The sequence below is a fragment of the Schistocerca americana genome, chromosome 11 (genome assembly GCF_021461395.2).
Source record: "Schistocerca americana isolate TAMUIC-IGC-003095 chromosome 11, iqSchAmer2.1, whole genome shotgun sequence".
Lineage (NCBI taxonomy): Eukaryota > Metazoa > Arthropoda > Insecta > Orthoptera > Acrididae > Schistocerca > Schistocerca americana.
In genome coordinates this window covers 108,815,903-108,960,081 of record NC_060129.1, presented here as the reverse complement: position 1 = coordinate 108,960,081, position 144,179 = coordinate 108,815,903, and the positions used below count along the sequence as shown (strand labels likewise).

At 44.0% G+C, this 144,179-nt stretch overlaps 1 protein-coding gene across 1 annotated transcript; it reads left to right on the top strand.

Moving 5' to 3' along the window:
- Positions 1-37,457: 37,457 nt before the first annotated feature.
- On the top strand, positions 37,458-140,905 carry LOC124553336 (poly [ADP-ribose] polymerase tankyrase-2-like). Its single transcript, XM_047127212.1, has 4 exons — positions 37,458-37,497; positions 116,426-116,999; positions 120,851-120,997; positions 140,496-140,905. The coding sequence occupies exons 2-4, from the start codon at positions 116,437-116,439 to the stop codon at positions 140,881-140,883; spliced, it is 1,098 nt and encodes a 365-aa protein (XP_046983168.1). The 5' UTR covers positions 37,458-37,497; positions 116,426-116,436; the 3' UTR covers positions 140,884-140,905.
- The last annotated feature ends 3,274 nt before the right edge of the window (positions 140,906-144,179 follow it).

Genomic DNA, 144,179 nt, shown 5'->3' with positions numbered 1-144,179 from the left:
TGAGCACTATGCGACTTAACTTCTGATGTCATTAGTCGCCTAGAACTTAGAACTAATTAAACCTAACTAACCTAAGGACATCACACACATCCATGCCCGAGGCAGGATTCGAACCTGCGACCGTAACAGTCCCGCGGTTCCGGACTGAACAAGAAGCACAACTTAAGGAAACATAATGTAATGTGCGTTCCAGCTCACAAGCGCCATTGAAGCAGGTAGTTCCTGTGACTTAGTATGGACAGAGGTTATATTCGACAACCGGAATAAATTAATAACTGGCTCCTTTTACTGACCGCCGGTCTCAGATGAAACAGTTGCTGAAGAGTTCAAAGAAAACTTGAGTCTCACCACAAACAGGTACGCTACTCATACAATTATAGTTGGCAGTGACTTCAATCTATCTTCCGTATGTTGACAAAAATACATTTCCAGACCACATTGCAGATATAAAACAACTTCCGTAACTGTTCTAAATGCTTTTTTAAAATTATTTTGAACAATTAGTTCACGAGGCCATCCAAATTGTAAACGGTTACGAATACACACTCGACCTCTTAGCCACAAATAATCCTGAGCATCACGACGGATACAGGGATTAGTGAACACACAGTCGTAGCGAGGCTCAATTCCGTAACAAAGAAATTCACCAAAAGTAAACGCGAGATATATCTATTTATAAAAGCAACTAAACATTCGGTTGACTTCTTAGAAACAGTCTCCAATCCTTCCAAACTATGTAAGTGAAGACCATATATGGCTTAAGTTGAAAAAGTAGTATCAACAGCACTCGAGAGATTCATACCAAATAATTTAATAAGAGACGGAATTGATCCCACATGGTACACAAAACACGACAGAATGCTGCTCCAGGAGCACCGAAAAAGGCAAGTACAATTTAAACGAACGCAAAATCTCCCAGACTGGCGAAGTTTTACTGAGGCTCGAACTTTGGTGCGGATTTCAATGCGAGATGCATTTAATAGTTTCCACAACGAAACTCTCTCTAGAAATGTGGCGGAATATCCAAAGCGCCGCTACTCACCCTGCAGGCGAAGCGGAGCAGAGCGACGTGAGGCGAGGCAGCGCAGCTGGCGGCAGCCGCTCTTATACACCTGCCGCGTGACGTCACGCCGGCCGGCTTATCTGCCGCGAGAGCACGCTTGCGCAATCCGCCCTTCGGATCCCAGAGGCACGTTCCATTCCCACGGGGTGTGATATGTCGCAATACACCCGATAACTGGATTAAACTCCACACCCTCGAGATTTCGGTTTCAGTTTGAACGACGTCAAACAGAACCTTTCGGCACTCGATGTAGAAAATGTTTCAAATGGCTCTGAGCAGTATGGGACTTAACTTCTGAGGTCATCAGTCCACTAGAACTTAGAACTACTTAAACCTAACGAACCTAAGACATCACACACATCCTTGCCCGAGGCAGGATTCGAACCTGCGACCGGAGGAGTCGCGCAGTTCCTGACTGTAGCGTCTAGAACCGCTCAGCCATTCCGGCCGGAGACTAGATGTAGAATGGCAGCGATTGTATCACAAATGATTGTCAGTCCGTTCTGCCTCATTCCAGTGAGTATCATGCCACGAAACGGACTCCCGAAATCTATTATAGTTTTTTTGACGTAAGATTGAATACTTTGACACTGCCTGCTGATGGAATTTCTAGAGCTGGAAGAACAGCGATTAAGGACAGTTCTTGTGGATCTACTGCGTAATAACGAGATACACGATTAAATTTTGTAGGTGATTTGGGGTGTGCAGGGCGCCACATTCAGTTCACGGAGCTGCCACCTCTGCCGTCAGCAGTCGCTCTGCTGTGGCTGGCCAGCAAGCTGAACCCAGCTCAGGCGGCAGGTGCAACACTTGCCCCCACGGTGCTGCAGCTGTGAGCCAGAGGCCGCCGCAGTGGCTGCCAGGTGGTGGCGTCCCAGCCTCACAGCAGCCTTATGATACCTGCTGGACGATACATTGTCAATCACTGACCATGCCCCTCTTCCTGTTCCACTCGAGAATGCTTCAAAGGAGCAATGGCTGTGAGTAGGCCTCCATGCGTGTTCGACTCTCTCCAATTCTGCCTTCACAGTCTTTTGCGAGATGCCTGTTTGTACATTCTAGGGACTTCGACAGTAAACCACACAGTGCTGTGGAGTGCGTCTCCTGCAGCGTCTGCCAGCACACCTGCCTGAGCGTCTCCGTGATGCTTGCGTAACGGAACGTGCTGCTCTTCTTTGGATCTCCGTTAATTCCTCTATCGAACCTACCTGCTACTCCTCTATCGAACCTACCTGCTACGGATCCCAGACTGACGAGCAATAGTCAAGTATTGGTCGAACGAGTGTTTTGTGAGCTACCTCCTTTGTGGGTGGACTACACTTCCAGACAGTCCTTCCAATTACCTTGTATGACTTTTACCTGCCATTAGTTTCAGATCGCTCTGTACACACACATTTAGATATTTTATGGATGTAATTGCTTCCACTGGTTGTTCTGCAATCCTACAATCATCCAGTAGTCAGTCATTATGCCTATTTATGCGTAATAAATTACATCTGCTTATCTTGAGGGTCAATGGCCGCTCCCCGCAAGCAAGTGTCGATCCTCTGTCTCTTGAACAGAACACAACAGCAATTACAACCCATAGTAGCAGAATATCTAGCAGGATTTAGATCAAACAGATCATGTCTGGAGCAAATTTTCAACCTCAAAACCATACTCAAAAAGCGAGGTCTCAGACAAAAAGTGTAGTAAGCACATTTGTACATTTCAAAAAGCATACAATTCAGGAGACACGCCCTCACTACTCCAGATTTTACAAGAGAGGCGATTAGATCCCAAAACACGAGAAATCATAAAACAAACACTAATTGGCACGAAATCTAAAGTAACGTACATGAGGGAGATCTCAGAACCCTTCGACATTCAAACAGGTGTGAGACAAGGTGAGCGACTCTCTCCTATTCTGTTCAACGTAGTTCCGGACAAAGTTATGGAAGAATGCGAGAAAGAACTCAAGAAATGTGGGGTTTGGAAACCAATATGAGTCGGCATTGCCAAAGAATCTCTACATACCACATCTTGCATTTGCAGATGACCTGGCAATACTAACAGAGGATGAGCAGAGTGCAGTCAAACAGCCGGAAATACCCAAAGAATGTGCAGAAAAAGTAGGTTTACAAATTTCATTTGAGGAAACTGAATTCTTTTATTCAAGAAGAGAAATCGCATGGTTGAAAACAAAATTTGGTAAAATTAACACGGCCCGACAATTTAAATAGCTTAGAGAATTCATCAGGCCAAGAGGTATTGAAAGAATCTCACATCAACATCGAATCTAAAAAATTAAAAAAAGGATTAGGGTTAAGCCAAACCTCTACAACTAAAAGTCAATGTCAAGAGGGGCAAAAATTCGACACTGCAATACTGTCACACAACCAGCAATCGAAAGCATGCGAAACACTAACTCTTAACAGAAAACAACAACTTGAAGACATCAAAAGAGAAAAGAGAAAGATCATCAGGAAAATTCTAGCAGGATGACATAACAAAGACGGTTACATGCTACAACCGATTAATACAACAGAAAAGTTTTCAAACCTCGAAAATGATATCAGCAAAAGGAGAGTGAAAGTTTTTGGTCATCTCAGCCGACTACCAGAAAATCGATTGACGAGGAGAATAATAGATTATGCAGCCACACTAAGGTATCCCACAGCTTGGCTGGACGAAATTTGAAAGGACCTAAATAATGCAAACATAAGACTAGCTGACTTCAAGAAAGAGACACTTTCAGACTCAAAGAAGACAAATAGGAAGTTATATCAGAGAAACCAAAAGAAAAATAGTACAGACCAAAGGGATCGGTTGTGTGTAAACAGGTCTTTTCGGAAAGAATGAATGCGTATTGGAAGAACAAGAAGAACTCAAAGAATAATTAATCGAGTTATTTGCTCAACGTTTTCCATTTCTGTAGAGAATTCTCCAACAATAACAACACTATATATATATATATATATATATATATATATATATATATATACTGTCATAAAAATCGGCGTATAATACCCCATAGTGGCCTGGGTGGCCGAGCGGTCGCAGGTTCGAATCCTGCCTCGGGCACGGATGTGTGTGATGTCCTTAGGTTAGTTACGTTTAAGGAGTTCTAAGTTCTAGGGGACTGTTGACCTCAGATGTTAAGTCCCATAGTGCTCAGAGCCATTTCAACCAATGCACAGTGTTACTCCCAAGCTGTTCTTCCGTCAGCTCCATAGCACTGTAGGCAACGGGGCTCAGGTTGTTGCAGCGTTCCCCGACTTTAGGAAGGCATCTGACACTGTCCCGCACTGCAGCCTAGTGGAAAAAATACCGGATTATCGAGTATCGAGACTACATTTGCGAGTGAATTCAAGAGTTTCTCATAGACAGAGCTCAAGCTGTCACTCTCAATGGAACAGAATCCTGAGATGTATAGGTAATGTAAGCAATACGCTGAGGAAGAGTGTTAGTTTCGTTACTGTTTGTAGTGTATATGAATGATCTAGTAGAAAGCATCGGAAGCTCTTTGACACTGTTCGCAGGTAGTGCAGTTGTTTGTAAGAAAGTAGCAACGCAGTGTCTATTTCCACAACGACCTGCAGAGCACTGATGAATGGTGCAGGTTCTGGCAGTTGACCCTGAACGTAAATAGATGTACGACATCGCGCGTACGTAGGAGAACAAGTGCACTACTGTACAGCTACTGTACAGCAGCATGTAGGCGTAACTATTCAGAACGGCCTTGAGTGGAACGACCTCAGGCCCGGGTTCCCGGGTTCGATTCGAGGCGGGGTCAGGATTTTCTCTGCCTCGTGATGACTGGGTGTTGTGTGATGTCCTTAGGTTAGTTAGGTTTAAGTTGTTTTAAGTTCTAAGGGACTGATGACCATAGATGTTAAGTCCCATAGTGCTCAGAGCCATTTGAACCATTTTTTTTGGAACGACCTCACAAAACAAATAGCAGGAAAAGCAGACGCCAAGCCGCGCGGGATTAGCCGAGCGGTCTAGGGGGTTGCAGTCAAGGACCATGCCGATGGCCCCGGCGGAGGTTCGAGTCCTTCCTCGGGCATGGGTGTGTATGTTTGTCCTTAGGATAATTTAGGTTAAGTAGAGTGTAAGCTTAGGGACTGATGACTTTAGCAGTTAAGTCACATAAGATTTCACAGACATTTGAACATTTTTTGAACAGCAGACGGCAGATTGAGAGGAAGAATCTTAAGGAAGTGTAACTCATACACGAAGAACCAGGCTTATAAGGCGCTTGTTTGGCCCATTGTTGAGTGTTGTTAGTCTGCTGCGCTTACGAGGTAGGTCTGAGAGACGAGAGAGAGAGTATGCAACGAACAGCGGTGTGTTTCGCCACCTGATCGTTTAGTCGGCGCAAGAGAGCTACAGATATCATCAAGAGACTCCAGGGGCAGACGCTACAGGAGAGGTGTTGTCTATCTCGCAGAGGTTTACTACTGACATGTCGAGAGAGTACTTTCTGGGAAGAGTCGGACAACGCCTCACTGCCTGTCACGTACATCTCGCGATATCAGCGCGTCCGAAAATTCTGGAAATCAGAGCCAGTGCGTGTCTTAGCCACGACCGCTCTTCCCATGCGGCATCCGCGACTGGAAGAGGGGAGGGGCGGGTCAGTTCGTGCGTCCAGAAGTACTCTCCAGCGCACGGAGTCACGTGGCTTGCCAACTAGTGATGTACGCGTAGTTTTATAATCTATCCCTACGCATACTATCGCTTCTCATGCAAACGTGAAATCCAGCAACAGGCTAACATGACACTCTTTATCTAATTACTAGATATTATTATTGCATTGATACCTATTTAAAGAGAGGTTTCTGTTTGCAAACGAAGCAAAAAAATACCGTCAGATTTGTTCCAGGTTTCCTTGCAGTCATCGTGAAGTTGCCCTTCCCTGTAGGTCACTTCATCGTCTGAGAATACAGCCGGTGTTCTCCGCTAGAGTGTTTAGTGTGTCGAGGATATCAGCGACCTATTGTGCCTTCTTTGGGAGGACACGTGGACACTGTAGTTTCTATAGAGTTTTCGCCTTCAGCACATCGTGCTGTGTTCAGCAAGTCGAAAATTCTCTGAGCCATGCCCATGCCTGAGAAGATACTCTCTGATAATAAACAACCTACAATGAACTACCCTAGCTAATACATTTCTGTAGTGTAACAAGGTGTACACGTTGACCTGCGTGTGTTATTAGCCAGCCGTCGTGTGTGGTACAAGGGGACGATGTCTCACGTGTTACTCTATTGACGTTTGCCATGTCTCACAGAGGGATTTAGTCCCGTCGGAGGGTCTCCACGTCAGACTGCGGACAAGCAGAGCCTCCCCCCCCACCCCCATTTCCCCTCCCCCCGTATCCCACCCCCTCCCGCCCCCCAAAGTCAGGCTGCTCCACACGCAGCCCTCCTGCACGCACACACACACCTCTCAGCTGCTCCGTCTCCCAAACCGCCCGAAATGGAGCCGTTTCTCTGCAGTTGGTCCCTCACTATTTCCGAACGGCGCAGAATCGCAGATTACCGGCCCCATTCCGCAAGTGTCGACATCCGATAACGGCGACTCGCTTATCAGCTTATCACAGGTCTGGAGTGTTGACTGCCAGGTGCCCACTCACGTTTCCAGATAAGTGCCGGCCGCTCAACTTGAGATCAAGGTCTCTGCGACCTGCAAAGAATGCGTCTCTCTTTACGTATAAACAACATAGAACGTTTTCACACTAAGTTCGAAATCTTAAGTATTTACCAATTTATTGTCGCATGTCATCCCACCCACGTATCGCAGCCCTAGAGCACCTCTCGTTTCTAGGAATGCGAAATGTCGGAAGGCTTTCACTGGCCGTTCCCACGTTGGAGGTGCGAGACTGAACACGTGCCGGCCGTACTGGCCGAACGGTTCTAGGCGCTACAGTCTGGAACCGCGAGACCGCTACGGTCGCACGTTCGAATCCTGCCTCGGGCATGGACGTGTGTGATGCCCTTAGGTTAGTTGGGTTTAAGTAGTTCTAAGTTCTAGGGGACTATTGACCTCGGAAGTTAAGTCCCATGGTGCTCACAGCCATTTGAACCATTTTCTCTAATAACTTTAAATTCGCTCCTCGAAGTGATCGAGAGGCAAAATTCGGAATGAAAAATGCTTGACAGTGCTATGGTTTCCCGTGTCTATCCGCTATGTAGTTCACAGCAGACACCTACATCTACACAGATACTCCGCAAGCCAACGTACGGTGCGTGGCGGAGGGTACTACGTACCACTACTTGTCGTTTCCTTTCCAGTTCCAGTCGCAAAGAGAGCGAGGGAAACACGACTGCCTGTATGCCTCCGTGTGAGCCCTGACTTCTCGTAATTTATCTTTGTTGTCCTTACGTGCAGTGTGTACTGGTGGCTCTAGAATCGATAGGCAGTCAGCTTCAAATACCGGTCCTCCAAATAGTATTTCTCGAAAATAACGTCGCTTTCCCTCCTGGGATTCCCATTTGTGTCCCCGGAGCATCTCCGTAACACGTGTAGTTCGAACCTAGCGGTAACAAACCTAGCAGCCCGCCTCTGAATTGCTTCGATGTCTTCTTTCAGTCCGACCTGGTACGGATCCCAAACCCTCCAGCAGTACTCAAGTGAAGGTCGCACCAGCCTCCTGTTTGCGACATTGACTGTAGGCAGTGAAGTTTACATGTCTCAAAATCCAGTCTCGAAAACCCAGACAGAGGGTTTTTGTCTTCCTTTCTGACGTCTTCACAGTAACTGCACAGGCCGCGAGTCTGGGTTTCGATGCTTTCGACACGGCACGCAGAATGAAACAGCCGTGCGAGGCAGGACACATTTGTATATATCATGCAACAACTGTTAAATACAAACATACCTCAGCAGGCCGTACATTTATTACAAATTACAGTATTTCGGGAAATTTCATAGGACAAATTTATAGTGACTTCTATCAGCACATGAACAGTCAAAAGGGCTTTTCCGTTCCACACTCGAGGTATATATACAGGGTGGTCCATTGATCGTGACAGGGCCAAATATCTCACGAAATAAGCGTGAAATGAAAAAACTGCAAAGAACGAAGCGTGTCTAGCTTGAAGGGGGAAACCAGATGGCGCTATGGTTCGCCCGCTATATGGCGCTGCCATAGGTCAAACGGATATCAACTGCGTTTTTCTAAATAGGAACCCCCATTTTTTATTACATATTCGTGTAGTACGTAAAGAAATACAAATGTTTTAGTTGGAGCACTTTTTTCGCTTTGTGATATATGGTGCTGTAATAGTCACAAACATATGGCTCACAGTTTCGGACGAACAGTTGGTAAGAGGTTGGTTTTTTAAATTAAAATACAGAATCTAGGTACGTTTGAACATTTTATTTCGGTTGTTCCAATGTGATACATGTACCTTTGTGAACTTATGATTTCTGAGAACCCATGCTGTTACAGCGTGATTACCTGTAAATACCACATTAATGCAATAAATGCTGAAAATGATGTCCGTCAACCTCAATGCCTTTGGCAACGGGTGTAACGACATTCCTCTCAACAGCGAGTAGTTCGCCTTCCGTAATGTTCGCACACACATCGACAATGCGCTGACGCCTGTTGTCAGGCGTCGTCGGTGGATCACGAGAGCAAATACCCTTCAACTTTCCCCACCGAAAGAAATCCGGCGACGTCAGATCCGGTGAACGTGCGGGCCGTGGTATGCTGCTTCGACGACCAATCCACCTGTCATGAGATATGCTATTCAATGCCACTTCAACCGCACGCTAGCCATTTGCCGGACATCCATCATGTTGGAAGTACATCGCCATTCTGTCATGTAATGAAACATCTTGTAGTAACATCGGTAGAACATTACGTAGGAAATCAGCATATATTGCACCATTTAGACTGCCATCGTTTAAATGGGGACCACTTATCCTTCCTGCCATAATGCTGCACCCTACATTAACCCGCCAAGGTCGTTGATGTTCCACTTGTCGCAGCCATCGTGGATTTTCCGTTGCCCAGTAGTGCATATTATGCCGGTTTACGTTACCGCTGTTGGTGAATGACGCTTCGTCGCTAAATAGAACGCGTTCAAAAAATCTGTCATCGTCCCATAATTTCTCTTGTGCCCAGTGGCAGAACTGTACACGACGTTCAAAGTCGTCGCCATGCAATTCCTGGTGCATAGAAATATGGTACGGGTGCAATCGATGTTGATGTAGCATTCTCAACACCGACGTTGTTGAGATTCCCGATTCTCGCGCAGTTTGTCTGCTACTGATGTGCGGATTAGCCGCGACAGCAGCTAAAACACCTACTTGGGCATCATCATTTGTTGCAGGTCGTGGTTGGCGTTTCACATGTGACTGAACACTTCCTGCTTCCTTAAATAACGTAACTATCCGGCGAACGGTCCGGACACTTGGATGATGTCGTCCAGGATACCGAGCAGCATACATATCACACGCCCGTTGGGCATTTTGATCATAACAGCCATACATCAACATGATATCGACCTTTTCCGCAATTGGTAAACGGTCCATTTCAGCACGGGTAATGTATCACGAAGCAAATACCGTCCGCACTGGCGGAATGTTACGTGATACCACGTACTTATACGTTTGTGACTATTACAGCGTCATCTATCATAAAGCGAAAAAAGTGGTTCAACTAAAACATTCGTATTTCTTTACGTACTACACGAATATGTAATAAAAATTGGGGTTCCTATTTAAAAAATGCAGTTGATATCCGATTTATCTATGGCAGCGACATCTAGCGGGCCAACGATAGCACCATCTGGTTTCCCCCTTCAAGCTAGACGAGTTTCGTTCTTTGTAGTTTTTTCGTTTGATGCTTATTTCGTGAGATATTTGGCCCGGTCACTATATCAATGGACCACTCTGTATATATACCTGTCCCAGTGTGTGCGTACCGCGTGCAACGGGGAAGAGCGTTCGGCGAGTGGGAAGTGTGAGCGGCCCAGCTGGGAGCTGGCGGGTGGCGGCTGTGGGCCGGGAGAGCAGGGGGCAGCCCCCCCTCCCCCTCCCCCTCCCCATCCCCCGTGTCCCACAGCTGCACCCTGTGTGCCAGGCTGCCTGCGGCTCGGCAGCCGCTGCCCAGGCTGCAAAGTAAGCGCAGCGACCAACTATACGGCGAGTGCCATTTGGATACACTCGAGTGAAGGTCACGGCAATACCGAAAAAGTGTAAAATTCTCCAAAAAAATCTATTCAGCTGCAGGAAGTACAACTACTACTTTGACACGCCACGTAAAATCTGTAGACACTGCTGGATATGAAGAACCAGACAGCTCAAGCATGAAGTCATGCTTCCCCGTCCTCCAGCTCAGCTACGCTACGGGAAACGAAAGAACTGGTAATTTGATTACATTTTTCGGTAAGAAACGAACAGCAGTATACGATGACCGTAAATCAAAAGATATTGACTACCTTATTGCTGAACTGGCTGCCCTTAATTCTGCGAAAAATGATGGCTTGTAACGCTCAATACAATTAACGACGCCTTGCTATCACTTTAGAACAAGCCATTCGTTTCTGTTTTGCGTTATACCTTACAATCCTCAGTTATATAAATAGGTTAGTATAAAACTATTTTTTTATTTAAATAAATAACCAGAGTATTTCATATAGTGGGCTTCGTTAATCATAAGTGATAATGACGTAAACTACTTTCCATCACAATTCTTAAGCAACCTCCGACCCCAACTTTGGTTCCGATAAAACCACCTGCCCCATTTATCGGCCAGCAGTGACCTGCCGGCTGCTGGTCACAGAAGCGGCAAACGGCCAGTGGCTGTGAGGTGCGGTCGCTTCTCAGGGAGCGGTCCCCGGTTTGAATCCCACTGTGGCCACTTGTTACCTCGTTATTCTTTTCCCCGTTTCTTCCAGTTACACGTAGGAGGCATATTAACTTCAAAGAGCTAGCTAGTACTGACACTTCAACGACTTAATTCACGACGTTAAAAATTTTAGTTTTTTGTTTGATTTTGATTTGTTTAAAATCGCGCCTCATACTCATTCAACGTCATTTGCTGCACAAAAAAAATTTACAATCAAACACTCTTACACAGCTAAAGAGTTTACAGAACAGAAGCTTCGGCAATTTTTCCACGTACTGTTCTCCTTGTGGCGCGAGCAAAGGTCCCTTAAGATAAAATTCCACCTTCCCGGTACTCGACATACATGATCGATGGCCCGATAAAGTTAGCGAGCACTTGTTTTGATTGCGACAGAGAGCTGATACAAGTCACGTACAAACACACCAGAGATGTGACGTGTACTAGGTAAATGCGTGGGAAGTCCTGCAAAGAGCGTCGTATTTTTTGTACTTTAAACGAGCCAAGTGCTGAACACAGGCAAAAACGCAACACTTGGTCGAGCTACGGGCCACTCATGACACTGGAATAGAAATATTTCGAGCTTGTATGAGTTACACGATTTTTTCTGTTTATTGTGACCTGCTCCAGAGTTGATGAAAAGGAAACGACAAATGGCAGAAAATGTTTTGGCGAGCTCGTAGCAGTTCGATTTGTTGTCGAGCAATTTGTGAATCTGCAAAGAATCATATCGTCGAAGTGAAGTTCAGAGAAAACTGTGGGTTCATTACCGGCCGAACTGGCCTGCCGAGTGTGCCCTGAAGGTGTTTGCTTTCCGTGACGCAAAATCCTTTTACACAGGTAACGTGGGAAGTTGTTGCGTATACAGTCAGGACAGTACATTAAGCCAGGTACACCGACATAAACTGTACATGCATAGTTGGATAACGTAATACGAAAAAGAGATATTTCGCTTGTGAAAACTTTTACTCTAGTGCTGATTGTTTGCTGAAGAAGGAATTGACATTCAAAGGATCTATGAATAAGAACAAGCAAAGCTGTCCGGTTCTCTGCTTTTGGATTTCGAAATGTTATTGTTGTTGCATCATATTTGCCAAAGAATGGGAAGTGGGTTTTGCTGCTATCAACAATGTAGAGTGATGTATTTTGGATCGAGAAACACGCAGAAGTCGGACTTTATAAACTTTTGTAATACCGCCAAAGGTGCCATGGACACAGTTGTCCAGTAAGCCAGTAATTATTCCATTTCATGAAGAACCAGAAGATGGCTCTCATTTTTTTTCCAGATATTGAACACAGCCAGGAATCAGTGGCCAGATCATATACAGTTTTCCACGTCCAGGTGTCACTAAAAATTCTGAAAACCTCTCAGTTTGCGATTACTGGAGCTCGATCTACCCTCAAGAGCCTAAATCACATGCCTACCTAGGAATGTAACGGAATCCTTAAGGTTTTTCAGATACAAAAGCAATGTTATGTCCGTTGAAGAGACACCACGAAAAGTCAAGGCCCGCTGCTACCTTTGTGGAAGGATGAAGATTAGGGTAACGACCGTTACAGGTATTGAATGCTGGCGCAAATAAGAAGCACATTCGTTTGAAAGATTCACGTGCTGGCGAGAAGCTGGTAGCCAGTTCGTATATGGTTAGAAGTTGTTGAACGTTTTATTCGTACGTGTGCTTATTATGTGAAATTTTACTGAAATTAATCCTATGGATTCTTTCACCGAAGATGGGGGTGGCACTTGATATCATGGTGTGGTGTGGAAATGTGCATTCAATTTAACTGAATCGATGAACGAGTACGAATTGTGGAGTACTTCAAAAGACTACTTCAATCTGAGACGCGAAAGTAGTCTGTTTATTATGTCTTTAATTCGTAAATATGCTGTTCGACGTAGTTTTAAGATATTGCTCTGACATATTTGTGCATTTTTAGTTTAGGATGCCAAATACGGACCGCATATACTGACCCTGCCAACGCACAGAATGTTACACTTTTAATTTTGTTATATTTTGCTGATTACTATGTGGCTGTATTCGTTAAGCTGTTTTAATTCGCGGTGCTGCTTCGATTACCTCGTTATCTTCCTGAAACACAAGGTTCGACACCACAGTGCTGTTGAGACGTGAGACGCGACATTCCTTCGGAGATGCGCGCCACTCCAGACGAACGGCCACAGCGGAGGTGCAATGAGATACACGGAGGGTACTCGCAGCTGCCAATACGGAACACTCGTCAGCTGTGTAGTAGACTGACGACAGTGAAAATATCTGTTGCACCGGGACACGAACCCGGGTCCCCAGCTTTACACCAGCGCCGCCGCTTTGGCCGCACGTGCGCTGCCCACGGCCACACCCGATCTTCCGTATCATACGTCGTCGTTCCTGCGCCACAACCTGTGCTTGTAGACACATTGCGTAAGTTTCCCATACAGCAGGGGAGAGGGACGTTTTAATGCAAAGTCGCTGCCTGGTGTTGGCGTGTGAATGCGATCCTGCAGCGGCTGTGTTTTCGAGAAGAACGGTGCAATGTTCTTGTGGACGTACGTGCATCTCCGAAGGAACATTCGCTCTTCTTAACTGCACAGGCGGTGCAGTATCGTATGTACCTGTAATCGTTGTAATAATTTACGGCACAAAGAGAATGAAAATGATGTAGTCAGAATTGCAGTGTTATTTAAGTATCAAAAGATGTAAATTAGGCTGGCGAGACTGCGAAACTCGTTACGTGATGTACAAGTTGAACATTTCACGGAGGATCGAAGCGGGACTATAAAAGGACGGCAGCCGTCTTGCTGAAGGGCAGTGTTAGACAGTGCAGGGCAGCGCTGGTCAGAAACAGTTTCAGCCTCGAGAAGTAATTATTTTGTAGGATGTAGTTATCGCCGACTTGGCACAGGAATATCTCTGGTCAAAGGACTTACGCTGTTTAAAATAAACTTCGTTGTATTTTTAATACTTTCTTTACACAGCACAAATAAATAAAACGTTAACTGCAGATTCAGTGAAAACGCCAGAAATCAAGTCAGTAACGTAAATTAGCAACAAAAGTAGCAACCAGCAAGCGAGCAACAAAAGAGAGCTAACAATGTCGTGTAGTAGATTGTATAGAAAGAAACAATCTACAGCACAACATTCTTTTATTCCTTTACTTGCCACTCTTAGAGATCACTTTGTATTTAAATAGTAATGAACCCAAATGTTCCTTGTAAGTACTAAAAAAACAAAGTCACCTACAACCGACGAAAATGCGAGAGGGACTACACATTTTGCAGACTCCCGTATGAGTTCGAGACTGAAGAGATCACTGGCCGTTTTCGCCTTAACTGCGAACATGGGATGTCTGTCCTTACGGACGATATGTCCTGACAGGCAGCAGACTTGGGTTCGAATCTCCGTCCGGCACAAATTTCCAACATTCCACATTGATTTAAATCATTCCACACTCGCAGCCAATACCTACGATTCCTTTGTGGGTTTCTAAATTTAGTTGAAGTAAGGTCTACTTCCCAAAAGCCACATGTTCGAGGCAGTTAGCAATGGAATCCCACAGGAACGGGCGATCGGTAGGGTTCCTGTTCGGAAATCTATAGGAGAAGCTTACAGAGCTCTTGTAACTTACGAATTTGCCCAGTGAAGCTTAAATTTTCCAGATCTAATTAGCGTATCTTTCGATGGCGCTGGAGATATGGCAGCAAGTATACTGGTATTCAGCAGCACTGAAGGAAGAAGTACCAGAATTAATTTTCGCGCCTTGTTACGCGCATGTGGTGGGAGGCGTGACTGCATGCTGCGCTGAAGCAAAGAGTGTGTTTGGGTCCTTGGAGTCTACCAGTGTATTTATGCACGAATTACTTGAGCGCACATCTGTATGGGTGGACAAAATTTTGGAATTAGCAACTGGCCAAGACAAACTGAGACGATTACAGAGCATGGGAAAACGGGATTGTGGGCCCAATACAGAGCCTTGACCACTATTGCGGAGAAAACTCGACACGTCGCGCTGATAAAAAAAGTTTTAAGTGTCATACCTTCGAGAATGGAGTTCGAGTTAAACAAGTTCGAGTTAAAGACTTCGTTGCAAGCGTAGGCACTGATGGATTCATTTTTTAAATCGGAAACCATCCTGACAACCTTTACATTCAACAAAATTTTTGGCATACTAACTGCGGTAAGCCAGTATCCCCAAACCGCAACAGTAGACTATCGTAAAGCTTGGGGTCTTATCAAATGTTTGGAGATAAGTTTAAAGAAACCAATTAGATAATTTTGACGACGTTTCCAGAACTGCAACTGTCTTTAGATCCCAAGTTCAAGGATTAATGCAAGCCAAAAATATTGATATCGACAAACGGCGCACGCTACTATTACGAAGAATATCTTAAAAAATCAAAAACCACGGCGAGTTATGCCAGGACGAAGTGGCATTACTGTCTGCGGACCCAAAGAGATTCTATTCCGTTTCCGTCTACAGAGTCATCATTAACGCAGATTTAGTTAAATCAGGTGCAAAGTTCAGTTGCAACTAACATTTAATGAAGACGCTCGCGTTTTCGTACCCGAAAAACTTCGATGAAATTAACAAAAATGGATTTCCTAATGCCGCATTAAAGTCTCTCGCATCTGCTGCAAATGCCGATAGAGAATTTATGTGAAAAGAATTACAATATTTCGCCAAAAGTTTTAATGAACCGTCTGAAACTCTTTGGGATCAACACGTTCCACCTAGGAAACAAGACGTGAATGGTTCATATTCTCAGAGGAACAAGACGCCGATCGAAAACGGCTTGGACCAAACTGCAAAGGACGCCATTTGTTTTTCCCGAAGCGGTTCTGACGCCTGGCGAAGTTGCGTACGACGTGCATGTAAACTTTTGCCACAGTATGACACAGCACAGCGGTACGTTCTCCAACCTGTACGTTGTGTTATTGTGTAATACTGACAATTTCGATGACGCAAGTGACTTCTGAAAGTCGATTTCCAGTGCACTGAAGCGCTTCAAGACGAGATTTAGGTCTTTACTGGGGGGAGAACTGCTGAATTCGTTGATTATTTAAATTAGACCTGATCAAGGATAATGGGAACCGAATCTTTCAGGATCGAGTTGTTGACAGCTTAGCTGAAACTTCTACTCTTTAAAAAATTTTTTTCATTATGTAGCTTTTCAGTTGTTAGAAGTAATTGGAACTATATTTACCTAATAATACATATAAATCACTGAAAGTTAATATTTTGCACATGTTGTTATTATCCCATAGTATCGTACCTACCCTTATCCCAGGCTTGCGGGGAATCGCCCGGGTCCTACCAGCCCAGGATGTGATGACCAACAAGACAAAAAGAAAGATCTAAATCTGGTCCGTAAGTCATTATCCAGCAATACAGAGCTAATATTGTGGTAACTGCAGTGCGCCATGCAGTAAACAAGACTACATTACCGTATAACCGTCTGTGCACCACTAAGTGAGGTTGCATTGCGACGATTGTGTGGCAATAACAGTACGGTATTTCTTGATCTCATGTTAGCGACGTACAAGTTTTACTTTCCGACCCTGAGAAGGTTTTGTAACAGTGGATGCTATGAAATAATACTCATGAACATAACTGAAGCCCTACCGTGGGACGTAATATTTGCTTCACACAGAAAGGAATGAAATTAAAAAAGTAAACCTTCTCGAACTTGTGTGAAACCAACAGATTTGCCGAGGTGCTAGAGGTAGTTATAAATTTTAATGAATTGCTTTTAATAGCTGATTACAAATTTAAATGAGGGGATTGTCCATGTGGTCCAATATATTGAGGGTTATGCAGATCTGAGTTTATGGGATGGAGGAAAGTTATTTGCACTTAGATTCAGCCTAATGAATAAATTGGTTCTGTGGACGAAAATACGTTGTTATTACATGCGGCTGATGACAACATAATGTCGTTAAGTAATGCGGCGCGTCGCACTGGAGAGAGAATTTCCCGTTGAGGATGAGACTAGTGATGTCACTGGGTCTGTTGATCTAAACACTGGAGAGCAAGATAGTGGCCATAGCTTCAGTGTCTGGAGAACAGCGAGAACTGTAGTGAACGTAGTGAAGCCTAAGGAATTCTGCCACAGGGAGACCATTTTTAGTGCGTTTAGTGCTGGGATGACAGTATAGCCGTGAGCGACGGGCACAGCAAGATGGGGGTGAGTGTAACCTGGAGGGCGGCGAGAGGCAGCGGCTGCGGGAGGCACTCCTCACTGCGGGCGGCGTGCAGTGAAGGCAAAGAGGGGAGGGGAGCGTCATTCGTGTCGCGAAGTTAACCTGCTTACGATTCCGGGATTCGGAAAAAACATATCGCAGAACACTGCTGATATTCGTAAGTCATGTATGGTTAAGGTGGCCTTTCGATCGAATATCTTACAGAAGCTACAACTTCAATAAATCACAGGTATACGAGACTATATGTTTAGCTTTCTAAAATGTTGCTTTTTTGAATATTTAGTACACTATGCCCCAATTTTTTAATTAAGGCTAAAATACACTAAGAATTTATTTTTTTCTGTGCAAGTAAATGTGTAAAGTAAAAAAAAGTAACGATTTAATGTAAGGAATGTATTTGTTTGCTGTTCTGGTAGACAAAGTTCCAGAGAAATGTTTATCTATCGAAACTGTAAAACAAGTTGAAGGCAGTCGCCGTAATTGGTTTTTGGATTACATAAAAGCAGGGCCGCGCGGAATTAGCCGAGCGGTCTCAGGCGCTGCAGTCGTGGACTGTGCGGCTGGTCCAGGCGGAGGTTCGACTCCTCCCCCAGGCATGGGTGTGTGTGTTTGTCCTCAGGATAATTTAGGTTAAGTAGCGTGTAAGCTTAGGGACTGATGACCTTAGCAGTTAAGTCCCATAAGATTTCACACACATTTGAACATAAAAGCAGGATCTGTGAGCCCTCTCTCTGTCTTTCTCTCTCTCTCTCGTTTGTTTTGGATGGCTGTTTCGAAAATGTAAGTGTGTCTCTGTAACGTTTGGCAAATAATTACGCTAATTTAATTTCAAAAGGCGTGTTTTAATTAAGGCTGTACTTTCCTTTATCATTAATTCCACATATCAAATTATTATGCCATATTTTAGAAATCTGTGTTCAGTCGGCTACTACTTTAGAAAATTTTTATTTCAGCGTCCCTGAGATCTATTTTACCGGTCTTTCCTATCAGTATCCGAGCAGTGTAATTACGCAGACTGCCTAATTTTTAGATCGATCACTGGCCTCTAAACAATGCCGTCGGCCTACGTTCTCGTCGGTCTGATGCTGGTTGGCGGAATGTATAATTTCGTTATCCACAAGTAAAAATTTTCAATGCATCATTTTATCATTTTAAAAGCTTGCCACCAGTAAAAGCAATAAATTTAATATTAGATTCCTTTTAAATGCCAGTAATATTAAAATTCGATGCTGAGTACGTTCCAGACCCTGGGTGAAGCTTTCAAAACATACACGACAAGTTTCAAGGAGCTCTCTAATTACGAGAAGTTATACGTCGCTAAACACGCGTACACAATAGGTCATCCTCTCCGAGGAATCGAAAAAAAGTTTAACAGATTTAAGGGTGGGACGTAACAGGTGCAAGCAGCAGATGTAGGAGGAATTAAAAGACTGCGAACCAGAGCAGGCGGTTTGACGACGTGCTGAATGGACAAACGGAGGACTGCGGCGACAGACTGCCGCACAGCTGTGCTGCTGTACCACGGGTACTCTGAAGTCTGGTGGCAGGTGGCCGGCGTCTGCTGGGAGGGAGTTGGAGAGTGGACAGTACGGCTGGCCAAACACGACACTCGCGTTCTGTCGATAGTCTGCAGTGGCCACGTGTCTTCTGACCAGTACCGTACGAGTGTAAGCATTAGGAGAGAAACTGCGAACTGTGTGAGCTGTACGGCCACAACGACAAACTGACGCTCCGCTAGAAGATTTGACATTTGCATTCTGACCGAGCGGTTCTAGGCGCTTCAGTCGGGAACCGCGCGACCGCTACGGTCGCAGGTTCGAATCCTGCCTCGGGCACGGATGTGTGTGATGTCCTTAGGTTAGTTAGGTTTAATTAGTTCTAAGTTCTAGGGGACTGATGACCTCAAATGTCAAGTTGGATAGTGCTCAGAGCCATTTGAACCATTTTTGACAATTGCATGAAAGACAGCAGGAAACAGTACCAAATGCTCCCGCCACAGAAACTGCTATTTTGTATGAACAAATCCGCAGTAAAAATCGTCGTAGGATATGTCTGGAAATATAAGCATTTATGTAAACTTGAGACGAAAGCGTCGCCATCTTTATTAATAGAAGATTTCATTAGCCCAAAGAATAAATTGTGTTTTCGACGTTCATTTCTAAGACTGTTTATGTCCATCAAATAATTTTACTTGGCGACAATTGTTGTGACATTTGAATGTGGCTTAACAAATGATAATGCTGTTCGGCATTAAATAAAGTTGTTTCCGGGAGCACGGCCTACACAGCAATGAAGAGTGTCTCCTTACTGGTTTGACGGGAATCATTCTGGTCGACATGCCGCCAGCTTCATGAAGTGACCTAAATCGCTTCCAGAAGTTCGCTGTCCAGAGCGTGACATCTACGAACAAGGTGAAGACTCCTACCCCGTGACGTGAGTGTACTGTCTTCTCTACGACAAGGCCTTCACAGTTAGTGCTGACGCCATCTTCTGAGAGCTGCAGAAACCAAACTACTGTGTCCAGGGGCTTACTGACCTTACCGTGCCACTGGCCTGAGTGTTTTCCATGTTTTCCAGCGTTGACATGATTTTCACTATTTTTTTGTGCTTTAAATGGTATGCCATGACAACACCCACTTCTAAAGTAAGATGACAACAATTAGTCGGTCATGTTTTGGAGTTTATGGAGTGATGCTAGTTGCAGAATTTTAATGATGAACGTTATCGGAGAAAACTGGATGGAACGCCTTTTTGTTGGAGCTGAACACAGTGTACGTGGTTCAGTGCCAGGTGGTTCTTTCTCCCTGTACGCACACTACGTGTCCACCTAGGCTGCGCCCCTCTGCCCTGTGGCTGTGTCCAGACAGGCATCCAGCAGCTCGCGGTGGCGAAGACTCTCTGCCGCTCTGGAGTCGAGGGGATGTTTACACGAAGTGAGAATAAATGAATTGACGCTGCTATTGTAACGTGGCTGCGTCAACAGCACCCTCCCTACTGCACCACCTCGCCATAACTGATAACCCAACTGTGTTTCAGTTTAATCTTGTATCTCGAGTACTAAACGACAACATGTCAGGCCCGCGATCAAAGTGTTAATCGCTATGGATCTTCATACTGATGGATTTTATCTCTTGTTTACTTGTTCACGTGCAGCAGAAATATGGCAGATATCTTAACACAAAACACACTGCAGGACGATGACGTCAACTCAGGGTGTGGCCACTTCCGAAGCGATCTTGCGGAGGAAGTCTTCTGAAACACGAAGATGCTGCGTACGAAACACCACCCAACACCCCTCTTGCGAGAGGCACTAGAACAGTAGAGGTGGTCCAGTGGTGAGCAAGAAAACAGTGCGAGCCTTTAAACTGCAAATGTCGCACCGCTTACCGCTTTTACTGACAGCAGAGATGAGTAAGACACTGAAGCCCTCCGAACAAGGAACGAATAATTGAAAAAGCGTCATGCCGATATCAGTGTCGGCAAATACACTCCTGGAAATTGAAATAAGAACACCGTGAATTCATTGTCCCAGGAAGGGGAAACTTTATTGACACGTTCCTGGGGTCAGATACATCACATGATCACACTGACAGATCCACAGGCACATTGACACAGGCAACAGAGCATGCACAATGTCGGCACTAGTACAGTGTATATCCACCTTTCGCAGAAATGCAGGCTGCTATTCTCCCATGGAGACGATCGTAGAGATGCTGGATGTAGTCCTGTGGAACGGCTTGCCATGCCATTTCCACCTGGCGCCTCAGTTGGACCAGCGTTCGTGCTGGACGTGCAGACCGCGTGAGACGACGCTTCATCCAGTCCCAAACATGCTCAATGGGGGACAGATCCGGAGATCTTGCTGGCCAGGGTAGTAGACTTACACCTTCTAGAGCACGTTGGGTGGCACGGGATACGTGCGGACGTGCATTGTCCTGTTGGAACAGCAAGTTCCCTTGCCGGTCTAGGAATGGTAGAACGATGGGTTCGATGACGGTTTGGATGTACCGTGCACTATTCAGTGTCCCCTCGACGATCACCAGTGGTGTACGGCCAGTGTAGGAGATCGCTCCCCACACCATGATGCCGGGTGTTGGCCCTGTGTGCCTCGGTCGTATGCAGTCCTGATTGTGGCGCTCACCTGCACGGCGCCAAACACGCATACGACCATCATTGGCACCAAGGCAGAAGCGACTCTCATCGCTGAAGACGACACGTCTCCATTCGTCCCTCTATTCACGCCTGTCGCGACACCACTGGAGGCGGGCTGCACGGTGTTGGGGCGTGAGCGGAAGACGGCCTAACGGTGTGCGGGACCGTAGCCCAGCTTCATGGAGACGGTTGCGAATGGTCCTCGCCGATACCCCAGGAGCAACAGTGTCCCTAATTTGCTGGGAAGTGGCGGTGCGGTCCCCTACGGCACTGCGTAGGATCCTACGGTCTTGGCGTGCATCCGTGCGTCGCTGCGGTCCGGTCCCAGGTCGACGGGCACGTGCACCTTCCGCCGACCACTGGCGACAACATCGATGTACTGTGGAGACCTCACGCCCCACGTGTTGAGCAATTCGGCGGTACGTCCACCCGGCCTCCCGCATGCCCACTATACGCCCTCGCTCAAAGTCCGTCAACTGCACATACGGTTCACGTCCACGCTGTCGCGGCATGCTACCAGTGTTAAAGACTGCAATGGAGCTCCGTATGCCACGGCAAACTGGCTGACACTGACGGCGGCGGTGCACAAATGCTGCGCAGCTAGCGCCATTCGACGGCCAACACCGCGGTTCCTGGTGTGTCCGCTGTGCCGTGCGTGTGATCATTGCTTGTACAGCCCTCTCGCAGTGTCCGGAGCAAGTATGGTGGGTCTGACACACCGGTGTCAATGTGTTTTTTTTCCATTTCCAGGAGTGTAGTTCCACATTAGTTCTGCATTTGGATCTCTGAGAAGGGCTGCCAAGGGGGTGCTAACAATGAAAAACAGAGTGACGTGATGTCCTATGTCGGCAGTTTATGCCGCTGAAGTGCTTCTGGGTTTCTGCATCTGTGTGACACCGTAATGAATTAAGGTGCATTGCCGTGCTGGAAGAACAGAAGAAAATGTCCCATTGAACTTCTAAGAAGCGCTGCAGAAACAGCAGGATTAATTTTCCACGGTTCACCGTTGCCTCATCAAACACCAGATGTTTCCACAGCTTACGCTTCGCCGAAACATGCTATCCAACTGGTGATGCTTGTCGCTGCACAAGAGAACTGGGGCGTACGTAAGAGTGTGGCGCTGTATAACCCGGCCAGAGACTAAGTAGGCGTTGTCCACCTGGGAGAACTCGCCAAGTTCATGTAGTGCTGGCGGCCTCAGAAGAACTGGGTGTATTCTACTCACTGTACAGTTCCCCGAGGTCAGTAACGTTTAGGTTAAGACTGTGCGTCGGTGCTGTCACTGTCCTGCAAGCTGAGGAACGTCTGGACACTTGATGATGTTTAACGAGGAAAGTGAATAAAGGAGCAGAGTTCTACTGGAAAACACGTACCCGACTCACACGACTGTAGTTGGTAGTGACATCAATTTATCCTCGATATGTTGACGAAACTACATGTTTAAATCCGGAGGTAAACACAGAGCATCACCCGATATTGTGCTAAACGCGTTCGATTGCCTTTCTAATAAGGCTCCCAGAGGGTTTTCACTCGCAGCGGGTGACCTCGAAGCTCCGAATAGGTACGCTGGCATGCGCGACAGCGGCATCTCCCACCCGTCGTCAAATTGAGATTGTGAAGGCTCCTCACTTGTCCTGTGGTCCGCAGAAGAATCAGGTGAGTGATGTTGAATGCCTTGGGTTTGTTCATGACTATTGGTAACATTTTCATACTCTGCTCTTCGGTATCCCACAGCGGGACGCAAGTTGTAAGCCATCCTGAAATATCCAATACGTAATACAAACGTGCCAACAACTGCCATGTGAAATGTAAACAAAATTCATTATGACATTTACAATGCTAATGCTCCTTCTGCTTAGACAACTTGTGAACAAGCCTATATTTCGTTTGACCCTGCATAGGAGACCTCACTAACCGTCAGGCCATTTTCTAGGATGGCCTTCGGCTGTGTGTCTGAGGTATGACTTCTGAGGTTTTATTAATTGAGGCTCCAATAATTATACCACAGTGGCCTATAACGACCTTGCCTAAAACCGTAGTACCTATGAGCACATCTTATTCCATTAGGCATGAAAACAAATTCCCTGTATGCTTCCCTAAACTGACGTATTAAATCGTCCAAATTTGGCTTATAATACCAAAGTTCCTCTAATACAACAACAGCTGCAGAATAATTTCTTTTGTTTCCATAAAATGTAATAGCAAGCTCATCAATCCTCTCTTGGTTGTCCATTATAATTATCCGGGCTGTTATGCCGTGGTCGGTTGATGAATTCTGTGATGATTCCCAACGTTTCGTCTCCGACTGCGGGAGACATCTTCAAGGGGGTCCGTAGCTTGATGGAAGGTCCAACACACACACTGGCTCGCTACTGACTGCCGCTAAATTCCGTGTCCGCGCGCCCCCGCGCCGCGGCGTGACGTCACGTGTTTTGAAAACGTCAGTGCAATTGGCCGCTGTCCGTCGCCGTCGATCGCCGTTGCCATCACCCAGTAGTGGACGAGTGGTACACATCTTCTTTAACACCGGCATCCATATACCGTTTAATTTGACGCCCTCCTCCTTTCGGTTGAAATTATTTGGGTGTTTAGCGATTTCGATTGCCTCCCTGTAGAGCCTTTCGTAGTATCCGCTCGTGGCCGCTAGTACTTGCGTCTCCTCGAAACGAATATTGTGGTTCCCTGGCTGGAAAGCATGCTCCGCAACAGCTGATCGTTCCGTTTCTCCTCTTCTACAATTTCCCTTGTGCTCTTCCAAACGTGTAGAAACAGTTCTTTTGGTGGTACCGACATAAACATCACCACAGCTGCATGGGATCCTATACACTCCAGATTTTTCCAATGGTTTGCGAGCGTCCTTGGCAGGCCTAAGGTATTCCTGTATCTTCCTGGTGGGCTTGTAAATTACGGTAATATTCCGCTTCGTCAAGATCCTCCCTATTCTTTCCGTTACATTTTTAACGAACGGCAGGAAAACCTTAGATTTTGCAGTAGCCTGTACGTCAGTATGATTTCTGCGTGGCTGCCTCAACGCACGTTTTATTTCGGCGGACGAATATCCGTTCTTCGTTAGTGCATTGTGGAGATGTTCCATCTCAGCGTCGAGCAAGTCAGGTTCACAAATATTTCTAGCTCTGTCCGCTAACGTCTTGATAACACCCCGCTTCTGTTGTGGGTGGTGGTTCGAATCCCGGTGCAAATAACGGTCCGTGTGCGTGGGTTTGCGGTACACTGAGTGGCCCAAACTACCATTTTCGTTTCTAAACACAAGCACATCGAGTAAATGTAGTTTGCCGTCTACCTCCTCCTCCATTGTAAACTGAATTCTTGAGTTTACACTGTTCAGATGTTCGTGGAACCGGCTTAGTTCCTCCCTACCATGTCTCCACAACACAAACGTGTCATCCACGTATCGGAACCATACATTTGGTTTCTTGCTGGCAGTGCCTAAGGCCTGTTCTTCGAATTTCTCCATAAAGAAGTTTGCAATTACGGGACTTAGGGGGCTTCCCATAGCCACGCCATCCGTTTGCTCATAAAACTGTTCATTCCACTTGAAGTATATGGTCGTCAAACAACACTTAAACAGCTCTAAAATATCGGCAGGAAAAATTCGATCCAGCTGTTCCAATACATCATTAAGTGGAACCATGGTAAACAGCGATACCACATCGAAGCTGACCAATATGTCCTCCGGCTGGACCACTATGCCATTCAATCTGCTGATGAAATGTGTCGAATTCTTTATATAAGAGTCCGAACGGCCCACATGTGGTTTTAACAGCGTAGTCAAAAACTTGGCTAACGAGTAGGTGGGCGAACCAATGGCACTCAAGAATTCAGTTTACAATGGAGGAGGAGGTAGACGGCAAACTACATTTCCTCGATGTGCTTGTGTTTAGAAACGAAAATGGTAGTTTGGGCCACTCAGTGTACCGCAAACCCACGCACACGGACCGTTATTTGCACCGGGATTCGAACCACCACCCACAACAGAAGCGGGGTGTTATCAAGACGTTAGCGGACAGAGCTAGAAATATTTGTGAACCTGACTTGCTCGACGCTGAGCTGGAACATCTCCACAATGCACTAACGAAGAACGGATATTCGTCCGCCGAAATAAAACGTGCGTTGAGGCAGCCACGCAGAAATCATACTGACGTACAGGCTACTGCAAAATCTAAGGTTTTCCTGCCGTTCGTTAAAAATGTAACGGAAAGAATAGGGAGGATCTTGACGAAGCGGAATATTACCGTAATTTACAAGCCCACCAGGAAGATACAGGAATACCTTAGGCCTGCCAAGGACGCTCGCAAACCATTGGAAAAATCTGGAGTGTATAGGATCCCATGCAGCTGTGGTGATGTTTATGTCGGTACCACCAAAAGAACTGTTTCTACACGTTTGGAAGAGCACAAGGGAAATTGTAGAAGAGGAGAAACGGAACGATCAGCTGTTGCGGAGCATGCTTTCCAGCCAGGGAACCACAATATTCGTTTCGAGGAGACGCAAGTACTAGCGGCCACGAGCGGATACTACGAAAGGCTCTACAGGGAGGCAATCGAAATCGCTAAACACCCAAATAATTTCAACCGAAAGGAGGAGGGCGTCAAATTAAACGGTATATGGATGCCGGTGTTAAAGAAGATGTGTACCACTCGTCCACTACTGGGTGATGGCAACGGCGATCGACGGCGACGGACAGCGGCCAATTGCACTGACGTTTTCAAAACACGTGACGTCACGCCGCGGCGCGGGGGCGCGCGGACACGGAATTTAGCGGCAGTCAGTAGCGAGCCAGTGTGTGTGTTGGACCTTCCATCAAGCTACGGACCCCCTTGAAGATGTCTCCCGCAGTCGGAGACGAAACGTTGGGAATCATCACAGAATTCATCAACCGACCACGGCATAACAGCCCGGATAATTATAATGGACATGATATTTCCGGCCGTGAAAGTTTACATTTTAGTATCAGACGCCTCTACGGGGAGGAGATGTCAAGAGAAGTGCGACGCCTGGAAGGACTCCAGAAGAAGAGAGTGCAGCTTTTGTGTTCCCTCACATTCCTGTCTCGTTGCAGAGCCGTCGGCGTTATACCGAAGTTTCTGAAGATAAAGCGACTGTTCTATTCGGGAAAGGCACAACGCATTTTCAAACGGACTGAGGAGGCCTTACTACGAGAGCGCATTCAGCAGACCCGACGGGACTTGGCAAGCACAAACTGTAAGTTAATGTCTCTCCATATTACGATCAGTAATAAACTGTGCAGCGGTGACTGGGATAAAATTGATAGACTACTGCATGATACCATGGGGAAGCGTATGTTGACGACGTCTAGTAGACAGAAGAAGAAGTTTGATAATTTGCTACCTAATCAGACTGTTCGGCATTTAGACGTTTCCCGGACCGTTATCAATTTGTCCAAACGTTCGTTATCTGACGATGAGACATCTGTGCTTGCCAAGGGAGGAAATTTTGCTGTTAGTCCGCGTTTTGTGCCCACGGAAGAAATTATAGCCAATGTAGAAGCAGGAATTCGCAGTGTAGATTCTGTAACAGCTGAAGAAATCCGTATAGAAACAGTGAGAATATTAGCCAATGCAAAACCGCCGAAAAGTAATATAACTGTGGGTGAGAGAAGAGCTTTAAAACTCCTGAATGACGACGATAGTATTTTGGTTCTCCCAGCTGACAAAGGAAGCGCAACGGTGGTTATGGATGTGGCCGACTATCAGAGAAAAATTACGGATCTACTGGATCCGCAAGCATATAGGAAGCTGAATAAGGACCCCACTAACAACGTTCTCAGAACTGTGTCGCGGTTAATAAAAAAGTCCTCCATTGAAGAGAGTGTACGGAAAGGTCTCTGCAGTTCGGTTGCGCTACCACCGAGGCTTTATGGATTGCCCAAAATTCATAAAGAAAATGTTCCGTTAAGACCGATACTAAGTGCCATTGGTTCGCCCACCTACTCGTTAGCCAAGTTTTTGACTACGCTGTTAAAACCACATGTGGGCCGTTCGGACTCTTATATAAAGAATTCGACACATTTCATCAGCAGATTGAATGGCATAGTGGTCCAGCCGGAGGACATATTGGTCAGCTTCGATGTGGTATCGCTGTTTACCATGGTTCCACTTAATGATGTATTGGAACAGCTGGATCGAATTTTTCCTGCCGATATTTTAGAGCTGTTTAAGTGTTGTTTGACGACCACATACTTCAAGTGGAATGCACTGTTTTATGAGCAAACGGATGGCGTGGCTATGGGAAGCCCCCTAAGTCCCGTAATTGCAAACTTCTTTATGGAGAAATTCGAAGAACAGGCCTTAGGTACTGCCAGCAAGAAACCAAATGTATGGTTCCGATACGTGGATGACACGTTTGTGTTGTGGAGACATGGTAGGGAGGAACTAAGCCGGTTCCACGAACATCTGAACAGTATAAACTCAAGAATTCAGTTTACAATGGAGGAGGAGGTAGACGGCAAACTACATTTCCTCGATGTGCTTGTGTTTAGAAACGAAAATGGTAGTTTGGGCCACTCAGTGTACCGCAAACCCACGCACACGGACCGTTATTTGCACCGGGATTCGAACCACCACCCACAACAGAAGCGGGGTGTTATCAAGACGTTAGCGGACAGAGCTAGAAATATTTGTGAACCTGACTTGCTCGACGCTGAGATGGAACATCACCACAATGCACTAACGAAGAACGGATATTCGTCCGCCGAAATAAAACGTGCGTTGAGGCAGCCACGCAGAAATCATACTGACGTACAGGCTACTGCAAAATCTAAGGTTTTCCTGCCGTTCGTTAAAAATGTAACGGAAAGAATAGGGAGGATCTTGACGAAGCGGAATATTACCGTAATTTACAAGCCCACCAGGAAGATACAGGAATACCTTAGGCCTGCCAAGGACGCTCGCAAACCATTGGAAAAATCTGGAGTGTATAGGATCCCATGCAGCTGTGGTGATGTTTATGTCGGTACCACCAAAAGAACTGTTTCTACACGTTTGGAAGAGCACAAGGGAAATTGTAGAAGAGGAGAAACGGAACGATCAGCTGTTGCGGAGCATGCTTTCCAGCCAGGGAACCACAATATTCGTTTCGAGGAGACGCAAGTACTAGCGGCCACGAGCGGATACTACGAAAGGCTCTACAGGGAGGCAATCGAAATCGCTAAACACCCAAATAATTTCAACCGAAAGGAGGAGGGCGTCAAATTAAACGGTATATGGATGCCGGTGTTAAAGAAGATGTGTACCACTCGTCCACTACTGGGTGATGGCAACGGCGATCGACGGCGACGGACAGCGGCCAATTGCACTGACGTTTTCAAAACACGTGACGTCACGCCGCGGCGCGGGGGCGCGCGGACACGGAATTTAGCGGCAGTCAGTAGCGAGCCAGTGTGTGTGTTGGACCTTCCATCAAGCTACGGACCCCCTTGAAGATGTCTCCCGCAGTCGGAGACGAAACGTTGGGAATCACCACAGAATTCATCAACCGACCACGGCATAACGGCCCGGATAATTATAATGGACATGATATTTCCGGCCGTGAAAGTTTACATTTTAGTAAAATGTATAACCTCAAAAAATAATTTATTCGAGTCAAAAGCGTGGAGTATCTTATGTACTTACAGCTACTGTACTGGGTCATTTTTGTGGCAGGGTGTCATTAGTTGCGCACAACTTATTATTACTCCTTACTGGCGTTTTATGCCGGTAGGACAGTGATTGTGTTGATGTGAAGTGGTTTGCAAAGGTGGTCCACAGTATGTAGTTACAGTTGTAAGTGCTGTAGGTTATCACAGTATCTTACGCTACACCTTATGTTTGTGTTGTACTCGTGTGGTCAGTGACACTCATTGACAGTTAATTGACGCACGTCTGCACAACTTCAAACAAACACAGCGAACCAGAGTGTTTACAACTCGCTTTTATCTCGAGTATTAACGGAACGTTTCTCCCGTCGTCCCATATATTCGCACAACTTGTCTGGTTATTCCGACAACAGCGTGTATAGTACTGCCGGCCGGCGTGGCCGAGCGGTTCTAGGCGCTTCAGTCTGCAACCGCGCGACCGCTACGGTCGCAGGTTCGAATCCTGCCTCGGGCGTGGATGTGTGTGATGTCGTTAGGTTAGTTAGGTTTAAGTAGTTCTAAGTTCTTGGGGACTGATGACCTTAGCAGTTAAGTCCCATAGTGCTCAGAGCCATTTTTTGTGTAGTACTCGCCACGTACTTTACGAGACAGGAAAGCTCATTCCACGCATTTGGCGTCTATTTAATAGCAGAAGCCACTATGTAGCACTCGTATCCAATGAGAGGGGCGTCTGTAGAACCTAACCTACTTGATTCATAGTATAGTTTCTAACCTAACGTAACCTCCTTTGGCCCAGTCAAAACATGACGGAGGAGATGGGGCCCAGCGTGCGCACGCTGTCGGCTGACTGTGTCGGGCGACGTCTGGCGACGGCGTCTGACGACCGTTGTCGGCGCCACTGCGATGGCAGCCGTACGGCCGGGGACGTCGCTGTCTCAGCAGTTCCGTGCCGGTTCTTACGCCCTGTGTTTGTCCCTCGTTTCTGTCGGCGTTGTTAGTAAAATAACACTGATCACGTTTCCCATTTCGTATAATAAAGCAATATTTCGAACTGATATTACGGTTTTTTACTCTGTATTCAGTAAAAAATTAAAAAAAGCGCCTGTTACAACGGAGACCGAAGAAATACCGGAAAATACCGGTTATTCAGAACTGAAATACCGGTATCGGCTTTAACCGGTCAGTTTTTCCCATTCCTGCCAGGCACTACTGTGCCACCACCTTTCTATTGACAAAGCTTGAGCTGTGCAGGTAAAGTCATCGCTAATCACCCAGGGCTCCGGAATGTCACATTTCGAAACATTTCAGTCCGAGCTTCCTTTATTCTCAGGACAGAGTTAACGATAGTCTGTGCGAACGCGCAGGTGTAGATTACCTATGTTTACTGTAACGGAGATGAGCATTTATGTTTTGGATGTGGACAGAGAGATTTCGCGTAAACGACAACATGACAAACGACGCGAAATCGGCGGTTTTTACGAAAAATGGCGAAATTTGTCATTTTCCTCGTTCGAGCGTAAAATCTTTTAAGTCCGAAGCCAGTAGTTTACAGACTTTGTAAACTGACAGTTACTTAATGTCGACGTTAGACCTGGATTTTTGTTCTGAAGACTGAGATGCTGACGCCGGCCGCACTTTGAGGCGACCCTTTCGCGGAGGAGCCCGCGGTCGGCGGGCAGCGCAGGCGCTGCCAGGGCGGCCACGCCCCACTCCAGGGTGGGCCGCACGTGTGGTTCGTGAACCAGGCTCGGACCGGCTGCACTCCCTCTGTATCCTACCAACAAATCGACGCCCACCACCTGCTTCACTCACCGCAGAGCCTGCGTGCTGATTCCATTCCGTATCCATACAACGTGTGACACGCAGCCACTTGTAAACGATTCCAGCTGTAACTCATCGATAACACAGTCACAGGATACTACGTTTTTTTCGTTTTCTGAAGTGCACAATACTACATTTCCGAACATTTAAAACAAGTTACCGATCTTTGTACACCTTGAAATCTTTTAAAAACCTGACTGAGTGTTTTATGCATCTTTGGTCAAATTGCATCATCTGCAAAATGTTTGAGGTTACTATTAATACTGTCTGCATGGTCATTCATGGGACATCACGAACACGAACAGCTAAGATCTCAACACAGTTCCCTAAGGCAAGAAGTTACTTCTACAACCGCCGATGGATCTCCAATGCGTAACAACTTTCTTCGTCTTCCCTACCAAAAAATGCTAGATCTAGTCACAAATTTCGCTCGATACACCGCACAATTATATTTTTGATAATAAGAGTAGACGTGGTACTGATTCAAATGACTTTCGGAAATCGAGAAGTACTGGGACTACCTGACTGCCTCCACTCGTGACTTTTAGTATGCCGTGAGAGAAACAAGTGAGTTGGGTTTGACGAGACTGATATTTCCGAAATCCGTGCTACTTGACATAGAGGACCTCATTCTGTTCGAGGCACCTCACTATGTTTTAACTCAGATTATCTGCTAAAATTCCACAACAAATCGATGTGGAGGATAGTTGGCGGCAGTTTTATGAATCGCTTCTGCTGCCCACCTTACCTGCGCTCTCTTCCGACAACTGCGGACGGTTTTCTGTTTGAGACATTATAATTAACAGATTACACCTTATAAAAGAAAAGATTACGAAATGCGTCAATGCATAGCAGACGTGACAGAAAAGTTGATAGCGACCCGCTAAAACGTCCAGGTGCGGACTTTTCGCACATTTTTCTCGACAATAATAGTAAGCAGTGCACACAACACCGCACGTTAATCAACAATGTCTACTTTATTGCTACAAGACCGTTGCATATTTAAAATTGAGAGCGAGTCTAAACGTTCCGTAGTGGTCCCACGTCATTCGCATTTGATGGATCATAAGACAAACACTTTAAATTTTGCGATTAAAGTGATTTTCATTTTCTGTTTAAAAAAGTGATGTGGCGACAACTGCTGAACAAACTTTTCTAACCCTACTGTACGACAAATCGCAGAAAAAACGTCGCGTTCTGGACAGGCCTCTAGTCCGGTACATTAATTAAACTGCATATTTTCATAATATGCAAGTATATGTCCACCAAATAAGGTACTTCAGCTTTGCAAACACTTAAACAAACGTCGCGGCGCGTCGCTTTGCTTCTTTCAGCCACCCGCGGTTTGCCACACATCAGGCCGTCACCAGAAACTTCTTTTGACAGGACAGTGAAAATAATATCGCATGAATACCACAATGTGGGAACATGAAGCTTACATCGTCCTCGGAAGAGCTTCGACTTTTTATTTTACTGCGTATTGTGCGCACAATGCTGATTTTCTTCTTAACCTTGTCCTGCGTAAACTATGGCTGGGAATGATGCAACACGTCTACTATTTTGGTAACTGCCAGTGCTATTTTATTTTCTTGCTTGATCGTAGCTTGCACTGGTTGTGGTGACTCACGATACGCTCATATAGAAATTCTAACAAAAGTATTTCACTAAGCATGTGCGACAAAACACCAGCACACAAGTCAGCCACGTTTTCAAATTTTCCTTCAATCAAAATTTCGCTCAAACACGTCAAACACGCCCCGTGTCAAGCAAAACCCTACACGTTCAAATATTTGGCACACAGAGTAAAATTGGGTGCCACTATTTGATTGTGTAGCGGGCCTTTAGTTGTTTTTAAGGATGAATTGCGTATTTGATAGTCTCAGCAGTTATACGTACGCCATAGGAAAATCTGCAGCGGAACTCACGGGCAGAATTAGAGATCTCACCAAAGTGTATAGATTTGGCCACAATTTGCTGTGTAAAAGTTTCGGGAAATATAACTTCAGTAGATTACCCGTGTTGCAAGTAAAACGCTTTTAATATGGGTTCATTATTACGGCGAAAGCAATTTTTAATTATGAAACTAGCAAACTTTCAAAAGTATGGAGAGAAGCACTACCGCTGAAGAGGTGAAGGGAAGGCCAGAAGAGATAGAAGGGGGGGGGGGGGTGACAGGGGGGGGGGGCAAAATCCCCGGGCATCAGGCGTCATGGGGGGGCCCGCGTCTCTCAAGGCTTCGGCAGCCCTAGAATACAAAGGTGGCAAATATGAGGCTGCTTTTGTAAAATAATTTCTTCATCCTGCACCTGCATAGCCAATCCAGCTCTTTCTTGTCACTTTTACCATTCTTACAGTTGAATTGCACGCAATTCTATTTCTTGCTTGATCTTGAAAGCACGACTTTTCCTTTAAACACTGTACATTGAAACCGCATTACTTGTGATGGAATCTGAAGTGTGCTTCCTTTAAATGCTGTCGGAAAAACTGCCAAAGCATGTGCATAGCAAATGTACACAGCAACAGCTGTATAATGTCGCTATGATCTGTTACGATTGCCAGCAACATTAAAATCTAAGGTAATCTGATTGCATCACAAGGTGATTTTACGCGAAATATGCAGAAAATATTTTCGTTCGAGAGTGGAGACAAAATAAAGTACAGTAAAATTTGATCAATGCAGAACGTGTATAAGTCGGAAATCTGCCCAAACCGTAGAAGTATTTCAGTTCCGACACATTCAATACACTTTAACAAGCTAAGTTTTTTTTTTAATATATACAGCGGAACGTGTCTAAAACGGATCGCAAATTCTACGACTTTATTAAGAATTTACTGTGTAATGCCGAAAGTTAATTTTGACACAAAGACAATAATGCCTGACTATCTGCTGAGCGGCGCAAAACGAGAAAAGAGCATATGTGCTGCGGGTGTGGGCATCAGACTGCTCCGCCCTGTGCAACGACGAACAGGTTAGCGAGTAGTGTCGGTGCATCAAAGGAAATGGTTCGCTCGTGAGCGCTCGGTTTGGCGGGGTCTCTGGTTTTCCATTATTATTGATGGATAGGGGAGAGGAGGGGGGGGGGGGGCGCACGCTGGAACACTGTAGCGCAACTGTGGACGGCTGGTTCAAATGGTTCCAATGGCTCTGAGCACTATGGGACTTAGAACTAAGGTCGTCCCCGAGAACTTAGAACTACTTAAACCTAACTAACCTAAGGACATCACACACCCATGCCCGAGGCAGGATTCGAACCTGCGACCGTAGCGGCCGCGCGGTTCCAGACTGTAGCGCCTTTAACCGCTTGGCCACCAAGGCCGGCAACTGTAGACGCTGCTGCAGTCGATGCAGTGAAGGAGACGAGTGTTGTTCTGATGACGCACTAACAGCATTATTTTCTGTCCGTTTCATTTGACTAGTAGCGCCTTAAGTGATAAAATGATTCGAAGGAAAAGTACAAGTCGCAAACACTTTCACTTAATGAAAACATTAAGATCATCGAGGCGAGTGAGATAGACCAACTCTCTGTACACGAAATAATGCTGCGTTTCAAATGCGGTAAAAAAGAAATTTACGGTGCTTTAAGAAACAAGAAGAAGATACTGGACGAATGGATGATTGGGATGGGGCAAATGAAAAGAAACGCGAAGAAGACGGGAGATGAAGAAACTAACGGAATAATGTGGGAATGGTTCGTAAGTGCGTGGGAAAATAACCTACCTTTTTCTGGACCCACGTTGCACAGTGGGCCAAAGAGCTTGGAAACACCGGGTTTATGCATACACGGGAAGGCTGTACAGTTTCAGAGCTAGGCACAAGATCGTGTGGAATGAAGTGTGTGGGGAAGCTAAGGATGTGCAGCAGACTGTAGCAACAGAACGGAAGACAGTATTGTGCGACCTAAGTGCGGATTATGATCCGAAAGACGTTTTCGGAGCCGATAAAACGGGTCTGTTTCGTCGCGCACTGTCTTCAGAATCTCTAGCAATTCGAGGTGAAAATACTCTTTCCACAACAGCAGTTGTGACTGGTGCAGCAAGAGCAAAACTCACAAGCGTCTCTCTATTTTTACATGAAGTACCTGTACTTTTAAGGGGATTGAATACATCACACTATCTCTTAGCTGTTTCCAAATTAGCTGCTTCCCATTCCTCAAGTTTCTGCGACACAATGTTGTTCACACATCCTATCTGAAATGTTGCACATCAGTCTACTGTCTTCAGAATTATCAGAAAATTTAAAAATTCAGCCCAAGAAACAGAATTTTTTAGCGTTGTACAATGAAATGATTTCAGAGGTTGAAGTGGAGAACTCCATTTTTCCAAATAAGTCAGTTGAGTGTCTTAAAATAAATTGATAACAGGCTCGTATTTTAACTGAGTAAAAATACTTCCTTTCCCAAGTTAAATAAAAATGAAAAAAATATTGAAGTTTAAAATTTAGCAAACTTCCTGTTAATGTTTTTTTTCTTTAAGCACGCTGAAATCGTGGTTATTTGCAACTTTTGGATTGAATTTAAAAACATTTTCAACTGAGATTGTGTGAAATGAAGCCAAATAAGTGACTGTGGGTTTTCGAAAAATTGTTTCAGCAACGTAGGACACCTACCCTGAGATAGAAAATAAGATTTCCAAGGTTCATACATATCAACTCCTCTTAAAAACTCCTCTGAACAATGTCAACAATCTAGTTTCAATACTACCTATAACTTTTTTGTATTCAGTATCAACGAAATCACAGAATGATTTCAGTTCACCCATGTCACAATACTGAAGAAATTAATTCACTGTTGTTTCTGTGTCAGTGGGAAGAACTTATTTCTGCACTTGATCTCCAGTGTGTACCACATGGACTGCACAACGGGTGGCTTCCATGCTCACCTCGAGAACACTGTTCAGTTAGGAACAGACAATGTTTGTTCCACCCATCTTGTGGCCACCAAAGGTGGTATTACAATTACCTGCACAAAACGTGACAATCGTGTCAACTATATTTTTAATTTTTAAAATATGAACGCTGTATCCTAGCTAATAATCCTGCCGTTTCTCCGCCGGTGTTCGGAAGACAGATTACTTTGCACTGAATACCTTTCGCAGGAACGAAATATGTAGCTAGAATCAGTAATAACTTTAAGATTTCGTGATTTCGTGCATCAACCATGACAGACACACACGTAGCATTTTTAAAACGTTCACTAAAATCGACTCCCACTTTCTCTCAGAACATTCAAATTTCTTCTCAAACAGCCCTCTGACGAGAACAGCGGTGCTGTCCATTGAACGGAAAGAACAATAGTGTTTTGTGGTATGGAAGCCAAACAGGACTTCTTCCGCAGCGATACGTTTCTGTTCCTCTATTTGTAGTATGTGACATAAATTTCAGTTTGATACGCCAAACTGTCCCACAGAAAAAGACTCTACAAAGAACGAAATGAAAAACGACTAACGGATAAAAGAAAAACCAAAGTACTTTTTCGGGCTATGTAATTACAGATTAAAAACTCTCCGTTACTTTCCTTTAATGGCACCGTGAAGCATTGTTTCTTTCCAAGTCTCATGTCTTCATTGTTATAGGTCAACACAAAGAACGCTACTTCTCTTGGCTGTGCGTCATTTCGACTGTCAAAACGTGTCACATAAGTTGCCGTAAGTTTTCCTTGGCTTCACCTACAAGCACACAACTTTTCCACCGCTAACATTTTCAACTTGATACGCCAAAGTCTTCCTCTGTTTGAAGTTTATCCGTACTTAAAAAGAAAGTTATGCTGCCAGAAATTCTCGCAGAAACGGCGATCAGTCGCTTCTTTTTATTTATGTGTTGCGGTTTGTCGACACGTCCCCCATGTTCAATGAAAAATACTGAACGACAAAGCGTACATTGCACCTTCGTATAGTCGTGGTTTACTTCGACAGGAAACTCTCCTTTCATGGTTTTAGAGGAAGAACACTTTCTTCTACTCGTATTAACGGGCACGAGTTTCCCTCACATGCAGCAAACAATAGACAATGGCGGGCACTAAAGCGAGCCTGCCGAACCCTGTGTTGCAACTGACGGCTACTTCTAACTGTTGTCCCTAACAGTCTGAGGACATAGTGTCGGTTGCGTCTGCGCGCCTCCCCCCGTCGGAGGTTCGAGTCCTGCCACGGGCATGGGTGTGTGTGTCGTCCTTGGCGTAACTTAGTGTAAGTTGGATTAAGTAGTGTGTAAGCTTAGGGACCGATGAGCTCAGCAGTTTGGCCCGATAGGAACTTAACGCCACCACCTCGGATGCATCTACTACAAATTTGTCATACAACGGTGAATAGCTAATCCGTAACTATGAATACAATTGAACATTGATAGCACTTTAACGTTCTTTAACGACAACTTGTTACATCCGTCCTTCACTTCCGGGGTAGCAAATGATCGAGACGAATCGCGACGGAAAATCATCTGTTCACACCCGTCCTCATTCCGTGACCAAAATACAGCGTCTTCTTTCATCTTTGCGTTCACCGGAAGCGGTATTTGGTAATCGGTTTACAAAATCTGGTTTTGGGAGCCTCATGTAGGAGGGGGTGTTTGTTACCAGCTGTATAGCGCGGGACGAGATGAACGGCCTGTGGCGTGGATGGGACGCAGGCTGCCCGGCCGTGCCGACACCGACGTCGACGCCTCGCCCGCCCTGCCGCAGCCGTTCCCTCGCCTGCCTGGCAACGCCGCCCCGTGACGTCAGAGCTGGGTGGGGGCAGCCGCGCGCCCCGGCTGTCTGTGCGGCCCAGTTCACAGTTGACTGTTGAGGGAGCGGCCGAGAGGACAGGAGCGTGCGACCTGACAAAGGTAAGGCGGCCAGCAGGCTACTGGAATTTCTGGACGCTGCCGATGTTCTGCACGCTTTTGTGTGGTTTGTCGCGTAACTTACGAAGGCAACGTCAAGGAACTGCTCTTGTCTTACTTTTAAAAATCACGATGTCTACGAACAAAGGGGTCGCGAACAGGGTGTGAAATTACTGCTTTGAGTGTTCAGTAATTTATTGCTCGTTATTTATCGCCTTGCTCGAGCCTTTTAACCGGTGAAAACTTGAGCAAGAATAAGGTAGAACGGATGGAAAATACCGCCACATTCAGTGGCTAGTATTTCGATGGCAGTGTAGATTTCTCCAGAATTCTCGTACCAAAGGTATTTAATATGAAAACCTCGCGTTCTTGATTATGTTCGTAGGACGCAAGTTTGCGAAAACCATCAAACTCGGCACTTGTGACTGGGTGAGTTCTATGGCGACACGGCGTCTCCTGCCACTGGTTCCAGCAGCCGTGGTTGTCTGTAACACTGGACCGCTAGCCTGGAACTGGACGTCGGCTACAGGTTGCCTATTTAGCGGTTTGCAGGGATGACAAAAATTTATTTTTCAATATTTCGCTTACTTTTGCCGACATTAAACATCTACAATGTTGTCCTACCGTACTCATTCAGAGGTATAATCTGACATTACGGGGTCCACACAGAAACATAACTATCACAGTTGGTAACTTGGCGTATCTCGAGGTGACGTATTTCATGGCGCTGAAATACGCGGACGTCATTCAGCCAGTCTTGCAGAATGACGGCAGTTAGCGATTTGCAATAAACTCCGGACGACATTTAAAACACTTAAGATATTTCTCGGTAACCCCCCCCCCACACACACACACACATATACGTGAAGTAACACATATTCGCTGCTCATGCGGTCATCTTCCGCATCAGACTTAACGTTTTAGATTATTACTTCATTGCAACTGACTCTATATTGCCGACAGTTTGCAGACAGTGTCCACACACACCATACGAAGTGTCGGCAAAATTAACATCGTCGTACAGTTATGACGTCACACGTTTAGGCGTACGAAAAACTGGCTTTTGTTTTGGCGACTTCGAAAACACGATAAGATTAATTTCAAACCGTCCCTAAACTGTTTCTCGCCTACAGGCTTAACAACAAGTATTAGACACGTTAAATCGTCTGGAAAGTAATCAGACGTCGGAAGTTGTTTTGTGCATGGGCATTCCGAATACTGTGTAGTCCACTTGCGGATCACAACACGTGGCGCCATGCCGACGTGCTCCTGGCCATGAAACGCAGCACTCGCGTTCATTTCACTACTTTCACGATTCTCTGGAGTTGAGGTTGCGATGCGCGAGCGATCTGTTGCTTTGCTTAATATCCTGGTTAGACTGAGGCGAAGATTTGATTAGTAGTTGGCGAATTCTTGAGAATTTATCGTAATGTTTGTGCCTCATGAAGTAAACCTTTCGTATTGTTGTTTATCGTTCTGTGACGTCACGTCTCCTAGTTTGACATTACTAATGAAAGGGAAGCGATAACACACCACAATTTTTCTGCACTACACGACGCTGCAGCGCTTTGTCTGTCCGTTCTCGTGTTAATATTTGTCTGGTAAGGCAGCCTGGTGTGTCGACAAAGCAACGCATCGGCGATCTCTCTGAGACGCGTCGTGTTCTGCGTGGCTTGTCGTGCTTGCGCATCAGTCGCATCGTAAGTGACGAAAGAATGAATATTACCGATTGTGAAACTGTCACCAACTTCTGTACTTGAGGTTCAAATGACACGATTAAAGTGCAGTGTAAATTTTTGTGTGCAGGCTATTGACGACGGTAGAGTACAGATTTAATTTCTCATTTTCAGTGCAATAGTATCGGACGTGGAGGTAGATTTCTGTTGCCACTTTCCGTCAGAGGAGTGAATCACGTCAGAATGGTAACATTTGTAGGGAGATTTGCTAATTATATTTGACTGAAATCTATAGTAAATACTTCGTTTAGCCACTTACTGTTAATGAAGCCTTACCCATTATCGATGTTAAGTGTCTGTTTCGGAATTATGGGCTGGCACTAACGTCTTACTGACGCAGTGCGGAAAATGTGTATCAATTAGAGTGCACATCGCCATAAAACGCAAATTTGAGTACCACAACTAAATAATTTTCAATTTCGACAATCGGTGTGTTGATGTACCGGTTTTCGAAGTTAAGTTTTCTTCCCTGTCGCACGTACAGTATGATTTGATAAAAGTCGCACGAATTCTGTGAATAATAACTACCCCGATATCGGTGCTCCAAATTGCTTTCTTTTGACGTTGAAGTTTGTGTGGTGGCTTTCGTATTTATACTGGTCTATCAGAAAATAAGCAACGCAATTGATGCACACCGTATTAAAGACCTCTCCAAAACGTCTCGTGTGTAGCGAGATTAGTTGTGTCGCAGTGTGGGGAAATGTGACGTTGACGGATGAACAGTAGCCGCAGCAGAAAAACAGTTTCATAAAAAGGCCGCCAGTTACTGGCGAATGTGTGGAATCCACGCTTTGAGTCACACATCGATTGTCCACAATAGGGGACTAAGATCACTTACGTCTTACGAGTGTGTACAGTGTTTCTTGGTGCTTTTAATTCTTTAGGTGTTTTGTCCACGGGCAAAGTGTGTGACAGTTGCGTAACTTTCCTCAGTGCGGTGCTTGACACGGTACTTGGGCCGGCAGTGGAGACGGTGGCGAGGCAGCGCCCTGACGCGAGGCTGAGGCAGTGGCGGGGCTCCCCCACAGGGAGTGGCGGGGCTCCCCCACTGGGTGGCCCCACACACACACACACACACACACGTTCAGACACTCGGCGGAGGTCCGGCGTGGGCCGTCAGCTGTCGTATGGCCGCGAAGCTCGGTAGCTATACTGATGCGTCAATGGGGAACGGATTTACACTGGAGAGAAAGTATTTCCAATTTTGGAAATGTTTCTATAAGTAATGGATTGGGAACGGAACGTGGGCAGCAAGGGCGAAACAAGTTGAGGAACGCTTGATTTTATTACTAACCGCCATTTGCACAATTCGTTCAGTGTGAGCACCGGAGACTTCGGCGAGATGTTGTACAGCGAGAGATTCGCACCTGGTAACCAAAATTGGAACTAATTTTTTCCAGTGCACACTGGTATCGCATTAACGCGTTAGCGTATCTACCAAGTTGCGTTGCCACACGATAATTACAGACCACAGTGGACATCGGCGAGTAGGTGCACTTTACTTCCGACCAGCCGCCTCTGTGGAAGAAAAAAGGGATTGGCGAAAATTTCGCTGTCGCCTGTGTGGCACGTTTGGTCATAAACGATTCAGTAGTCAGTCAGTTAAAAGGAATCTACAGTTGCCTGACTTCCGTCGTGTTTCATTTCTGTTAGAGCACCAACTCTCGGTACGTTCTGTAAATACCCGTGTCTTCAGTACAGGCGGCTGTCTGAACTGGAGTAGGTCGCAGCCTCCGATACCGGACTTCGACATTGACTCGTGGCGTAATGATGTGCTGTGTGACGTCACACACACTTACGGACACAACAGAACGCAGTGATGTTCTCATGGCTCCCATATTATTTTTTGTAACGTATGCTGTGGTGGAAAAGTCATCTGTTGCATAGCCCGAGGTCTAGGCTAGCCCGACGGGTTACAGTATCGTTGTAAGTTACTGGAGCCAAAGAAATGCAACGTTATAGTAACAAGAAATTTTACTGTGGCACGTATTTTACGCATGTTAGATTTCGAAGAGTGTTCTATGTCCATTTTGATGTCATGGAGCGAAATACGTTGGAATCGGCACTATTTTTCACTACTGGGCACCGTTCGTCCCTAGTGTAAAGGCACGCCGGCAGGTGTGGCCGTACGGTTCTGGGCGCTTCACTCTGCAACCGCGTGACCGCTACGGTCGCAGGTTCGAATCCTGCCTCGGGCACGGACGTGTGTCATGTCCTTAGGTTAGTTAGGTTTAAGTAGGTCTAAGTTCTAGGGGACTTAATAAGCTGTTAAGTCCTACAGTGCTCAGAGCCATTTAATTTTGAACAAGACGCGCAGCCTCTGCACGAAGAGGCGTCGGTGCAGCCAGCCACCCCCGCACGCGTCTGACACGTGAGCACGGCACCCCGGGGGAGCCCCCACGTCCCAGGCGAGTACAGCAGGGGTGGGCGAACTGAAACACGTACCTGTTTCCAAACAAATTAAACAATACAATGTAATGTTTCGATACGCAGTTTCGAAACAGTTTGTGTTTTGTAGTCGTGAAGACTTGACATTATGTCATCTTGAATGTCTACTGTATAAATATTTCCGTATAAACACAAATGAGATGTGAGAGTGCTAATTAAATCGCAGAAAGTATGAAACTTTCACTTAGGTGTCTTGACAGTTTTATATTTCCTGCAGCAAATGCGCTGCTTTCGTGTCGTGTGACTTTTATACGTTCCAACTGGCTGAGGACAGAGTCGGTATGTTTGACATAGCAGATTTTCCCAAACTCGTTTCCCTGTATTGTAGCTCCTAATTTTGATAGTTTTATGAGTGAAAATCCGTATGGGCTCTTGAAAAGGCATATCATGAGATGTAATTTATTGAGATAGCGTTCTGGGAAGCGAGGCACTGAAACAACATGTATGAGTGTGCCACTCACTCTTTTCTTACAGTTAAATTTACCATTGTTTGTCTCACAGAGCAGGCCTTCAAAGTAACTGATTCACACAGATCAAAAAATTGCCATAACAGACTGGAGCATATAACGCAGTGGTCAAATATGGCAGTTTTTCATCAAACATTAGTCAGCTGGGTACAGCTCATAATATGTAACCTGATAGAACTGGAAAGCATGTTAAAACATTTCAAGGTAACTGAAATGCAGAGATCGGTATGTTTCCTTGAAGTATAAAATCCAGACTTAGATTTAAATAATTTCTACAGGCAGGTACAGATTCCATCCTCAAGTTTAGCAGTTCCTGTATTAATGGCCTCATTGCTCTAATCTGAGTTTTTAAGGCTGACAGTGACTTTGTAAACCTTTGCTTAATAAGACAACTTTTGGCAAGGTTACATTTCTTTCGCTGCTAATTTCTGTTGGGACTTGCACAAAAGGACATAGTATTTCACAAGATTTTTCAATACCTGACCGTTGGACAGTTTTGTTTGTAAATCCGCACTGAAGATGGCGAGGGTGTAAAGGCTATTTGATTTTCAAAAGCCTGTCAAACATTTCATACAAGGAATTCCATCTCGAGGGGCAATCTTGTTTCGGCGTTAAAATAGGGACGTCCATTTGCTTCCGAATATTGTGTAATTTCTCAAGTGCTTGAGGACTTATTTTGAAAAATTCCGTTACTGACTTTACTTTTGCTCTTGTCTCAGTAATTGGTTCAAGGCTTACTTCCACAGTTAAATTCAGTGTATGTGCAAAACAAGGTACATGCCACCATTTGCACATCACTGCCTCTCTTGTCTCAGTAATTGGTTCAAGGCTTACTTCCACAGTTAAATTCAGTGTATGTGCAAAACAAGGTACATGCCACCATTTGCACATCACTGCCTCCATCAAATTAGATGAACTATCTGTAGTGCAAGCTATAATTTTATTGGTGATACCCAAAGCTGATATCACATTTTGTAATTCACTGGAAATGTTTTTAGCTGTATGTTTGTTATGGAATTTAAAACTAGATATCAAATATGACTTTAAGATTGCAGTTTTCATTAATGAAGTGAGCAGTCACTGCAGTATAATTCTCATTGCTCACAGACGTCCATCTATCAGTCGTAATGCAGATGTAGGATGTGGCTTGCACTGCAGCTCGTACTCCCGTGTTAGGGTGTTGTCGAACACTTGAGAGGGTAAACTGTTGGAGACGGTTTTTCTACTGGGGGGTAAATAGTTTTCATTTATAAAAAAATCACTTTTCTAAACTCTTCACTCTCAACTATTCTTTAACAACACGTCTCAACATCTATTCGTCTATTTTGCCTCGTTTGGATGAAGCTACTGCTCTTATTGCAAATCCAGCTATCTCTGTGTACCACACCTACCCAGAACTGAATCGACAGATTCCTGAACAATTGCTGTGGAAGTTTAACTGGCTTCGTCACTTTCATTAAAACTGGTTTCGACCGAGTTTCACTTAAAATGACTGTTGGATGCTAATGTCCCGAAAGTCTGTTTAAGCAAGAGGTTGAACTATTCAAAAAGACAACACTGCCGAACGTTTCCTCAGGATTCATCCTCTTAAAATAATCCCCCACAGTGCTTCATAACGCCATAGCTGAAGACAGTAGAACCACCACGAACGGAACTGGAGGCGGGAGCAAACTGCAGAAAAAACGGATATGCTACTGGGATTCCCACATTCCGTTAGTACGGGTAATATACCCGTCCAGCTAGTTTCCATGCACACAAAGGAAATCATTGTGGAGAATAGGCACATTAACTATACTCACAAATAACGCCACGTAATTCGAATATATAACGGGATAATTTTTTGTCCCTCAAGGTGTTTTGAACCATTACTATATAAATTCACCCCGCTTCCCAGCCCTTCCCGTTCACCAGTACACCACCAGTGATACATCAAGCAGCTTGCTTGCAATTATACCTACATCTAATTTACATATACGTCTTAAAACTGCCACTCCGCGCCTTTTTTATTCAAGATATTGTAGGCTTACTTGCGTTTTTCGATATCATTACTGTACATGAAAAGAGAAGCGTATGTTATTAAAGATGTGTAATTTAAGTGAATGATTTTTACACATTTATTATTTTGAATGTGAATAGTGTGCGTTATTTTATTGTTTGGTTAGTGTTTATAAAGTAGATATTCCGCCATTTCGGAATCGGGCAGTCAGCTAGAAACGAAGTTTTATTTTCGGAAGTCTTAAACTTCATGCTGTTGTTCGTGAAAAAGATTTCGACACTCTTGAAAGTGTTTCATGAAGTGATATGCAATATGTGTCTTAGTATCTGTGCCCGAATCTCATCCGACACAGAGCGGAATGAAACATCACTGTTTCTATACAATTAGTCCGTTCCACGCTTAAGTGGAGGGAAACAGCGTTATTCTGAAACAACGATACAGTTTTTGTCTGGCTCGAGATCGAATCTGGTTCCGTTGTTCGAGACAGGGCAGAATGAAACATCACTGTTTCGAAACACTGAAACAGTTCCACGTATCGATACACTGTATCGAAACATAGAATCAGCGGCCAAGTCTAGAGTACAGATGGGCCTGTTCCGTCCACGGTTTTGTTTCGTTTGCTCTGTTTTATTGCGTCTCACTATTAAGTTACCCTTTTTCGTGTGCTTTCAAATTTTCGTTAGCTCATTGGCCGAGTGGTCTAAAAAGAAACAAAATGGATCTGAAGAATATTCCCGCGCATACTTACGACGCGAGTTATCGGTAACGATCAGTATGGCTTCTGAATAATACAATAAATAATAGAGTTAAACTTTTTACTGCTGATGTTACAACGAAACGTGCTTTCCAATATGCAGTGGCAACACACATTGATTACTAATGGCCTTCAGTATAATAGTCATGTTGATTCTAGGAACAATATAGTGGAAATAATAGTGCACTGACGCCCTCTTTCTGTCGCTACATTGCCGACAGTAAACATTGTTAGAAACTGTAGTTCAATTCTTTTATCTTGGCGGCTCGCGCATGCCCGCCCAGACGTGGGAGATTGCTGCGTTGCCAGTTGCAAACGACGCACGCGCCAAGAGAAGCAGCGCCATAGTATAGTTTAGTTCGCAAACTTACGTTTAAGGGGGAGCGCGCAGTTTATGAAGTAAAGCCACCACGGCCGCATTAACCCTTTCGCTACTGCAGACACGTGCTCTCCGCATCCCGCGCTGTGCGCGATTTTGTCATCAAAAATGGTTCAAATGGCTCTGAGCACTATGGGACTTGACATCTGAGGTCATCAGTGCCCTAGAACTTAGAACTACTTAAACCTAAGTAACCTAAGGACATCACACACATCCATGCCCGAGGCAGTATTCGAACCTGCGACCGTAGCTTTTGTCATCACTGCGCTGGTCGCCTGTGCAGACACGTGGTGTTCCCACTGCTTTGACACACTTATCATTCGATTTCACAAAAACTGTTGGACCCAAAAATTTGATTTTTACACATTTTCTTGACTGATACCTTCCCCCCATAAATGACTTAATTTTGTTTCCATGTTCAACACAGTTACTGTGCAGCATTGAATTTAGTAAACCATTGCACAAAATTTTGAACAGTTTGCAGAGGTAAAAGTCCATAGCGTATACTTTCCGTATGGTCGATTTTAGTTGCCACAATGTTGGGAATGAAATCTGGACAAGATACCTAAATTTCGTATAAAATTTATTGTATAACAATATCTCATTTAAGTACCACATAGGTGTCGTATGTAATATTGAGAAATATTCCGTCTTCCGCGACTGTAATAAAAGTTTTGTTTACACCGGGCGTTTGGCTTTATTTTAAATCACTTCAATCAATCCAATGGAAGTAGGCAAAATACATTTAACAGAACTTTGGTCTTACAAAACCATTAGGACTTATCAGTGAAGTGCTCTGAGCTATGTCGAATATAAATTTTGTGTGTGTCACACACAAACAGCATTTATATGCTAAAACACTGATCAGCCGACACAAACGTTGAATATTGTGTAACCGCAGCGCAAAACTACGAAAGGTGACTTAGCAATGGAGGAGACAACATACTGTCCACTGAAGATGCTTCAAAAGAGAAAAATGCGTCTGGTCTAAATAAGACGCTTATTACAGTTGCAGAAAAGGAATATGTTTCAATACCATTGTAAAACAGCGACTGTGTAACAAAAACAAGAAAGAACGTGAGTATTATTGTGTATGTGCCTTACCTTTCATTGTTGTCAATCGCTGCGATTGTCATCTGCATCGCTGTAGTCAGTGTCGCGTTCCGAATCATCAGGTCTTAGAGTGATGGCGATGCGTTCAAGCAGCTTGTCAATTACAATTTCCTTTTTCATGTCCTCCTCCTGTAGCCTTTGTGCATGCCGAACACATTCAGCCCACGCTGAAGGAGTAATTGTCATGTGCTTCGTGCAAAAGCCTTTCTGTATCGGCAATCTTAAATGTCACTATTCGTTCTGTGGCATACCCTTTCACGTGTGCCCAAATTAACACTATCAGATTGTAGTGACAATGACACGGTGGCAAACGCAAAACTATATGTCCATCTTCCTGAACAATACAATCGATTTCATAAGCTTTTTTGCGAGGCTTATGGAGCGCTAAAAGTTCCAACATTTCGGCGCGAGTTTGGTTTGCTGTATGTGGTATATTTTTACTTGCAAGCCACAACATATCGGCTTTTTCGTACTTGTTGCGGGTGTCTTGTCAATAGCGGAGTGATAACTCGCATGTCCATTACAATCACCGAGTTTGCAGGCAAGTAACGGAAAAACTGATTCCTAAACCACAATTTAAATGTCTCTGAGTTCATTTCGGACTGATAATCCACTGAATTGCTCTTTTTGCCCGGAACACTAATTTGCTTTCTGGAATGAATCCGGAAGCAGAACCAGCGTGAAGCACAATTATTCGTCCACCTTTACCAACTGGTACTTTAAACCCACCCGAACCATCACTCATTTTCCAACACGCTTTTCTTGTGTGATTTTGGTTTACCAATGTTTCGTCCAAGAAAAAAATGTTCTTATTCCCTGATTTTCTTACTTCAATAATACGTGTTAAAAACTGTGCCCTTGAACCAGCGATATCACTACGTTCCATTAAAAACTTTCTTTCGTCATTTGTATGTACATCTTTGAATCCAATATTTTTAAGTATCTATTCATCGAAGTCATCCAATGATACAAAATCCGACGAATTTGTGATCAAATTTGTTAGAATTGGATGCCCCCTTTCGAGAGGAACTAATTTTCATTAGGATTTCTTTTGGCTCTGTGTGTCGTTTTCAAGAGATTTCAATGTCCCCAGTTAAAATGAACACCCTTTATAACATTAACAGTGTTTATAAATTGAGAAATATTCTATCTTTAGCGACTGTAATAAAACTTTTATTTATACCAGTCATTTCGCTTTTTTCTAAAACGTTCTGATTAAAACAAAGTTGGCGAAGTTTACAAAACTGAATTGTGAACGTAATAAAACATAGAAACTAAAATATATGATCAGTGAGGTGCAGTGCCCAACAATTTGTGTTTGTCACAACGGAGTGCAAATACTTGCAAAAACATCGATTAGTCGACGAAACCATTGAATATGATGTTTCAAAGCAGCGAAGCAAAGAATTGCGTCAGTCAAGTAGCTCGGCAACGTACGAGCCGAAATTCTGCTCTAAATAATACTTTTAATACTGTCGCAAAAGAATATATCTCGGTATGAATAGTAGAACAGCGGGTGCGGAAGAGAAGATATACAATCAAAACAGATAACTTGAATACTGTATGTGTGCCTTTTCATTGTTTTTGATTGCTGTGGAAAGAAATATTGGAGGACAAAATTAGAAAAACCGAAAACTTATTATGATTATAAAGAAGAGAAGCAAGCACCAGAAATTTCAAAAAATTACATGCAGACGAATAAAATTCATGAAGTAAGACATTTCGATATTGTTTTTAAATAAAGAAAATATCAAGCAACCAACAAGGTTTAAACTCAGAACTTATCGATTAACAGTCGGACACCTTAACCATTACGCTAACAATTTTTTTTTCTTTTTTTTCTCATTTTGTTGTATATTGTTCGTTGAATTTGTTCGGGGCGGTCGTCCGATGACACTCGTTCAGGTTCTCTCAGTTTTTCACTACAGAGGGCAGCCGACCCTCTGATCGAGCACGCTGGGCTACCGTGTCGGCAGCTCGTCGTTCAACACAACTCCTGGAGGACTCTGAAATATCACGCAAAATACTGACAAACACTGTTGGTATTCCGTCCAAGTTCAATAGCAAATAAACCAATACCGCTGTTCTTTATTGCGAAAAAGCGGTTCGAGGGAAGATACAAACACCTTTCCTTGTTATCGCCTGATTGAGGAGGCTTATTGCTTGTTTGGTTTAATTAGTTAATTGAATATGAAGCAATTCGTGTAAAGAATGCTTTTTCCAAACTTTCTATAAAAGAAAGTCTGCTATCAACACATTGCTTTTGTTCAATTGCTTTATTTATGACTGAACGTTTCTAAAACTGAAGACACCCAGTTCTTGTGTTAACCGCCATTTAAAAGAAAATTCGTTTGTGTGCAAAATCTCTAATCCTCACAATCGAAAGTTACTGGCAGATTAAAACTGTGTGCCGGACCGAGACTCGAACTCGCGATCTTCTGTTGGAGCACATGCCCGCGAAAGGCAAAGGTCCCGAGTTCGAGTCTCGGTCCGGCACACAGTTTTATCTGCCAGGAAGTTTCATATCAGCGCACACTCCGCTGCAGAGTGAAAATCGCATTCTGGAAAAGTCCCTTCACAATCGGTTTTTCCCTGGAGATGTGAAATTATCGAGAAAAATTTTCCATGCAAACTGGTACTTCGGAGCTTCGTGTTCGGACACCACACTTCTAGATGGAAGCCAACAGTGAACTAAACTACAGATTCAGTATGTTTTCAGTGAAGAATAAATAAACGAGAGGCAGAATCATTCGTGAGTGGTAACGAAAATTATGTGTATGTGTAAAAGTCTGCGCTATTGTAGAGGTCCATCTGCTCTTAAAAGAACTTCGGATCAGTTACTGTGGCACTTCGTATGTTGTAATCTAAATTTCAGCTAAGGAAAGGATCCATCCGTCACTGATACTATAAGGAAACCATAGTGTCAGTAGGACGTGAACAACAATGAATAGCGACAATGATAGGTCACCATACGTTCTAGAAAACACTATGATATATAAACTACTGAGCTTTATTTTGCAGGAAGAGTAAAGCCATTGGTGTATTTATTTTTCGTACTTTGCACTGAATGAAGTTCTAGACAGTAATTTTAGAATTCAAACACATGCTACCTATTAATGATACCTGCGTCTTTGTCTAAGAGTACGTCAGTCAGGAGCGAAATTGCGTTGAGTTGGATGTACGTACTTAATAAATAGTGTTCTGGAAAGTAGTAATATAGTTCCGATACATTCACGTACGTAATCGTTGATTGCTTACGGCAAGATGGCAGATGGTAATGTACGCAGTATAGGTACTAGCATTGAAGTCAGTACGTAGTTTTGGCGCTGTGTGGTCAGTTAGTACAGAAGTGCTAGTACATTCTGTCAGTGGCAATATTAGGCGCTGCAGTGATTAATTGGACACGCACAGAAGTACTTTGGTAACATTGTCACGTGCATCCTTGGAGGCAGGTTATGTGTGCAAATATTATCTATATTAGTCTAAGGACTTGTACATACAGTATTGTCAACCTGTCTAATAGTTAAGAGAACTTTTGGCCGTACATAAAATTAGCAAGTGGATCGAAATCATGAGTTGAGTCGCTTAGTGACCACACCGGCACGGAAACGGAAGACGACAAACAGAAGACGAAATACAGGACTACCATAAATGATTCACTCGTTTCCAGAATTCTAAATTTCCAAAGTATGACAACTTCAGGTGCGACTGATGGGTGGATGTAAACTCAGACTCAGCGAGTTTAAACTGTACCGACCACCCCACAGTACGAATGCACTGCCTTTACTAAATGTCGACAAGGCGACGGAAGAGTTTTCCTTTGCTGGAATACGCGAGATATTTGAACAAATGTGGCAGCTACAACCGTGGACGGGAGTGAACGAGAGTTTTGTACGCAGTCCAAATAAGTCAACAGCAGGCACAAGCCGCGAACTCGAAATACAGCAGCAAAGTGTTGGGAAGATCATGCGTCGGCGGTAACACTTCGCACGACAATTAAAAGCGGAAGCTTGCGGCCGGAGCCTTCAGATTCGCGCCACAATGGAGGCAGCACTGGAGGATGAACATGTCGCCCCCGTGCTGAACTTCAGTGACGAAGCAACCTTGCATTTATATGGAAAAGGTTGCTTTCTCCTTAGGGGGTCCATCAGGGGACCGCGTTTTCCCACCCCCACTGCCAGAGCTCAGAGAAGGCGTCAGTGTTTCTGTGCTGGCCACTGACAGCGTGTTGCTACGCGAGGTGCGGAACGAACTTCACTACCGCTTTTGTGTTTCGTGTCAGAAGTCCCTCACAGAAGATTTGTAGTGTGCAAAATGTAAACTTGGTGGGTTTATGCTTCTATTCAAGCACGGATCCTATGTGTACACGCGGTACTTCGTAAAATATGGATCTCTGATAACGAATTAATCGTTTATACTGTTTTCCGAAGTTACTTCACGGTCGAAGATAATCTGCCGCCGTGGTGGCCGAGCGGTTCTAGGCGCTACAGTCTGGAACCGCGCGACCGCTGCGGTCGCAGGTTCGAGTCCTGCGTCGGGCATGGCTCTGTCCGATGTCCTTAGGTTAGTTACGTTTAAGTAGTTCTAAGTTCTAGGGGACTGATGACCTCAGAAGTTGAGTCCCATAGTGCTCAGTGCCATGTGAACCATTTCAACTCATCTGTTTTCGCACTAACGCCGAAATAATGAGATGTGAAGTGGTTGCGGAACATAAAACCACCTAAAAACACTAAACAGTGGAAAGGCATCTGCACTGGGTGAGGTACCTTCAAGATTCTGCACAAATTTTGAGGAAGAACTTGCTGCCGTCACAGAAGCTGTTATCGCAGACCGCTGGAACGATGAGTGGTACCAAGCGATTGAAAAAATTGCAGTTTTCAAGAATGGTCAACGGACAAATTAAAACAAGTCTAAGAGAGAACGCTGCCAACACGTGTGTGATGTGACACGGCCCTTAACTGCTGAAGTCCAGAAGAAATTCAACGTGGACAGGTGTCTATCGGAAGTCTGTTTATTGCGTATATCTGCCGTCCACGTCGACGTTCTGAGCGCTCGATGTGACGGCCGCAACAGCAAACACACACTGGCAGCACCCGAGTCCCTTTACAGTGGTACAGGAAAGTTACGAAGTTCCAGTGAAAAACTAGTCTGTGTCATAATACCACAACTGTGGGCATTTATTATGCAATCAGAACATTCGCCACATCTTCCACCGTACGTTAACGAAACCCGCTGCTCGATTATTTTTAGTCGTTGTAGACGTCTTTGTGGTGACGTCTGTCAATATCGGCATGGAGGCGGAATGTCCATCTTGGACTGCTCCCTGCCTGCCTTGTGGCGCAAATCAGAAGGCGCCTCCGGCCCGTGTGTCTGCTGTTGCGGCTTTCAATTGTTGCACGCGATGCAGACGGTGTGGTTGGAACCGTAACCACCGACGCATTACCTTCCACACACTTTCCTTCGGTATTTGGAGTCCGTGGCTTGCGGCTGCTGTTGACTTTTTAGGACGGGTTAAGAAAATTTCACTCACCCCCACACAGCGGTTGCAGCTGCCACATTTGATCAAATATTTCGCAAATTCCAACACACGAAAACTCTGCTCTCGCTTTGTCGGCATTTTGGCAAGGCGCTGCATTCGTAATGTCAGGTGGTAGGCACAGTTTAAACTCACTGTGTTTGCCGCCGTTATATTCTTGCTCCAACCATATTTGTACATGTAATGTTTCGGAAAATTTAGAATTCTGGAAACAAATGATTTGTGGTAGCTCTGTATTTCGCCTTCTGTCCGTCGTCTTCCCTTTCTGTGGCAGTAATGTCACTGAGCGACTCAACTTACGGCTTAGATCCGCTTCCTGGTTTTATATAATGCCAAAAATGTTTTTTAAATTTTTATCCAGATCGGTTCAGCAAATTATATTTACGAATTCTTTGAATGACGTAGAAAATATTTGTACACATAATCTGCCTCCAAGAACACCACCGACAATGTTTACAATCCATGTACTTCGGTGCCCTTACTATTAGTCACTGCTGCGCGTGATATTTCTTTCGCAGTACGTACTAACACTTGGGTAGCTCCTGACCACTCAGTGCCGACAGTCAATGTACTGACTTTAATGTCAGCCATGCATGTGCACTTTATTATCCGGAATCTTTCCGTAAGCAATCTACGATTACGTTCATAAATGAATATATGCCTCCTTGTATCACAGCCATATTACTCATTTGTGGTACACAATTTAATTATGTACTTACGTGGAACCAACGCAGTTTCGTGTCTGACTGACGTTGTTGTTGTTGTTGTTGTTGTTGTTGTTGTCTTCAGTCCAGAGACTGGTTTGATGCAGCTCTCCATGCTACTCTATCCTGTGCAAGCTTCTTCATTTCCCAGTACCTACTGCAACCTACATCCTTCTGAATCTGCTTAGTGTATCCATCTCTAGGTCTCCCTCTACGATTTTTACCCTCCACGCTGCTCTCCAATACTAAATTGGTGATCCCTTGATGCCTCAGAACATGTCCTACCAACCGATCCCTTCTTCTGGTCAAGTTGTGTCACAAACTTCTCACCAGTCCTATTCAATACTTCCTCATTAGTTATGTGATCTACCCATCTAATCTTCAGCATTCTTCTGTAGCACCACATTTCGAAAGCTTCTATTCTCTTCTTGCCCAAACTATTTATCGTCGATGTTTCACTTCCATACATGGCTACACTCCATACAAATACTTTCAGAAACGACTTCCTGACACTTAAATCTATACTCGATGTTAACAAATTTCTGTTTTTCAGAAACGCTTTCCTTGCCATTGCCAATCTACATTTTATATCCTGTGGACTTCGACCATCATCAGTTATTTTGCTCCCCAAATACCAAAACTCCTTTACTTCTTTAAATGTCTCATTTCCTAATCTAATTCCCTCAGCATCACCCAATTTAATTCGACTACATTCCATTATCCTCGTTTTGCTCTTGTTGATGTTCATCTTATACCCTTCTTTCAAGACACTGTCCATTCCATATGACTGACGTATACGTGGACAAAGACCCAGGTATCGTTAACAGGTTGCGTGCAAGTGTTTGAATTCTGACATTAGATCTAGAAGTTTATTATGTGCAAAGTCACGTACGTGAAACCACTGCACCTATGGCTTCATTCTTCTTGCAAAATAATGCCGAGAAATTTATATATCATATTGTTTTGTAACATGTAGAGTGAGCTATCAGTGTTGCTGTTCGTTAACCTGTAATTCACGTCTTTCTGACAGTTTACTTACATTATCATTAAATCGTGCCTCCTTCCCTTGTGCTAATTCCGAATACAACATACGAAACGTCACAGTAAGTGATGCAACGTTGTGTAAAGCACAGTTTGACCTCTATTACACTCCTGGAAATGGAAAAAAGAACACATTGACACCGGTGTGTCAGACCCACCATACTTGCTCCGGACACTGCGAGAGGGCTGTACAAGCAATGATCACACGCACGGCACAGCGGACACACCAGGAACCGCGGTGATGGCCGTCGAATGGCGCTAGCTGCGCAGCATTTGTGCACCGCCGCCGTCAGTGTCAGCCAGTTTGCCGTGGCATACGGAGCTCCATCGCAGTCTTTAACACTGGTAGCATGCCGCGACAGCGTGGACGTGAACCGTATGTGCAGTTGACGGACTTTGAGCGAGGGCGTATAGTGGGCATGCGGGAGGCCGGGTGGACGTACCGCCGAATTGCTCAACACGTGGGGCGTGAGGTCTCCACAGTACATCGATGTTGTCGCCAGTGGTCGGCGGAAGGTGCACGTGCCCGTCGACCTGGGACCGGACCGCAGCGACGCACGGATGCACGCCAAGACCGTAGGATCCTACGCAGTGCCGTAGGGGACCGCACCGCCACTTCCCAGCAAATTAGGGACACTGTTGCTCCTGGGGTATCGGCGAGGACCATTCGCAACCGTCTCCATGAAGCTGGGCTACGGTCCCGCACACCGTTAGGCTTTCTTCCTCTCACGCCCCAACATCGTGCAGCCCGCCTCCATTGGTGTCGCGACAGGCGTGAATGGAGGGACGAATGGAGACGTGTCGTCTTCAGCGATGAGAGTCGCTTCTGCCTTGGTGCCAATGATTGGTCGTATGCGTGTTTGGCGCCGTGCAGGTGAGCGCCACAATCAGGACTGCATACGACCGAGGCACACAGGGCCAACACCCGGCATCATGGTGTGGGGAGCGATCTCCTACACTGGCCGTACACCACTGGTGATCGTCGAGGGGACACTGAATAGTGCACGGTACATCCAAACCGTCATCGAACCCATCGTTCTACCATTCCTAGACCGGCAAGGGAACTTGCTGTTCCAACAGGACAATGCACGTCCGCATGTATCCCGTGCCACCCAACGTGCTCTAGAAGGTGTAAGTCAACTACCCTGGCCAGCAACATCTCCGGATCTGTCCCCCATTGAGCATGTTTGGGACTGGATCAAGCGTCGTCTCACGCGGTCTGCACGTCCAGCACGAACGCTGGTCCAACTGAGGCGCCAGGTGGAAAAGGCATGGCAAGCCGTTCCACAGGACTACATCCAGCATCTCTACGATCGTCTCCAGGGGAGAATAGGAGCCTGCATTGCTGCGAAAGGTGGATATACACTGTACTAGTGCCGACATTGTGCATGCTCTGTTGCCTGTGTCTATGTGCCTGTGGTTCTGTCAGTGTGATCATGTGATGTATCTGACCCCAGGAATGTGTCAATAAAGTTTCCCCTTCCTGGGACAATGAATTCACGGTGTTCTTATTTCAATTTCCTGGAGTGTATAAGTTCATGTAAAGCTTTATTAAGGAAATTTTCTCGAACGAAACTTTCCAGATAGGACTAAACACAACTACTATGACGTCAACAGTTGTGTGTGGTGACCCACAGTGTTGACCTTACTGTAGTTAATTTGAAGCGGCAGAAATCAAACTTGGTATTTGATCCTGAAGTTACCGCAGCTTGCAGGCGTGTGTATACCGATATGTCGCCTTGTTACATTGTGAGAAACTGCACAGGTAACGGAGTGTTCGGTGGATTTTTTCTTTGCACGTAAGTTCCGATACAAAACCACTAAATGTGGCACCAGTGCTCCGGTAGTAAAAAAACCTAATATGGCGACTGCTCAGTCTGTTCGGCATCAGCCAATCACAGCCCAGATAACGCCCGCGCATTACGAACTGTTAAAAATAACTACAGATTGCTACAAAAGCCCACATCTCGTGGTCGTGCGGTAGCGTTCTCGCTTCCCACGCCCGGGTTCCCGGGTTCGATTCCCGGCGGGGTCAGGGATTTTCTCTGCCTCGTGATGGCTGGGTGTTGTGTGCTGTCCTTAGGTTAGTTAGGTTTAAGTAGTTCTAAGTTCTAGGGGACTTATGACCACAGCAGTTGAGTCCCATAGTGCTCAGAGCCATTTGCTACAAAAACTGCTGCCGCAGAACAGCTGTTCAAGCCATCGTACTTGGCGCAGCCCTAGTGAGCAGACAGAAAAATTCGAGCACTCGGATAAATACCAGGGCAGCCAACAGTCAACGGAATCGATAAAATGTTCTGAATGGGGAGCTCATACGAATTAATTACGTTTAAAACTTGTACATATAAGCTTCTCTGTAAGACTGAAATCAAAATAACTTTGAAAAATAAAAGCGGAGACGATTTAGAGTTAAAAGCGCTTGTAATGCTGGAAATGACAGTTAAGTGTTTGTAAGGATACATTCTGAACCTATAATTTGCTTGAGTCTTGACGATCGTATCCCGTCTGCACGTATGGCGTGGTGCAGGTAATTTCGGTACTGTCCAGAAATAAGGTGGACTGCGCGAAGTATTGTTCGCGTTAAACTGCAATGTAGGGCCTCAGGTATTGAGACAGCCGTGTCGTTACTCAACAATGCTGAGCGGACGTAGAGGCAAGTGGACGACGGAGTTGTTTACTCGGAATGCAGCGTTCTGTAGCAGGAAGCGTTGACCGTGTTCGCTTCTTGGAAAAAATAAAATACGAAACTTACACGAAGCACTACACAAAGGCCACGGCTTGCAGCGTTCGTTGCGGGCGTTACGAAAGGGGGAGGGGGGGTGTCACGTGACGTCAGAGCCGCTGCCCCGCCACTTCTGGGACATTTGCTTTCCTACAGCAGGTGTGTGTGTGTGTGTGTGTGTGTGTGTGTGTGTGTGATGGCACTGATAATGTCGTACGTGATTCTCAGTAATGTATTGTCAAGTAAGTAACTTCGTATGTCGCAATCTCACTTTCAACTTGTCCGCGGCTCGTGGTCTTGCGGTAGCGTTCTCGCTTCCTGCGCGCGGGGTCCCGGGTTCGATTACCGGCGGTATCAGGGATTTTCTCTGCCTCGAGATGACTGGGTGTTGTGTGTCATTCATCGTCATTCCGTCCTCATTCACTCGCAAGTCGCCGTAGTGGCGTTACAGAGCTTGCGGAGCGGCGGCCGAACCGCCCCAGCCACCAGTGCCATACGCTCATTATTTATTGCTTTCATGTTTCACAATGACAGTTATCTTTCAGTTACTTTTCTTTGATTTTACGTTGGGAATTGTCTTAATGCATGCAATCTATATGTGCCGCTGCTGCCCTATAGAAATGATTTTTAAAGCTGAGTACAGTCGTGTTGCCTTCCCAGTCTCGCCCACACACAGAGTATCGCGTATCCAGCGACGTACTTACCTGTACGACACGTATCACGTTCTACTGTCTGAAGTGTGGAAGCTTTGTTCACAAAAAAAAAGTTAAAACTGTTGCCGGTAGTAATGTCAGATTCGACATAAAGAGCGGCAAAGTACAGACTAGTATTCTAATTATCGGTATGTTCTCAGTTTTAGCCTCAGAGCAAAACAGTTTTCTCATTGTTCTAGTCATGTCAGAAGGCAGCAACATGCAGCTCACAACTTTTACCTAGCTCATTATCTGGAATTTATTCAGCTTGGTACTAAGTGGCAGAACAGAAATGAAAGAAAATTACTGATTCCCTTAGAATTGATCCTTTCCAAAACAGACCGAGCGAGGTGGCGCAGTGGTTAGACACTGGACTCGCATTCGGGAGGACGACGGTTCAATCCCGCGTCCGGCCATCCTGATTTAGGTTTTCCGTGATTTCCCTAAATCGCTCCAAGCAAATGCCGCGATGGTTCCTTTCAAAGGGCACTGCCGACTTCCTTCCCCGTCCTTCGCTAATCCGATGAGACCGATGACCTCGCTGTCTGGTCTCCTTCCCTGAAACTACCAACCAACCAACCTTTCCAAAACAGACGTTATTTTATGTTTAGAAGAGAAGTTCTGACACAGTACTCCCGATGAAGTAGGTAGGATACTTCGGAGTACGTCTCGACTGAATAAAAATTCCCTCGTATTTAATGCATGGGTGTCTGCTGCATCCGATCCCCGAAAAGCAACCAGTGTAATTCTTCCGTAATTACCGGCGGTATAGGGGTCCTGTTTGTTTCGGTTATCATCACAGAGGGCATTAGTACCAACTAAAACACTGTTCTCAATAAGATTTCTGTTCAAAATATAATCTGTTTACACCTGTTCCGCTCGCGAATGCCGCGTGGGTGGCGCAATCGTCGGTAAGGTCTCTTTGACAGCTATTTCTCGATTTTTCTCGTCGGCGTCATTCAACTGCAAGCCTAAAACCTTCGAAGATACGCTTTGGCACGCCACTTTTTCAATTACAGGCCACACGTCCTGTGGATAAATTCAGTCGAGACCGTTTGTAGCACATAACTTTTAACGACTTGTCTCCTATAACAGCAAAATCTAATGGTTCCATCTAAACCTTACGTGAACGCTATATTTCGGCTACAGCACCGAAATCTAACACTCCCATGTAATCCCTATCTGAACGCTACATTTAAAAACTCCCTTAGTACGTCTTTTTCCGACTTCTCGAATAAAACTAAGTATTTTTATTCCATTTTCGGAGAAATGCATCGGCTGTAAGGTCCAATATTCGTTTTTTTTCTGCATTTTTTGTTGTTATTTTATGGACGTAACGCGTATTTTCAAACTTCTTGTGCAGGTTGTTGGTTTCAAATCAAGCATCACAACGAAGACATCGTCAAATGCAAAATGAGTACGCACATCTTAGTTGTGAAAAGCAAACAAATGTAACAGATAACGTCAAGTAGGACAGTATATTGTAGTAAGCGTTACTGTACAGCATATAGTCGAGAGTCTGTAACAAGAGATTCATTTTTTTGCATTCAGATGATACAATTGTATGGTCACTAATTTTTACAACTTTTTCAAGAGCGAAAAATTTTTTGAATGATTCTAAAATATTTCTTTCCCAGCAGCAGTTATTCGCTGATTTTTGTAGACTTCATGGCGGAACCATTTTTACATATTCTTGCAGCTTCTTCTGGACGCACTCTGCTAGATCTTGTGGCATATTTGGAGTGTTGTTACCTGTGTGGATTGTTTCTTCATTGCCCATCACATCTTCTTTATACGAATTATCTTGAAGTTCTATGTAATTTGATTCTCAATATTTTTCGTCCACTAAAAGTCACGCAAGAACTTTTGCTTCATTCAGGTGCCTGTAACTCATAGAAAACCTCCTTTAGAAGAAACATCTTTGCTCTCCGTGAGAAAGGGCTAACAACAATAATGGGTAGCCTATTAATCGACCACCAACTGAAACTAAACTAGACTCTCCCAATGCGCCATGAAGCTTGCATTCCAAGTTGCAAATGAAATGTGGACCCTGTTAGTTATGGTCGCAGATGGCGCCAACCCAGTGCAATGTATACCTTTCAGCATAAAAGTTACCGTTTTCGCTCTTCTGTGTTAAAATGTGTCGACAAAAATCGTAGTTCAAGATCGCTGAAACTGCTTTACTGATTACTAGTTTCAGATCATTGACGAGTCATCTCCCGATCTAAATATACAAAAAACAGCATAAGAGGTGAACAATAGCATAATACGTTTTATGTTCAAAATTCCATTCTACGATACAGACACATATGTAAGTAGTACTATGTATTGGTATGTATCAGCCACGAGGCATTACACAGCGCCATAATCTGTTGAGATGAACCGCTCTTGCTGTCACGCACACACTGAAAGATGTTGTAGACCGTGACAAAAGTAATGACGTACGAAGGGCATTTCGTAAGCGATATACACGTTTAGTCTCAGCTAGTGCTTGATTTGTGAAAAAATGTTTCCGATACTGTGACCTTGCAGGGTGGGACTAAGGGGTGTGTTGTTGAAATTCAGGAGTCTTAATACGTTATTTTAACGCTACAAGAAAAGTGCTTAATGTGGCCACAGCCGAAAGCAGTGCAGTATTTTAAGATACAGGAAGGCATGTGCAGTACTGATGACCACGTGCAGTACGTGAGGCTGGGCGCAGATTCAGGTGCGTATAGCGTGTGTGGCGCGACGCAGCGCAGCGCGTGTTTTTGTAACTCCACAGGTTCAACTGGGACCGCGCAAATTGAGACGCGACGCGACTGGGACGCGCCTGCGCCAGGTCGCGCGGAGTTGTGGTTGCGGCTCAGTTTCTCCCGCCGCGCGTAGCGCTTGCCTCGGTAGCACCGTGGGAAATTTGAGGCGGGGAGCGGAAAAGTAGCCCGGCCATATGCTCACATCGGAACGGCGCATATCAGCAGTGGTAGTATTGCCAATACGATAAATTTTGCCTTACTGTGTACTGAATTTTATTGCCTTTTGGTAGTGTTTCGTTTTTCACCATTTAAACGCTCCAGCTTTCTTCGTTAGCACGTTATACTTTTCTGTTATTTATATCTGCATAGTTTTGTTTTGTTTTTCTTCTGTTAAGAAAAATGTATACTTCAGTAACTGATGAGACATTGGCCGCTGGAATTGCACCATATGCCTCCGTGATGTTTTCAGATCGCAAGAAGGGAGAGAGGTTTGAATAAGGAAGCAAGGAATATTATAAAATCATGTGATTAAGAATCAAGGCAGGGATGTAAGGCAAGGTTATATTCTCGCTGCCTGGTAAACTAGCGTATCTGTACGATCTGTTACAAAAATTTAGAAAGGGATAATCTCCACAGGTGTGATCCCTTTGTTCTTGTGGTAAAAAGCGTCCAAGATCTGAAGTATAGAAGTTTCACTGTGATTACTCTGATATGGATGTAATAATGCAATAAGACACACTGTACTACATGCATGTGAACAACATATTTCCACTGCAAGCTAGAAACAGTCGAAAAGCAGTCACAAATAACAATGTTTTAATTGGTTCGTCTTGATGAGAAAAAGCATTTCAATTGTTGTGTGGACATTATCAGCATTAATAAACTAATTATACAACAGGCTACACAAATGAAGAAAATGGTCGGTATTATTACGAAAGTAGGAATATCCTAAAAGAGTGTTATGATTAGATATATTTAATTTGTTGAAATGTGCTGCTGACAAAGGCAGATCTACTTTCATGGCAATGTTTTTCGAACTGCATCTCACAAGGCACACATGGCTAGCTTGTGCATTCCTGTCGGGCGCATTATCCTTCGCTGCTGACAATACACTGTGTTGTGCGACAGATTTATTTTTCTCAATAACAACTATTTTATTCGCGATCACGCGTCAGTTTGGCAAGCCCTAGGTGAGTAAACAGTATCTGGCATGTGCCTATAATTCCGCCTGAAGGAACGCTCGTCATTATTTTAATACTGCTCAGATCAAGAGAAGGAATAAAATGCTTTGGTAAATTTCCATTCATAGCGACCCCTAATTTTCGTTGCAAACTTTTTGAGTTTTGCGTAGTGTCTTACTAAAATGTGTACATCACAATAAGAATGGTCATTAGCGAGGTGATGGGCACTTCGTCACGAAGCTGACATACAACGCTACAAGTAAGGCAAAAATCATATATTTTCAGAGAATAGTTTCTGTAAAATCGTTTGAGAAAGATAACAGGTTGCGCGCGCTTCGGTTCAGTCAGCGCAGAGCGTCGCCAGTCGGCGCGTGCGAAGTACGGTGTACGCGTCGCAATATGCGCTGGACCAGCGCGACCCGTGCGGCACGTGCGTGTCACGCTGTAGGGTCTTGTCGTGTCACACGTGCTGTACGCTTCTCAATTTGCGCCTAGCCCGTGTTGGGTCGGAAAGGCTGGAGGGGGGGGGGGGGGGGGGGAGGGAAGCAGTCCTGCCGGACGCTCACTTCGCCGTGGCGCACGAGGGCAGTGCAAGTGTTGCCTATCCGAAAAATACGGCCTCACTGTACACTGAATTTTATTACAGGGTGTTTACGACCCGGAAGATCCGGGAAAAACCCGGGAATTTTTCCTTGTTTTAGTTTTCAGTTAAATTTTTGTAACATTTCACTGGTAAGAACCAGTACTCTGACAAAGGATATTACTGTATCCCGCTACAGCAGAATAGCTCTTCAACAATAAAACATAAATTTTTGTCGTCTCTTTCTTACGGTTTCAAACCACCTTTTCGCACTTTCCTTTCGCACTGCATCTGTAATTCCATCACTGACGCAAAATTTCCGCTCCAGCTATCTATTGCGCTTTCACGGGCTCGCTCATTTGCGAGCTTGCCTCCTAACTCATTCGCAGGACGGCCTACTTTTACTTGCGACCATTCCTAGATGAGGTGCCACTTCCCCCTGCGCATTTCTCGTGTATACCCTTATTTATCTAAGATTGCTGGAATTTTTCGGGGAATCCAACGTAACTGGACTGCCTATGCGTATCTGTCGCGAGTCGTCCTAAGTTTCTTTGCCGAAAACTGGAACACACAGCATTTTCTAAACTTTATTTTCCATTTCCAAAACTCCTTCTGTTCCATGGCTCGAAATGCCTCCCTAATGCTCACACATAGCTGATACACGATATCAACAGATATTTATTCTAATCGTTTCCAACGGAAATAGCGATAGATTTGCAGGTGTGTGTGCAAGCAGAGGAAGTAACTTAACGAACGTTGATCTTTGCACCTCAGAATTCTCACGATGCGCAAATGACGTTCAGGTGGGGGATGATTAAATTTTGGCGCCAAGACACAAGTGACTCCTCCACTAGTACAGACGTGTTCGTAAGGTACAAAAAACGAAATTCAAAACGACTGACACATTGTAAAGAGTGATACAAAAACTATTTACTGCTAGTTTCACAGTATCGACCATGAAAAAGTGTTCATAGCTCATAACGTATGTGTTTTAGGACTTTGGTTTATTTGACCTTTTTCCTGTCACTGCCCTTTTTAGAGATGTCCATTCTAAGTGGCTAATGAGCTATACATTACTGCAGCACCTGTAGCCTCAGAGACCTTTAAGCGTAGCTCTTCATTCCTTAATGCTTCCCACTTCTTTGCATATTGGTTCTTCCCGACTAGTCTCCTACACTTTAGCCTGCTCTTCACCACTACTAAATTGTGATCTGAGTCTATATCTGCTCCTGGGTACACCTGGCAATCCAATACCTGATTTCGGAATCTCTGCCTGACCATACTGTAACCTAACTGGAATCCTCCTGTATCTCACGGCGCTTTCCAAGTATTGTCTGCTCCTCCTGAACGGAGTATTTGCTATTACTGTCTGAGTTTTATTGCTGAACTCGTGTTTCTTCTTCCTCGTTCCTTCTATACCAAGCCCATATTCTGCTGCTACCCTTGCTTCTCCCCACTCCCCCCTACCACCGCATTCCAGTCCGCCATTACTACTATAATCCGTTCAGCATAAGAATAAACATGATGTAAACATTGCACTATGTATTCTTCCGCGTTTGCTGGAACAAGCATTTAACTTGGACAGCACTGGCCAGTCAGCTGGTGCAGCTGCCTGGTGTGGCGTGCCCAGCTGCAGTTCACACGTAGAGAGGGACGACCAGAGGAGCAATACAGCTTCGAGTGTCATTCTTAAGCAGGATGAAATAATACACTGCAAATTTCCCACAATACGCTCCTTTGGCGACTAGACGAAAACCGCATCACTTTATGGTTTTTAGCTTAGGTACGATTGTAACTGAAAACAAGCATGATGAAAATTCCCAACCGCACGGTAATTTATCTGCATAAGCTGTGTGTAACGCAAAAGAGTATATAGTAGCCACTGCCTATCATCATCAGAATCCACAAAGCCAACCAGGCGGAGCATTTTCTCTTCTTTTATGACGAGCCATTCTATATCCCGCCAGCGTTCGACAGTGGCGTGCGAAAAAGATGGGTGCGTTAGTTCCAGTACAGCAGTCTTGTTACTTCTCGCGCCAAATCGCGCAGCTTGGCTCCACATCAGTTCTGTTGGGTTCATACTGTAATGGTGCAGTAGCAAATGTAATTGTGCAGCATTTGTATTATGTGCTCGATGCTGTGCAAATGACTGTTTTTCTCGTTTCTGTGATACTACGTCTGTGGTATAAAACGATGGACCTAGTCCAAATATAGAGGATTTGGTTTTTATTTTTGCCTTAAAAATTAAATTGTTATGATTTCTTAATTTAAACAACTTGTATGAACAGTCTTTCATGAAACATCGATAATTAAGAATTTGTATTTGAAATGGAAACAGGAATTTCGAGTCCATTATGTAATTAGAAACAAGACGTGCATTATTCATGAAAAATTGTGTTTTATAAATAGGAGATGTACGTATTTCAAATTGAACGAGAGATTTTAACTAGCGAATAACCGCATTTGGTTCATATTCCATTACGCTACGAGCCGCCGGCCGCTGTGGCCGAGCGGTTCTACGCGCTTCAGTCCGGTACCGCGCTGCTGCTACGCTCGCAGGTTTGAACCCTGCCTTGGGCATCAATGTGTCTGATGTCCTTACGTTAGTTAGGTTTAAGAAGTTTTAAGTCTAGGGTACTGCTGACCTCAGATGTCAAGTCCCATAGTGCTTAAGAGTCATTTGAACCATTTTCCATTACGCCACCGACTGCGCTATACGTTCAATAAACATTCGTTCGTGACCTGCGTTATATATAACGCTGGAGAAACTTCAAAGCCGATAATCTCCGTAAATTTATGAAAAACATTACCAACAGCCTTTAGCCGTATTCCACATGCATGTTTCACCACGGAACAGAAAGTAGCCTCAGCCATTCATAGAAAACCAGAAAATTAAATCCCAATGTGCGCTGTTTTTTCAAAAAACAGAGATGGAGTAATAAAGGGTATTTGTCATTCATGTTTTGTGGTTACGTGTGTTAAGTACACGATTGGCCATTAAAATTGCTACAGCACGAAGATGAAATTCAACCGGCAGGAAGAAGATGCTGTGATATGCAAATGATTAGCTTTTCAGAGCATTGGCACAAGGGTGGCGACACCTACAACGTGCTGACATGGGGAAAGTTTCCAACCGATTTTCATACACAAACAGCAGTTGACAGGCGTTCCCTGGTGAAACGTTGTTGTGATGCCTCGTGTAAGGATGAGAAATGCGTACCATCACGTTTCCGACTTGGATAAAGGTCGGATTGTAGCCTATCGCGATTGCGGTTTATCGTATCGCGACATTGCTGCTCGCGTTGGTCGAGATCCAATGACTGTTAGCAGAATATGGAATCGGTGGGTTCAGGAGGGTAATACGGAACGCCGTGCTGGATCCGAACGGCATCCTATCACTAGCAGTCGAGATGACAGGCATCTTATCCGCACGGCTGTAAAGGATCGTGCAGCCACGTCTCGATCCATGGGTCAGCAGGTGGGGACGTTTGCAACACAACAACCATCTGCACGAACAGTTCGATGACATTTGCAGCAGCACGGACTATCAGCTCGGAGAGCGTGGCTGCGGTTACCCTTGGCAGACAGGAGCGCCTGCGATGGTGTACTCGACGACGAATCAGTGTGCACGAATGCCAAAACGTCATTTTTTCGGATGAAACCAGGTTCTGTTTACAGCATCATGATGGTCGAATCCGTGTTTCGCGACATGGCGGTGAACGCACATTGCAAGCGTATGTTCGTCATCGCCACACTGGCGTATCACCCGGCGTGATGGTATGGGGTGCCATTGGTTACACGTCTCGGTCACCTCTTGTTCACAGTGGACGTTACACTTCAGATGTGTTACGTCCCGTGGCTCTACCCTTCATTCAATCCCTGCGAAAACCTACATTTCAGCAGTATAATGCACGACCGCATGTTGCAGGTCCTGTACGGGCCTTTCTGGATACAGAAAATGTTAGATTGCTGCCCTGGCCAGTACATTCTCCAGATCTTTCACCAGTTGAAAACATCTGGTCAATGGTGGCCGAGCAACTGGCTCGTCACAATACGTCAGTCACTACTCTTGATGAACTGTCATATCGCGTTGAAGCTGCATGGGCAACTGTACTTGTACACGGGATCCAAGCTCTGTTAGACTCAATGCCGAGGCATATCAAGGCCGTTATTGCGGCCAGAAGTGGTTGTTCTGAGTACTGATTTCTCAGGATCTATGCACCCAAATTGCGTGAAAATGTAATCACATGTCAGTTCTAGAGGAACATTTTAACGAGAAACATAGGAGCAAGTGTAGGCCTTCCTGTAATCTATGTTCAGAATACTGTCTTACGATTTTGTTCCTGTTGATTAAATTTTGTGATTCAGTAACTGAAGCGGTGGTGTGTCCTTCCTGGCTGCCCTACCTCACAGCACTCAGTGCAAGTTCTAAAAGTGCTCAACACGTTACCTCATTCAGTCCAAGGCCACCTTCAATATGAGTGAACCGTTCATGTCGTTGCTCCTTCTTTCTTCACTTATTGAAGGTTTTTGCATTTTGATGGAATTCTATTGCTGTACGTAGCGGACAAACGTAAGAAAAATTCCTCTTCAGTCCCTCTCCACAAATACCGCATTGTAAAAACTGTATGTAGGTGCACCGTATTTCTGCCGCTTTTCCGAAAGTCAACTCCAAGACAGCCTAAAATTTACAGACGTGAGATTATTATTAAAATCCAAAGAAAAAAACCGGCTTGTGCGACTGTCAGCTATAACTACCGTAAACCGTCGGTCCCTTGTACGCCGTTACAACCGGTTTCGACTGTGTGTCGTCTCTGATGCGGTGTACAATATATTAACACAGAAATCAAGAGTTTCGCTCAGTTCAGGCATTTGCCGGAACTAGCGAGGCCATCTCACAAAAAGCAGTAACAGAAAATGATCGTAAAGATTCCCGTTTTCTCTCCTTGTCCTCTTTTTCTGCCATTTTCAATGATTATAATGCTTCTTTTATAAAATCACAGTTAAGTTTTTGCAGCAAATACGTACTTTCTTTCAAATTTTTGCAATGACAAAATGTTTTACCGCCTATCACAAGTGGTTTCCGTTGCCTCCTGCATCCTCGTGCTGGCTGATCACTGCTGATTCTTCGACATTTCTGAAGCAGTTTCGCAGCCCCCCTCCGGCCCCTTTGACAAGGCCGCTGGCGGAACGAGTGTGACTTTTTGTGCCGGAAGTCTTTCGCCGCCATTGCTGATTGTTTTTATTCTAGAATTAATCAGTGGCGAGGCTGGAACCGAAGACCAGGGAAATCGTGGTTATTAGTGAAATACGCGGCGCGTAGACCACGGGTGCAGTAATCTACACACACACACACACACACACACACACACACAAACGCACAGAGAGAGTATGGGGGGGGGGGGGGGGGGGGAGAGAGTGCCGCTCCCAATGGCACGAAAAGTAAACAAAAAAGGAACGCATCCCGCAGTAACAGAACAAACTACACGAAATGGCGCAAGGTGGTAGGGAAAGGGGTGGTGCAGAATGTCCGGGCGGCCCCCCTATGTCACAAACGAAAGTACTTAAGACGTAGTTACCATGTACTGAAATTGAAAGATATTTTGATTTCCAATCACACGACGAAAGGGGGATACGCCCTGTCAGTAGTCAGTTAGCTCAAAGATAGATTTGAGCTGTCTACACATTCGTAGCACTGTCAGCTCTCTGTCGCTCTCTTAGCCAAAACCAAATGTTGGCCTTGCTTGTTCAGTTTTGTTAACCACTTCAGTTAACAGTAGTTGAATGTGATTGAAATTTTTAAGACTGGATGTCATGAACTGCTATATACATTATGACTTTGAACACTGTTGAGGTAAATACATTGTTTTTTCTCTATTAAAATCTTTCATTTGCTAACTATGCCTATCAGTAGTTAGTGCCTTCAGTAGTTTGAATCTTTTTAGCTGGCAGTAGTGGCGCTCGCTGTATTGCAGTAGTTAGAGTAACGAAGATTTTTGGTGAGGTAAGTGATTTGTGAAAGGTATAGGTTAATGTTGGTCAGGGCCATTCTTTTGTAGGGATTTTCACAAGTCAGATTGCGTTGCGCTAAAAAAATATTGTCAGTTTAAGCACAGTCCTGTACAATTGTTCAAAGGGGACGTTTCAAATGTAATGTAAGTGCTACCGTTTATTGTTTATGTGCTGTTGTGATAGTTTATAATTATGAATAAGTTAGTAACAGGAAAGAAGAGGCAAATCGAATTTGATTCGTCCGCCAGCGTTATGGTAAGTTAAAAATTTGTACGCACTACTGTCATTGCCTAATTACCTGCCTACAGCAGTTCAGTGTTAGCACTGGAGTCGTTACTTGCAGGTTGGTAGAGCTTTGGGGTTGCAATATTTCAGTATTCCACAAGGCAGCGAAGCGGTAAATATCATTGAAAACAACATTAAATTATAATCAGTGCACAAAAATACACTCGGATTCAGCTGTGTCGCCCAAGAATCGCGTTCATCAAGAAAACTATCGCCTAAATGGCGATGGCTGTATTCCTTTCAAAAATTTTGTCCAGTTTTCTGTCATTAGTGGACAAAATGCCGAAAGGTGACCCAATCTTATCACCTGGGTAGTATCAGTTATGAAAGTCAGTTCCGATATGGAACCATTTTTTGGCTGGGGGGGGGGGGGGGGGTACAGGATGAGAGCGCATTCTGTAGTTCGTTCGTTTCCAAAAGCGCGCTGCTTGAATTCCTCCGAGCCGGCAGCGCCCTTCATCCCTCCCTCACCCTTTCTTCCCCCCCAGGGGGTCCACAACTCTTTTGTGGATACGTGCATAGCGAGCACGGGACCCCGAGCTAATGTGGCCTTCCTTCCTTTCCGGGCTGCATACCTTCCCTTTCCGCATCCTTCCCCACCCCTCTCTTCGCCCCTCCTCCCCTCACCTCTGGCTCTTTCCTTCCCTTTCTCCCCATCTGGGAGTATGGTTTGTGCCTACGTCCGGAGACGGACGCTCGTAAATGTACTGCATTCTTCGCCTTCCTTGCTTTTATGTCTTCTTCCTTCCTTTGTCCTTCTCTTTTCCTTACCTCTTCTCTTTACCCTTTTCTCCGCTGCGGCGTTTGAGACCTCTCTTCTTTCCTTTCCCTTTCTCTTTCTTCCTCCCTGTGCGTGTCTGAAGGCCGACCCACGCCCTTTGTGCGTAGCCGGTGACGGGGGTAACGCGTAATTCCCCGCCCTGGGTAGACAGGTAGGACATGGACGTACCCCCTGGTAACGGCCAGGCCCAGGGAGGGGTGATTACCCGAGCTGATACCTTCCGAAAGTGCCGATTGGTCCCTCCGTCCGTTTGTCGGGAGGTGTGACCTGAGGTGTGAACAATCACCTAAGGTGGGAGTGCCCTCAGAGAGGGCCCCCACAAGAGGAGCGCGCCATCGGAGACGCCGGTAATCATGGGGGATTCTTCTGCAATGGTTTCCTCACCTTCCACTATGTCTGCTCACAAACGTAAGTATACTGAGTCTCAGCTCAGCCACAGAAGATTCTTCCATCGTTGCCACAGTTCCTTGTTGTTTCTCGGTCTGACGAAGGTCAAGACTTCTCCACAGTCAACCCTTTCATTATTCAGAAAGGTGTCGACGCAATTGCAGGTCCTGTAAAGTCTTGTTCCAGATTACGGAATGGCACCCTGTTGTTAGAAACACACAGTGCCCTCCAGGCACAAAAATTGCTGCGTACTTCTCTGCTCCACACCTTCCCTGTCCGGGTGGAACCGCACCGTACCTTGAATTCCTCGCGTGGAGTCGTTTATACACGCTCCCTCGATGGATTGTCTGACGAAGAAATTCAGCACTACCTGTCTGACCAGGGCGTAACGGCTGTTCATAGAGTTATGAAAAGGGTTGACACGAACATCATTCCAACCCGCACTGTCTTCTTGACATTTGACAAAGTTCAACTCCCATCGAAAATCAAAGCAGGCTATGAGATAATTTCCGTTCGCCCTTACGTCCCAAACCCTACGCGTTGCTATCGATGTCAGCGGTTCAATCACACCAGCCAGTCCTGTTCCAATCCGGCCAAATGTTACGTGTGGCAAGGATGCCCATGAGGGTGCTTGTCCACCTCCATCTCCTCGCTGCATCAACTGTATGGGTGACCACCCTGCTTCCTCTCGAGATTGCCCCGTTTTTAAGGACGAAAAGCTCATCCAGGAAATAAGAGTGAAGGAAAAGGTGTCGACCTTTGCTGCTCGAGAATTATTCGCCAGTCGACAGCCCACCGTGCCTCAGACAGGAAAATACAGCACTGTCCTTGCTTCTCCTCGGCCAACAAAGGAGGCGGCCACACAGACTTGCGACCTCACCTTTAGTACCGCGGTCGTCAGATCGGCCAGCGCAAAGATCGCCCATTCAACCTCACCACTTTCGCCTGCCCACTCTATGGCTCACCCTTCGTCGGGTTCTGCTAAATCTCGAGCCCAAAAGTCAGACGCCAAGTCTTCGAAAAAAGAGCATACTCGTGAAGAGTTTTTATGTACCGCAACTTCACAACCATCGGTTCCTCCTTCATCTAAACATCATACTTCCAAGAAGGCTACAAAGAAACCCAGTTCCACCCCTTCTCCGCCAAGGCGTGTCCCATCTACAGCACCACCTGGCGGAAATCGCCCTCGGCCGTCTTCTGTGTCGCCGAGGCGCACTGCTGGTCGCTGGTGGCTGGTGGCAGGGGCTGCTCCTGACCAACCTATGGATCAGGATCTTCTGCCTTCGGCGGAATGCCATTCCATGCTGTCGGTCGCAAGCTCTGAGCAGTCGTTGAGTTGACAGCACCCTTGGTCACATTCCTTCATTTTCTGTTCACCGTATGTCCATTATCCACTGGAATATCCGCGGCATTAGAGCCAATCGGGATGAATTGTCGATCCTCTTACGATCCTACTCGCCGGTCATCTTCTGTCTTCAGGAAACAAAGCTGCGTCCCCATGACGGCTTTGCTCTCCCTCATTTTCGGTCCGTCCGATATGACCTCCCCTCTGTTGAAGGCACTCCAGCCCATGGAGGACTCATGATTCTTCTCCATGATACTCTCCATTATCACCCAATCCCCTTAAACAGTTCCTTCCAAGCTGTCGCCGTCCGTCTTTCCCTTTCTGGATACACGTTCTCTCTTTGTACTGTATACATTCCATCATCCACACCAATGGCACAAGCTGATCTCCTTCATCTTCTTGGTCAGCTTCCACCCCCCTATTTGCTGGTTGGGGACTTCAGTGCCCACCACCCGCTTTGGGGATCTCCACATCCTTGTCCACGTGGCTCTATTGCTAGACGTCTTCCACCAAGCGGATCTAGTTTGCCTCAACACTGGGGTCCCCACATTTTTGTCTGCCTCCACGACAAATTTATCTCATTTGGACCTTGCGGTCGGTACTGTTCCGCTAGCTCGGCGCTTCGAATGGTTCGCCCTTAGACTGCAGCCTCCACTGCCATATATGCGCTCGCGACGCTGGAAATTTGCCCAAGCCGATTGGACACTTTTTTCGTCTCTAGTGACATTCGATGACCGTCGCTTTCCCAGCGTCGACGATGAGGTCACACATATTACCGACGTTATTCTTACAGCTGCGGAACGTTCAATACCACGCACCTCCGAATTGCCCCGGCGCCCCCCAGTTCCTTGGTGGAACGAGGCATGCCGTGACGCAATACGTGAGCGGCGACGTGCTCTTCGCATTTTCCGTCACCATCCTACTTTGGCCAACTGTATCCGCTATAAGCAGCTCCGTGCGCGATGCCGTCGCGTCATCCGCGATAGCAAGAAGGCAAGCTGGAAATTCTTTATTAGCTCATTTAACACCTTCACTCCCTCCTCGGAAGTTTGGAGTCGGCTTCGACGGTTCTCAGGCGCGCCTAGTTTCTCCCCGGTCTCTGGGCTCACTGTCGCGCATGATACATTCGTGGACCCCGTCGCAATTTCTAACTCGTTGGGTCAGCACTTTGCTGAGATTTCGAGCTCTTCAAATTACCCGCCAGCGTTTCTCCCGAAGCAACGTGCAGCGGAAGTGCGACATCTTGCTTTCTCCTCTCAAAATCACGAAAGCTACACTCCTGGAAATTGAAATAAGAACACCGTGAATTCATTGTCCCAGGAAGGGGAAACTTTATTGACACATTCCTGGGGTCAGATAAATCACATGATCACACTGACAGAACCACAGGCACATAGACACAGGCAACAGAGCATGCACAATGTCGGCACTAGTACAGTGTATATCCACCTTTCGCAGCAATGCAGGCTGCTGTTCTCCCATGGAGACGATCGTAGAGATGCTGGATGTAGTCCTGTGGAACGGCTTGCCATGCCATTTCCACCTGGCGCCTCAGTTGGACCAGCGTTCGTGCTGGACGTGCAGACCGCGTGAGACGACGCTTCATCCAGTCCCAAACATGCTCAATGGGGGACAGATCCGGAGATCTTGCTGGCCAGGGTAGTTGACTTACACCTTCTAGAGCACGTTGGGTGGCACGGGATACATGCGGACGTGCATTGTCCTGTTGGAACAGCAAGTTCCCTTGCCGGTCTAGGAATGGTAGAACGATGGGTTCGATGACGGTTTGGATGTACCGTGCACTATTCAGTGTCCCCTCGACGATCACCAGTGGTGTACGGCCAGTGTAGGAGATCGCTCCCCACACCATGATGCCGGGTGTTGGCCCTGTGTGCCTCGGTCGTATGCAGTCCTGATTGTGGCGCTCACCTGCACGGCGCCAAACACGCATACGACCATCATTGGCACCAAGGCAGAAGCGACTCTCATCGCTGAAGACGACACGTCTCCATTCGTCCCTCCATTCACGCCTGTCGCGACACCACTGGAGGCGGGCTGCACGATGTTGGGGCGTGAGCGGAAGACGGCCTAACGGTGTGCGGGGCCGTAGCCCAGCTTCATGGAGACGGTTGCGAATGGTCCTCGCCGATACCCCAGGAGCAACAGTGTCCCTAATTGTTGGGAAGTGGCGGTGCGGTCCCCTACGGCACTGCGTAGGATCCTACGGTCTTGGCGTGCATCCGTGCGTCGCTGCGGTCCGGTCCCAGGTCGACGGGCACGTGCACCTTCCGCCGACCTCTGGCGACAACATCGATGTACTGTGGAGACCTCACGCCCCACGTGTTGAGCAATTCGGCGGTACGTCCACCCGGCCTCCCGCATGCCCACTATACGCCCTCGCTCAAAGTCCGTCAACTGCACTTACGGTTCACGTCCACGCTGTCGCGGCATGCTACCAGTGTTAAAGACTGCGATGGAGCTCCGTATGCCACGGCAAACTGGCTGACACTGACGGCGGCGGTGCACAAATGCTGCGCAGCTAGCGCCATTCGACGGCCAACACCGCGGTTCCTGGTGTGTCCGCTGTGCCGTGCGTGTGATCATTGCTTGTACAGCCCTCTCGCAGTGTCCGGAGCAAGTATGGTGGGTCTGACACACCGGTGTCAATGTGTTCTTTTTTCCATTTCCAGGAGTGTACAATACTGTTTTCTCCATGCGGGAACTCCAACATGCCCTCCCTTCTTCTCGCTCCTCCGCCCCAGGACCTGATGGTATCCATGTCCAAATGTTGCTGCGTTACCTCCTTCGCTTTTATAATCGAATTTGGACCGACAGTACCTTTCCCAGACGGTGGCGGGAAGCTGTTGTCGTTCCCGTTCCGAAACCTGGAAAGGACAAACATCTCCCCTCTAGCTATCGCCCCATTTCTCTCACGAGTAGTGTCTGTAAGGTTTTGGAGCGTATGGTGAATTACCGTTTAGCTTGGTGGCTGGAATCCCGCAGTCTTTTAACACCAGCCCAATGCGGATTTCGGAAGCATCGTTCTGCAGTTGACCATATTGTTGCTCTCTCCACTTATATCATGAACAATTTTCTCCGGAAACGCCAAACGGTAGCAATATTTTTTGATCTGGAGAGAGCATACGATACGTGTTGGAGGACAGGCATCCTCCGCACACTGTTCTCTTGGGGCTTTCGAGGCCGGCTGCCCCTTTTTCTTCGCGAATTTATGGCAGAGCGCACATTTAGGGTGCGGGTGAACACTACTCTCTCCCGTACTTTCTCCCAAGAAAACGGGGTACCCCAGGGATCCGTGCTGAGTGTTGTACTGTTTGCCATCGCCATAAATCCAATTATGGATTGTCTCCTTCCTGATGTCTCGGGGTCCCTCTTTGTGGACGATTTTGCGATCTACTACAGCTCTCAACGGACCAGCCTTCTTGAACGGCGTCTTCAAGGATGTCTCGATCGCCTCCACTCGTGGAGCATCGAAACCGGCTTCCGTTTCTCACCCAGTAAGACAGTTTGTGTCAATTTTTGGCGACGTAAGGAGTTTCTTCCGCCCTCCTTACATCTAGGTCCTGTCAACCTTCCGTTTTCAGACGTCGCTAAATTCTTGGGTCTTATGTTTGACAGAAAACTGTGCTGGTCCTCCCACGTTTCCTATCTTTCGGCTCGCTGTCTGCGATCGCTTAACACCCTCCGTGTCCTGAATGGTACCTCCTGGGGGGCGGACCGAGTGGTCCTTCTCCGCCTATATCGCGCCTTAGTGCGCTCGAAATTGGATTATGGAAGCATAGTCTATTCCTCTGCTCGGCCGTCTATTTTTCGGCGTCTCGACTCTATCCACCACCGTGGATTACGTTTAGTGTCTGGAGCTTTTTACACCAGCCCTGTGGAAAGCCTTTATGCTGAGACTGCTGAACCTCCGCTGTCCAATCTTCGAGCAGTCCTCCTGAGTCGTTATGCTAGCCATCTGTCTTCCATGCCTGCTAATCCAGCCCATGACCTTTTTTTCGACGCCTCCTTTGATGTAGGATCCGAAAACCTTCTTGACAACTTGGGGTACAGCACCGCCTTGGCTCCGTCCCCGGATCTGCCTGCTCCGAGACCTTTGTCGATTTCCCAAGGATGGACCCCTCACTTGTTTATCGTCGGGCATTTGCTGCTCTATGTGCACAAATGACGGACGCCACATTTATTTACACCGACGGCTCGAAAACATCGTTAGATGTAGGGAGTGCCTATATTGTTGGCGACACCCCAAATCACTTTCGGCTTCCCGACCACTGTTCGGTTTATACTGCGGAGCTTTACGCTGTTCTCCAGGCTGTCCACTACATCCGCCGCCATCGGCGGATACAGTACGTTATCTGCTCAGATTCTCTCGGCTCTCTTTTCAAAGCTCTTTACCCTGTGCACCCTCTGGTCCACCGGATTCAGGACTGTCTGCGCTTGCTCCACCTGGGGGGCGTCTCGGTGGCGTTCCTCTGGCTCCCGGGACACGTTGGTATCTGCGGAAATGAGGCGGCCGATGTTGCAGCCAAGGCTGCAGTCTCTCTTCATCGGCCAGCTATTCAATCGATTACCTTCGCCAATCTACGGAGCGTTTTATGTCGTCGTGTTGTTCATTTATGGGACGCGCATTGGTCGATACTTCCCCAAAATAAATTGAGAGACGTGAAAACTCTTCCTTGTGCTTGGACCTCTTCCTCCCGAACGCGTCGTCGGGTGGAGGTAATTTTAACTAGACTCCGGATAGGGCACTTTTTTAGCCATCGACATCTTTTAAGCGGCGATCCTCCCCCACTCTGTCCCCACTGCTCTCAGCTGTGGACGGTAAGACACCTTTTAATTGAGTGCCCCTATTTTAATCCGTTACGCGCCCGTCTACAGCTGTCGCCTGATATATCGTCCATTTTAGCAGATGACACGCGCTCAGCCGATCGCGTTCTCGACTTTGTTAGTGCCAGTGAAAAAACGTCAGTCATTTGAAGCTTTTTTTGGGACAACCAACCCCTTTCTGTAGTGGATTTTTAAGCCTTCCTTCTGCTTTTAGTTTCTCCAATTTTCTGACTTTCGTTCCCATTGCTGCTGGTTTCCGTTTTCGGTTTCTTACTGTTTCCTAAGTCACAGACCGGGCGCTAATGACCATAGCAGTTTTGCGCCCAAAAACAAAAAAAAAAAAAAAACAAAAAAAATACGTGAGCATAACGAATGTAAATACAACAATTTGCAATAAACCTGTCACGAGTACTCACGACGGACACTTTCACCCAGAAGCCATACTTCCCCATTCATCGCATCTTTCAGAGCGATTCTTGGCTAAGTGCCTTACCAGGGTAGTTCTCATACTTTTCTATTTAGTCTTATTCCTTCCAGGCCGTCATCGTAAGATTCCGATCTCGTCGTTTCTCCTCTTACAAATATTGTTCTTCAAATATGACTCAATGGCCTTGTGAAACCTTTACACAGTCCGCAGCTCGTGGTTGTGCGGTAGAGTTCTCGCTTCCCACGCCCGGGTTCCCGGGTTCGATTCCCGGCGGGATCAGGGATTTTATCTGCCTCGTGATGACTGGCTGTTGTGTGATGTCCTTAGGTTAGTTAGGTTTAAGTAGTTCTAAGTTCCAGGGGAATGATGACCATAGATGTTAAGTCCCATAGTGCTCAGAGCCATTTGAACCAAACCTTTAGATAGATATCAAAACATACGGTTGATGACAATCTTACCACCGATATACGGGTGTACAGAATGTCTTATACCAGGCGAGGGTGTTCCAGCCTTCTGACTGCCTACGCTCTTATCTTCGCTTCCAACGTTACCGGCACGTAGTGAGGTTTCCCGGACAACACTTGACATACCCGTACTGGATCTGTGCAATACGCTTTTACATTACAGGTATCTGACGCAGATATATTTTACGGTGTTTAAGTTGGAATTTCCATCACCCTTCTTAGCTAAGATAAAGAACTAGAGAATGTTACGCATTCTGTTCGGTCCGCCAAGAAGCGAGCAGTATTGCTGGAATAGTGCCGAACATTACTTCATTCTCTTCAAAAACTAAATGACATTCTAAGCTACGTATATTGTCTGCTCGTCCCTTCTTACGATTTAACTGCAACGTTCAAATCGCGGCAGGTTAGTTGGACCAGCTCGCTGGTACGGGCAACGCACAGCGCAAAACGTGTCCTTACTGCACTGCAGTCAGCTCGGCTGCCGCTCCTCGTGAAACGCGACTCAATGAGATCCCAGCAGAAGCGGAATAACACACAGTGTAATGTTTACATCCGGTTTACTCTTACGATGATCGTAGAATAACGGCCAGCTAATGTATTTGATACTGTAAATTGCAGAGCTTCTCATGGCAGTCTGGTTCACTTGAAGAGCGAAACCGGGCAGCAAAACACACTCAGTGCGACCGGTGGCTATCGTCGAAAACTCCCACAGCCGTCCCAGACACGCGGCTAGTCGCTGCTGAGCGGACGGACACGGGAGCACCGGCAGTGGGGACCCGGCGGCAGCCAGACGGCGGCGCTCTGCTGTTCCCGCCAGCAGACCCAGCTGCAAGCGAGGCGGCCGGAGTTGCCGTCTGCACACTCTGAACAGTTCTCGGACTCACTTCACACACGAGGAAGCGGGATATTTGCGGAAATTGCGATAAAAAACGGGACACTAGGCAAAAAGAAAATATTCTGCATATATGACTACATTGCTTTACTAAAATAAATAAAAACTAAACTTCATACACATAAAGACACATTCTAACAAGGCACTTCAAAACATGCTTGTAATTCCACTGCTTCATATGATAATTCATTGCTTTTTCCAGAAACTGACTACAATTGAAAATACTGAGAAGCTGATAGAACGATTTCTGACAAATGGACGATAATGTAGACATCAAAAATAAGCAAACAGTTCAGCTACTGTACGGCGTGCACTGCTACTAACTTGGTACTTATCAGAACAGAAGACCTAACAGCTTTCGAAAGCTTTGACTAGGTTAGTAGCAGATTGCAGAAATCCTTGCAGGTGAGATCTTCATAACGAGTCTATAACAATTGCTTCAACAGTTTGTCGTAAAACGGTTTTCCTAACAATCCAAAAGGAATTCACAGTTGAAAATACTCTTTCCACAACAGCATTTGTGCCTGGTAAAGCACGAGCAAACCTCACATGCGTCTCTACATTTTTACATGAAGTACCTATACTTTAAAGTGTATGGAATACATCACACCATCTCTCAAGAGTTTTCAAATTAGCTTTTTTCCCATTCCTCAAGTTTATGGGATACAATTTTGTTCAGCCATCCTGTCTGAACTCAAATGTTGCACATCAGTCTACTCTCTTAAGAATTTCAGACAATTTAAAAGTTAAGCCCAAGAAACGGAAATTTTCAGTGTCACCCAATGAAACTATTTCAGAGGATGAAACACACAAGTTCTTCCCTTCTCTAAAAAAGTCACAAAAGTGTCATAAAACAAATTAACAGGCTCGTACAGGACTGAAAATGCCATCCTTTACCAAGTTAATTAAAATCGAAAAACTAACTGAAGTTTGAAGTTAACCAAATTTCCTGCCACTGATTTTTTTTCTTTAAGCAGCTCTAACTCTTCACCTGAATGTGTAACTGAAATCGTGGTTGTTTCAAACTTTTGGATTGAATCTGAAAAGATTTTCATTAGCTTTGTGTGAAATGAAGGCAAAGACATGTCCGTGGATTCTCACAAAATTTGCACCAATGTAAGACACCTATCCTGAGACAGAAAATAAGATCTCAGAGGTTTATACAGATCAATAACTCTTCCAACTTCCGGCAACAATACTACCTATAACTTGTTTGTATTCAGTACCAACGAAATCACAGAAGGATTTCAGTTTCTCCACACGCTGAGTGTAAATGTGAAAATACTGGAAAAATTTAATTCACTGTCGTTTCTGTGTCAGTGCAAAGAATTTCTGCACTTGACCTCCGCTCTGTGCCACGTGGACAGCACAACGGATGCCTTCTATGCTCATCTAGAGAACGCTGTTCAGTTTCCAATAAACATTATTTGTTCCTGCCATCTTATGCCTACCAACGTTGAAATTACAGTTATAGTTTACGAGATTGTCACATTTCGTGCATATATTTTTCTTTTTTAAAATACCCAGACTACAGTTAGCTAATAATGCTACCGTTTCTCCGCCATTGTTCATAAGAAGGATTATGTAGTGCTGACCAACTTTCTGCACGAATGAATTATCCAGCTAGAATCGGTACCAGCTTTCAGGTTTTGTCATTTGATGCGTCAGCCATCACAGGCAGATACTTTGAATCTTCATATCCTGACTCAAGTTAACGCACTGCGTAAGGCCATAAAACGTTCTCTGAGATGGACTCGCATTTTGTCCTAGAACATGTTTCTTCTGAAACAGGTCTCGGATGACAAGAACCATGCAGTCCTTTAGCGGAAAGAACGTGTGTGTTTTGCGGTAGCGATGCTTTCATCTTCGTCTGTTTGTAGTTCATTCGTACTAACAAAGCAAGAAGTTACACTGTCAGTTCCCGAAGAAACTGCAAAATGGTTCAAATGGCTCTGAGCACTATGGGACTCAACATCTTAGGTCATAAGTCCCCTAGAACTTAGAACTACTTAAACCTAACTAACCTAAGGACATCACATACACCCATGCCCGAGGCAGGATTCGAACCTGCGACCGTAGCAGTCCCGCGGTTCCGGACTGCAGCGTCAGAACCGCACGGCCACCGCGGCCGGCGAAGAAACTGCACACAGGTACTTATTTTTCTTCGTGTGATGCGTTATATCGGCAAGCCATCGATGTTTGTTCAGTGGAAAAAACTGAACGTCGTAGCACACCTTCGTATAGTCGTGGTTTCCTTCAAAAAAGCGAACTCGTCTTCCATGGTTTTAGAGCAAGACGACTTTCGTTTCCCCGTTTTAACGGGCTCAAGCTAGTTTCACACAACGGACAACAGAGATTGGAGCGCACTAAAGCAAGTTTGCCAAATCTAGTGTTGAAACTGCCGCCTGCTTCTCATTGTTCTCTCAAACAGTCCGAAGACATCGTGTCGGTCGCATCATTGCAAATGTATGTCATCTACCAGTGAATAGCTAGTTCGTAACTGCAAGTACAATTGCTCGTTGATAGCCCTGTAACGTTCTTTATCGAAAACTTGTTACATCCGTCCGTTATTTCTGCAGTAGTGAGTGATGGACACGAATCGCGAAGCTCACGCCTGAGTCACTTTCACCGAGCGTGATGACGGCAAATCTTCTGTTCACACCTGTCCTCATCCTGTGACCAAAATACAGCTTCTGTATTCCATCTTTGAATTCTAGACAAAGCAAGACTCACGAAAATGTTTAAAAAATGTCTGTCATGCGAAATTGACGTAGAAATAATTAAAAACACAAAATGAAACAAAATGTCACTTATGATTACGAAAAAGCCGGGGCATTTGGCATCCCTTTGGATAGTGTACGGGACACAGAACGAGAAAATGGCCATTCCCATTAAAGACGGGGCTTCTGATGACGCTAGCCTAGGTCCTAGTGTGTACATGCCTTAAAATGGCTTCTACATGCGACACCTCATCGGAAAGACGAAAACCGAATTTCGGAAACTGCTTTTCGGTCTCGTGGTTACTGAAACGCATTTGCTGCCCAGTTAAATATGGCACCAGGAAAAGAGCTGTTACGTTATCTGATTTAGCCTGTGCAACTGCTATTCCTATGCACGTAGACGAGGTGTAAATAGTTGGTATAATATTTCTACTTGTCCTTCACTGTACAAAAAGTCACTCCGTCCATATTACCTGAAAGTTTTTAAAAATAAGAAGAAACCTCTCAGCCGAAGCATGTTTCAAAACCACATGGAAGCGAAAATCGATTGCGGAATTGGAAAACAGGCAACTAGAAGCGGTTTCCAAAAATAGATTTTTAAGGCTGTATATAACCACCCAGAAGCGGTATCGGGAAGTCGATATAAGAAAGTCGGTTTTTGAAACGCCATGCGAAGGGGTGTGTGCTGCCAGCTCTATAGCGCGGTACGAGGGGGAGGGATGGAGGCAGGCGGCCCGGCAGTGCCTGCTGCAGCCGTTCCCTCGCCTGCCGCGGGCCGAGCTGGCAACGCCGCCCCGTGACGTCAGAGCTGGGTGGGGGCAGCCGCGCGCCCCGGCTGTCGGTGCGGCCCAGTCGTGACGCAGCAGCCGTGTAGGGAGAGCAGTCCGCCGCCAGAGCATCTCTTCTCCGCGAGAGTTCCAGAGGAAGGTGAGGCGGGCAGCTGGCCTGTGCTGGAGTTTCAGGGAGCTGTGGGTGTTGTTCTGCACGCTTTTGTCTGGTTTGTCGCCTAACTCACGGCAGACCTGCTCCTAATCCATTGTCGTACTTTAATTATATAAAATAGAATTGTTGCCAACAAACGAATGGCGAATGTCCGGTGGTTAATAAATCGCTGCTTGTTATTTGTCGTAATGCTACAGTCATCTGATAGCTGAAAGCTTACATTAGAATAATGTGGAACGAACGGAAAATAGCGCCACATTCCGTCGGACATTGTTTCGATGTGCCTGTAGTCCCTCGCAGGTATACGTTCTGGGTGTTCACAAATTTTTAAATTTAGATAAATGTGATAGCTCGAAATTAATAACGTCTGCTATGTAACAGCTATGCTCATCAACACATTCATCAGCAGCTGTCCATAATAATAATAATAGTAATAATAGGCGTCACTTCTCTACAAAAAGGAAGAAATAATTTTGTTGTTTTGCCCATAATTAAGTACTTTATGGTAAGAACGGAATAATGTTTGAGCTTCCACTACCCTCCGTTTCGCGTGTTTTGTGTAACTTTTCGTGGTTTTGTATTTTTTTCGGCAATGTTCATAATTCATTTGTTGTTAGTTAACTAATAAAACTTCTGGGCCGAAATCGGGCGTTATTACGTTGCATCCACTTAAAAACTTACGGTTATTGTACACTTCCCTGTTGGCTTGTAGTCACGCTTGATTTCGTCACTTTCTGTGACAACGGATTTCGTATTGAATGCCGTAAATTCTTTGCGGCCAACTTTTCCAGGTAATTTTCTTTTCTGTTACCACTTAACACACGTTCAATAGAGTTCACTAGAGAGCCGATTTCTTCACAGTAGACAGCCAACTCCAGATATATACAGCCCTTTGCGTAAATGATTAAATTCAGTTGGTACCATTTGCCGACAAGGTGACTTAACTAGAAGACAAGTGAGGCGCTAAGAGCTGTAAGCGCCAAGAGCAATTAGTCTTCGACCCCCTATATTTAAGTGAACATCAGAGAAACCAGTGACAGCTCTCAGTGAGTGTTCAGATATAGGTACAATGTGGCCCTTCAGTACACATAAACTGACCCAACAGATGTCAGAAGCATGAATAAATGCTACTGTCTAACAATCGACGATTAGGTGCTTCATGGTTCTCAGCCCCACAAATGTATTACTGTACGATAAATTTTAAAACATCTCGTTCAGAATGTCAGAAAATAAATTCCCCCCCCCCCCTCAGTATAACATACGCTGATGTCGGATCTGATTTTACTATGTATAGTGTGCATCTGTGGTCTATGCTGCCGCTAGCGGGATTTATGGCGAACGTAGATAAATTTGCTGCCGGGTGCTACCAAGTCACTTGACGTAACAAATAATTGTTCATCAAACCCCATGTGTTTGGCCGGTAGGGAATAAAATGTCACGCCAGTTGCGCTTGTGCAGAAACTTGTGTGAGGCCCGTTCCCACCAAACAACCCGCGGGGCTGGCCTCGGTTGCAACGTGCGTCGCTCTTTGCACACGAACCGCTACCGCGCCGCCAATCACATAACGCTCTGAGCGTGACGTCACTCACACAACCCCGGGCCGCACGAACTTTCGCCGAAGCGCTCTGGCGTAGACGCGGCGGTAGGTATGAAACACCATCGGATTTAAAGGAAAAGGTTCGGTGAAATAATTTTATTCTTCTGCGTCTTATGGCCTGATGCCTTTTGTCGATAAAGAACTGAATTTCTTTTCGTTATTCGTCGTGGTTGCGTGCTCCATCGTATTTACGTAAACCATTACACGAATTTTTAATGAGCTTTCACAGGTGAAAAGGCATTTGCGTGGGCTTTGCGTATAATTAATTTTAGGTGGTACATTATTGCGTATGAAATACAGTCAACATGCCGAAATGGTTTCTAAAGTTGAGAGCAGAGCGGTAGCTATCACCGTTCTCGAGATATTCGGTGGTTCGTCGGCGGGCCGCCCGCCATGCGGCGCACACTTGGCCCTGCTCCTCGTCGACCACGTGGCTGCTATCGGCCCCAGATTTCCTAAACGGTTCAAGAAATCGGAACTTCCTTTTTTTTGCGAATGATAACTTCAAATGACTCCATTATTTGGTCGCATGATAAATATCCAAAATTTATTTACCTATCGAGATGTGAAGGTAACTACAGTTTTTCAGCATGGATCGATTTAATTTTTTAAACGGCATTTGATAACAAGTCAAATGAGAATTGCAGTGACATGGAACACTTTAATATTTACGATACTCTAAATTGACCTACAGAAGCTAAACAGAAACTAATTTGATGGTATGTCATACGATGTAATTTGCTAAGTATGTGCAGCTGTTGATCGTTTCCTTTGGTAAGTAATGAATCTTTTTTTCTTGCTGCAGTGTACTTTATTTGCCAAAGACGCGTCTTGCCCTTTGCTTTAAGGCATCTTTGGTGGAATGTAGAATGATTCAGTTTGTTTTGATATGTGACGATTGTAGATTATAAAAGTTAATCGTATTTTTGTGTGAAAAGGTAATTACTTACAGTTAAATAGTTTTTGGCGCAAATGTGCGTTTCTTCTCACCTGGTCAACACATTTTTGTGTTCACTCTTTTTTCTCCTGTCAGTAGCTGTTGACATTTTACCAAAAGCTGTAATTTAAGGTCGTCACTGCAGTGTGTTCAATTCATGTCTCCTCTTCTTTCGTTTATGTACATGCTGCCAACCTGACGAATTATATGCTGAAAACTAACGTTTGTTTACTTCTGTTCGGTGAGAGGTATAGAAAGTTAGAAGTGAATGCAATAATTGTCAGAGTGGTTGAAAAGTTTGGTGTTCAGCTGATTTCAGTTTTGGTTTAAGTGTTTTGTGGAGTTCATGTAATTCACTACTTACATTAGTAGATACAATAGTAGAATAACATTTCAAAGGATGATGATTATTATCAGAATACTAACGCCCAATCCCTTTGTCCCTACTCTTACATGAACCCTTCCAAAAATCAAAATATCGACTGAGCTCCTGTGAACGTGCCGGCACGGAGATCCGTACGCTATGGCTGCTCAGAGGGAACTGGCTGCTCAGTTCCCTCTGAGCAGCCATAGCGTACGGATCTCCGTGCCGGCACGTTCACAGGAGCTCAGTCCGTCAGTTCACCTGATGATGGCGACATGTTTGATCGCCGAAATATTGTGCCCGTTGGACACTATAGACCGGCAGCATACCCGTGGATATTTTGATTATCAAATACGCCGGGAGAAACTCAAGAACCTTCCAAAAATATTTAAACAAAAAATCGAAAATCAGCTCAACATGAAACCTCTTACCTACGCTCTGGCAAATACTACATTCACATTCAACGTCCTACAACGCACCCTTACTACACACACACACACACACACACACACACACACACACACACACAGGGAACAGACTTCAGTTTCAGCATATACTTCGTTAGGTTGCCAACGTGTAGATAAATCAAATAAGAGACATAAATTGAACACACGGTAGTTACGACTCTTGATTCAATTTTTGGCAAAATATCCACCGGTAGTGATAGAAGACAAATTGTGGTCCACACCAAATAGCGCAAAGAATATTAAAATTGTAAAGAAAAAAAATTAATGTGAATATGTGCTTATGTCGCAGCTTTCACTCAGTTCATACTCTGTAGAAATCAAACCTGCATTTGGATCGGACTTCTTTAACTCTTGTGGAGGAAGGTGTGCAGTATACTGCTTGCTGCATCCATTTTCAATAAGCTACCGCTCGAATTCAAAAATCTTAGTAGTACATCACGCGCTTTCAAATCGAAATTGAAGTGTTTCCTCATTGGTCCAGTCCTTCTATTCTGCCGAAGATTTCCTTGAAAAATTAAGGTGATTTTTGTTGTATTGTTGATTGACTTTATGGATTGACTTTTTCGCGTTTAACATTTTATTTTTGTCATCACTTTTATGTTGTAATTTCATGTACTGACAGGCTGCATGACCTTGGAGATTTGCTCCTCAGTTTGGCCCTACGGAGCTTGACGTGTAAACAAAAAAATAAACAATAAGAAAAAAATGTCTGTGTACTGCCAGTGCATTCGAAAGTGATGGATAATACGTAACCATTCATTGTTTGTTGTTTCATGAAGGAATACACGTCTTACGGAAAATGCTACAAATGGCAGAGTGGCCAAAATGGTTACTAACCAGTGTGTGTGTATACGACCTGGGAGATCAGGGAAAAATCCTGGAATTTTTTCATCCGGGGAAAACCCGGAAATATTTTAGAATTCCGGGAATTTTTCATTGTTTTAGTTTTCAGTTAAATTTTTATAACTTAGATTGGTAAGAACCAACGCTCTAACAAAGGCTATTGCTGTATCTCGCTACTGCAGAATAATACTGCAGCAATAAAACGTGAACGAGAGAATAGAAAACGGAAATAACACTAGAGTTGCGAAGGAAATGCGCCATGTACAACATAAAAACACAGTGCTCATACAAGCGTCTGCCAATAGCAAAATGTGTGAAAGGCTTTAGGAAGACCTCGTGACAACACATTGCCTCCGATGAGCGTGACGTCACAACTGCTTACATTAAATTCTTTTGAGCAGTTGCGAGCGAGCTCAAGCGCAGTTGAGTCGCGTATGAGCAGTACCTTCTCGCGTTTCTGATTACAGAAGTGTGGCAGTTAGCTGTATGAGCAATAGCAGCCAGCAGCCAGGTGCTGCCCGGAAAAATATCACTGACGCGCCTAAGCTGGCACATTCACGCATGCGTAACAGGCCCGGGTCTAGGGGACGAGTGGCAAACCAAGGTATCTGTCCCGGGCAGCAATTTGGGGGGGGGGGGGGGGGGGGGGGTAAAATTCGTATTCTTGACGAAAAAGACATCGTTTCTCAAAGCGCCTAGCATCCAGCGCACGTTGGTCTATCGAGTCTTCATATGATTTTGAAACGCATCACTGTAGGATTTGAACATTTTTGAACAAATTGAAAGTCGATTTCTGAGTGAATCATAAGTTGAATTTTTGTATGCGTGCGTAGCGTACGTGATGTGTATGCCAGGGGAATCCCCGTCGCGTCTGGAAATAAACTTGCCTGCAGACAAAAGGGGACAGGGCTACACAAGCTGGGCGGAACAAAGCCGAACGGGTGAATGCCAATCGCTGTTTATATGGTTGACTAGGATTGCGAATGATCAGCGTTGTTACAATTACTAGCGAAATCCATAGGCTGAGACTGCCAGAGTGGAAATAAACGAGTAACAGGAATAAGAGGTAAGAAAGATTACTTATTATCTTGTCGGTGTATCCATGAAAAGGAAATTTTGACAGGAAAGTTTTGGCCAGACCGTTAGACTAGTAAGGGCCAGTCGTACAGTCCCCGGATAGCAGCCGCTAAAGCTGTATTCTGGTAGTAGCGCGGAAAACGCGTTGTACGAATACGTAATAACGCCTGACCGGAGAATAAACGTGGGATAACTAAACCGGTGATTGCGGTAGTGTTAGTGGAGTTAACCGGAGAATAATTTTTGACACTGTCAGGAATAGTTACAAAATAAGTGATAACAAGGTTGTTTGTTCGGACGAGGAAGGAGAAGAAACGGGGACATCACACATATTACGGAAAAATATGACTACAAAATATATATCAAGTTTCGTACTACTACTTTTCGATTTCATGCTTGAGAAACTGGAGAGTGTGATTGAAATGTGTAACTGTTTCCTAACACAAAAACGTTTTGCTTGTAGGTGGCCGAATAACGAATTTGATATTGGTACTTCTTGAATTATATTATTTGGTGTTATAAAAAAATGCCAAAATATCTTGTTTATTTGGTGTGTGTAAAAACTGCTCCAATATTAGGCAGGCCTACTTCGTGTAGCAGACAGTGACAAAATACGCGTAATCAGATAGAGAAACCACACCAGTCTTGTTACTATTAACAGCTTTTTCAGTACTAGACAGCGACATGTCGTTTTCTCATGTAGCAGGTGAGACAGCGCAGGACATTTTAATTTCCACTGTCTTGAATATAGTTTGATGGCTTCCATTACACAATATCCCACGTTCGAATTTCACAGAGCGAAATACTGTGACGAGCGACAGAAAAATGCTGTGTGAAGAGGCGTGGCACTGCACTTTGGCACACTGCTGACCAAATAACATGTCTCACATTTCCTCGAACATGTGTTTTATGGATCAGACCCTTCAGAAAGATCTGCGCTACAAAATCAAAATTTTTTGAAAATATGAAAAAAACACTCTTGTATTACCCCGGTTCGGAAATATCGTAGATACGGGGGGCTATGCACAGAGCAGTCTTGAGTTGTGGTGGAGAGGTGGGTAGTCTCCATGTGGCTCATGTTTACGTTTTAGTGATTTTGCTGTTCGCTCTTCGTCTATTGCTCTCGCGTCAAATGAAAACAAAACGGATTTTTTCTGTGCCCGGGAGCTATCAAGTGAAAATATTCACATAATTACGGAAGGCTAAAATTTACTACTTTCAGATTATTTTGTTTTCACCTTTCTGACAGTCAACCATTAATCGCCTTGCAGAACAATGAAGTTACTTTTGTCGGTTTGCTGAAGAAATTTGGCTTTATTAACCTTTTCCGCAGAGGCAGTCAACTTATTTGAAACAAAGTGTATATTTCCACATTATTAGCTAGTTTTAACTTTTCGCTGAATTTCAAGTGCACATTTTCATCTTCTAGCACTTTTGGCATTATGCCATAATAAAGAACCAAACATGAGAATACAGTACCGGTACTCCAAAAAATTTTCATCCGAATCAGGACATGCAAATGTGGACTTTAAGCCGAATTATGCATTTTAGTATGGTGCACGAAATTCCCATGCTCTTGGAGTATTCTCTAGTGTCTTTTTTTCTTTTATGACATAGTGTAAGATCTTTCAATGTTTTATACATACGAACATTCCGGCTTCCTGCGTCGTCGTAGCTGCGCAAGTGCGGTGACGCCTCTTACCTGTCGCTCTCTGGCAACTGCTGAGACGATCCTTTATCTTAACAGGTCGCGGGAAAATAATGCGGATGATTGTTTGAAAAGCGTTACTTCATAGTAAATTTCCTTTTACGCAAGATTATGTATGTGCGAGAATGTACGATGGATTTCTTAAATCACGGAGCATTTGATCTCATTTAAAAATCAACCCTTTCAGGACGACCATTCAGAATAATTTCGAGCCCAGAAGATAGGACATTTATGTCGTTGTTACAAATTTTACTGGCCCGTTTGTGTAGTGTATCTTAAAAGTGATACGCGCAAAAAAAAAGAAAAAAAAGTAAATAAACATATGTAAAAGTTTAACTTCTCTTGCAGTTTATTAATCTTAGACACTAATAGGTGAAAGCTTTCCTTTTCTTGTAGCAACACTATGTATGTTAATTTAAACCATGAGCGTTTCGTGTTTTTGTGTGTTCGCGCTACTTGACAGTAATGTTCCTGTTGGCTGTCTACATCGTGTCCTCTGCTCTGAATATCCACTACATCGACTAGCGAGATCACGTGACATGAGCTATGACCGGCTTTGAAAAGCGCATTGCAATCTCAATTTCAATGCTTCAGAAAGTAACATGCCGTGTTTGGTGACATTCGAATTGATACTTTTGTAACACGAAAATATACAGTGTACATTTTGCTGCGCATCAGCCATCTTTCCAATACGTGTTTTTTCCCCTGAATTTCGTTTCCTAAAGTGCCGGGAAATTCCACGCCGGTGTATAAAACCACAACCATTCAAAGGATTGATAAGTTTTACAGTTTTGAGGAATAGTGTAATGTCAGTTAACACGGAAAAAGTGTATTTTCACCCGGGAGAAAGTTTATTTTTTACCGGAAAATCTGGGAATTCTTTTTCGTTGTGCACGTATACACACTGTAATAACCTTCATATTTGCTGACAGTCGCCATAAGAAAACTGCGTTAGTCATAACTTTTCCCTAACCTAAGGCCGTTTGCAGAAACTAACAGAGATATATACACAAATACATCACAAGTATATGTGCTAGGGGCTACATTAAACAAATATTCTGGCAATAAATACGCAACTGACCTACTAGTGAAAAGTGATGTTATTTGCTGTTTGGCTTCATTAATAAGAAAAACAATTCGTCTGTGTGTTGATAGTGTTCCACAGTAGTCTATCCTCTGCAGGCCTCTTCATCGCCACGTAATTACTTCATCCTACATCCATTCTAATCTGCTTGCCATTCGCAAGCCTTGGTCTTTCCCTACAATTAAGCCTCCATTACCAAACTGACGGTTCCTTGATGCTTCACAATATGCCCTGTCAACCTACTCCTCTTGTAGACAAGTTGTACCATAATATCCTCTTCTTCCTCTATTTCAGTAACTCTTCTTTAGTTATACGATCTTCGTATCTAATCTTCAGCATTCTTATTTATTATCACGTTTAGAAAGCGTCCATTGTCTTCTTGACAGAACTGTTCATCGTCCATGTTTCACTTGCATAGCTGGAAGAGGCTACGCTCCACACAGATTCCATTATGAAATACCACTCAACCATTAAAATTTATTCGATGTGGACAAATGTTCTTTTTCAGAAACGCTTTTCTTGCTACTGACAGTGTGCATTTTGTATCCTCTCTACTCCTGCTTTCTCAATAACTGCTTCCCTTCAAAGTCATTGGAGTTTGGTTTCTTTACAAGCTGTAGATAATCTTGCGTCCCTGTTTTTTACCACTGATACCTCCGGAGCTTCAAAGAGTGTCTTAATTTTGTCAAAACCTGTCTCTAAATATGCAAATGCTATAAACACAGGTTTGCCTTTCTTCAGCCTATCTAATTAGCTAAGTGGTAGGATCAGTATTGTCTCTCGTGTTCAGACATTTTACAGGAATCTAACATTGCGTTCATATCAGTTCGTATAGCCCCTCCCCCCCTCCTCTCTACATACTCCTTCCGCCATATATCCGTTTCTTATTTACTTAGTTCTGGGTACCCAAATGAGCTTTCGGCAGTTGCTTCTCCTTAGAGCAAAGTTTTTTTTTCTTATTTAATGTCGCCACCCAAGTTTTCCAACTGCAAAATCGCTTTTGCGATTTTCGACTCTGTCAGCGTATTTTTAGACATCTCTGTTCCCCATGGTCTGCTTTATTTGCTACGTTTTTATATTTTTTGTCTGTTAAATTAAACATTCGTGTTTCATCCAAAGATTTAAACTGTACCTTTTTCCGATTGACATTCTCTGCTGCAGTGACCACTTATTGTCTCAGTGAAGATATTTGTTCGGATTGTAATCGATTCCTTCCTCTGTTTCAATCAGCCGTTGCCTGTAACATTAATGAAAAACTCTGCGCCTTAACTTATTCAGGTTCCACGTCCTTAATCTGATTCCGTTTACTATCACTTTGCGTAGTTGTAAACTGCAGTCTGTAACCAATAAATTATCGTCTGTGTGCGTCTGTACCAGGAAATGGCTTACAGTTTAAAATCTGGTTCGAAAACTCTGTTCCAAGGCCGACCGTGGCTGCCAAGCGGTTCTAGGCACTTCATTCCGGAACCGCGCGACTGCTACGGTCGCAGGTTCGAATCCTGCCTAGGGCATGGATGTGTGTGATGTCCTTAGGTTGGGTTTAACTAGTTCTAAGTTCTAGGGGACTGATGACCTCAGATGTTAAGTCCCATAGTGCTCAGCCATTTAAACAATTTTTTTCTGTTCCAAGTATGTATTATTGTTTCAAGGTTATCGAGCAAAGTGTTTGCGGTCATTACATTATGGTCTGTGCAGACTTCTATCAGATGCATTCCCCTTTCATCCCTTCCCCCTAAGTCTATATTTTCTTAGTATTTTCTCTTTTTATACCTGCTACCGTATTCCAGTCTCCCACCACATTTTAAATTTTTGTCCCGCTTAACTCAGTAATCTTTTACCGTACATTGTTAAAGTCTGTTCATTGCCTGTGGTGTGAGTGATAGCGTTATGTCTATCTTGGTAATGATATCAACGTTAATGGCAATTTGGAGACGGAGCTGAATGTTGTGGTTCTCTTCATTGGTAGTTGTAGCAGCCAACTCACGCTACTGTCAAGTAGTAAATGTGAGGGCAATCGTAGCATGCTTTCGACTGCGACAGTGAACGCACATTACGAGTGTATCATTGTAGACTTCGGAAGCAATTGCCGGATGTTTGGTGGTGGTGCTGTTACAGTGAAACACCGAAATCTGGAGAATGTCGACTTTCACTGGTGAATGTCAACATTCACGTAGTCGCTTAGTGTATGTCCGAAATATTCTGACTTAAACCGGTAAATGTTGACATTCACCATGCACTAATGGTGAAAGTTGAACGTGTTGGAGATTTATATTTTCTTCTCCGTAATTCAGTCGCTATAAAACGTCACAAGTGTGACGTAACTTTTTCGCCTCTTTCTGAAAGGAATGACCAAGAACTTAAAATACACAGTACATTCTACATAAGAAAATAATATTTATAAAAAATTACTTAATTATATGATTCATATCTTATTTATTGCAACAACTTGAACTGTTATGACACTTGCAATCGCACAAGAGCCCCTTGCTTTTACAACTGCATTTTTTTGTGGAACTCTTCCTTTTGCAACGACGCCTTGTATAGCCTTGTCTTCTGTTTACAAATTACGAACTGATTACATGTGTAAAGCTGCATGAAGGTACCATTTTTATTTGCCAGTTTATAGAAGTCGGAGTCTTCTATTCCCACAACAACCGCGAACACATTTCGGCTATCTGTACGACCACGGTCGACATCAGGGACTCGTATTCGTACATTATCACCAATTTAAGCAGGATGGAAATTGTTTTTGTGAGGTGTTTTTATGAGGTTCGTAACACCTTTGTTGCTTGCAGTAGATGATTTTCTCTCGCTGTCTCTCTTTTTGTAGAAGTCAACTCGTGTTTTTCAGACAGAATTTGATGTGAAGACGTTGTAGGTTCTCTTCAACATTTTTCTTTGGAATGTGGTTTTCGGTATGACGACAGCTCAAGTTTTTTTTATAAGCATTAACAGCTTCTTCAAGCTATCTTTCGGTTTCAGAAGTATTGGCAATTTCTTAGAGTTCTTCAGTTTCAATATTTGCTATGTGTTCGCCAGGCAAAAAAGACGATGCTATGCCTCTTTTTGTTTTAACGCCATACATGGCTTCATAAGGACTTTGGCGTATTCCTTCGTGGTATGTAGTGTTCTTGGCAAATTGAACAAAGGATAAACCATCTGACCATTTATTTGTGTCGTTATCGTTCGTCTATGCAGTTAGCGTATTCTGTATATCCTGAATGGCTTGTTCGACTGTGACGAGGCTTTCCATGAACTGTTTTAACATCTGTCCACATAGCGCATATTTCGGTTATGACTTGATTACTAAACTCTCTACCATTATCTGACTGCAATATTGCTGGTGCACCAAATGTTAAAAATATTCAAAGAACGTGATGCGCTACTTCTTCAGCTCTTTTACTTTTCAAAGGTCGTAGCTGGACAAACTTAGTTAAATGATCTTGACACACCATTATGAACATATATTCGCCATCTCTGTTTGACTGCAGATCTATCAGATCAACTTGACATCTTGAGTTTAATTCAGAACTAACCATTGGCTTCACAACAATACCTTTCTTAGGTGCACTGCGTTTCATTTGACGCTGTTTGCATAAATTTAAATACAACATTACAAGTCCATACGTAATATTTTTGTATTTAACTTGCAACTCTTTAAGCATGTGTGTTCTTCTTCGGTGGCCTATTCTGACATGAGTTTCATATACTAGACTATACTGTACAATTCTTCATTGGTAAGATAATACTGTATGTTCGTTTCCCCTGGTTTTAATGCTACAATTAACTTCTCTTCATCATTAATTTTTAAAACACCAAAACGTTTTAATAGTTAGCGATCCAAAGGTGTGTTGCATTTAATTTTAGCGGAAACCACTTCAGAAAGCGTTCTAGAAAACTTTTCTTGAGAAAAATGAAAACAGGGTGTCTTCTCCATCACCCGCAATTAATGCATTTAACTTTACATGAAAAAGATCACGATTTACTGCAGTATCCATTTAGTATAAATTAGGGTACCGGAAAAAAATGAAGAAAACGTTGCTGGCGTTATCAAACCTTGTGTAAGACTGACAAAGCTGATTGACTCCGAGCAGAACAAAGGACTTGGCGGGAGAGAGCCAGTCGCTTGTTTGTTTGACTCTTCTGTTTTGGACTTCCACCAGAACATATGTGACTGTCGACACACAAACACACACACACACACACACACACACACACACACACACACACCGAAGAGGGTCCGAATGTACAACAGTGTAATGAAATATTCCACCTTTCACCGACGTATTTGGTATCTGTTGACATTCACCGGAGAAAGTCGACATTCTCCAATTTCGGTCATTCACGGTAACAGTAATATTGGAAACACAATATTTCACAAAAGGCTTAAGAAAAATAAGTTAAAAATGACGTGTGAATCTTGTGTTACGGGTTACAAACTACAGTATGTTTTGTAGGACATGAAGCCTTCGCCATAAGGCATATTTCATGAACACCTGTAGTCGGAAGGTGCTAAATCGTGAGAGGATAGTTTTCAGTTATCGGCTGTCCGGTTGCCGAAAAATTGTGGAGAAATAAAGTTGCTTATACTCGGCACCAAGGAGTCTATCACTAGTTAATCATGCGAAGGTGATGCGAGAATGTAAGGGACGAGAACGTTTTTGCAACAGAATATCAAAATAGATTCACAAAATATTTGTACCTTTATGAACGTCACGGACAAGCGCATTGTGGAAAAAAAAAAAAAAAAATACGTGAGACGGCCAGTGGCGGGTGTCCCAAACATCCACTTGCCTGGTCGCGGCAACACCGACTCAAACAAAGGAAGGCCTCGGCGCTTGTTGGTGACGTCACGTCATCTAGGCACGGCCAACGCCAGATCTGTCGCAGGCAGAAACGTAATGGTGGTGTCTCCCTCCGTGACACAGGAAAATGTGAAACTATTGGCGGTAGTTGACCAACACACATTGTTCTGAGAAATTTCTGCAATCAATTAATTGTGCAATTCATTACACTTCTTAACAAATAGTGTACTCCTGAACTTAAATTTCCACCTGTTTTAGGGATTGACATACAAAAACAACTTCATGGACCAGAAGCAACAGAATTCGTGCTTCTTTATCTTATTTGCAAATCTGAGGAAGTTATGTTTGTACTGGGTTGCTTTTGCAAGAAACTGTGAACATATTGGTGCTCTTCTTTAAGTATCTTGGTTGACTATGGTGTGAGGAGCACTGAATGTTAATGAAATATCTTGCGATTGTACACGCTGGAGGAGGGGGGGGGGACAGAAAAAGAGGCAAGAGATACTTGTTTTGCCCGCATCTCGTGGTCGTGCGGTAGCGTTCTCGCTTCCCACGCCCGGGTTCCCGGGTTCGATTCCCGGCGGGGTCAGGGATTTTCTCTGCCTCGTGATGGCTGGGTGTTGTGTGATGTCCTTAGGTTAGTTAGGTTTAAGTAGTTCTAAGTTGTAGGGGACTGATGACCATAGATGTTAAGTCCCATAGTGCTCAGAGCCATTTGAACCATTTGAAGATGCTTGTTCTTTCAAATAAAATTTTTTTATCTTATAGTTTCTCCTTTCAGTTGCAAGAGGGGAATATTTATCTTTTCTAATGTGCATGTTTAAAAAAGTTTAAGCTCAGCTGTATTTTCGATGTATGAAGCTATTTTATTTCCTGTTTAAAATTCGTTTCGTTGAAAACGACTGTAATCTAATGGCTGGGAACAGTTGGACATTTACACATGTAAATTAGTACGAACGTTTTTACTACAGGTCTGTTTGTAGCGCCTACCAACTCGTGTGTCGTGGAAAAAATCAGAATAAATGACGATTTCAGAAGTTTTTCATTAGTGTCTCACACATTGTGCTTGTATATCTTCTGTATAAACGAGGTAACTTAACAATGAATCGTGAACACGGCAGGGTTGCTTATACTGTTGTAAAACATAGCTGACATTTTATTTTCGAGAGGCACTATAGATGAAACTCGGATATGTACATTCGTTTAAGGTATTGTCACAAGGCGTGAGCGGGTAGCTCAACCGGCTTCTACGTCGGAATCCTCCTTCGGGATATAAACTCAAAAGCCAGAATACTCGGGTGTGGTTACGGTTTTGCTGAGAGGCGCGGAAGCAAATACTCCGGCTGCAAGGCCGAAACACTGAGGAGACACACAGCCACTGCGAGAGAGAGAGAGAGAGAGAGAGAGCGAGCGGCCGCCCGCCCGCCGCGGCCAGCCCAGGCTCCACAGAGGCCGGGACTTCCCCGGGCAGCTGGCGCAGTGCGGCCACACCCGCGGATAAAAAGTACCTGTTGCTGTGTGGGAGAGGGGTGTGCGGCAGCGAGGCTGACGGGACGACGGAGCGCAGAATGGCCTTGGTGCCCCCAGATTCCAGTTAGGAAAAATGGGAACAGATGTATCGAAACCGACACTTTTTAAAATAATTGTTTTTTTGCACATTTTCTTCAGAACACACGCAACACAACGAAGAGGAGTACTTTTCAGCTGAGCGTGCAAATCTCAACAATTTCCATGAGACAATGCTGTCTTAAAATCACGGCAGCTTTCATCGTAACTGAAATTAGTGTTAAATCCGTTTTTAGTAGATCAACTGAAGCTCCGTTTCGCTCATCCCTCAATGTAATGTTCGTCATGGAGAAAACTTTCTTCATGAATGCATTTGAAGGGAATTTACTTTAAAACACTGCATAGTCTTGATGCGCCAATCGTTTGTATAATGCAGACTCAACTCGGTGGTGTTGTCACAGCAGCCAACTTTGCTCTCAAGTTCTCGTTCCCTCCCCCCAAAAGAAATTGGAAACCATAGCGATCCCTGAATACGTATTATCTACACCAAGGATATCAACAATGCCAAGTGATTCGTCTAATTTCAAAATATTTTGAAACACAGGGTTCTTCCAAGTGATACACAATCCATTAAGGACAGAACGTTACTCATAAAAAACGAACTATTTATTTAAATATTTCACACATACTTCATATACAGGGTGAGTCACCTAACGTTACCGCTGGATATATTTCGTAAACCACATCAAATACTGACGAACCGATTCCACAGACCGAACGTGAGGAGAGGGGCTAGTGTAATTGTTTAATACAAACCACACAAATATACACGAAAGAATGTTTTTAACACAAACCTACGTTTTTTTAAATGGAACCACATTAGTTTTGTTAGCACATCTGAACATATAAACAAATACGTAATCAGTGCCGATTGTTGCATTGTAAAATGTTAATTGCATCCGGAGATATTGTAACCTAAAGTTGACGCTTGAAACCTCCGACGTTCAGTTGCGTGTTGTAACCAACAGCTGCAACATACATCGCGTTTCTACAGAATGATCTGCCAACGTTGCTAGAAAATGTCCCACTGGAAACGCGTCGACGTATGTGGTATCAGCATGATGGTGCACCTGCACATTCCGCAATTAACACTAGGCTGACCCTTGACAGGATGTCCGACGGGCGTTTCATAGGACGTGGAGGACGCATAAATTCGCCAGCCCGTTCTCCTGATCTTACACCTCTGGACTTCTTTCTGTGGGGTACGTTAAAGTAGAATGTGTACCGTGATGTGCCTACAACCCCAGAGGATATGAAACAACGTATTGTGGCAGCCTGCGGCGACATTACACCAGATGTACTGCGGCGTGTACGACATTCATTACGCCAGAGATTGCAATTGTGTGCAGCAAATGATGGCCACCACATTGAACATCTATTGGCCTGACATGTCGGGACACACTCTATTCCACCCATTAATTGAAAACGGAAAGCACGTGTGTACGTGTACCTCGCCCCTCATGGTATTGTACATGTGCGTCAGTGAAAAAGACCAATAAAAAGGTGTTAGCATGTGGACGTAATGTGCTGTTCCAGTCTCTTCTGTACCTAAGGTCCATCACAGTTCCCTTCGGATCCCTACGTAATTCGGTGCTCTGCGATACACACGATCAAACAGCGGAGGAGTGGTACTCAGCGTCAACTTTAGGTTACTATATCTCCGGATGATGCAACAAACGGCACTGATTACGTATTTGTTTATATGTTCAGATGTGCTAACAAAACCTAACGTGGTTCCATTTAGAAAAACTTAGGTTTGTGTTAGAAACATACTTCCGTGCATTTTTTATGGTTTGTATTAACCAATTACACTAGCCCCTCACCTCACGTTCGGTCTGTGGAATCGATTCGTCAGTATTTGATGTGGTTTACGAAATATATCCAGCGGTAATGTTAGGTGACTCACCCTGTATATGTCTGCATTTTTCCAGTCGCGTTTCTTTCATCCGGGATCTGGTCCTCCAATTTGTCTAGCAACTGTTGCACCTTATAACAAAAAAAGATCATTTATCTTATGTTCTACCTCCGTTTTTATTTTCTACGTCACACGGTATATTTCACAAATTGACAGTTTTTGTTTCATTTTTTTTGTCATTTCAGTTTAATAAGTCACAGCTGCAAAATACTAACGCGAATTGTTTACAGAGGAATGGGAAAACTGGTAGAAGCCGACCTCGGGGAAGATCAGTTTGGATTCCGTAGATATGTTGGAACACGTGACGCAACACTGACCTTACGACTTATCTTAGAAGAAAGATTAAGGAAAGGCAAGCCTACGTTTCTAGCATTTGTGGACTTAGAGAAAGCTTTTGACAATGTCGACTTGAATACTCTCTTTCATATTCTGAAGGTGGCAGGGGTAAAATACAGGGAGCGAAAGGCTATTTACAATTTGTATAGAAACCAGATGGCAGTTCTAAGAGTCAAGGGACACTAAAGAGAAGCAGTGGTTGGGAAGGGAGTGAGACAGGGTTGTAGCCCCTCCCCGATGCTATTCCATCTGTGTATTGAGCAAGCAGTAAAGGAAACAAAAGAAAAGTTAAGGGTAGGTATTAAAGTCCACGGAGGTTCGCCATTGACATTGTAAATACGTCAGGAGACACCAAAGGACTTGAAAGAGCAGTTGAACGGAATGGACAGTGTCTTGAAAGGAGGATATAAGATGAACATCAACAAATGAAATGATAATTAAATGGACACCCTAGCTGCAAACAGGCGTTGATTTACTTCATTGGGGACATGTTGAAAATGTGTGTGCCCCAACCGGGACTCGAACCAGGGATCTCCTGCTTACATGGCAGACGCTCTATCCATCTGAGCCACCGCGGGCACAGAGGATGGTGCGTCTGCAGGGACTTATCTCTTGCACGCTCCCCGTGAGATCCAAATTCCCAACATTTCCACACCACTACATCAACAAAAGCAAAACGAGGATAATGGAATGTAGTCGAATTAAATCGGGTGATGCTGAGGAATTAGATTAGGAAATGACACTAAAAGTAGTAAAGGAGTTTCGCTATTTGGGGAGCAAAATAACTGATGATGGTCGAAGTAGAGAGGATATAAAATGTAGACTGGCAATGGCAAGGAAAGCGTTTCTGAAGAAGAGAAATTTGTTAACATCGAGTATAGATTTAAGTGTCACGAAGTCGTTTCTGAATGTATTTGTATGGAGTGTAGCCATGTATGGAAGTGAAGCATGGACGATAAATAGTTTGGACAGGAAGAGAATAGAGGCTTTCTAAATGTGGTGCTACAGAAGAATGCTGAAGATAAGGTGGGTAGATCACGTAATTAATGAGGAGGTATTGAATAGGATTGGGAGAAGAGAAGTTTGTGGCACAACTTGACTAGAAGAAGGGATCGGTTGGTAGGACATGTTCTGAGGCATCAAGGGATCACCAATTTAGTACTGGAGGGCAGCGTGGAGGGTAAAAATCGTAGAGGGAGACCAAGAGATGAATACACTAAGCAGATTCAGAAGGATGTAGGTTGCAGTAGGTACTGGGAGATGAAGAAGCTTGCACAGGATAGAGTAGCATGGAGAGCTGCATCAAAGCAGTCTCAGGACTGAAGACCACAACAACAAGTGCAAGGAAAATTGAACATATAATTCCACTAAAATAAGTTGTATTCCTGAACTACTCACACCCATCAAGTTGTTTTTGGTAAAGCTGGGGCAATCATCTACACTAGGAAAGTATGGCATGATTGCAGGAAGATTTTTCAACACACTTTCTATGGCAGGCTTTAGGCTTAACCACCTTGTAGGTACATATCTTGACAAAGCATTGTATTCTGTATCAACAAATTGAAAGAACTCTTTCAACTTGGATAACCTTTTAGATGAATTTGAGAAATAGTTGAAAGTCGTAATTACTAACATTTCAGTATCTGTTGATACAGCGTTCGTACCACATTTAAATCAGTATGGAGTATATGTGCGCAGCCATTTGATTTCAATCTCCCACGATTTTTCTTTTTTAAATGAACGTAGATTTCTTTTTCCCACAGTATGCGTTTGCATTGTCTACAGTAAAACTTAGAAACCTGGGACAAACTCACCTTGTGTTTTGGAATCCTTTTCAAGCTCTGCCCAGGCATTGCAGATCGGCCAGAGTCCTCATAGAAATCGAGAATTCTGTGCTTGCGCATGGAAGCAGCTTACATAAATTGGATAACTTTTGATTAGGCTACCTTTGTTGGAAGCGTCAATTAATGCCTCACATTTTGTTTTTCCACTCGTGATTTTACTTGCACTTGTCGAATTCGGGAATAACTGAGAAGACACTTTAACATTGCAGTGAGAGCTATGTTGTTGTTTAATTGTGTGAAATGCGAATGTAAGCTCAGACTAGTTATCTGTAAACGAAAAAGAAGCAATATTAATAGCGTTTTTGTAATTGCCTAAGCAGGTCTATTATCACCCTGAAAATCAGAAATTTTGAAATTAGCATTCAACTACGACATACCTTGTCTGCTGTCACGGTGTCCACCTTGTAGAGACTTCCCATCAGTGTGGTTTGAACCGATGTTAAGCGCCTTGGTTTGTGGTTGACACTGTTAAAATAACAGCTGGCGTCGGTTATGCCGCCGTGTGAAATCGAAAATCCCTCTCCACCTTTACCAACACCAAAGTTACACATTGCTTTGTATACATTTCCTGGAAATAGTCGAAATTCTGGAAATTCTTCTTCCCAAACTTGAACGATACACTTTCCGTCTTTTATTCCGCAGTGTGCAGGTTTGAATATCTACGCTGGTGTTGTTACGCTCTTGGAAGTAGGTCTTACTTATTTATTAGATATCTTATTACTGTTGTTGTTGTTGTTCTTCTTCTTGTGGTGTTCAGTCCTGAGACTGGTCTGATGCAGCTCTCCATGCTACTTTATACTGTGCAAGCTTCTTCATCTCCCAGTACCTACTGCAGTCTACATCCTTCTGAATCTGCTTAGTGTATTCATATCTTGGTCTCCCTCTACGATTTTTACCCTCCACGCTGCCCTCCAATGCCAAATTGGTGATTCCTTGATGCATCAGAACATGTCCTACCAACCGATCCCTTCTAGTCACGTTGTACCACCAACTCCACTTCTCCCCAATTCTATTCAATACTTCATTAGTTATGTGATCTACCCATCTAATCTTCAGCATTCTTCTGTAGCACCACATTTCGAAAGCTTCTATTCTCTTCTTGTCCAAACTATTTATCGTCCGTGTTTCACTTCCATACATGGCTACACTCCATACAAATACTTTCAGAAACGACTTCCTGACACTTTTATAAATCAATACTCTACGTTAAATTTCTCTTCTTAATAAACGCTTTCCTTTCCATTGCCAGTCTACATTTTATATCCTCTCTACTTCTACCATCATCATTTATTTTTCTCCCCAAATAGCAAAACTCCTTTACTACTGTGTCATTTCCTAAACTAATACCCTCAGCATCACCCGACTTAATTCCACAACATTCCATTATCCTCTTTTTGCTTTTGTTCATGTTCATATTATATCCTCCTTTCAAGACACTGTTCATTCCGTTCAACTGCTCTTCCAAGTCCTTTGCTGTCCCTGACAGAATTACAATGTCATCGGCGAACGTCAATGTTTTTATTTCTTCTCCATGGATTTTAATACCTACTCCGAATTTTTCTTTTGTTCCCTTTACTGCTTGCTCAATATACAGATTGAATAACATCGGGGAGGGGCTACAACCCTGTCTCACTCCCTTCCCAACTACTGCTTCCCTTTATGCCCCTGGACTCTTATAACTGCCATCTGGTTTCTGTACGAATTGTAAATAGCTTTTCGCTCCCTGTATTTTACCCCTGCCACCTTTAGAATTTGAAAGAGTATTCCAGTCAACATTGTCAAAAGCTTTCTCTAAGTCTACAAATGCCAGAAACCTACGTTTCTACAAATGCCAGAAACGTAGACTTGCCTTTCCTTAATCTGTTTTCTAAGATAAGTCGTAGCATCAGTATTGCCTCACGTGCTCCACCACTTCTACGGAATCCAAACTGACCTTCCACGAGGTCGGCTTCTACCAGCTTTTCCATTCGTCTGTAAAGAATTCGCATTAGTATTTTGCAGCCGTGACTTATTAAACTGATAGTTCGGTAATTTTCACGTCTGTCGACACCCGCTTTCTTTGCGTTTGGAATTGTTACATTCTTCTTGAAGTCTGAGGGTATTTCACCTATGTCATAGATCTTGCTCACCAGATGGTAGATTTTTGGCAGGACAGGCTCTCCCAAGGCCGTCAGTAGTTCTAATGAAATGTTGTCTATTCCCAGGGCCTTGTTTCGACTCAGGTCTTTCAGTGCTCTGTCAAACTCTTCACGCAGTATTGTATCTCCCATTTCATCTTCATGTACATCCTCTTCCATTTCCAAAATATTGTCCTCAAGTACATCGACCTTGTATAGACCCTCTATATACTCCTTCCACCTTTCTGCTTTCCCTTCTTTGCTTAGAACTGGATTTCCATCAGAGCTCTTGATATTCATACAAGTGGTTCTCTTTTCTCCAAAGGTCACTTTAATTTCCCTGTAGGCAGTATCTATCTTACCCCTGGTGAGATAAGCATCTACATCCTTACATTTGTCCTCTAGCCGTCCCTGCTTAGCCATTTTGCACTTCCTGTCGATATCATTTTTGAGACGTTTGTATTCCTTTTTGCCTGCTTCATTTACTGCATTTTTGTATTTTCTCCTTTCATCAATTAAATTCAATATTTCTTCTGTTACCCAAGGATTTCTACTAGCCCTCGTCTTTTTTCCTACTTGATCCTCTGCTGCCTTCACTACTTCATTCCTCAGAGCTACCCAGTCTTCTTCTACTGTATTTCTTTCCCCCATTTGTGACAATTGTTCCCTTATGCTCTCCCTGAAACTCTGTACAACCTCTGGTTCTTTCAGTTTATCCAGGTCCCATCTCCTTAAATTCTCACCTTTTTGCAGTTTCTTCAGTTTTAATCTACAGCTCATAACCAATAGATTGTGGTCAGAGTCCACATCTGCCCCTGGAAATGTCTTACAATTTAATACCTGGTTCCTAAATCTGTCTTACCATTATATAATCTATCTGATACCTTCTAGTATCTCCAGGATTCTTCCATGTACACAACCTTCTTTCACGATTCTTGAACCAAGTGTTAGCTATGATTAAGTTATGCTCTGTGCAAAATTCTACCAGATGGCTTCCTCTTTCATTTCTTTCCCCCAATCCATATTCACCTACTATGTTTCCTTCTCTCCGTTTTCCTACTCTCGAATTCCAGTCACGCATGACTATTAAATTTTCGTCTCCCTTCCCTACCTGAATAATTTCTTTTCTCATCATACATTTCAATTTCTTCATCCGCAGAGCTAGTTGGCATATAAAGTTGTACTACTGTAGTAGTCATGGGCTACGTGTCTATCTTGGCCACAATAATGCGTTCACTATGCTGTTTGTAGTAGCTTACCCGCACTCCTATTTTTTTAATTCATTATTAAACCTACTCCTGCATTACCCCTATTTGATTTTGTATTTGTAACCCTGTATTCACCTGACCGAAAGTCTTGTTCCTCCTGCCACCGAACTTCCCTAATTCCCACTATATCTAACTTTAACCTATCCATTTCCCTTTTTAAATTTTCTATCTGCCCGATTAAGGGATTTGACATTCCATGCTCCGATCCGTAGAACGCCAGATTTCTTTCTCGTGATAACGACGTCCTCTTGAGTAGTCCCCGCCCGGAGATCCGAATGGGGGACTATTTTACCTCCGGAATATTTTACCCAAGAGGACGCCATCATCATTTAACCATACAGTAAAGCTGCTTGTCCTCGGGAAAAATTACGGCCGTAGTTTCCCCTTGCTTTCAGCCGTTCGCAGTACCAGCACAGCGAGGCCGTTTTGGTTAGTGTTACAAGGAGAGATCAGTCAATCATCCAGACTGTTGCCCCTGCAACTACTGAAAAGGCTGCTGCCCCTCCTCAGGAACCACACGTTTGTCTGGCCTCTCAACAGATACCCCTCCGTTGTGGTTGCACCTACGGTACACCCGTCTGTATCACTGAGGCACGCAAGCCTCCCCACCAACGGCAACGCCCATGAAGATATTCAAACGCATTAACAGCCACCAACGTTTCTCTTAACCACGCTTTAGCTACGTAGTTTCTATTTCAGACATCGTGTGCAGTCACGGCCCCTGCATCGTTGTGCTTCTACTGCCGCGCTGTACCAAAATGGCCGAGGCCGCTTCCTGTTGCGTGGTGAGACGCGCGCGTGGAACACGGGTAAGAAGTGCCGATAAATTGGCTGTTCTTGCTGTTTGTCATAAATTCACAGAGATAATCGGCTTTGAAGTTTTCCGAGGGACTGTCACTTATAGCTACAACGTAACTAAAAGTGAATGTACAGCGGAACGTAATGGCTTGGTTATTTATTGCAATACATGGTTCACTGGTTAAAGTACTGCCTCGGGTAGGTTTGTCTCGTTCAATTTGAATTAACTGCATCTCGTATTTGTAAAATTCATCATTTTTTATGAATAATGCACAACTTCTTATTTTCAAGTGCATATTGCACGCGAAATTTCATTTCAATTATAAATTCTCAACTATCGATATTTTATGAAAGACAGTTAACAAATTAGGAAAACATAACAATTTAATTATTCTGTGCAAAAATGAAAAGCTAAATACTCCTTATTTGCACGGTCTCCGTTGTTCTATGCCACAGATGTGTGTCGTAGAAACATGAATAACACTCATTTTCACAGCATCGCGCGCAGCCTACAAATGCTGCATTTGCTACTGTACCATTACAGTATGAACCCAACAGAACTGACCTGGAGCCGAGTGAAGTTATTTGGCCCCAGAAATGAAAAGACTGTTAAGCTCCCAGACGTACTGGATCTAACGCACGCAGCTCTTTCACCGGATCGGCCCGCGCAGAGCCAGCGTGAAATTGTGCCTACTTTGAGCTGTAATATCTCGGGCAATCGTTTTTGTAAAGAAATAAAATTTGGCCGGCCATCTTGTACAACTTTATGCGTTCTCCTAAGAACCATATTCAGCCGGAAAATTGTAGGTAAATCGGCCAAAAAATTAGGCACCCGAAAAAATTTCAGTTTGGCTTCTTGCATCTCCTGAACTAATGCTATGACGAACGTGAAACTTGGCATGTGGTAACCTAACAACAAAAGGTTCTTAAATACAAAGTTACATTTCCAAAGCACTTTTCAGTACTGAATGAATTAAGCACAGAATTGAAGATTTCGTAAAAACGTCAGAAATGCGGCATTTTCATTCCGATTTTCCTAAAAAAACTGCTCCATAGATCATACCAAGCTGTACAACTGGAAAGAAAGTTGGGCGTGAAAATCAGGCCCGAAAACAATGTAAACTTCGGGTTAGCATGTCTAGTAGTGTGAACGCACGATGAAAATGAAATTTAGAGTGCAATAGATTGACTGCACAAAGATAAGGAATAAAAATTTTTATTTCCCTACTATTTTCCAGTAATCCACAAATTAGTCGAAAATATGTTGATTTTCATGACAAGATGAAAGCAGGGTGTATTACACACTCCTTTTTCAAATACCGTTTTCTATTAATGATTCAAAGCCATTCTCATTCGAACAACAAATTTTAAGCCCCCCATCCTCCCCAGAACAAAGAGTTTAATTTTCAGTATTGACTGACAACAGAGGCAAAGTAGCAAGAAAAATCGCACTGAGAAAACAGTTTTGACTTTGGCGTGTTGTTTCTCGTTGATCGAAGGCGTTTAAATCAGTTATGGAAAACATGTTTTGTACAAGTAGATAGTGTGATATACATTTGTACTGTTCAGGATGAAAGAATGTGCCCATGTTACATGTTAATAATTTAAATGTACCGTATGCAGATTAATGAAGGGTTTTGTTATACTGGCGCAAAGTACTCGGCGTAATTACATTTCCCACAGTACAGATATTGTGCCATCTCAATCACCAAGTCCGTTCATTCGCCAGTAAACTGCTACATATGAAGAAGTCAGGCATCGTTTAAATAATTGTACACTTGTTGCATCTACCGTGCTTTGGCGGACATAAAAATAGGTTTATATTTCTTACATTTTTGCGTTTTTTTAGTGATTAATTCAGAAGTGTGAATAAATTTTCTCAGATTTAGTTCCCAATGATGAGTAATGCTTCTTTGTATGATTAGTCTCAAACCAGGGTGCAACGCGTAATGGAGCGTCGCAACTTTTGCGTCGGTCTCTATTTGTTTCCGGCGCACTTACTGTTTCGTGCAAACCACGCATCTGCGCATTAGCGTACTTTCCTGCGAATGTTCACTCTCAACAGCCGGGAAATGTCTCTGTGTGAATCGCAGAGGATTCTCGTCATCGCAGTACCTTCCCCTACAAGCTTTCCTCCGCTCTGTAGCATATTTTTCTACAATCACCCTTACGAGAGAAAGGTGACACTACGGGTGCCAGTTTTCGCCCTGTTACCACCGGTGGAGAGCATGACCATTTAGAATGCACAAGTCGAGAATGTGAAAAAAATACTTCTTATACCATTTCAGTCTTACGCGCTGATTCCACTGAGCTGAGTTACATGTCACAACGGTCAGCTGCACCCATACTCGAATTGTTCCCTACAATACATTGCGGTTTCTCTATTTTTTCGTCAGTATTTGTCAGTCTTCTCTGTTCCAACCATTCGTGTTGTGTGACTTGTGGTCAACATGTACACGTCTCTCGTATCGCACCACTTGATAGCAAGGACCTTGTCAGTGGACCTAAACTCAGTTTCTCCTCGTTTTAATTTCGTCTCCAGTTTTGGCATGTTACGCCTGTTCTCACGAACAGTGCCACACGCGGCTGTTCCATGATGTGAAGCCAGAGGAGCAGGCCCGGCTGCGGTACCAGCCAGTCATTGACATACAGAATGTGACCCTGTTCCAAATATAAAATACACCCACTGTGATAGTTACACAGTCCGAATGTCTTTGTTCCGAATCTACTTCGCTTGGTTGGAGTAACTTGCTTAGAAGATATTCGTCCTTCGAACAGCAATGGACTTTCGTCTATACAAATCTTGTGATGTGGGCGACATGAATTACGAAATGTCTTACGAACTTTGCCAACACTAGCCCTAATTTTCAATAGACTGTCGCTTCCAGTACTCGCAGAGTTATCACTGAAGTGTAAGATTCTCAGAAGTAGACAAAAACGGTCTCGGGACATAATTTCGCTGAAAACTGGTGTGTTCAAAAGTGTATCTCTGGACCAATAATCAGTTAATTTTAACTTCTTAACTTGCGCCATTAGAAGGCAAACAGCAACAAAACGATACATTTCCTCAAATCCAGTGTCTTTCCATTTTGACAGTCGAGAATTCACAAAAAAATGGTTCAAATGGCTCTGAGCACTATTGGACTTAACATCTGTGGTCATCAGACCCGTAGAACTTAGAACTACTTAAACCTAACTAACCTAAGGACATCACACACATCCATGCCCGAGGCAGGATTCGAACCTGCGACCGTAGCGGTCACGCGGTTCCAGACTGAAGCGCCTAGAACCGCACGGCCACACCGGCTGTAGTATTTTTTCTGGTGTAAACGTAAAAACGAATTTGTTTCGTCTGCAATAAATTGAAAGTTCTTGAGACATAAATATCACAAAAAATGAAAGAATGTTTGGGTCAGTATCTGGTATTTGTGTCCTGAACTCGTCATTGAAGCAATGGTTTAATGGCTGGAAATTGGTTTCTTTCCAGTCAGATGTGTCACGTAAGTGCGCATTTTTCTGAACCGTTTCACTGTCGCTTTCTGATTCCTCGGATTCAGAGGAACTGCTGACTTTAACTCTCGCTCTCCCCTCTGACGTAAATGGCTGAGGACTACAGCTTCGAGATTCTGTTGAAGACCCATCAGTGTTAGCAACGTCAGATAATCCACACTCACTGTCGCTCTTAGTGCGCATATCCAGGATTTCTTTCTGTGCAACCACGGCGACGTGACGTTTCTCACATAGGAAACAAGTAAACTGACGAAATTACAGGAATGTAAGTGGGATTCTGCAGAGAGCGAACACAGCAACGTGCACTCTGGAACTACACAGTCAGACCACTGAACAGCTACGAGAAGAACAGGGCGGAAAGACAGCTGTGCGTGTACGCACGTCCGTAGCGCCCAGGAAGCTGTGACTCGGCGCGCCTCAACTCTGCCTGTGGCGCGGGCCGCGTCAGCACTGCCCGTGGCGCTGCAGGCAGGGGGCGGGGCCGCGCGTGTCCAGGGGAGGTTCGAGGCTGCCGCCGATGCACACCGCCTCCACACTGACCGAAGTTCGTAACGTGGAATGTAAACACTGAACGCAATTAACAACGTTTACCCTCTCATGTGGAAATTAAAATGCGATTTTTAATGGTTTGTTTACTGTTACTCTTCCCCATGTCCTCACAACCTCACAATGTTTCAACATTGTTTCATTGCCCTACCATGACTCACTTTTCATGGGAGCCCTCTCGTCCGGTGAGTGTAACTACAACCCCCCCCCCCCCCCTACACACACACACACACACACACACACACCAAAAGTTTTGCGGTTCCCAGAACTCCTGAAGATAAACGTTGACTGTGGATATTGTATCACAGTCCCTTTGACAGTTCAGAGACGTCACTAAACCCACCCAAAAATGTAAACAGCTATGCATGGCCAGCGTCTGTTAGACAAAGCGGGTCGGACAGCCAATCAGTTCGTCATTCCACCCCCGGAAGGCGATACACGGCTCGTGTTCTATGTGGTTCAACCATGCCTAGACGGTAAACAGCGCGGTTCGGTCGCGTCCGCATTGTCCCTTTGTGCTGGGAAGGGCTCTCAACAAGGGAAGTGTCCAGGCGTCTCGGAGTGAACCAAAGCGACGTTGTTAGGACATGGAGGGAGGGAGGGAGAGAGAGAGAGAGAGAGAGAGAGACAGGAACTGTCTATGACGTGCCTCGCTCAGGCCGCAGTGGATGACCGCTGCCTACGGATTATGCGTCGGAATAACTCTGGCAGCAACGGCACCACGTTGAATAATGCTTTTCGTACAGCCCCAGGACGTCGTGTTACGACTGACTGTGCGCAATAGGCTGTATGATGCGCAACTTCACTCCCAACGTCCATGCCGAGGATCTTGGCAACCACGAGGCCGTGCAGCGTGGAACAGATGGGCCCGACAACATGCCGAATGGACCACTCAGGATTGGCATCACGTTCTCTTCACCGATGAGTGTCGCATATGCCTTCAACCAGACAATTGCCCGAGACATGTTTGGAGACAACCCGGTCAGTCTGAACGCCTTAGGCACACTGTCCAGCGAGTGCAGCAAGGTGGAGGTTCGCTGCTGTTATGGGGTGGCATGATGTGGTGGGCCGACCGACGTATGCCGCTGGTGGTCACGGAAGGCACCGTAACGGCTGTAAGACACCTGAATTCCATCCTCTGACCGATAATGCAACCATATCGGTAGCACATTGGCGAGGCATTCGTCTTGGTGGACGACAATTCGCGCCCCCATCGTGCATCAGGATTACGACATCGCTCGACTAGTGGCGAACACGTTCTCCAGACATGAACCCTACCAAACATGTTTGGGACAGATTGAAAAGCGCTGTTTATGGACGACGTAACCCACCAACCACTCTGCCGGATCTACGCCGAATCGCCATAGAGGAGTGGGACAATCTGGACCAACAGTGCCTTGATGAAGTTGTGGATAGTATGCCACGACGAATACAGGCATGCATCAATGCAAGAGGACGTACTACTGGGTATTAGAGGTATTACAATCTGGACCACCACCTCTGAAGGTCTGGCTGTGTGGTGGTACATCATCCAATGTGTGGCTTTCATGAGCAATAAAAAGGGCGGACATGATGTTCATGTTGCTGTCTATTCCATTTTTCTGTACAGGTTCCAGAACTCGCGGGACTCAGGTGAGGCAAGACAACTTTTGGTGTGTGTGTGTGTGTGTGTGTGTGTGTGTGTGTGTGTGTGTGTGTGTGTGCGCGCGCGCGCGCGCGCGCGCGTGCGCGCACACTTCAAATAACTGACATCGGCAGTTGAAAAAAGATTATTTCGTGAGATTAACGATTCTTCCCTTTGACTTTTATTGAAGTTAGAATTTTGCCTCGTGTAGGATTTTCAGAGGCATTTATTATACAGAGAAACTTACGACCAAAAAGTCTGTTGCAAAAAAGTCAGTAGAATGGGAAAGCAGTCCAAGTAGCAAATTTTTACATTTTATTTATTTGATGATTAATTACGGGCCGAGACCCATTTTCAAATCATAGCATTTACGAACATGTCAAATGTTCGTAGTACATTTTTGAAACGTTCGGAAATCCCATTTCCGATTATGTTGCGACGATTTCAAAATTGGTCTAGGCTCGAAACTGGTCATCGAATGAATAAAAAGTAAAAATTTGCAACTTGGGCTGGTTTTTTATGTACTGATGAATAGTAGTTGTCGCCCTAAGGTACTGCAACACGCTGGAAGTTCGCAAAAGAAAATGTGTTTGTAAGGTGCAGTAGCTGCTGTTAATTTTTTCCAGAGAAAATCTGTTTCTCACATGTATAAGACTCCAGAATGATTGCAGCTTGCCATACTTTAGACATTTGGTGGGTGATTTGATAAATGTAATCGATAACCTCTCGACTTTTCACTAGCTTTTTCCACTCAACTGATTAGTCATTCGACGGCTCTTCACTGATAAGGGATCTGACTTCTAGACACGAACAGGTTTTAAGCAGTCCTTTAAGGACTGCATGGTATTCGGAGGTTGGTGGTTACAGTGGGGAAGCAGAGCCACTTTGCCGGAGGACAGGAGAATCTCGTGTGTGTCTTTTTCAGCAGGAAGGGCGTCCTGGTTTTTAGCCGGGCGACGTGTGTCATATGTTACCTACGATGCGTTAGTGTTGCACAATCGCAGTTCCCCGGCTAAGTGCATAATGAAACTCATCGTATGTGTCAGTATGGGCACTGACTCTGTTGTGAGTAATTCTGCCCATTTATCACTTTACGATGTCTGCATACAGGGAAAAAACCAAATGACGAAAACTGACGTTTGATAGACACACAGCCGTCCATTTATGTGGCCTCACAGTTGCATTTGTGTGCGCTGGTGACGTGATGACGTTCAGAGGGAGCACATGGTCGTAATAAGGACTGAAAACGCCACACACTATGGGATTCTTCCAGTATTTAACGACCGTTAAGTTCTAACTGTTCCTTTCAGCTCTGCAGGAAGTTTCAGTACAGTAATGCAAAGTCTATAGTTACCGCGGATGGATGATGTATTGCTCATAATTACGGACTCGCTACGTATTATCAGAGTTGTTTACGTGAGAGAGCAGCAAGGTCCTTATATTTACTGGAGGAACCAATCAGTTGCAGTCCCTTAAAAGATAAGTGTGATTCTTCCTCCTCCCAAACTGAGTCTCACTTATCTACACCCTTGAAACGACTGTGAAGTGCATGGCACTGGGTAAATGCATCGTATCACTTACTAGGAGTTTCTCATGGTCCATTCACGTTCAGGGGTGTGTGAAGAATCATTATAGTGCCTCTGTGTGTGCAGTGATCAGTGTAAACTTGTCTTCGTGATCTGTGCGAGAGCAATACGAATGGAGTTGTGATGTATTCACAGAGTCAGGATTTGACGTTGGTTCTACAGACTTTCTAAATGTGCTTTTATGGAATATTGTCTCCTCCAGAAATCACCTGCACTCAGTGCAGCCCTTAGCTCCTCGAAAACCATGCAGAATGGCGAAATTCTGGGCTGATTTAACAATTGCGGCATTACAATAAACCTTGAAAACAAAAGTCAGTGAAATCACTCGCCCAGACTCAGTATAGAAACATTCCTATAATGCATATAATGTCTCGTAATCAGCACGAAACACGCCGCGCAGTGTTTGTGTACGAAATAAAATGTTCACATGCGAATATCTCCTAAAATAAATCACTCACAAATCTCAAGCTTTCACAAAATATTCTGTACTGTAGTCGCTCTTTGTCAACGGCAAGAGAAGCAATAAAACGCGCAAATTTCTTTATTTTGGAATAAATTTGATCAGCGTGATTTAACATAGGCGTTTACCAGAAGATGGCTCCCGAACGACTTCATCGGCTCGTAGATCGGAGGCACAAAGCCATACTGATACGCACAGGATATGCTTAATTCCTATTGGCTAATATATTAAACAGCCAATCAGATCATTTCGAGCACTTGTATACTTCAGGTATTTTTATGTCAGCCAATCAGATTACTGGATGTAATTTAGACTGGAAATCACGTAATTCCAAAACTAAATAAAATTTAATGAAGACAAAATTAGATTCCATTCCGCAACATAAATTACTTACAGATTTAATACTCAACGACCCTTCTGGCTGCCTTTTACAAAACCAAAGTAAGTCGGCCATACGCCACAAATTCCACTATTGTACAAGAAACTTTATCACACATACATTTACTTAATTTCCATAAAATTTCAACGTATGTCCTCAGACCCTGCAAAACACTTAAACAACCAAAACACGATGAAATAATAATTTTCCAAAGTACTTTCTATTTAGTCAGAAATCTGTGGTAATGAAACTAAAGAAAATTCCAGACAATTAGATCTTATGGACCTGTACTTCTGGTTGTAGTTTCAATTGATGCTATAGATGAACCAATCACAGTCGTCCCTTAGGTAAAAATTTATATCTCCGAAAGTACTGAAGTTATTCACCTGAAATCAGCTGTGCCAGCGTGAGAACCAAAATTCTGCTCCTCCCAGCTCCGTGGTAAGCTACGCTTTCGATGTGAGATGACAATTCGTAATAATTAGCTACATTGCAAACCCAGAGAGTGGTTGAAAAAGTGTTGATATAGCTGACATGGCCAGTTTCATCTGGTTGTTTCATTAAACTGATAAAACTGACGGAGTGAATAAACAGTTGACCAGCCACTCACGTCTTGCTGCATCAGTGACCTGCCCATCATCCGTGTACTGCTTGCCGTGGAGTGCATCCTTCGTTGGACCAAACAGACGGAAGTCGGAAGGTGCGAGATGCGGGTTGTTCAGCTCTGAGTGATCCACCGGTCACCTTGAATGAGAGCACGTTCCCACATCGCAGGAGTCACAGCCGTCTGCAGCTGACCGACACGTGGAGGTCGGCCAGATATGCACAACCCTGCTGCGACGATGACGCTGCTAGGCCAGGCGTTGATCACCAGTAAGCCCTTCTGACGATGACAGACACCTCGCACTAAGACTCGCGGTGCTTCTGTTCACTGCCAAATCTCCTCAGACATTCTGCAAGCGGATATGAAGATCTCCGATGCTCTGGTTTTCATCCTAAAGAAACTCAGTGACAGCTCTCTGCTTGGGTCGCACCTCCTTTACGGACGCCATTTTGGAGGCTACATACAGTGCTGTCAGCTGTTGGAATTTCATGAAGCTGTAGGGGCTGAAGCGGGAATATTCCACGATGTCTCACAAATTTCGCATTTTTCCAACAGAAATTGGCCGAGAAAAAAGTGTAGCGTTGCAGATCGAACGCCCCCGTAGTTTTATAAGTAGCTCAGTCGGATGATTATGCTTACGTATTTTACTCTGGGTCCTTGATCTTGGTGTGGCTAGGTTCTTCACAATGCCTGTCTTCTTTTCAGCATCTGGTAGCAAGAAATGTGTGTGTTTGAGAATAGCTCCTCTTTAGATTTCTCTCCGAGGTAACTGGAAATTTGTTTAATATCGTTCTCGGCCGAAAACACTAACATCTTATTGCTACCTGAGCTGCACAGTGAAGTCGCTAGCACAGCCAGGACAGACACACAGCCAAACCAGTTACAGAAGTACTGGCTTGCACGTCAACTAGTTCCGAAAATGACGAAGAGATTAAGGAAATGCTTTTTGAGAGAAAAGAAATTGGTGAGATTGTTAAGCGAGATCAAAACTTGATTGTGATGGGGCACTCGAAATAGATAGTCGGAATACGAAGTGGAAGAAAAGTTGGAGGAGAAAAGAACTGAAGTAAGGGAATGAAAGGGGAAGCTGCCTGGCAGAATTTTGCTTAGAGCACAATTTAACCACTAACAGTTGGTTTGAATCATGAAGACAATTGTGTACGTGTTAGGAGTCAGAATGCACCTCAGTATTTGAGACATACTACATAGTCCTAATATTTACTATTACTTTACAAATGAAATTAATGCGCTCGGATCGAACCTTCTTCTCTCATCGTGAGTCTGGAAGTTGCTAATGTCCATTCCAATCAGCTGGAAATTTATTTCCTGAACCAGAGATTACGAGTTGCAATTTTCATTTTAATCAACAACGTGGAAAGAAGTCCCCTCTTAAGAAAAACTAAGAAAGACATTGTTATCTAACAATCTATCCGGAGTACGATATATTATCTTAGAAATATTGGACCATGGTTGGCTATCTATTCAGAAAATACTGTCTGAAAAACTAGTTTCGTCGATTGTTGGACTATTTCTGGACTAGTTGGTTGGTAAAGACCAGATGCCATCAGACATTTGGAATTACAGTGGAAGGCCCCATCACATCGAAAACGCCTCTGAGGGGTGGAAGAAAGTGATAACATTAATATCAAAAGCTCAGTCAAATGTTTTCTCATTAATAAAAAACCTTCGAGAGGGCGTAGAGTGCTTTTGCTGATTAATTTCTAATTCGGATGGAAAAAGAATAAGGAACTCTGCAATTCATACTGATGAGACGACTGTAATGATTCCAAATTGATGGCACCGTGAAATCATTTCTGACTTGTGTGACCCACACACAGAAATTACACTGTAGAAGGAAACATCACCACCATTGGAAATTGTATCAATATTGAAAAGTAGTTTAATGCACGTCGTACTCATTGGAAACCTTGTAAACAACTTTAATGATGGACGAAATGAGACCACTTCCTCACGGTTTTCCTGGGAAAAGACACACAGACAGCTAAATACCTGTTGTAATTTCTGGAACATTCGATAATGGAAGACAGGTACCTTAAAGGTAATGCCTCTTCTAGGGCACCATCACGGCACTCCTATTGAGAGAGACTCCATGAAGAAAAACCTGTGTGGGTGGACAGCAAACAGAAAACCGGTGCAGAAGACACAAATGACAAGCAGCCACATCCACTCATTCGCCCTCTGTCTGCAGACCTGCTGCGGACCACTGCACGGTGTGTGGTCGAACCACTGTCCTCCCGAATGTGAGCCCAGAGTGTCTCACCGCCGCGCCCTGCATATCCAGTCCACTACTTGAGTTTCACACACGTTTCTCTGTCGGTTACTTGGCGCAGACACGCACGAAGATTGTGTCTCCAAAATATGCTGAAGGTGATCGGGACCATGGCTCTCTGTCTACTAATAATTCAGACACGATCCTGCTCAGTATCTTGGCAAATTTGTGATTACCTAGAAAACTCTTTGAGTGAAAGAATCTGCGAAAGCTCAGTGTAAACTACAGTCGCGTTGCGAGTATCACAATAAAGTAGAATACTACACCACTGATCTCGGCATATATTAAAGATTTATAAGACAATGACATCTGTTTCGTAGACGAGGAACATGTCGATGCTCGATGACTGTATGGAAATGTAAACGGCTTTACAGCTTTTACCACTTCGTTCATTGACATGCAGCAGCACTTGGATGTAGGAAAATACCGTAACAATACCTGTAAACAACAGTAAAAAGCCGTTCATTATGCGATTACAACGCCAAGTTTTGAGCCTATAACGTTGAGTGGATACTTGGTATGGGGAGGCGAAAAAAACCAAAAAGCGATATAAAACGGAAGCAAATGTACAACTAACTGACGAGGGATGGGGAAGGAAGACTCGGGTTGGTCGGGTGGCTTCCAGAAGCCTGCAGTGCATGTGTTGGCCTGCGACCCTGCGCTGACCTCTGGCGCTACGCTCTGTGCAGCACTGCCTCGAAGTCTCCATCCACGTCGAGCTGGCGTGACAGAAGCCTTGGGACGAATTCTTAGGCGCTCTCCTGGCACCGTAACGGTCCGGCAGACGTCTTACGCTGGTGGAATGGAGATGCTGATTCGGCACGTTTCGAAAAAAGTGGACGCCGTGCTCGCGAAACCCAATTGTCTGAATTTAGGAAACCAGCTACACTGTAGTGTGTGGAACTATTTCACTGACTCCGTCGTTTGCCCCCTCATACGACCAGGAGAGTCAAGAGTGTTGTTGGAGCTGTGATGGAGCTTACTTTGGTTTAGCCATGACGTATCTATCATCTAATAAGTATCCGAACGTTCTGTGGGGCAAAGATGCTATACAAACATGTCCACGCCAGAAGGAGATGCAAATATATATTTGTGCGAAAGTTCCACAACACATGTTCTGGAAATGGAGCCAACGAGTTTCATTCCTAAACTGCTCAACCTGGAAATACCTGGGTACACCATAGCTTGCAACATTCGGATAAAATGGCGACATGATTTACGATAGTATTATGCAGCATTCTTTACCACGGAGGTGGGCGCTGCATCTTTTTCTGAAGAAACAAGACGCAGATATCAATCTGTTCAAAGGAGAGTTAAACATACCAATGAATTTAGACTTACAGTGGTTCAAAACGGCTCAAATGGCTCTGAGCTGTATGGGACTTAACATCGGAGGTCATCAGTCCAATAGAACCTAGAACTACTTAAACCTAACTAACCTAAGGACATCACACACACCCATGCCCAGGGCAGGATTCGAACCTGTGACCGTAGCAGGCGCGCGGTTCCGGATTTAAGCGCCTAGAACCACTCGGCCACGATGGCCTGTCAAGTTTAATCGTGCCTACCCTGAGACATTCACCAAGGAAACTGATTTCTGCATTACATGTACATTGCTTCTGATGTGTCACTGATCTGTGGAACCTGAGATAAGGAGGAAGAAAATTTTTCTCAGAGGTGCCACGAGCTTAGATTTAAATATAAGTCCTGTAACTTTAGTGCTGAAGGAAGTTTGTTGCTTTGCCATTTTTTTGCTATGACATATATAAACCATCTTTTGACTGAGAACAATAACATTTTTAGAAGGTGAAAGCAGTCTATCATAGTACCACGCTGGTAGTTACAAACCTTAGGTGATCACGAAGCAGTACGGACCATTGTCATTTGAAGGAAACTGGTGACGTTGCATTTGATTTAGGGTGGACAACACTTTAACAGCTGTTGTTTCATACAGGTATGCATGCGCCTCGTACAAGTGTTGAGGGTGCAGTGTGAGGGCTGCTCAGTGGCACTGTGTTTCAGGACCACCCACCATGTCGGCAGTTACGGAGGTTCAGAACACCACAACCGAGGCCCTGGCCGCCCTGCTAGACGGGGGTGAAGGCGCCCTGGTGACGCTGGTGGCGGGCGAGACGAGGGTGGCGGCTCACAGGGCCGTGTTGGCAGCCGCGAGCCCCGTGTTTGCAGCGATGTTCGCGCACGACATGCTGGAGGCCAGCTGCGGCCAGGTGAGCATCGACGACGTGGAGGGCCCGGTGCTGAGGCTCCTGGTGGCCTACACGTATACCCTGCAGGCCCCCCAGCTGCCCGACACGGCCGCCCAGCTGCTCTCGGCGGCCGACAAGTACGGCTTGTCGGGCCTGAAGGTTGCCTGCGAGCGGCAGCTGATCTCGCAGTTGGCCGTCGAGACCGCAGCGGCGACGGCCGTCAGGGCAGTGAGGCACTCATGCCCGGACGCCACCAGGGCTGCCGTCGCCTTCATAAAGCACCACCCGCAGGTGATGGCCACGTGGGGCTGGGCATACGCTGTGCTCGACTACCCACAAGAAGTCAGCAAAGTCACCCGTCTGCTCGGTGAGCCACCAGCAGAAGCCAGGTAAGCACGATTCCATTTTTGGCAGTGCTAGTGTGAATTTGACGTCGTCCTTGCTTTGTTCGTCGTGGGTTGCTTTGTTGCCTACGTTGCATAGCACCGTAACGTCATCTACTTACTGATAGTCGGTCACGATGCTAAGTCTCTCGCTGTTTACACTTCTACTGCTTCTTATCAATTTTGCCTTTCTCTTATTTACTCTCATTCCATATTCTGTGCTCATTACACTGTTCATTCCATTCAACAAACCATGTAATTGTTCTTCACTGTCACTGAGGGAATCAGTCATCAGCAAATCGTATATCGTTTCACCCTGAATTTTAATTCCACTCTTCAGTCTTTCCATTATTTCCGTCATCGCTTCTTCGGTATATAGATTGAACAGTAGAGGCGAAAGATTACATCCCAATCTGACACCTTTTTTAACCCGAATACTTCGCTCTTCGTCTTCCACTCTTATTTTACCTTTTTGCCTCTTGTACTTGCAAATTACTCGACTTCTCCTGTGGCTTACCCGTATTTTTCTCAGAATTTCAAACATCTTGCAACATTTGATATTGCCGAACGCTTTCGCCAGGACCACAAATCCTATGAATGTTACGGAACGTCAATTTTCTTTTCCGTTCTCCTGTGTATTATCCTTCTTAGCAACTGGGATGCTAGAGCTGTTAAGCTGATTGTGCGATAATTCTCACACTTCTCTGCTCTTGCAGTCTCCCAAATCGTGATGATTATATTTCTCTCTCTGTCAGATTGTATATTGCCAGACTCATACATTCTACACACCAGTGAGAATAGACCTTTTGCCACCTCCTCCAATGATTCTAGAACTTGTGATTAAATGTTGTCTATACCTTATGCCTTCTTTGATCTTAAATTTTCCAAAGCGCTTTTAAAATCTGATTCTAATCACCAATATTTTCCATACCGACTCCTGCTTGTTCTTCTGTCACGCCATCAGACAAGTTGTTCCAATCAGAGAGGCCTTCAGTGTACTCCTTCCAACTATCCGATCTCGCCTCTGTATTCAACACTGGAATTCCCATTGTGCTCTTAATGTTACCACGCTTGCTTTTAATTCTGTGGAAGATTGCTTTGACTTTTCTATATGCTGCGTCAGTTGTCCCAAGAATCATTTCTTCTTTGATTTTTTCACATTTTTCGTGCAGCCAATTCACGTTAGCTTCTCTGCACTTCCTATTCATTTCATCCTTAAGTGACATATTTCTCAATTACTGAATTTTCCTGAATATTTTTGAATTTCTTTCTTTGATTGATCAACTAAAGGTTTTCCTGTATTTTCCATGGTTTCTTCACAGTTAGCTTCTTTGTACCTACGTTTTTCTTTCCAACTATTGAGCTGTTAATTATCGCAGTATCTGTAGCCTCAGAGAACATAAATCTCATCTCTTCTTTCCTTAGTACTACTGTATTCCACTTCTTTGTACACCGATTGCTCCTGACCAGTCTCGTAAAATTCAGCCTACTCTTCATCACTGCTAAATTGTTATGAGTCTATATCTACTCCTGGGTTTGCTGTACTGTCCAGTATCTGATTTCAAAATCTGACTTTAAACCTCCCATGTTTCAGTCCTTTCCCAAGTATACCCCCTTGTCTTGAATAGACTATACCAGCTACTACTAGGATAAATTTACTATAGAACTTAACTAGCCTTACTTCTCTCCTATTCCTATTGTCAAGTACATATTCTCGTGTAACCCTTTCTTCTACTCCTTCCCCTACAGTTGTGTTTCAATCCCTCCATGACTATTACATATGTACCAAATTACGTGTTCAATATCCTCATACTTTCTCTCTCTTCACCTTCAACTTGCGACGTCATCATGTATACCTGAACTATGGATGTTGTTGGTTTGCTTTCGATTCTCACGAGAACATCTATACTCATCCGTTCACAGTATCTCACTTTCTGCCCTGCCTTTCTATTGATACTGAATCCTACTCATGTTATCTGCTGCTGTTGCTACTACCCTATTCTCATGTGGCCAGAAATCCTTCCTTTTCCCTTTCCTTTTCCCTTTCCCCTTTCCCTTTCCCCTTTCCCCTTTCCCTTTCCCCTTTCCCTTTTCCCTTTTCTTTCCGCGTCACTGACACACACTACAGCTAGATACGTCCTCAGCATTTCCCTTTTCTTATTTTCTAGCTTCCCAACCACATACAAATTCCTTACTTTCCACATGACGACTCGTAGAACGTTATCCTTTCGTTGATAACTCAACTTTTTTCTCATGGTCACCTCCCCCTTGGGCCTCCTCGCCTGGAGGTTTGAATGGGGGACTAGTCTTGCCAATGGAGAGTCTGTACAGCACAGACTTATTGAATCACATGCCTCATTGACGGACGTTATGTATCTTTAAGCAGTGGTTTACATTGCCTTCTGTATCCTCACGTTGTTGATCATTGCCAATTCTTCCTCATTTAGGGGCAGTTTCAGACCTCAAGGGAGAGAGTGTGCCCTGAACCTCTGTCGGCCCTCCGCCCTCTTTGGAAAGGCTGTTGGCTGAAAGAGGGTGACACCTTATGCTGGAAGTCTTCAGACACCAATGCTGATGATTCTTATTCAAAATTTAAGTGATTGTGAGGTTCAAACCCGGGACTGAGGACTTTCCTGATTACTAAAAAAGACGCTACCCCTAGGTGACTGGCACCAAAGAGCAGGGTATGACTCCCTGAGATATCCACTAAAGCAGGAGCTATGAGCGCTGGGGCTACTCATGCACACTGGGGGCAAACAAGAAGAGAATACTCCAGCCAGCACAGTAACATTGTCACACTCAATGCTGTGCCTTACAATCACATTTCCTTCTTGTCTCTGTTCAGCTATCGCCCTGAATGTTTTCCGTGCATTCCCTTTCACTAAACAGACAGGCACAATGTCAGTATTGATGTGACGTTTTCATCCAGCTATCGTTTGTTGCCTCTGTCTCTCGGATACATATGCTCCATACAAGTCTATTTTGTTTCCTTTTCAATTAAAAAAAAATCCATATTCAATAGACTACAGGTTACTTCACAAGTTGTAAACATTGTCCATCATATAAAAATTGCATACACTGCGTAATCCATTTTTTTCTTTTAATGGTGGCCTCTACTGCAAACTGCTCAACACGAAAATTGTTGTTTAAGAAACACATCACCACTGCTCTCTTTTCAATGAATCGAATTGTAGAGACATTACACACATATGTACAGTTCTATTTGCTTTACTCAAATGCAGATTTTGAATATACTCCTGATAACTTTTATAGCATAGCTCTTGTAATTCTTGTCCATCTTCGTCATTCCCTCAGGCTTCACATAAAACAGCGCCTGCATATCCATGACCATATAGTTTCAACAGTAAGTTGATATTCCAACTTATCAGTTTGTTTCTCTATCGCTGGATCTCTCTCTCTCTCTCTCTCTCTCTCTCTCTCTCTCTCTCTCTCTCTCTCTCTCTCTCTCTCTCCAGTGATATAATTCAGCATCCAGATATCAGTTTTCAAATTACCTCACAACCAAAAGTAGCACCCAGTTGACTTTCACTGCTTCTAAATTCTGTCTGAAAGTTGTTCTGTCAGGGCAGCAAAATTGTTGGCCCTTATGTTTAGAATTTGGTTTGTGCTTCATTTTGAACAATTTTTTGTTTTGCATGTTAAGCTACGCTAATGGGGAATATAGCAGAAGTAGTGCAGAAAAAGATCAGTTAATTGGTGGCACAGTCACGTTAAGTGACAGGCTGGTGTTGTTGGCACTGAGTGTACTGTTGCCCCGGTGGACAGTCCCTCTGCTGTACCGCCTGCAGTGAGCCCCTGTGTGAACACGCCCACCCACACAGTGTTTCTCTGTGCAGCTCGCCAACCGCCACAGGGGGCGGGCCCACCCCCAACTCTGACCGTCAACCCCACAGCAGCCACAGCCGGACTCCTGCTGCAGCTGCGCCTCCCACGTCTGCCCGACACACCCCTCCACCTGATGACGCAGCCGTCTCTCGCTTCCGGTGAGTTGTGTTGCCACACGTGCCCAAGTCTTACCCTCACAGTACTGCTTATTTTGGCATTAACCAGCCGATATAGTAAATAAAATAAAATACAGATTCCTTCAGTTTTTGGATAGAGGTTACAGTTGCCATTAAACATTACTCCTTTCTCAATTTTTTGGCTGTGATATTTTGAAGATTGAGCACATATGCAGAAGTTTTCTCGTTCTCTGTATTTGCAGTGAGAATTACGTTCAGTTCAGAGTCACTCAACTGTAGTTACGTAGGAAGTGTCCCATACAAATCATACCCATTTCCAAAGATTCTTTATATATTGATGTGTTGAATCTAGATTTTGTTTTGAGTGATGACTGTGTGTTTTACAAATTGATTCTGAATTAAATGGGTATGGAAACGGGATTTTTCACGCAATTCCACTCAACAGAACCTATGTGAATGGTTGTAGATATGTTGTTGAAGACACTCCGGAAGAAATGGCAAAAGAAAGGTAAACAGAAATAGAAGTAATAATGACAAAAAGTTAATATTTAGTACAGTAATGAGGATACAGCTTGTTTTGGGTATGTCTTAAAATGTAATTCGAATATTCCTTAAATGGTTCCCTGGTCAGTTACGTCTGTAGTGACTACTGTAAATCTGTGCCGCACTGTAACAGGAGCCCAGATTTGCTGCTTATTGCAGGCAGTCTCCTTGAGCAGTAGGCTGCATGAGCGCACCTCCACTTCTGACTCAGTGTCTCATCGACACTTGCACTAGAGTTTATCCTGGGGGACTTGTGGGAAGAGTAGCAAGAGGAAAATCGGATCCGTGGATTTGTTATCTTACTTCAGATGATGTACGGGAGAACCTCTTGTGATGGTGTCTGCAAACCATGGGTAAAAACATCATCCACAATGGTAATTCCATCTACGCCAGCAAACACACTCAGCTGGTCTAATGGTTGAGGCATCTGCTCTCGAGAAGTGAGAAATGCAGTGGGTGTGGCTGAATGGAGATGCGTACAGCACTGTATGGCTCGTCACTCGTAAACAAACTCCTGCAACTGATGGATGATGGAGGTCACCAGGTGTGATGAGTAGTGGTTTTGATTCACCGAGGAGAAGTTTTGTATAATTCCATGGTATAGTTAACTTTTATTTTTAGAAAAGAGCAACCGACGTGGGCAAAGATAGTTGGTCCTACTGAAAATATACTGCCATCTCAAAGTGAACTGACATGTTTGCAAGATAACTCAATAGCTGGTGGATTTCAAAATAAAGTACGGACCAATTTATGCTTCAGTAACACACACACACACACACACACACACACACACACACACACACAGGACCAACAGCAGTGAGACTCGACTTTTCAAATTAACCAGAGCAGAATGCAATAAGCTATTGTATAATACAGAAATTTCTCCCCTATACAAAGGGAAACGTGGGAGCCAAACAAGTAATTTAATGTGGATAATGTGGCAGGAGTCTTTTGAATGGACTTGACTAATTCCCTTTTAATAGTTTCCACAATGAAACATTGTCTCAAAATGTGGTAGAAAGCCCAAAGAGATTCTGGTCGTATGTAAAGTACACCAGTGACAAAAAAGTCAACACCGTCACTGCGCGATAGCAATGGAAATGTTCCCGATGGTGGTGCCACTGCAGCGGAGTTACTAAATACAGTTTTCCGTAATTCCTTCACGAAAAAAGGCAAAGTAACTATTCAAGAATTCAGCTGTTAGCATCAGTGACATAAAAGTATATATTTTAGGTGTTGTGAAACAACTCAAATCACTTAAGAAAGGCAAGTCTTCTGGTCCAGATGGTATACGAATCAGGTTCCTTTCAGCGTATGCAGACACAATAGTGCCTTTCTTAGCAATCATATACAACCGTTCACTTGGCGAAAGGTCTGTTCCTAAAGACTGGAAAGTAGCACAGGTCACGCCATTACTCAAGAAAGGAAATAGGAGTAACCTATTGAATTCCAGACGCATATTACTGACCTCAGTTTGCAGTAGGATTTTGGAGAATATACTGTACTCGAACATTATGACTCACCTTGAAGAAAATGACTTATTGATACATAACCAACACGGATTCAGAAAATAACGTTCTTGTGCAACACAGCTAGCTATTTATTCCCATGAAGTAATGAGTGCTGTCGACAAGGGATCTAAGATCGATTCCATATTCCTTGATTTCCAGAAGGGTTTTGATACAATTCCTAACAAGACTATTACATGGTGTATACGGCCCGGAAGATCTGGGAAAGACCCAGGAATTTTTTCATCCACAAGAAAATCGGGAAAAACGGGAATTTTCTAGAATCCCGGGAGTTTTTCATTGATTTAGTTTTCAGTTAATTTTTTGTCATTTTGACTGGTAATAACCGATACGCTAACAAAGGACATTACTGTATCCTGCTACTCCAGAATAATACTGCAGCAACAAAATATGAACGAGGGAATGAAATTTAAAATGCAAAGGAAATGGTTCATATATAAACAAAAAAACACAGTGCTCATACAAGTGTCTGCCAACAGCAAAATGTGTGAAAGGCTGTAGGAAGACAATGCAGTGCTTCGTCACAACAAATTACCTCCGATGAGTGTTAAGTCACAACTGTTTACATCAGATTCATTTAAGCAGTTACGAGCGGAATCACGCGCATGTGCAGTTGAGTTGCGTCTGAGTAGTAACTTCTTTCACTTCTGGAAAGAGGAATGTCGCTGTTGGTTCGGCACGCAGCAAACCGGAGTATCTGAACCAGGCGGCAATTTCGGTGGCGGGGGGGGGGGGGGGGCAAATTCGTATTGTTGAGGAAAAATAACCTTATTTGACAAAGCACCTAGCATCTAGAGCACATTGGTCTATCGATTATTCAAGAGAGTTTGAAGCTCATCCCTGTTGCTATTTGAACATTTTGGATCACATTCTAAGTTGATTTCTGAATGAATCATAAGTTGATTTTTGAATGCGTGCATAGTGTATGTGATGTACCTGCCAGGGGAATCCTCGTCGCATCTGGAAATAAACTTTCCTGCAGACAAAAGGGGACGGGGCTACACGAGCTGAGCGGAATAAAGCTGCACGGGTGAATGTAGTGTGTGTGTGTGTGACTGACTGGTATGCAGATGATGAGCGTATAGCTACGTCCGTAGATTCAGACTACAAGAGTGGAAATGAACGACTAACAGGAATAACAGATACGAAATATTAACGTATTATCTTGTCGCTGTATCAAAGAAAATGAAAGTTTGGACAGAAAATTTTTGACCAGGTCGCTACACTAGAGAGGGCAAGTTGCACATTTCCTGGTTAGCAGCCGCTTAAGTTCCATTCTGGGAGTAGCGCGGAAAACGCGTTGTACGAACACGTAATAACACCTAACCGGAGAATAATCGCTGGATAATTACTAAACCGGTGATTCTGGCAGAGTTAGTAGAGTTAACTGGAGAATGAGCTTTGACAATGATAGGAATATTTACAGAATTAGGGATGAGAAGATTTTGTTAGAATGAGGAAGGAGAAGAAACGGGGCGGTTCCAAATTTATACAAAAATTTCGTACTACTACTTTTCTACTTTTCGATCTCATGCTTTAGAAACTGGAGCTTATGAATGAAACATGAAACTATTTCCTAACATAAAGCCTTTTGCTTGTAGTAGGCCAAACAGGCATTTCATATTATTACTTGGCAGAGTTATATTCTGCTGTATTATAAAAATGACCATTGTTACCAAAACGATCTCGCTTGTTTGGTGTGTGTTACAGTTGCTGCAATATTAGAAAGGCCTATTTTCTTTCATCCTGCAAACAGTGGCTATAGACGTAATGAGATCGAGAAACCACACCAGTCTTTGGTACTATTTGTATTAAAAGCTTTTTTAGTATTAGACAACGACATTTCGATTTTTCTTGTAGCAAAACAGTTGACGAATTTTGATGAGGTAACAGATTCTTTCACAGAAAGGAAAGCACGGCATGTAAAGCTAGAGCAAGATTAGTGAGAAAAGAATGCAAGGATTGAAGAAATATGTACTGCCTTGCTTGTCTCTTGTCTTACCTGGTTTTGTGTATCCTGTATTTCATTTTATGTCACACAGAACGGAAAGTTATTAGCTATTAGGCAATAAAGAATCGACATTTTCTGAAGAAATCTTCCTCTACCGGTTACAAATAATTCCATCCAGTATTAATTGCGAGATTATTTTGTTTAAAAAACAAAGGACATTTTAATTTCCGCTGTCCTGAATGTAGTTCGATGGCATCTGTTACAAAATACACATTTGAGTCACACAGTGGAAAGTGCAGTGGCGTGCAGTGCAGTAAGAGAACGCTGTGTTAAGAGGCGTGGCACTGCACTTTGGCACACTTAAGACCAAATACCGCGTCCTAAATTTCCTCGAAGTTATATGTTTTATGCATAGGACTCTTCAGGAAGAAGTGCGCTACAAAATGAACATTTTTTGAAAAGTTTTTTTTTACGCCCTATCTCAAGCGCTTGAGGGAGGGGTGGAGGGGGGGGTGGCGCCACCATCTAACCATCTAGTATTGCCCTGGTAAGAAATATCATAGATCCAGGGTTGATGTGCAGATCAGGTTGACTTGTAGTGGGGAGGGGGGGGGGGGGTGATCTGTGTTCACATTTAGTGACTTTGCACGTTTCCTCTTCGTTCACTGCTGTCATGTCAAATGAAAGGGAGTGGTGTCTGTGGCTGGGAGATATCAAGTGAATTAAAATACATTCACACAATTATGGAAGATTAAAATATGTCATTAGTTCCAGATTTTAATACAATTTCCACCTTTCTGACAGTCAAGCATTAATTATCTTGCAGAACAATGAAGTTAATTTTGTCGCTTTGCTGAAGTAATTCAGCTTTTATTGATCTTTTCCGCTGAGGCAGCCAGTTTGTTTGAAATGAAGTGTTCAATTCCACATTATTGGCTAGTTTCAACTATTTGTTGCATTTCAAGGACACGGGAATTTTTTCATCTGGGAGAAAACCAGGAAAAACCCGGTAATTTTTTAGAATTCTGGGAATTTTTCATTGTTTTAGTTTTCAGTTAAATTTTTGTAATTTTGGCTAGCAAGAACCATTACTCTAACAAATGATATTACTGTATCCCGCAACTGCAGAATAATACTGCAACAATGAAACTTAACGAGAGAAAAAAACCAAAATAACTTGAAATGCAAAGGAAATGCACCATATACCATGACAACACAGAGTCCTCATGCAAGCGTCTGCCAACAGCAAAATGTGTCAAAGGCTTTAGGAAGACTGTGCAATACTTCATAACAACAAATTCCTTCTGATGACCGTGAAGTCACAACTGTTAACATTACATTCGTGTTAGCAGTTAAGAGCGAGCTCATGCGCATGCGCAATTGAGTCGCGTTTGAGAAGCAGATTCTCCCGCTTCTGGCTACAGGAATGTGGCTCTCCACTGTGCAAGCAGTCGCAGCAAACAGCTAGATGGTACCGGGAAAAGGGGGCGCCAAATTCATGTTCTCAAGGGAAAAAAAACTTGTTTCACAAAGTGCCTAACATCCAGAACACGTTGATCTATCGATCATTTATATGATTTTGAAACTCATCCTTGTTGGTTTCTGAACACATTTTAAGTTCATTTCTGAATGAATCGTAAGTTGATTTTTGAATGTGTGAGTCGTGTACGTGATGTCTCTGTCAGGAGAATCCTAATCGCATCTAGAAAATAAACTTTCCGCAGACAAAAGGGGATGGGGCCGTACGAGCTGAGCGGAGTAAAGCCGAACGGATAAATGCCAGTAACTGTCTGATTGGGTTTTCGAATGGTCAGCTTTGTTATAATTCGTAGCGAAATCCATAGATTCAGTCTACCAGAATGGAAATAAACAACTGCAGGAATAACAAGTGGGTAAGATTACTTATTATCTTCTCGTTGTATCCAAGAAAATGAAATTTTGACAGAAACTTTCTGGCCAGATTGCTACACTAGTAAGGACCAGTTGTACAGTCGCCGGCTATCAGCCGCTTAAGTTCTGATTCGGAAGTAACGCAGAAAACGTTTTGTACGAATTTGTAACAACGCCTAATGGCAGAACAATCGCGGGGTAACTAAACCAGTGATTCTGGCAGGGTTACTGAAGTTGATCGGCGAACAAATTTTGACAGTGACAGGAATATCCACAGAATTGGTTATGACAAGATTGTTAGAACAAGGAAGCAGAATAAACGAGGACATCACACAAATTATGGAAGGACGAGACTATTCCAAATTTATATAAGAATTTCGTAATACTACTTTCCGATCTCGTGCTTAAGAAACTGGTGCGTATGAATGAAATGTGAAACTATTTCCTAACATAAAGCTTTTTGCTTGTTGTAGGCCTAATAGGCATTTGATATTGGTACTTAGTGAATTATATTCTATCGTGTTTTAAAAATGACCATTTGTGTCAAAACAGTCTCGCTAAATTGGTACAATATTAGAAAGGCCTGTTTTGTTTTATTTAGCATCCAGCGACAAAATAGATGTAATAAGATCCAGAAACCACACCAGTCTTGGGTATTATTTGTATTAACAGCTTTTTCAGTATTAGGTAACGAAATTTCGATTTTTAATGCAGCAAAAAGTTTGACCAACTTTGGTGAGGTAATAGATTCCTGTGCAGAAAGCAAAAGCACGCCATTTAAAGCTGTAGCAAGATTAGAGAGAAAAAATGCCAGGAGATAAGTATTGAAATGTGTACTTTCTTGCTTGTCTCTTGTCTATATTGGTTTTATGTATCCTGTATTCTACTTTGTCACACAAAACAAGAAGTTATTAGCTATTAGGCAATAAAGAGTCCAAATTTTCTGAAGAATTCTTGTTCTCCCGGTTACAAATAATGTCATCCGCTATTAATGGTGAGTTTTTTAAAAAATAAAGAGGGCAGGCTATCAAACTGGCTGACTGGGAGCAGGAGAGGCAGCACAGGACATTTCTATTTCCACAGTCCTGAATATAGTTTAATGTCATCGCTTACAAAATATACACGTTTCAATTCCACAGAGCGAAATACAGTGACATGCGATAGGAGAACGCTGTACGAAGAGGCGTGGCACTGCACTTCGGCACACTTAAGGCCAAATAACATGTCTTATATTTTCTCGAACACGTATGTTTTTGTTTCAAATTTTTCAGAATGATGTGCTTTACAAGATGCGCATAGGGTACTTTTGAAAATTCGATTTTTTTTAGTATTGACCCGGTTCGCAAATATCGTAGATGCGAGGCTGATGCGCAGAGAAGTCTGAACTACAGTGGGCAGTCTCCACGTGACCCGTGTTGATGTTCAGTGGTTTTGCTGTTTCTCCTTCGTTTACTCTTGCGTCAAATGAAAGAAAAGCGGATATCTTTGGCCGGGAGGTATCGAGTGAATCAAAATACATTCACATAATTACCAAAGGCTGATATACGTTATTAGTTTCAGATTTTATTTTGTTTCCACCTTTCTGACAGTCGAGCACTAATCGCCTTGCAGAACAATGAAGTTATTTTTGTATGTTTGCTAAAGAAATTTGGCTTTCATTAACCTTTTCCGCAGAGGCATCCAATGTATTTGAAACGAAATTTTTAATTCCACAGTACTGGCTAGTTTCAACTGTTCGCTGCATTTGAAGTGCAAGTTTTCATCTTCTAGCACGTGTGGCATTATGCCATAATAAAGAACCATACATGAGCTAATGCAGTACTGGTACTCCAAGAAACTTTTCATCTGAATCTGGACATACGAATGTGCACTTTACGTTGCAGTTTAAATGTGCACATTTTAGTATGGTTCACGAAATTACGATCTCTTGGAGTACCCTGTGACGTCTTACTGCTTTTACAACGTAATGTAAGATCTTCTAATGTTTCACACGTACGTACATACGGGCTTCCTACGTCATGTTAGCTGCGCAAGCCCGGGGCGCCTCTTACCTGGCGCTCTCTGGCAGCTGCTGGAACGAACCTGTTTCCAGCAGGTCGTGGAAAAATATTGCGAATGCTGGTTTGAAAAGCATTACTTTCAAAGTAAATATCCTTTAACGCAAGTTGGACTATCGTGAGGATGTACCACGAAATTCTTAAATCACAGTGTGTTTGACTCCATTTAAAAATCAACTCTTTGATGACAAGCCATTTAGAAGAATTTCAAACCCTGAAGATCAGACATTTATGTCATTATTGAAAATTTTACTGCCACATTTGTGTGATGTATCTTAAAGTGTAACACGCGCAAAAAATCAACATTATATCGAAAGATTAGTTTCTCTTGCAGCTTATTAACCTTAGTGACCAATATTATATGTGGAAGCTTTTCTTTTCTTGTAGCAACACTATGTATATTAATGTAAGCCATTAACTTGTGTGTTACCGCTGCTTAACAAGGAAGTTGCTATTGGCTGACTACATCACGCGTCCTATGCTCTGAATACTCGTTGTCATGAGCTGGCAAGATCATGTGACATGATCTGTGACTGCCTTACAAAAGCGCATCACAATCTCGATTTCAGTGATTCGGAAAGTAACATGTGGTGTTTGGTGGAATTCCAATGTGTGCTGTGGTAATACGAAAATACGCAACGTACATGTCGCTGCACATCAAAGATATTTCCAAAACGTGTCTTTTTCCCTGAGTTTCGTTTTCTAAAGTGCCAGTAAATTCTACGCCCATGTCCAGAACCATAACCATTCAAAGGATTGATAAGTTTTGCACTTCCGAGGGAAAATATACTGTCACTTAAGACGGAAAACGTGTTTTCACGCGGGAGAAAGTGTATTTTTAAGCGGGAAATCTGGGAAAAATCCGGGAATTTTTTTCCTTGTCCACGTGTACATCCAGTATTAATCAAATTTGATACGTATGAAGTATCGTCTCTGTTGTGTGACTGGATTCTTGATTTCCTCGCAGAGATGTCACAGTTCATACTGATAGACGGCAAATCATCGAGTAGAATAGAAGTCATATACGGCGTTCCGCAAGGTAGTGTCATAGGCCCTCTGCTGTTCCTGATTTACATAAATGATCTAGGTGATAATCTGAGCCGCCCCCTTAGATTGTTTGCAGATGACGCTGTAATTTACCGTCTAGTGAAATCATCAGACGATCAATTCCAGTTACAAAATGATCTAGAGAGAATTTCTTTATGATGCGGGAAGTGGCAGTTCGCACCAAACAAAGAAAAGTGCGAGGTCATCGACATAGGTACTAAGAGAAATCCGCTAAATTTTGGGTATACGATAAATCGCACAAATTAAAGGGCTGTCAATTCAACTAAATACCTAGGAATTACAATTACGAGCAACTTAAATTGGAATGACCACATAGATAATATTGTGGGAAAGGCGAAACAGACTGCACTTTGTTGGCAGAAACTTAGAAGATGCCACAAACCTACCAAAGAGAGCCTACATTACACTTGTACGTCCTCTGCTGGAATACTGCTGCATCGTGTGGGATCTTTACCAGGTACGATTGGCGGAGGACAGCGAAAAAGTGCAAAGAAGGGCAGTTCGTTTCTTGTTATCGCGGAATATGGGTGAGAGTGTCACTGATATGATACGCGAGTTGGTGTGGCAGTCACTGAAACAAAGGCGGTTTTCTTTGCGGCGAGATCTGTTTACGAAATTTCAATTACCAGCTTTCTCTTCCGATGGAAAATATTTTGTTGACATCCATATATGTAGGGCGAAATGATCAACATAATAAAATAAGAGAAGTCAGAGCTCCAATGGAAAGATTGAGGTGTTCCTTTTTCCTACACGCCATTTGAGAGTGGAATGGTGGAGAAATAGTATGAAACAGGTTCATTCAACCCTCTGCCAGGCACTTCAGTGTGAACTGCAGAGTAACCATGTAGATGTAGATGTTGATTCCCTCCTGTATAGAGATTCAAGAACTTCCTGTTTTGATTGACCAAGATAATCAGCTGCAGATATCGACTTTGGAATCCAGTGAACATTTAAAACCCTCCTGCACCTCAGGCAGGCAACAGAAGCACACCCATTTCGACTGGCAGTCATGGAAGACACAGAGAATGTGTTGAAATTATATCAGGAGCAGGCATCAAACAGAAATATTTCAATTTTCGTGCATACAAATCATGCGGGTAATAACGCGTAATTTGGCACAAGAAGTACATACCTACAAGTAAAGCAATTTTAAAAAGGCTCAATATAAGGTGACACACACCTACATGTGGTACATGCACACTGAAGACATAATCGATAGTGTCGAATTGTATACTTAGTGTCCAGGATAATAGTAATAATTATGCAGCACATGCTGATGTCAAAATCAGTATGCTCCGTAGAGAATGTGAAACAAAGCATAAAAAAATAGAATGCCAGGATGAGATGCAAGACTTGGAAAGGTAAGTAGTGGGGAAATGATTGGGATGCAAACACAACAGGTTATGTTACAACGAAAAAAGTGAGAAACTTACTGTTAGAGAAGGAAGCAATGGACTTACAGCACACACAATAACAAACTATGACAATGAAAAACAAAGAATAAAGTTTTGGGGGGTGAATTGGTAGCTTTCAGAGAAGGTAGAAAAAGATCAAATAGGTAAAAAACAGGGCCAAATAGAAATCCTTGGTTAATGCAAGAGATACTGAGTTCAACTGTTAAAAGAAGAAACTATAAAAATTCAGCAAATAAAGCAGGCAAAAGGAAATATGAATGTTTAAAAAATTATTGACGAGAAGTGCAAAATGGCTAAGGAGGACTGTCTAGAAGGTGTGTGTGTGTGTGTGTGTGTGTGTGTGTGTGTGTGTGTGTGGTGTTCTTAGCATTTTAGTTTAAGTAGTGTGTAAGTCTGGGGACCAATGACCTCAAGAACCTGGTAGCAGACAGCATTCCTTCAGAGCTACTGACAGTTTTGGGAGAGCAAGGTATGACAAAACTCTCCCATCTTGTATGACACAAATCTCCCATCTAGTGTGCAAGATGTATGAGGGAGGTGAAATACCCTCACATTTCAAGAATAATATGAGATTTCAGTTCCAAAGAAAGCAGTTGCTGACAGGTGTGAGCACTAATGAAATACCAGTTACGTCATTGGGTTGCAAATTATTAACATGAGCTCCTTGCAGAATAATGGAAAAACTCGTAGAAGCTGATGTCGGGGAATATCAGTTTGGATTTTGTAGATGTCTAGGAATATATGAGGCAATAATGACCCAATGATTTCTGTTAGAAGATACACTACTGACCATTAAAGTTGCTACACCAAGAAGAAATTCAGATAATAAATGGGTATTCATTGGATAAATATATTATACTAGAACTGACATTTGATTACATTTTCACTCAGTTTAGGTGCATAGATCCAGAGAAATCAGTACCCAGAACAACCACCTCTGGCCGTAATAACGGCCTTGATACGCCTGGGCATTGAGTCAAACAGAGTTTGGATGGCGTGTACAGGTACAGCTGCCCGTGCAGCTTCAACACAATACCACAGTTCATCAAGAGTAGTGACTGGTGTATTGTGAAGAGCCAGTTGCTCGGCCACCATTGACCAGACGTTTTTAATTGGTGAGAGATCTGGAGAATGTGCTGGCCAGGGCAGCAGTTGAACATTTTCTATATCCAGAAAGGCCCGTACAAGACCTGCAACATGCGGTCATGCATTATCCTGCTGAAATGTAGGGTTTCGTGTGGATTGAATGAAGGGTAGAGCCACGGGTCTGAAATGTAACGTCCACTGTTGAAAGTGCCGTCAATGCGAACAAGAGGTGACAGAGACGAGTAACCAATGGCACCCCATACCATCACGCCGGGTGATACACCAGTATGGCGATAACGAGTACACGGTCCCTATTTGCGTTCACTGCGATGTCGCAAAACACAGATGCGACGATCATGATACTGTAAACAGAACCTGGAGTCATCCGAAAAAATGACGTTTTGACAAACGTGCACCCAGGTTCATCGTTGAGTACACCATCACAGGTGGTCCAGTCTGTGATGCAGCACCGGCGCTACAGTTTGGAGCCGAGCGACTGCTACGGTCGCAGGTTCGAATCGTGCCTCGGGCATGGATGTGTGTGATGTCCTTAGGTTAGTTAGGTATACTTAGTTGTAAGTTCTAGGTGACAGCGGCGCCAACGCACTGCCCCTTTTATTCCTTGTGTACGCAATACTGCTGCCATCTGTATGTGTAGATATCGGTATCTCATGACCTTCTGTCAGCTCAGCCTGTCTCTGCCTGGAAGCACCCGGGTGGTTCTACAACGCAAAAGACCTGCTGTCAGTTAGAAATTAGAAACTACTCGAAATTGTACGTAGACAGAATAGATTTTAAATAAGCTAAACATTTATTCAAAATAACTGATGCCTTGTCATCCACAAACTAAATACTCTCCTTAGTGAAGTGTGGTTTTACATTTTAATTGAGAATATAGTCAAATTGCACACCATCGACTGCTAGGCACATTTGGAATGGCTGTTTGAGAGAGAGAGAGAGATATCTACTGGACAAGCTACATTGGATGATACCTCGTTGTGTGGTCTGGCGCGTATCATCTGACATACTTGGGATTCATGACACTATCTTTCAGCCAAAACAAGGGACATGAGAGGTTTTGCACACATTAACAGTAAATAAATGATAATTAAGTTGAAAAATAACTCGCTCGTTTGATGAAGAAGCAAATATGAATGTAGTCATGTTTCTACTGCCGTTTACCAGACGACGATGCAATCCATAACTGCTTCCTCTTTGCGGCACATTTATTCATTGCTTCCAACTTTGCTTCTTGATTAAGATGCCTAATCCTTACAAATGTTCTCGTTTTTACATAAAGAGTAATAACTGGTTCATGGACCTCAGGAAACTTTTGTTTTGTAATAGAGCACAGAGACTTTACGACATTTTTTTGTCTACACACTCCATTTCCGTGAAAAGCAGCAAATTCTTCTTCAAACAGCAACACCGTTGTTTTCCCATACTGGCGTTGGAGTGTAAAGACCCACGAGATGTAATTGATATCCAGTCTGTAGCATGATCTCCTTCACTTTTTGCTGATGGAAAGCCTAGTGATTTATCAATGTTGTGGCACTTAAATGCAATATAGCCTGCAATGTATTTTACCGCATCCGGAAGAACATCTCACATTACAGAGTCATCCCCCATTGCTACCACATGTCACCAAATTTTCTTCCACATTCACAGTTTCTGGGATTTCTCATAGTGGCGCTTCGTCAGCAACATACACACAGAGCTCACTGGTAATGAAACTTAGGGATGCAGGATCCGGGTCGACGTCACACTGGGAAGACTCCGTGTTTAATTCTTTAGTAACTGACGTGTTCCCAGAGAGAGAAATATCACTTGCATTACCCGTCAGTATAAGGAGACTTGCCCTGTTCCTTCCTTCAAAAGGTGTAGGATTGTTACGAAATATACCTAATCCTCGTACCCTAGAAAAAAGCTTTCCAGGCAATCTTGATTCAGTCTACAAGTTAATGAATAGCTAACTTACACAGTTTTCATACTTTCGAAAAGACCAAAGGGAGATTTTATTGAAGCTATAAAACCTTTTTGGAAAGGCAACATTCTTTCTTTGTCACCAACGCACATTGCTGGACAGATGTCTAAGAATCTGTACAAAGTATTTTCTCAAATTGAGAGATGGATTCGCAACCCACTACGGAGGGATGAGCATTCATATTTTGGAACTCTACAGTTCAAGACATCAAAGACGTCGTTAACGAGTTCAATAAAATGACTTTCGATGTCTTTATGAAGAACATACTTGAAAGCCTGAGCTGTTTGTCGTGAAAATAATGCCGGCACGGGTGGCCGAGCGGTTCTAGGCGCTACAGGAACCGCGCGACCGCCGCGGTCGCAGGTTCGAATCCTGCCTCGGGCATGGATGTGTGTGATGTCCTTAGGTTAGTTAGGTTTAAGTAGTTCTAAGTTCTAGGGGACTGATGACCTCAGAAGTTAAGTCCCATATTGCTCAGAGCCATTTGAACCATTTTTGTCGTGAAAATAGTCGCGCTGCCATCTGTACATTCTGCCTTGCTTGTCGAGTTGAGTTTCAGTGCACTTCAGTAATGTGGTGTGTTATCGTTAAGTCACTCTTCTGATGCTTTAAAAGTTCCTGTATAGCTGCTTTAGATATTTTGGACCCATCAGGTAGCGTATTACCTGTATCCAAGAAACTGTTCCGTAATAACTTTAACAGGTGTGGTACACCGAAGAAAACCCATACATTCGTGGTGCAGTCTGCTTGATTTTCGAAATAAGCTCTCTCTGTATTGACAGACAGTTCCTTCCAAACTTTTATATTTTTTCCGCCCATATCACACATCAAAACAACACAGATTCCAGATTCCTCAACTGCATTACTGATGCTCTGAAGCAAATTACTGGTCATCACAGTGTCGAAATCATAGTAAACTGGTGGTTTCCACTGCTTCCACAACCCACGTATCGTGCAGACTTGTACATTGGAATGTGGTCCGGCTACTACGTCTTCAGACGAATCGTAACATATGCGGCCATCAACATTGATTTCGTCAAATGTCACAACAGCTTGTCTCTCTCTAGAGTAGTAAGTGTGTGACTTGGCTTTCAATAAACACAGGATATCTTCAAGAATGCCAAGTCTGCATTTAAATTCCTTTGTCCATTTCTGAAGCGTTGCCCTGCACTGCAAAGGAATTTTTCGCTTTCGCAACTAAGTGTATGCTTTAGGTGACAGAGCTCTTAAAGTTAATGCATGGGCAATGTCCTCTGAATTCCGCTTTACCCTTTCATTTTCGTTTAATAGACATCTTATTTGCGCCGGCGTAAAACAAATTGACAATACACTATTTACACTTTTGTGCAATTTTACTTTTTCTTTCACGTCAGATGACTTTTCTGCCCGCTTCAGCGAAAGAACGTCGGAGATCTTTTGTTTTACTAAGTAAGGCTGCATCACATTTTTTAGTGCCGCTTCTTTCTGTGCATTCAATCTCGGCCCTCAATTCATTAATTTGCAAATTCTTATTCACTAGTTCAGTGGGTGCATGAACGGAATCTGTACATGTGGTTCGGTCAACTTTTTTTTTTTTTTTTTCGGTGACACAGTTTCTAAAGCCGTCAAAGCTCGCTTTTGCAAACTTCTTGCTCCACAGCGTTGTGCACGACTTCCGGATCTCTAAAGCATAAATTTAATTTTAATTTTATTATTCCTAAAATTATTTACCGAGTAGGCCTACTATTCCTAAAATTTTTGACCAAGTACTATGCAACTGCATTAATTTCTCACTAAAAATAAGATCAATTGACAAAAGGGATTAAATATCAGTGGCATAAGCGGCTACAATGACCTAGTTTGATAAAATGTAAAAATACAATGTAAGAGGAAATACAGGTATACGAACCCATAACCTCCAACATGGGAGTCAGAATCCACACCACTACGCTGCAAAGTCAACTGGTCAGCATCAGCTATTGTTACAGAAGTAAATGTAAACAAATTACGCGAAATATGCTGAATTTCTCATTTGAACTATATACTAGCTTTAAAATAGTTAACATATCGAGAATATAAAAAAACGGCTATTTCTAAGACAAATGTAGCTATTTTATCCAGGAGGAAAAGCAAATAAACTTGAGCAACATTATTAATTTCCTGTACAACATTACGAGTCATTCACTCCCGTAAAGCAATGCGTCAAAAAGTGTTGCATTTATGTGAATTCGTTTGTATTGTGGTAATTTTTCAGTTTCAATTATTGAAGGTGTTATGTATGTGCAGACGTCTTACGCTTTTGTTTGCATCACCGCTTTCCGCAATTTCTTGTCCACGCCAATTCGGAATGTTTATGCAGGGGATTGCTACTGGTGATAACTTCTTCCTTGAAGGTAACCCTAGAAGCTCATTTCTCAAATCCCGTTCATAATCTTCTGGTCGATAGTGACCTGACCACACACGTGCTGGTTTCACATTCACTTTGTCCTTGCGTTTGCATCGAATCATCCATTCATGTCGCAAGTGCTCATCCTTGGGAAAAACGTGATAAGTAACGTCTGTCGTCGTTCGAGCACTATTAATGCAATGTGCCACGGCACACTTACAGCGAGCCTTGCTCGTGGCTGTCTCAAAACTGAATGCACGGCACTGCAGCCTCCTCTCCTCTCCTGTCCTCTCCTCTCCTGTCCTCTCCTCTCCTCTCCTGTCCTCTCCTCTCCTCTTCTCTCCTCTCCTCTCCTGTCCTCTCCTCTCCCCTCTCCTCTCCCCCTCTCTCCCCTCTCCTCTCTCAAGGCGCGCGAGGCCGTCTGCGAGTTTTTTTACTCGCTTGGGGCCAGAATGGCCTGCCTGCTTTTTCTATATACCTCGGTTCCGAAATGCCATGCCGGCGTTTCCGCGGTGCGCACCTTAAATCGGTGACAACGCACTGTGCAGACCCATCCGGGCAGTGTTCATTTTTAGGTAAATGAGTTGGCACCACTGCAAGACAGCAGACGATAGCCCTCTCCCGAAACACAACATTGTGGAGTAAATCACATCAACACAGGAATAGAAATCAGAAGCCAGGGTTGCTACATCTATTACAAATATACGACAGAACCGAATGCCTGTTCATCTGAATGCATTTTCATCTACACTTCCCTCCTAAATGTATGGATATATTCAGAATATAAACGAAATGTGGTGTAATTATACCGGAGAACTGAAGACTTGCTCTTCCATTGTGTTTCCTCTAAGAGGTAAAAGTACCCCTTGATTGGGTGGATTGAAGCGCAACCATTCTTGTGATATGAGTAGTGCTCAGAAGTAACGGGAAACTCATCCTTTCACGCGTTTTGTTACTCAGATTCATACTTCCTTTTTGTCATTGTGTGTACGAAGTTATGCGTATCGGTTATTTAGTGTGTTGTCAGGCGTCAGAAAGGTTACTGGTATTTTAAGAGTATCAGCGATTATCTGTTTACTGTAAAAATGGATTACCGCATTTGTATTAAAATTTGCTATGAGAACGGATTAAAATGCATCTTGGTTTTAGAAATATTATATACTGCTTTTGGTGAGTATGCTAAGAGTGAAATAGGTGTTTACGGTCGGTATAAACCTTTCGAAGAAGATGAGGATGACGAGGTCATAATAGAAGACGAACTAAGAGTTAAACCAAACGATGCGTAATCCAACACTCAATCGTCTCAGTGACAGATGGCCAAGACCACTGAAATGTGAATGTTACGTTTCTGACAGTAATCTTCGGTTCTAACAGTACAGTGCACCACGACTCCTTGTCCCAAGATGAAACGGCCAGTAGGCAGAACTTCTCACCAGGTCAACCCCGATGGCTTGAAGCAATGCGGAAAGAAGTCCGGCTTTGTGGCGGAACAGTTCACCGTTTCTGCACTGCGATAACGCACCTGCTCACACTTCGTTGCGTGCTTGTGCATGTTTGGCTAGAAACAATACTGTAGTGATGTTCTTGGCCCCACGTTCGCTCCATGTGTGACATTTTGTTCTCAAAAATAAAGACAAACCTTAAAGAGCTGTCTTTTACATCAGAGATGATATTCAAACTGCACATCTGAGAGAACTAAACTCTACTGTAAGGACTGTTCCAGAATAGTTTGAAGCATTGGAAGAAGCACTGGAATAAATGTATAATATGTAATGGGAAATATTTCGGTGAAGACGACATTGATGTAGACCTATAGATAAACCCAGTGTTGGATACAACATTCACCGCTGTTGCTTCCACTATCATATTGTCTGTTTTGGTGCCAATGTCACGACCCTGTCACCGTCTTCTAAGAGGAATGTCGTTGGTTCACCACCCAAGTTTCGTCGACATAAAAGAGTTCTGTTAATTTCCTGACTTGTATCAAGTATTTGCATCGCCAGTCAGTAATGAGTTCCCTCTAGAGGGACCTTTCCTTTACTTAGAGGTCTGTTGCAAGTAAATCGTATTTCATGCAGTGTCTTACGCTAGACAGCTTTCTTGCAAGGAAAATAATTTTTTTGTTTTTACAGCAACAGCTAATTTGTGTAATGTCAGCACTATTTTTTTAGCCATACAAAAGTCACTATGGTTGATCCAATGACCTATTTTGAGATGCTGCCTGCAATGATGGATTTATTCCCCAAATTTCTTAGTGGATTTTCTTGGCGGTTCTGGCAAACCGCGTGGTTTATTTTCGGTCGTCTTTGTTGAATCGTCCAATATCGGTAAGGCTGACTTTTGTGTAAACTACAATCTTTTTATTGTGACAGGCAACATTAGCCCCGAGTTCTCTCTGTGCCGACTCTTGCTTGGATTAGTCTTTAACTTGCATCAGATGTGGGGAGAGATTCTCGCGACATTGGTTCAACTTCAGCAATGCCAGATCTATACAAGCATTTTGATATTTGTAAGTGAACATGCGATAATGAATCAACACTGTCTGTTTCTATTTCTTACAGACACCTAATTTCTTTCTGGCATGATCTAATCTATGCATAGCATTAGATACAGGAAATATAGTACTTTTTTGAGATTGGTCTAAAGTTACGGTTTAAGTGTTTCTACTACAACTGAAACTGAAATTTTACTCGAGAGCAACATAGTTGGTGTACGTTTACAGTTCCAAAGACCTTTTTAACTCTAAATGGAAAGTGTTACGCTGCCTGTAGCGGTGTGTAACTTAGTTTATGTCCAGAATTTTCAAAAATTGCAAGAAGTTACACAAAGTTAACATGACTGAGTATAGTAGTTGTGCAGGATACCGTCTGCCACAGACCATATGGTGGCTTGCAAAGTGTGTAAGTAGATCGAGATGAATGTTCAAGTGGATGTATCTCTTGTTGCATGCAAGATTATATGAGCACATGTGACGATTATTATGCAGCGGGTAGTGAGTGAGTGTGTGTGTGTGTGTGTGTGTGTGTGTGTGTGTGTGTGTGTCAGGGAGAGTCGACCTGGTGCCCTTGTTGTATTTCAGATATGTCGACCAACTTATTGTGTACGAAGCAGTGACTTTTATATTTTTTGTCGGCATGTCAGAAAATTTCCGTGTTACTGGTCTGAATGACTTAGCTGTCTGGTGAGGAAGTAGTATTTCAGTGCTTACAGATATTTTTAGTTCCCAGTGTTTTCTTCCTAAGTGACAGAAGGAATTGGTACTCAGAGAAGGTAGTTTTAGGGGTGTGTTTGAATGTAGATGAAGGATTGGGTAGCAACTTCATGCCGAGGTGAAAGGAGGCGGATCTGTGGAGTGAATTATGAGGAAATGTGCCAGATGAATTTGTAGGAGATGAAGTGCACCTATTTTTGATGGGAGATGGCTAAAGTTTTTGATTATAGGCTAGTGCTGTGGATCTGTCTGTAATACGCTGGTTAACCCATATCGCAGAAGCGAGATTTCTAGACTTTTGACTTGTTGCTCTGAAGAAGTGTATTCAGAATTATTGCCAGTTTTGTGGCTGTGACAGTTTCTTTCATTTGGTGTGTGTGTCTCGATAGTAGAGAGTAAGTGTGTCGATGTTTTGTGCAGGAGCCTTTCTGGGGCACAGCGAGGCAGGTGGCTGATACAGGCGGCTAAGGTGGGGGCGGTGGAGGTGGTGCGGCTGTTGCTGGCGGCTGGGGCGGATGCGGGGGCGAGGGACGAGAGCGGGTGCACCACCCTGCACTGGGCTGCAGAGAGAGGCCACGCGGCTGTGGTGCGGCTGCTGCTCTCTGCGGCATCCGACCCCAACGCCAGGTCTCTGAAGGGGTGGACGCCGCTGCACTTCGCGGCATACTGTGGCCGCGCAGAAGCGACGGCTGCGTTGCTGGAGGCCGGAGCCGACAGGGGGGTGTGGACTAATGACGGGAGGACCCCACTGGACTACGCCGTACTGTGCAACCATCGTCAGCTCGTCCAGATGCTAACAGAGCCTTAATACGTGCCAGTAGGAGAAATGACATCATGTACTTCATTGTACATGATATTAAAATAAAAAAAATTGAAAAAATGAACACTTTCTCTATTCATTTCTACCTTTTGCAGTCCACACAATTCCTCCAGTAACACAACTATTGCAGCAACAGGAGATACCTGTAAACCAGCGTGACAAACCTTCCTTTTGAGAATTCACTCTGTAAAACATTTCAGAAGCAATGTCCGCAAAAGCTCAGCAACAATTGACAAATATTCATTCATAAACTCCACTTCTCTCTCCCTCTCTGTCTTGTGTTTCTCGTCCCACATACAACATTCAAACAGCTTACAAGAATACAGCTGACGTCTTTCACAACCGCCTGTATTTCGAAACACGAACGCCCAATCTCTTCCAAGACACAAATGCGAGAATACCGGTTGTTGGGTAACACGTCGCCCAGCCGCAATAACATCACTTCTTCCCACCAGTCCGCTTACATTACCTAATTACTGCAAACTGTTTGCTAGCAGTGTCTATGGTGCTGCATCACATCACTGCGAACTGCACCATACTCAGATTACTGCCACATAAGCTGTTCAGTTAGAATGTATCTTCACTTAAGACTTCACACTGAATTCACTTCTGTGCGTGCACTGCACAAGTACTTTTCCTGTTTAACTGCAATGTCACATTTGTAGCAGTGTTCACACCACATCACGCTCACACCATCTGCAGCAGTCTTCCGAGCTCACCTTCAAATAAAGAGAATTGAAGATCCACCTAAAATCATTCCTCTCCCACACACCTCGCTTGCTGCTCTTACAGAACAAACTGCCATCTCTCAGGGAATTATACTCAATCACGTGAGACATGGAGCGATCACTGGAATTATACGGCAGTTTCCCAAAGTACACTTACGCGTCTCTGTAGGCGTTTTGGAAGCAGACCACATTAGGAACATTCATTCCCCTTTCTGCTGTGATACAATTAGACTTGGCATCCCCGTGCGTGCATGTGTGACGAAAGTGGCAGACTGCATTATGAACAAGAGCTTCTGTGGCCCTCATGTGGCGGCGTTACAGACAGAAGCTCCTTAACATTCTCTGTGAGGAAGCAGCGACGGCAGAAGGCAGTATTGACTTGCTGAGTGACCTCCACAGCATTGATGAATGCTTCAGGCTCTGCCAGTTGATCCTCAACATAAATAAATGTAACATACTGTGCATACACCGGAAAAGAAATCCACTACTGTAAAATTACACTGCTGATCACAAATTGCTGGAAACAGTAAGTCACCTACCGTAAAATATCTAGCAGTAACTATCCAGAGCCATCCTGCGTGCAATGACCAAAAGATACCAATTGGTAAGAAACTGCAATAGATCTTTTCTCAGCGATTCCACAATCATATGTTTTGGGCTCCTAAATCCAAATTTCGTGCTTCCTGCCCTGTAGTATGTTGGCTTCACAACGAAAGCCTCAAAATTTTCAGACTTCTCTCAGATTTTCATTTATTTCACACAGACTACGTGTTTCTCAAAGTTGAAAACCCAACACAAAATTAAATTGGACAAACTCTTCCACAACATGCAGCAATCAGCAGTGATTTTCTGACGGCGAGTGACGAGCGCACTAGAGCGTCCTAAAAAAACGGTGACTCCCCAAAATTCGGATCGCGCCTAACGCACTCTGCTATTACGGCACTTTGGAACGGTACGGCACGCGTCAGCAGACGGAAAACAGCCCAGAACTCCATCTGCGTTCTTCGCATCGTCAAACACAGTAGCACTCACGGCAGACATCCGCTGTCGAAACGGACGTCATATATTTTGAAACGTGTTCGCATTTATTTAAACTAGTGCTTCTAAGTGTGTGGTTGGTATCTGAGAAATGGCTAAAATTTATTTTGATATATAAATACGTAAATCTCAGTCCAGTGCGACAGAAAAGTCTAAATATTGAATTTTGTACCGAAGTATGCGAAGCACACGCTACACGATGCGAAATCCAGGCTAGCCGGTACATCAAACAATTCGCCTGCGAGAGAGGAGGTCGTTTTCTACGTAATTTATACATACCATTTATCTGCAAAACAGATAACTCAATTTAAAATATTGAGTCCTGAATATTGTAAATCTTTATCTTCAGACTTGTAAACAATAAATGCACCAGATCTGCTATCATATTTATAGTGCAAATGAAGATAAAATGTAATGCATCCCGCTTTGTGTCAAAACTGCTCCAAAATTCACAAGATAACGCCTTTCTGAAATAACTTTCCAAATCGGTAAGTCTGAAATATGATGATTTCACAGATACATTCTGGTGTGTGGCGGAGGACAGTTTGAGTACCACAGCTGTTCCGGCCTTTTCCTGTTGCAGTCGCGGTGTGAAACACTGCTGGTAAGCCACCGTGTGACCTCCATTCTCCTTAATTTTTACTTTCACGCTCCCTCCTTAATTTTTACTTTCACGCTCCCTGCTTAATTTTTACTTTCACGCTCCTCCCGAGACGCGCGCAGCAGGTAGCAATATATCGGTTGAGTCAGGTGTAGAGAAACTCAAATAGAGCTAAAGTCTCCTTCATGTCCCTGTTGTACTCTCATAAAAATGTTTGCAATCGACTGAAAAATTTCACGTCGACAAGAATAAACAGTTTTGATCTGTCTTTGCTCAACTTATCGGTTCCCGTTAAGACTAGCAGAAGGGCCGAGTACGTCTTTCAAACACTGACTGTGAAATTGCATTGTCCTGCTTTTCCTAAAAGCTGCCTCAGAACAGTAGCAGGCAGGGTCCTTTCGCACACTAGCCTTACTGTAACTCAGCCACCAATCAAGAACCGAGCTGAAATTTTGCCATTCGTATTGACGTGCTTCCCAAATATCAGTGATTTCGGAATGGAGGATTGTAGAATATTATGTAAAAGACCGCCTCAGGTTAGTCCTCACTGACGATTCGAGAAATATCGTCTATGAAGAGCTCTGAATAGAAAGTAAGAACATCTGGCGTGCACTTCCTAGTTATTCATAGTTTTAGATGGAACCTTTAACCTGCCACCTCTGCAGTGGGAGACTCGGGTAGCCGGGCCTGGTGGCAGGGCCAGAGAATTATGACAAACTGATCCAAGTGGTTTACCCAAAAACTGCCTCGAGCCATTCATCTGAAAACCGACTCGTGAAGATAACATCTTAGGCCTGCTGCTAACAGATGGACCGGAACTTTTCCAATCTGTTAGGGCAGAAGAGGGAATCAGCGATGACAAGACTGATACAGTATCACTGAATACGAGCTTTAACAGAAACAGAAAGTAAGTTGGG

Coding starts and splice junctions, on each gene's coding strand:
- LOC124553336 (XM_047127212.1), top strand. CDS start 116,437: ATGTCGGCAGTTACGGAGGTTCAGAACACCACAACCGAGGCCCTGGCC. Junction 117,000..120,850: donor GAGCCACCAGCAGAAGCCAG/GTAAGCACGATT, acceptor TTCTCTGTGCAG/CTCGCCAACCGCCACAGGGG. Junction 120,998..140,495: donor GCAGCCGTCTCTCGCTTCCG/GTGAGTTGTGTT, acceptor TGTTTTGTGCAG/GAGCCTTTCTGGGGCACAGC.